At 39.2% G+C, this 144179-nt stretch overlaps 3 protein-coding genes and 2 pseudogenes across 3 annotated transcripts; 2 read left to right on the top strand and 3 right to left on the bottom strand.

The window, feature by feature from the left end:
- The first annotated feature begins 9756 nt into the window (after nucleotides 1-9756).
- LOC136122825 (protein FAM114A2 pseudogene) lies at nucleotides 9757-11196 on the top strand (annotated as a pseudogene).
- Nucleotides 11197-13779: 2583 nt separating this feature from the next.
- DYNLT2B (dynein light chain Tctex-type 2B) lies at nucleotides 13780-34962 on the bottom strand. Its single transcript, XM_065876756.1, has 5 exons — nucleotides 34741-34962; nucleotides 31660-31793; nucleotides 25538-25607; nucleotides 16979-17042; nucleotides 13780-13923 (listed from the first exon to the last, which is right to left on the bottom strand). The coding sequence occupies exons 1-5, from the start codon at nucleotides 34863-34865 to the stop codon at nucleotides 13876-13878; spliced, it is 441 nt and encodes a 146-aa protein (XP_065732828.1). The 5' UTR covers nucleotides 34866-34962; the 3' UTR covers nucleotides 13780-13875.
- Nucleotides 34963-40334: 5372 nt separating this feature from the next.
- Nucleotides 40335-53952, bottom strand: TM4SF19 (transmembrane 4 L six family member 19). Its single transcript, XM_065875845.1, has 7 exons — nucleotides 53843-53952; nucleotides 49784-49919; nucleotides 48169-48293; nucleotides 43354-43555; nucleotides 42870-42947; nucleotides 40766-40935; nucleotides 40335-40515 (listed from the first exon to the last, which is right to left on the bottom strand). Exons 1-7 carry the CDS (start codon nucleotides 53950-53952, stop codon nucleotides 40335-40337), a joined length of 1002 nt encoding a protein of 333 aa, XP_065731917.1.
- A 7632-nt stretch (nucleotides 53953-61584) lies between these two features.
- On the bottom strand, nucleotides 61585-123458 carry UBXN7 (UBX domain protein 7). Its single transcript, XM_065876521.1, has 11 exons — nucleotides 123361-123458; nucleotides 103048-103195; nucleotides 100298-100365; nucleotides 94327-94392; nucleotides 92980-93092; nucleotides 82337-82483; nucleotides 80901-80991; nucleotides 80118-80245; nucleotides 65443-65836; nucleotides 65234-65313; nucleotides 61585-63554 (listed from the first exon to the last, which is right to left on the bottom strand). The coding sequence occupies exons 1-11, from the start codon at nucleotides 123431-123433 to the stop codon at nucleotides 63393-63395; spliced, it is 1470 nt and encodes a 489-aa protein (XP_065732593.1). The 5' UTR covers nucleotides 123434-123458; the 3' UTR covers nucleotides 61585-63392.
- LOC136122476 (collagen alpha-1(I) chain-like) lies at nucleotides 122645-123388 on the top strand (annotated as a pseudogene).
- Nucleotides 123459-144179: the final 20721 nt, after the last annotated feature.

Here is a 144179-nt window from a genome sequence, read left to right as displayed (position 1 = left end):
TCATCCTATAACCAGGAAGAGAGTCTTTCTCAAAATAGTCACACAGAGAAAGCAATGCTGATGATGGAGAGAAGCCAGATCCTGAACTGCCTAATTGTGTCAACCAATACATTCCCCTTTTTGCTTAAGCTCAGTTAAGCTTGGTTTTTTATCACTTAGAACCACAAAATCATAATTAATGCATTCAATACTTGGCAATGAGCCCTAGCACAAAGTAGGTGCTCAATAACTATTTGAATAAATGTAATAAGTGGAAAAACTCCTTTGAAATTTTGAAAAGCACTACTTACGTTAGTATTTTGTTTTGATGGAAAGAGGTCAAGTACTTGTCAATTTATAAGTGTATCAAAGATGGCAAAACAAAGCTCTCATCCTGTCAAAAGTATTTTTTCTTATCTGTTTACAGTTCTTCTATTTTCCAAAGATAACTTTTGTGTCATATATTGTATTTTATACTATACTCTTTTCTAAATTTTATTTATTTATTTATTGGCTGTGTTGGGTCTTTGTTGCTGTGCGCGGGCTTTCTCTTTGATGTGGTGCGCAGGCTTCTCTTTGCGGTGGCTTCTCTTTGTTGCGGAGCACAGGCTCTAGGCGTGTGGGCTTCAGTTGCTGTGGCATGCAGGCTCAGTAGTTGTGGTGCTCGGGCTTAGCTGCTCCGTGACATGTTGGGTCTTCCCGGACCAGGGCTCGAACCCGTATCCCCTGCATTGGCAGGTGGATTCTTAACCACTGTGCCACCAGGGAAGCCCCTTATACTATACTTTAAACTGAACATTACACATCAGACTTAAACTGAAGTTTTAAGATCCTCTGGATTTAGAACAAACACATCTAATATTTTTTGTTTTATAATGCAAAACACTTCTATATCTTCTCCACTTTCTTAGGAGATGGAAAATACCAAGATCACAGTCATTCCATAATAGTGACCCTAAAAGAATTCAGAAATTATAAAGAGATTAACCCTCACACCTTTCCTCTAGAACTATTACTAATTTTTAAACTTTGACTTTATAGGTCTCTCAAGTTTTTCATTTTTCACTGGCTCTCTTAGACCACCCCCATGTTCCTCACATCTACTACCTTATACACTATGAAAGTATATATAAAAATTTAATAATTAGTGCCTAAACTGATGAAAAAAATTACCCCCAGCTTCCCTAAAGTTCCAATAGATGTCTGCTAGGACACATCAAATTTGCTACTGAGAAAAGGTATGTGGGAGGATGAGGGCATACTGAGGGTTGCAAATATATGTTGGCTTTTTAGTTCATTATACTGAGACTTAGCTTGATCTAAAATCACACCACCTTTACAATACTCGCAATTGCCTAGTAACCACTGAATACCTCCAACAATGAGGAACAATACTTCCCAACTCTCCATTTATGATAACTGCCCATTTGCAACCAACCAATACTAGTCAAGTAAAAGTGAGTGATGACGCTGGAAAAGGAGACTTTAAATATCTACATTCCAGAGGGAACACATACACATACACACCAACACAGGCTGCCTTAATATCTGTTTGTCCAGTGGGTAATAGGGTTGGGAAAAGATGATACCTCCTCAGAGCCAATACAGTACAAGATCAAAATGGGGCTGGGGAGCAGGAGATTGCCCAATGATTTGCAGGTGGAGCCGGGCTTCCAGCCACAGCACCCACATTAATTAAGCTGGGATGAGTCAAAATGAAAGCAGTTGGAGATAGAATACACAGCCTCACTTATGAGCCCATTAGGGTGGGCCAAAACTTCCTATTTCCTTAGCAGTTTATCCTCCCCGAAAGTTTCTGTCAAAAGAAGCTATAACAAAAGAGAAAAAGGGAGCGGCCAGCCAGAATGCAGCATTTATAAGGCCTGATCTTTCCAACACTGCTACATATTCAGTCCCGAGATAAGTCACCTTATCTTAGTCAAATTCTCCATTCAAGCACAGATTCTAAATATGGACATAAATACCCACACCACCACCATCACTACCATAACCCTGCCTGTTAAGTGCCTTAGTGTCTCCAAATTGCTTTCAAGATACAGAATGTGGTATCTGTTCCTGTGATTTTTACCCAGATTCACAAAATCTGGCACCATTTCTGCTAACCTCCCAGCATACACTGCTTGCCTTGTTCTTTAATGTTCCAATAGATGCCTGCTTGGATGGATTAACTTTGCTATTAAGGAAGTACACAGAAGTAGAAATGTGTGTCAGCAGGGAGGGGTAGCAGGGAGGAGATACTGAGGATAAATCTAATCAAGTGTCTTTCCAACGTGAATATCTTGAAGGAGACAAAATCTGGACGCTGGTATGCATATGCTTCTGTTTTAAAGATGAAGGTCTCCAACAAGTGCAGTTTTAGAAACTCCCACCCAATCCTCTCTATTCTACTTCCTTATTGTCGGTAGATTTAGTAAGCACCCCAGGGTGAAAGAGGAGGTGGACTCTGCTTCCCAAGCTATGCAACAACCTAAATAGTAGAAGTTGCAATAATGTATACTCTTAAAACTAATTCAAATTTGACTGATTACTACAGGGAACTATCTGTAAAAAGAGGAAACATGAATTTTTCCTCTGCATTCTATTCCTGCTTCCCCTGTCTCTGGGCCTACAATTATCTTCCTCAGTAAAACCCTATGCTCAGTAATTTTCTACTGGCATACCAATGTCCAGTTCCAAAGCTGAGTGAGCAAGCATACTTTGTACTTGGGATCTTTATCGGCTTCTACCTTTGTGGAGCTTAATAAAGTAGTGCTCTAAGAGGCAAGCTCTGTGAACTCCTAGGTTAAAGTGAATCAAATACTGTTGGCATTAATCATGTCATCTGCTGTACAATCAGGCCTTCCCACAGATAACAGTGCAGTCACATCACCCCTTGTGTAAAGACCTTTGAAGCTTGAGGGAGGATATGTCTAACCCATAGTGGGGAGGAGGGACTGGATTCAAGAACCAGCAGAACTCCTAGAGCAGCTCACAAGCCAAAAATGGCCCACTGCCTGTTTTTGTAATTAAGGTTTTACTGTAACACAGCCACGCTCGTTCACTGATGAATGAATGAAAAGTGGTCTATGGACACTTTTGTGCTACAACTGCAGAGTTGAGTAGTTGCAACAGAGACTGTATGACCTTCAAAGCTGAATATTTACTATCTGGCCCTTTACCTAAAAAGTTTGCCAACTGTATTCTAGATGAAGACAGGATCAGTTTTATCAATAATTTGGTAGTGAATTCTGCCTAGATTATGCAAACAGTTCTAAAGTGGAGGACAGTGCTAGGAATAGAATTATTTCAAGAAACTGTACCATAACTTTCTGATACAGGATTTCTACAGTTTATGTCACTAACCTGTATATATCACCACACTGTATAGAATAAGTCAAAAGAATGCCTGATTTGGGAAGTTCTAATTTCACAACATGATCTGCACAGATGATTAGTTTTAAATCAGAGCTCAATGTTATTCCTCAATATTTGGGACCTGTAAATTGCCACATCTAAGATCTGAGCTCTGAACTTGATCTCTTCCCTCTAATTTCTCCAGAGAAACCCTTATTCAACAAACACTGAGTGGGCACTTACTCTGTGCCAGACCCTGGGTTAGTCCTGGACCAAAATAAAGTTTCTTCTTGGGCCTGACCACACAGTAGGATATTTCAGGAAAGAGATTATCCTAAAAACCACAAGGGACACTTGTAATATCTCTTACAGTTGAATGATTTTGCTCTGCCACTATTCTACTAGAAGAATCAGTGAGTAAACCCTGTGTTTAGATTTTGCTCTTCCTAGAGTGGGTTATGGAACTTATATCTCTAAGGCAGGGTCTACGACAGATTCAGGGAGTCTTGGATTTGGACCAAAAAAATTATATCTTTATTTTCACTAGCCTCTGGCAAATTCACCATTCCTTCAATTATGAACGTAAGCCACAATAGTAATAGTACACTTAGTAGAACAGACTTTGTCACCAATAGAAATCATAGATATTTTCATATAATATCACACTCATTACAAATATCTTGAAATACTGTTTAAACACACGATCATTTAAAAATTATCATAGCTATAAGACCCACTGATAGACAGTAAACTTTATTTACTATGTTAATAAAAACTACATGTGCTATATCACACATTTAAAAAATATTTTTATAACTATAGTTCAACATAATTTGTTTCCTTTATAATTCTATGTATTTTTTTGCAATAAAAACATTATCCCAAAAAAGGAGTCAACAAGGTTTCACCATACTGACAAAGAGGTCCACGGCACAAAAAAGATTAAGACCTAGGGGCCAAAAAATAAACAAATAAATGTAATCACATCTGAGGCAATTCTACGTAGATTAAAAAACTACCGTTTTCTGTTAAGTGCCATACACTCATTTTGTTCTCTAATATAAAGCAAAGACTATAAGTTTTTTTTTTTTTTTTTTTTTGCGGTACGCAGGCCTCTCACTGTTGTGGCCTCTCCTGCTGCGGAGCACAGGCTCCGGATGCGCAGGCTCATGGGCCCAGCTGCTCTGCGGCATGTGGGATCTTCCCGGACCGGGGCACAAACCCGTGTCCCCTGCATCGGCAGGCGGACTCCCAACCACTGCGCCACCAAGGAAGCCCTATAAGTCATTATTTTTAGCAGCCCTCACTTCAAAGTGGTTTGCAAATAGTTGTGAATGTGATATGTAACAGCCTAGCAGATCCATGGGTTCCACTGCCAATCATTCTAGTCCAAACATAGAAAACTTCAAACTAATATAACTTTCAACAAGAGAGTTACCAAAACAAAGGGAGAAAAAAGACAACAAACAAACAAAAAACCAAAACACAACCCTGCTATATATCTATCTACTAATCTGGTTTGCAGACAGGAAAATACAGTCAATACAATTATTTATATTAATGAGATAATGTATGTAAACGAACCAAACACAGTGCCAAATATATACTAGAGACTCACTCTTTTTTTTTTCTTCTGGAATGGTGCCCTGGCATATACTGCAAAATAACGTATGTAAAAATGTATATTCCCTAAATTTACTGACTGAATTATAGAGGAAGGGAGTTAGAATTTAAATTTTGCCACAAATCATTCATAAACAATTGACAAATCATACTTCATACACGTGTCCAGGTACCCATTTAACAGGAATATTGTGAAAAGGGAACTTTAGGACTAGAAACAGAAAGGTTTAAGCTTAGGAAAGAGAAAGTGCTAGAAGTTACCCTCTGGGTATATAAGCAGGAGGGCTGAGCCCTGCTCTTACACTCTCCTTCCTATTGTTTTCTTTTTTCTTTCTTTTTTTGTCTTTTAATTGGGGTATAGCTGTTTTACAGTGCTGTGTTAGTTTCTACTGTACAGAGAAGTGAAGTAGAGCTCCCTGTGCTATACAGCAGGTTCTCATTAGTTATCTATTTTATACATATTAGTGTATATATATGTCAATCCCAATCTCCCAATTCATCCCAGCCCCCCCTTTTCCCCCCTTGGTGGAAGTCCATACGTTTGTTCTCTACATCTGTGTCTCTATTTCTGCCTATTGTTTTCTAATGTGACTTATGTACTGATAACATAGGTAAAAGATGTAGAAGCAGCCACAATGTTGAGTAAAAAGGAACTCTCACAGTTCAGTGATGATTGGGAAGTACTCTGATTTCAGGGTTTCTCTAACAGAAAAAATTCCCCCCAAATCATGACTTTTAGAAAAATTTGTTCTTTCCAATCTATTTTAGGGTAACACAAACGTTAGTGTAAGACAGACCTATTTCTGTTTGATTCAGTAGGAGGAATTACCTCTATTAGTAGAAAAGCCAGAAGATCTGGTTTCAGATGAGAGTTACACAAATACTTGGAAAGAAAAGCATAAGAAAATTACAATTATAACTAGATATTCTGTCCTTATCCATCATTAAAAATAATAGCAAATTATTATGCTTGCTTTTTCTATGACTATTTCATAAATTAATCCTCATGAGAGTTTATAACATGAAGAGGTTATTCAGCTCCCACAGGAAAATCATGAATGAGGTCAGGTGGTTTACAAACTCCACGAGATTGTACACTAAATTTGGTGAGTATGCATATATTTCAGATTCTTAAAGGGCCATTTAACCAGAAGAACAGTTATCTCTGCCATAGAAAATCTAAAGCAAGAGAAAGCAATAATTCTTCCCAGAGACACAGAGTAAGTCAGTGTTAACATCAGATAAAGTAACCAGGGACTTCTGAATCCAAGGCTCTATCTGACTAGATCATTCTCCTTAAGGGATCACATATCCAAAGAGGAGATTCCCCAAGAAAAATAAAACCTCACCTGTTTATGGGAGAAGAAATCATAGGCTGAGGAAGGAATAAAAGTTCATTCTTTATCAATCAGGCCATTATACTGGTTTTCAAAGGGAGTTTGCAAAGCAGGGTAAGTCAGAAAGAATCATCTCATTCAGCAGACACAAATGACCCCAGAGGCAGTGCTGCAGTCCCCAAGTCTAAATGTCTTCCCTTCTGTGGTGAGTTACCTTTAAGCATTATATTCTGTTCTAGGAACAAATTCTTGAGTAGTTCCTTTTAGTTATGTTGAATGTAAGCCAAGTAAACATCTAATGTTCTAGAAAAAGCCATTTTTTAGCTAAACAAAGGCTATCCCTCACTATTCCCAACTCATTCCCATTCAAGGATCTTTCTGAACTCTCTTCCCCTATCACAAAATGTATGTGTGTGTAGAGGGCGGGGTGACTATTAGGTTATCAGATAAATACAGTGTCTGGTAAGTTGAAATTGCCTCAAGCTTCTTCTATTAGATATATTTTTTAAAACACTGGGTGACACAGTAAGTAGCACCTTCTACAAAGGGCTGTAAAAGAGGAGGAAGTCGTGAAACTCACTTTAGTTCATTTCATCTGCATCACTAACAGCCCTCATGAAAGGGAATTGGTAGGAAATAAAACCAGAGCTAAAACATCATTTGAATTATCCACAGCATGGTATCATTCCCAGTATGCCAACCTTGGCCTCCAGTGCACAAATCATTGAACTGGATAGCTAAAAACAGTAAAGCTTCTCCGCTGTGGCATTCTAGTCACCACTGTTGACCTTCCCAGATCATCCTGTCTTCTCCAAGATAATCATCTGTTCACCACTGTTTCCTGCACCAAATTCCATTCTCAACTAGTTTCTTTTTACTAGCAATTCTCTGTACTTGCAGAATCACTAAATATCAAGATTGAAAGGGACCGTGAAGGTTGTATCTCCCTACTCCCACTTTATTTCTTGGCAGAATCTTTTCTGTCTCTATCTTCGGTTCCCTTTCTAAGCTTTGTTCCTACCCTCCTCAAAGCTTCCACGCTTCCTCAATGTCTATTCCTAGCAGTTTTTCCTATCACAAACCCCTATATCCTCACTGCCTTTATAAATACCACTGTCCCTATTTCAATATATACCTGTTGGTTCTCCCAGCTGAGAACCTGAGTTTCAGTCCCCAGTCACAACTGGTCACTTCTAATCTATTTGGGAAGCCTTCTCCAGTTAAGTCAATCTGATAGAGCTTGTGCCCCAGCCCCGGATTCAGTCTCCCTAATTGCATCTTTGTACTTCCAAACAGTCCCCTAATCGTAGAATCGTTGCATTTTAGACCAGAAAGAAAACTCAGAAATAATCTGGTCCAATGTTTTTCCAACTTTTTTTTTTACTACATTTTAAGACACATGAAATCCATTTTACATCATAATCTCACACACACATAGCTGAAACACGTTTCATGAAATAATACTCTGCGAATACACTGAAAATTTCTATTCTTTTTTTTTTTTAATTTCAGGTTCCATCCACTAAATAGACTTCACAACCCAGTCATAGGATGGAAGCCACAGTTTAGGAAACATTAATCTAGCCCAAACTTCCCATTCACGGAGGAAGAAACTGTAGCTCAGTGGTGAGGTGAGCCTCCTAGCCACAAGAAGGTTGTCCATAAAATTAAACTCGGGTCTGTCTGATAAGTCCCAAACCAGTGTTTCCCACTAAGACCTTCTCCACCCAGTCACCACACCCCGTACCCAAACACCATGCTACAGTACCCTGTCCAGTCACTGATCCCACACTCTTCTCCAACTCAGCCCCTCAAAGTTACTGCTCGTTGGTAGGAATCCTCCTGCAGCCGCCGCTTCATGTTCCCTTAGGTCAGAGTCCCCTCACAGTTACTATCCATCGATCGGTCTCCTCCGATTCGTTGGTCCTTGGTCACAGTTCCCTGCTGTCACTGCTTCATACTTCCTCGGTCATAGTCCCCTCGCAGCCTCTGCCTCGTGTTCTCCGAGGTCAGAGTCCCTCAGCATTCACTGCTGCGGGTCGCAGAACCCTCCCGAGCAGCTGCGTCTCAGTCACAGTCCCCTCGTTGTCAGTGCCCCTGGGTCACAGGCTGCCCCTTGCAGCCCCAGCCTCACACTCCCTTCGCTGTCACTGACCCACTCTTCTTTCAGTCAGTCTCCCCGCGGTCCCAGCGCCATAGTTTCTCCTCTCAAATAGAGCCGCAAGGATAGGCACACATCGAGTCCTCACCTGCAGCTCACGCTCCCCCGGTCCCCGTCCCGTCGAATTTCTCCTGGGCGCCGCGTCACGGACAAGGGAAGTTGAGAGGGTTGCGGGGAGACGCCCGGGAAAGGCAGCTGACGGAACCGTGGGCCGGAAGTCCCGCCTACTGCCCGCCCTCTTGTCACTCCGACCACGACTTCTCCCTGAAAACCACGACCCCTGACACAGTAGTTCCGCCTCCATAGAGGCCCCGGGGACGGAGTGACTGAACCGAAATCCCCAGAGACAGAAGACAACATGGCAAAGGGTCAGTCTCCATGGGGAACTAGAGTATGCGGTGAAGATACGGATGTATCTTGTAATGAGACACGCTGTGACTTGTCACTCGTGCTCACTGTTAGTCCTTCAAGAAGCGTTAACGCGATGGCTCCCCTTTTGCCCAGCTCCGGGCTCGGTCCCTTCCAGGAGGACCTGTCAGTCTTGGTCCTTCCTACTCTACCCCAGCGCCTGGCGTGGTGCCAGGCACTCGTAGCAGCACATTCACAATGCAGATGGCCGCGACGCCTTCCACCCTTGACATCCCCTACCTCCACCCCATGGTCTGCGGCTGCTTCACACAGAGCCACCTTTTCCCTACTTGGTGATGTAAAGAGAATTCCAACCAAGTCCTGTGAAAAGCCCTCTTCCTGTTATTTCTAACCCAGGTTGGCTCAACAAAAGGTGATCCCTAGGCATAAACTGGGGGCTAGCTGAACAGGAACGGATTCAAGGGAGGCCCCTGGTAGGAAATCACATGGCAGGGTGTCTGGTGAAGAGAAACTTTTTCCTTTGCTAGAATGAAACTTTGGAGGGGTCCCTTTTGATTCTATAGATGTAAGGCAAGTAAATACCCAATGTTATGGAAGAAGTATGTAAAAGAACTTTTTAATGTATTTACTTCTTATTTTTGTCTACATGCTTGACTTGAAAGTGGCTGAGAAGAAATAGGGTGGGTAAAGTTAAGCATCTGCTAAGGAGCCTCCAGGCGGAAAAAAAGGATTGTAACCATTCCCTTTCTGGTTTCAAACAGTTATTTGAATAGGGCAGATAGATTAAGGTGCTGCAGATAAGGACAGCTAGCTGGAGAAGACACCAGGGACTCTAAGGGGAACATTACTACAAAGATAGTGGGGAGTAGGGAGTGGCTTCTCTGCGGCTGTGGTGGCGGTGCGGATGGCGGCGGGCTGGGCAATGATCTAATCATGTCGGATAAAGGTGATATTGAGACTGAAGTGATAACTGAAGCAACTTCCATCCTTGAAGATGAGAACTGTGAACCAACCACGAATTTTGAGTCAGTTGACCAAAGTGCCAAGTCAGAGAGTGAATCAGAACCTGTAGCTTCTACTCGGAAAAGACCAGAGTCCAAACCTTCCAGTGACCTTGAGACTTCAGACGTTCTCCCTGTTCAGACATCACAGGCTGCAGGCAAAGACAAGGTATTTCAAATGTCATTGAGAAGGCAGAGACTTCCCTTGGAATCCCTAGCCCCAGTGAAATTTCATCTGAAGTCCAGTATGCAACAGGAGAGACAAGTGCCAAAGAGAATGAAAACTCCTCTCCAATGAGTGGGCCATTTGGGGTATTCTCTACCATCTCTACTGCTGTTCAGAGCACAGGAAAGAGCGTTGTCAGTGGGGGTTTGGATGCCTTAGAATTCATTGGGAAAAAGACAATGGATGTAATAGCAGAAGGGGATCCTGGATTTAAAAGAACCAAGGGTCTGATGAACCGGACTTCCACACTGTCTCAGGTTTTAAGAGAGGCGAAGGAGAAAGAAGAGCTATGGACCACCAATGAGGTTACCATGGAAACGGACAAGAAAACTCATTATGGGCTACTCTTTGATGAATTTCAAGGCCTTTCACATCTAGAAGCTCTGGAGATGCTCTCCCGAGAAAGTGAAATAAAGGTGAAATCTATTCTTAATTCTCTAAGTGGAGAAGAACTGGAGACTCTAAAATGTGAATTGGAGCAACTCAAAGAAGCATTTTCCCTAGCAGAGTTCTGTGAGGAAGAGGAGGAAGAGAAGAAAGGGGATGAAGACTTTACCAGAGAGATAACAGAGGTATTTTCCCAGCTGCATGTCTCCTCCAAACCAGAGAAACTTACTAGGGCAAGAAATACAGCCTGTGAATGGATCAGGACATCTCTGGCCAAACCATTAGAAGAGAAGGAAGAAGGAAAAAAACAGTTGGAAGCAGAAAAAATTGAGCAAATCAATAACAATTCAATAGAGGATATCCATGCATTTGCAATCAGGAGCCTAGCAGAACTGACTGCCTGCTCAATTGAACTGTTTCACAAAACAGCGGCTCTGGTTCTGCACGGCAGGAAGCAGGAAGTAACAGCCATAGAAAGGAGCAGAGCCCTTTCCCAGATGACAGTTGTGTTGTGTAAAGAGTTGTCCTCTCTGTCTAAAGAGTTCACCACCTGCCTAACAACTGCTGGGGTCAAGGAAAAGGCAGACGTCCTTAATCCGTTAATCACTGCAGTATTTCTAGAGGCATCAAACAGTGCTTCCTACATTCAGGATGCCTTTCAGCTACTTTTACCTGTGCTGGAGATCTCTCTTATTGAGAACAAGACTGAATTACCAGAGGCATGAGCTACAGGTCCAGAGGCCTTTGTCAGGACACTGAAGAACAGAGAAGATTCTACATGAGACTTGTGATGGCCAAGAAATGCCACTCTTTTCTGGGTACCCCTGGAGAAGTGAGGGAGAAAGGTTATTTTAATATATAAAAATCCAGGCAGGAGAGCATGTTTAAGGAAGTTTGTTGCCTTCAGTGCTTGGTTGAAGTATTCAGGTCCTCACACTGCTCTTCCCAGTTGTTATAATTAATAAATTATTTGAAAAGAAGTTTTATAGACAGTTAAAAAATAATAGCTCATAAGGTTAAGGAGACACTCAGGCAAAAATATTGGACTTTCTTGGACAAGATGCAAAACACTAAAAATTTTGCAGTGGCTGTAATTTTGCAGTCCATGGATGTAATTGGTTGTTAAGCAAGAGGAAAAGGAATTCAGTATTCTGGAATTCATGTGCTTGAGCTATTAATGCCATTTTCTTTCTCCTCTCTATACTAAAATCTATGGCTTTAAGAAAACCGAGTATATATAAACTCTGTAATGATTACCCTTTATTACATGAATTCTTGGAATTAGTTAGAAAGTTTCATCTCCTCTTTAATTCTCAGTAGATATTTGGCATTGAAGAGAAGCTTATAGAATATACTTAGAGCCACATGAATGAACTATATAGCAAGGTGCCCTTTGGCTTCAAATTGCTTTCCCACCGCAAGATGACAAGCTTCAAGTTGTAGTTGACCCCCCTTTACGGGATTCATGACCAATAAATGCAATTTAGAGAAACAGTTTCATGTTTGCAGATATTCTGAGTCTCCAGGATGTTTTTCATGCATACCCGATATGCAGGATAAATTCTGTAATAGCCAACTCCAAAGGAGTGTTGAAGCTCTTTCAATGATGGGGATTTTGTTGTTTGAATATTGTTGAAGTGGACTGTAGAGTCCCATAGAAACGATCTTTATGTATAACAGGATTAAGACAGTTTATTTTTCCTCATTCTTTTTTGTTTCTTTTAATGTATTCTTTAGCATGTTTATAAATATAACTTTTATCTTTCATAAAAAAAAAACAAAGATAGTGGGAATTGGGATAGTAACCAACATAATCTCCGAGAGTCTTAAGGGAGAGCTAATTTCATATACAGGCTGGAAACTCTGACCCTGACACTGGGCAAACCCTGGAGAAAACAAATACATGTTTAAACTAACAAGCTGTGGAAAGTGTAGAGTGGCAAGAGCTGAGCAAAAACACTGGGTGAAAGATAAAAGCAGTAATTCAAAAATGTAGGAAAAGCAGTGGGGCTAATGGCAGACTCTGGGAGGGTTCACGCCAACGAGTACTTCCCAGAACTTCTGCTGCCAGTGTCCTCGTCCCCACGGTGAGCCACAGCCACCTCCTGCCTCTGCAGGAGACCCTCCAGCACTAGCAGTTTTCCAAAACTTGACTCCGTGGCTTAGAAAGATCAGTTCCTCTGCGTGGTCAGTGAACGGATGCCAGTTTGCATTTCCAGGAATGATATTCACGTTCAGAGCAAAAAAAAGGAGACTGTTTGGAACTTTGCATGTAAGCACTATATAGAGTGTAAGTGGTGAGAGAGGACATCCTTCCCTTTTTCTTGATCTTAAAGGAAATGCTTCCAATAATTCACCATGAAAAATGATATACAGAGTTATTCAGATCTGCTTCTTGAAACAAGTTTGATCCTAAACATGGGCTAAGTGCTTGACCCAGACATCCAGGGCTCAGCAGGATCAACGTAGTCTCTGAGCCTCTTGCTCTGATTCCAACAGTATGATCACATCGCCCTCCATACAGGGTCTTTCACGTTGTAGTTGATGGAGCAGTTGGTGTCCTACCTGAACTCCATGTGTATGTGTATGCACTGTACCTGCAAGAGCCTGTCCTACCCAGAACCTGGTAACCCTCACCAGCTTGATGGCCTACAGACAACTCTGTCCATGATGGTGTCTTGGCAATGATTAGGTTGAAACCATCTGAGAGGATCTTAGGACACTGCAGATTGACCTAAGGAGCATCTTGACATGTGGAGAGTAAACTCCAACCTTTTTTGACAAAACTGTCTTTAAGAAACTGGAGTTTTCCAATTTCCTTAAGCTCTTTTCCTATAATTGCTATAAGGTGATATTAATATTTCCTATATGGGATTCACTGTAGTTATGTTTGATTAATAATATATTATTTGATATTCCTCATTTCCAAAAAAATGTAGGATAAAAAACTTTATGCACAAATAAACTGATCTCAGTGTTATTTATAATAGTGAAAAATTAGAAATAATCAGTCCCTCAATAAGGACATGGCAAAAATAACCAATGGTGTATAACCTAATGGAATAAGTACAACTATTAAAGTATGCTAGTGAAAATTGCGATCAAATAAAATGGCAAAAAAATTGCACATGACATTATGAGAAGTGAAAAATCGGGTTACAAAATTATATACATGATTTTTTTAACCCTGCAAAAAAAAAAAAAACAACAAAACACCACTGGTTATGTTTGAACAATTGAATTATGAATTTTCCCTACTTTTTTCTCTACCTTCCAAATGTAATAACATGTTATAAAGAAATCAAAACATTAAACTATAAGGCCTAAAACTCAACAAACTCCGTTGTCAAACTGCCAACTTTATTTTGTCAAGATATTTAACAATATAAAAAACTTCATATTTCTTCATGGTCATATCTTTTTCCAGCTTTCAAAGGTTCAATAGTAGAAACAGCCAAATGCCGCTACAACACAGAATAAACTGTCCTAAAAAAACAAACAAAACAGAAAGAAAACAAACACACAAATCCAGAATGTTAGTACTAATGAAGGAGGAAAGGCAGCACGGACGTGAAATTAACATCTCAGATCTTTGCCAATTTTCAATCATGAAGACTCTTTCCCTTCTTTAAGAAACAGGTTTTCCAGAGTATAATTATAAATTTGCTTGCCTCGGGGTAGCTACAAAATTGCTTGCTAAAAGGGTAGGATGAGTAAAGAATTATATTTTTTGAATGAGGAAATAAAATGCAAACTAATGTTCTTTATGTAACGTTTATTCATAAAACAAGTATACCTGTTTTTCCTGATTTATCAAAGAGATAATATAATTAAAATGCTTTGAGTTTCTTGGAGTAAATGCATTACCCAACCCAAGGATATTATAGTTTCACAAATAACGAAAATACAGCACCTTGTCATAAATTCTGGATAAGGACAAATGATATCTGGTTGTTTGTTCTTAATTGATAAAATTCATTTGTCCATCTTTTTTTTTTTTTTTTTTCGGTACGTGGGCCTCTCACTGTTGTGGCCTCTCCCATTGCGGAGCACAGGCTCTGGACGCGCAGGCTCAGCAGCCATGGCTCATGGGCCCAGCCGCTCTGTGGCATGTGTGATCTTCCCAGACCAGGGCATGAACCTGTGTCCCCTGCATCGGCAGGCGGACTCTCAACCACTGCACCACCAGGGAAGCCCCCATTTGTCCATCTTTTAACTCAGAATCTCAAAATGTGTTCCAGATCCTAGTTAAATTTGTTAAAACACTTTTTAGGTACTTATTACAGGAGTTCCACCTGCCTCAGCAACTCCTAACTCACCAACCTCACCTCCAGCCTGGCAATGATGGGAGAAAACATGAGTTCCACTACCCGATTATTAACCAAAAGCAAATTCCGTGGTTAGCCCAGTTCCCTGGCTTCTTGGAAGGAATTACTGTGAGCTGTGTTCTCAAACAGTGCTATCTGTGGTGAGGGACCTATTTTTTTGTTTGTTTTAATTGTCAATCCCTTATGAACTGATACTTTCATAAAATACAATAGAAATTAATAACTAAGAAAATGAAATGAAAAAAGAAACATACAAATATAACCAAAACTTATTAGATTCAATGAACATAAAATTACTTTGTCAAATTCCATGAGTGTTTCTAAACCCTTACACTTAATTTATGTACTTATCTTATTGAAGACCTATAACAAACAGTTCATAGACTGGCACTGGTCTGTGGACCCCACTTTGACTGGCACTGTTCTTACAATGCCACCCAGAGTTCTCCATCAGGACTGAGCCCTGGTTATCCACAGCAATTATCAGCTCAATAGTATATGCTTTTCTCTCCCTTCTCTCATTTCCTCATATTCTATTGGTCCTTCCTGGGATCTTCTCCCAAATAAAGTACTTTAAGTCCTAAAAAATTAAGCCTAAATAAACACTCAACAAACTGAACTAAAGATACAGTAGACTAAGTCAGCAACCTAGATCAGGCTTTCAAATATTATTTTTAGACAGCGCCCCAACTAATCCTGTATTCTAAAACCTGATCCTGATAATCTTTAAAGCAGCCACAACTACTGAAGCCTGCACGCCTAGAGCCCGTGCTCCGCAACAAGAGAAGCCACCGCAATGAGAGGCCCACGCACTGCAACGAAGAGTAGCCCCCTCTCACCGCAACTAGAGAAAGCCCGCGCACAGCAACGAAGACCCAATGCAGCCAAAAATACAATAAATAAATAAAAATATAAATAAATCTATTTTTTAAAATATATATATATAGGCCACTACAGAAGCTGGCACATAATAGGAGCTCAGAATTATTTGTTGAATGAATGAACTGTATTATATAAGGACTCAGAGAAATATGCAGTTTTAACTCCAAAAAGCAGGAAAAACCACCACCTGAGCTTTATTTACCCTTCCCCTAGAAAGCTGATAAATGAAGATTTACATAGTACTTCCCACTGTTCAGCCTTCCATCCCTAGGGCAGTTGGGCATAAAATAAAACTTTGGTAGGACCATAGAATTTTAGAGCCAAAAGGTACCTTAAGATCATCTACACAAGCAGCTTCCATACCTGGCAGTGAGTATAATCATGTGGAGAACTTTTTAAAAATTCAGAGTCACTGATCCAACCCCTGGCTTGTTTGATCAGAATCTATTGAGCAGAGCCTTGGCATCCGTATTTTTAAAAAGTTCCTCAAATTATTCTTAGGCAGCCACAGCCAGTCTTTAGGAAAATCTAGTACAGCTTCCTAGTGTTACTGATACAACCACAGAAAAGTTCAATGACTTACCTGAAGTCATTTAATTAGAAAGTTACAGAGCTAGAAATGGAACCTCTCTCCTGATTCACCCAATCTAGTTCTTTTCTACTCTACTGTACTTTAATTCTGACTCTACTAATTCACAACCTGGGAGCATTTGGATAGAAGGTGGGAATATTTCTGGAAGCAAGTATAAAATAACAACATATGATTAAAATACGTGACACTCATGTCAATAACATACCAATGTTTAAATGAAACCTATTTTTAAAAATTCCTCTTTTGTTTAGTTTTGAGAAATAGCTTTAAGATAAAGTAATTAATTTTATTACTGAAAGAAGAATCACCTTTGCTCATGGAATCCCTGCCACCCAAATTTCTTTGCAGCTTAGCAAACTGCTATATGTCTATTAGCACCAAATAAATAATATGCGATTTCCACATTCAAACTTGTGAAGAGTTACATCATAAAGTATCCTTGCCTATAAGCAGCAGTCTATGTTTCTGCTTTAATAACACAAACGAACAGTAAAATCATCTTATCCAGAAGTCTCAGACAAATGTCTAAAACTAAAGTGTCCTCAGGGACTTCCCTGGCGGTCCACTGCAGGAGGCACGGGTTCAATCCCTGGTTGAGGAACTAAGATCCCACATGCGGTGTAGCACGGCCAAAAGAAATAAATAAAGTGTCTTCACATCTTAACAAATAGTAAGTGATTTGATTTGGAATGCCCACGTGACCCTGAGAAAGGAAAAAAAGGGTTCCAAATAGGCTTACATTCATGAAAACATCATGAGTACAGTTGTCAGCGTCAGCATCCCAGAAACAGCGAGTAGCCATGCTAAAACGTCAAAGAAGAGAGTATTATCAACAATATAACAAGGATCTGAACTATATATATCTGCCACGAGCAAAAGTTTTCCTTGATACATTCTTATACATCAGTGCTTCCAAACCTTTTCACAGAATGAGATGACATACAGAAAATCATATTTGTACAGCAGAGTATACTGGGTAAACTAGAAGGGACTGGAGTCATAGATAAGGCTGCTTGCAGCTGGAGGTGACCAGCCCAGGGGTCTAGCAGCCTCAGACTCTGATAGCTGCCCGATGGCCTAAGTCACTGGTAGTCTGGGTGGGAAGCTCTGTTATAGATTATTTCAGGTAAGATATCTATGTATGACTTTTAGAGGAAATAATACCTAAGACTTATGGCTAAAATGGGCTCAATTCCTGCACAATAATATGAGAAGGTAGGTCTAGAAAGGACCCAACAAATTATTTAGTCCAACCTGATCATTTTATAGAGTCACAGAAAAGAAAGGGGCAAACTCTGAACTAGAATTCAATCTTCTAACTAATTCTAAATACAGTATTATCTCTAGAGGATGCTATACTAAGTTCTAAAATTAGCCATTCTCCTCTCCCCAGTTCTTGGATAAGAAAAAATGTCAGTAAAAATAAAAGCCTATTTAAAAGTGGAAACAACTTAAATACCCAGAAGTATTGGATTGGTAAACAAAATTAAGGTATTTCTTAGCAATGAAATTCTATGCAGCCATTAAAGGTATTTTTTACAAAAAAAAAAACTTTAAGAACATGAAAAGATGTTCACAATGTAATGTTAAGTTTAAAAAGTAATTTTAAATTTTTTTAATTAAATGTATGTATATGATTCATCATTAACATTTATTGAGCACTTTGTGCCCCACTGGTCTAAGAGCTTTACATGTATTAACTCAATCCTATGAGAAAGGCATTATTATTACATCCATTTAATAAACATGGAAACTGAGAGTCGGAGAAACTAAGTAAACTTGTCCAAAGTCATTTATATAGTAAGTGACAAAGCTTGGCTTTGAATCTAGGTGGTTCAGCCTCAAGTCTGTAGAGAAAGTTATATATACACCATGCTATATTGGTTTAATTTTAAAAGACTTTTTTTTTCAGTTTTACATAGAAGAGCTCCCCCCAGCCTAATATTTCACACATTCTTAAATCAAAAAAGTTCCACCTATTTCCAAACTGTAACAGTATGAAATAAAATTAATCTACTTAACTGATCAATCAACAAGTATTTATTTAGCAAGTACCATTTGTCCAGAAAGAATAAAATCCGGTTTGTCCTCAAACAATTCTCAGCTTAAATAGGTGAAAAAAAATTAATACACACCAAAAGAATAAGATAATGTATTGTTGGTGCTGATTTATAGGTTATTAGGATTAAAACGGATTATAATGTCTATCTAGATCAAGCCTTCAAGTCCAAGATGCACAATCGTTGAATTAAATCTGTAGAAGTGCTAAAGAATTTTAGAGAATTTAGAGAGGAGTAAAAGCCAAAGAAGTAGTGCTTAAGCTGAGCAGAACCAAGTGAAAGCATGAATATAAAAATGTGTTTAATAAGTATTTGTTGAGTATTATATACGAGCAAAGTGCTAGGTGCAAATGATACAAAGATGCATAAAACAAAGTCTTTGCTTTCAAATTGTGGTCTCTTTACACAATTTCCCAATAAAAGGAACCAGAGCTCCTCGGAGGAATGGCCAATTCTAGGGCCACGGCTGTAAACGTACAAGATTAAACCTGGGACACTTGGGTCATATCAAAACCCTGCGCTATATCAAAAAGAATTTTATAGGGACTTCCCTCGTGGTGCAGTGGTTAAGACTCTGCACTCCCAATGCAGGGGGCCTGGGTTCGCTCCCTGGTCAGGGAACTAGATCCCACATGCATGCTGCAACTAAGAGTTCGCACGCCACAACTAAGGAGGCCACCTGCCACGAATGAGACCCAGTGAACCAAATAAATAAATAAATTTTTTAAAAGAATGTTATATTTAAAAATATACATACACACATTTATGTATATATATATATTTTTACACATATGTGTATATATATTTATATTGATAAAGTTATGTCAAAAGACTTAGAAGAAATATGATGGAACACTTTGTAGCAGGCCAATGCTCCCACCAAGTCAATTAGAAAAACCGAATAAAATGAATCAGAGAGCTGCTGAAGCAAATTGGACTAGGGGAGCCAAAATTCCAGAGAAAGGTGAACCACATGAGGTAAGTTGATATTCTGCAGCAAAGTTCTCCCTGGGGCATTTGCCAGCTCTGGGCACAGAGCTAGAGGCTGAGAGCCTGGGCTTTGCCCAGGTACAGGACCAATTACTAAGGGAAAAAGAAACCAGCAGGACTGCTGGCAGTCTTGCAGGGCCGGGGGGGATAAAATTGGAGGCTTGAGGGACCAAGATCTGTGTGAAAAAGGAGAGAGTAGAACTGAGCCGGTCACATAGTAGGTTTCCTCTCAAGACATGTGCTGAATTCTGAAACTGCATAAGCAGGAACCTAAAAAGCTATATGTGGTAGGCAAAATAATGGCCCCCCACCAAATATGTCTATGTCCTAAATCCCAGAACCTGTGAATATGTTATATTACATGGCAAAAATGGTTTTACAGATGTGTAACTAAGGATCTTCAGATGGGGAGGTTATCCAGGTGGGCTCAATGTAATCACAAGGGTCCTTATAAAAGAAAGAGGGAGGCAGGAAGGTCAGAATCAAGAGATACCTGAAGATGCAATGCTGTTGGCTTTGAAGATGGAGGAAGGGTTTATGAGCTGAGGAATGCAGGTAGCCTCTAGAAGATGGAACAGGCAAGGGAATGGACTCTCCCCCAGAGCCTCCAGAAGGAATACAGTCCTGCCAACACCTTGATTTTAGCTCCACAAAACCCATTCTGAATTTATGATCTCCAGAACTGTAAAATAATATATTTTTGCTTTTTAAGGAAACTAATTCATTAAAAAAGAAGCCTCTGAAATGAAGGATAGTTTAATCCTGAGGAAAGGACTAAAAGTCAGTACCTGCTGAGGCTGGGGTTCCAATGAACACTCCAGGTTCTTCATTGAAAGATCTGAAGGGCTATGTTCAAGACAGAAGGGTGAGCTAAAGATAGAGAGAGACTTATCAAATCAGCAACCCAACCTCAACTCAGCTCAGTATCTGATTGGATTACGGTAAGTAGCCCATATTCTACCTGAATTACAAAGGAAAGGGTTAAACTTCTCTGGAGGAAAATAATATTATCTGGAAGTTTTACAGTTTTTTTTTTAACACAATGTCCAGGACTCAAACTAGGCATGCCAAGAGACAGAGCCATATGAAAGATTAACAAGACAAAAAAATAATCAAAGGAAACAGACTCACATGTGATCCAGATACTAGCGTAAGCACTGTTATGACCAAAATGCAAAAAAGGAGGAGAGAGGGAGGATGGAGAACATAGATAAAAAATAAAGAATTTCACTATACAATTAGAATATACAAAAAACAATTTTTATGAAAAAAGAATTAAATGGGAATTCTAGACCTGAAAAATATAATAACAAATTAGGAATTCAGTTGGTGGGTTTAATAGCAGATTAGACACAATGAAAAGAGGATTAGTGAACTGAAGGACAGGTCAATAAAAAAATATCCAAACTGAAGCACAGAGAGAAAAAACAAAAATTCAGAAAAGAGCATCATAAATTACAGTAAAGAGATCTAAATACTTGTTATTGGAGTCCATAAAGGATAGCAGAGAGCAAATGAAGCACAGGTAATATTTTAAAAGATAATAGCCATATATATAGCACCCAGATCTTAGTTTCTAATGCATTCTGCCATACAATGAATCAAGGTTCCTTAGAGAAATGGCTGATTCTAGGGCTGGGGCAGGGAATGGATAAGGTGGGGCATCTTATAGTGCCAGTAAATGAGGTTGTGCTCAAAAAACCCACAATAGTAGGGTATGTGAAAGGAACCCAGGAGTCAGCTGAAAGAGCTCTCAATGGCCAAAGCTGGAACAATCTGAGCAACAAAATAAATAAAGTAGTACTGGATTATAATCCAAATTATAAAAATCCATAGTCCATACTGAAATAAATAAATGACTGAATAAATAAATAAATGAGAGAGAACAGACAAATCTCTTATGCTGAAAAATTCCAAGTAATTTATGTAGACACTCTGCCCTCAAGGAGGTGGAGCATAACTCCTTGCTCCTTAAGTGTGGGCTGCACACAGTGACTTCTTTGTAAAAAGTACAGAATGGAAAGGGGAAGAAAGAGTAACTTCATAGTGAAAAACCTGACAAACACTACTCAGGCAGGGATCAAGGTTAACATCAACAGTAATATGTAATGTTGACAGTATGTACCCTGAAATGAATGATATAATGAGAACAGCACTTTACCTCTGTGATCTTCCTCCCGAAAACCTATAATCCCAAACTAATCATGAGCAGACAAATCCCATTTGAGGCATATTCTACAAAATACCTAACCAGTACTTCTCAAAACTGTCAAGGTCATCAAAACCAAGGAATGTCTGAGAAACTGTCAGAGCCAAGAGAAGACTAAAGAGACATGACATGTGGTATCCTAGATAGGATCCTAGAACAGAAAAGGGACATTAGGCGAAAACTAAAGAAATCCAAATAAAGTATGAACTTTAGTTAATAATAATGCATCAATATTGGTTCATTAATTGTGACAAATGTACCATACTAATAGAAGATGTTAATAATAGAAGAAAATGGATGTGAAGTAGTTAAGAACTCTCTGTCCTATCTCTGCAACTTTTCTGTAAATCTAAACTATTCTAAAAGATTTATTTAAAAAAAAGAAACAAAGATAATGGTTAAGACTTTTCCCAATCTGATACAAAACAGATTCAAGAGCCCACAAATTCAAAATGCCCTGAGAACCCCAAGTAGAATAAGTACAAAGAAAACCATATATCTTCATAGTCAAAAGGCAATGAGAAAAACATGTTAAAGTGGCTAGGAAAAAAGACACATCACCTCCAAAGGAACAATAATAAGACTTAGAGCTGATTTCTCAACAGAACCAACTGAAATCAGAAGACAATGTAATCACATCTTTAAAGTACTGAAAATGGAAAGGCATATATGCTTTCCTTCTATCTCTTTCCCTTAAGGAATGTAAATAAATGTAGTATTGAGCCATCTTCAACCATGCAGATGAGGACACAGCAGAGCAAAACAGGAGGGCCTATATCCTTGACAGCAGGGAAGCACCTCACCAGGCTGGGATTCCTATCTGGTGTGTTTTGAGAAGAGAAATAAAGCGTCTGTGTTTTTTCAAAAACAAAACAAAACAAGGAATGAAGGAAGGGAAGGAAGGAAAGGGAAGGGAGGGGAGGGGAGGGGAAGAAGAAGCTACCAATGGCCAAAGATGGGACAATTTGAGCTTCAGTGAAGATACTAACTGCAATTGATTTAAACACATCACATATATTTAAAACCATGGGTTCATGGATAGAAAAAAAACTCATTGGTAACCTTGGGAGGATGCTAGGGAACCAATTCATTACTCTGAAAATAGGTAAATTTATCCCTCCTTTCCTATACAAACTGTATCTCATTGTAATGAAACAAATGAAAAAAAATAAGTCATTCTTTTTTTTTTTTTTTTTTTTTTTTGCGGTATGCGGGCCTCTCACTGCTGTGGCCTCTCCCGTTGCGGAGCACAGGCTCCGGACGCGCAGGCTCAGCGGCCATGGCTCACGGGCCCAGCCGCTCCACGGCATGTGGGATCTTCCTGGACCGGGGCACAAACCCGCGTCCCCTGCATCGTCAAGCGGACTCTCAACCACTGTGCCACCAGGAAAGCCCAAAAAAGTCATTCTTAATAGAAGAATTCCAGCTTATAAATAAAGAACAATGATAGAAGATCACTATCTTGTAACCTGTGATGAATAATGGATCTAGGACAGATGCTAAAATCATTAATGGTAAAGCTGATAGGGAACTTTATAATAGATGGATCTATCCAACAACATCTAAACTCCATGATCAATCTTAACAATAAATATAGGAAGAGCCAGACATTTTTGTGCCTCCTGATAAGATGGAATAGAATGTATACTAAACACCTATGTACTATTCTTGCCCAAAACTCGAACCTATCACTGATTAAGACTAGATCTGGGCTTCCCTGGTGGCACAGTAGTTGAGAGTCTGCCTGCCAATGCAGGGAACACGGGTTCGTGCCCCGGTCCCGGAAGATCCCACATGCCATGGAGCGGCTAGGCCCGTGAGCCATGGCTGCTGAGCCTGCGCGTCTGGAGCCTGTGCTCCACAACAGGAGAGGCCACAACAGTGAGAGGCCCGCGTATCACAAAAAAAAAAAAAAAAAGACTAGATCTAACTACTTATTTACAAGAAATACAGGAGCTAGAAGACGTACTAAACAATACCATGGGGATACAATCCTCAAATACCAGAATGTAGGAAACTCTACAAGACAAACAACCCAATTTCCTCAACAAATAAATGGCAAGGTTAAAAAAAAGGGGGGTGAGGGAGAAGAAGCAAAATGACAGACTAAAAGAAATTTAGGAGACGTATCAACCAAATGCAATGCATGGACTTTGTCTGTATCCTGACCTGAACAAACTAAAAAAAATACACATACACACGCACAAAAACACACATATACATACATGCACATGTATATATGAGACAACTGGGAATAATTAAAAGCTAACTGAATGTTTTATAATATTAAGGATTTTCAATATTTACATGCGATATTTTATTATGTTGAAAAGGGCCCTTATATTTTAGAGATATATACTGTTGTACTTACAGATTAAATGATATGATGACTAGAACTTGCTTCAAGATAATCTGGTGGGGTCAGGGAGAGTAGATGGAGGTATAAATGAAACAACATGGGTGTGTGTTAATAACCTTAAAGATAAGTAATAGACATATGGGAGTTCCTTAGTCCATGTACTTTTTCATATGCCTAAAATTTTAGATGATAAAAGTTTTAAAAGGAAGTGGGGAAGGCCTTATATGCCATGCTTTAGAGTTTAACCTGATCACATTGAACAAAGTCAGTCAGGACAAGTCTGAGGAGTTTATACTATACAGGATTTGAAATAAACTCTATAGAGTTTATGAAAAGGAGGTGAGGGTGTACTTCTGGGAGACTGGTCTGCTGTGTGAATTGCAGAGGAGAGAGATCAGAGTCTGGAAGTGCTGATAAGGGGCTGCTAAGCAACCCTGGCATCCAGGTTACAGTGCGTGCAATGAGAGAGAGTAATGGCTACATAAGATAAAAGAGAGTTCCACACTTTTAAGCCTGAGTCAATGGAATCTTGGTCATAAGGCAGGAGGCAGAGAAATGAAAATGAGAGGCTTATTTGAGGAGAGGAAGGGGAAAGAAATATGCAACTCTATTTGAACACGTTGACTCTGAGATGACAGAATAGTAAGGTATTTCTTAGTTTCTCTGTGGTGAAGAACTCTACTGAAGCCTTTTGATCGAATGGTAGAGGGCACCACGGTGAAGAGTACTGTGCGAGGAGTCAGAAGCCTGGGCTCTATTAGTGAGCCTGACGCCAGCCAGATCTAGAATTTTGGGCAAATCATGCTGAACCTCATAAGCGTCATCATAAAATAAGGGGACTGGACACCAGAAAGAATCTGCATTCTCCTCCCAAGCTAACATTCTATAGTGAAAATTCTCAGTGATAGTATCTACAAGGTATTTTTTTAATTCATCCAGCAAATATTTTCATACTTTCTTATAAAATACTGGACTAGGCACTGTTTACAAAGGGAAACAGGAGATTAACACTTGGGCACAGGAAAAGACAGGAAATACAGATTTCGAACTTGCCAATACAGGAATGATGGTTTGAGGTAATGAGAATGAATGAGCTCATTGAAAAAGCACACAGAAGAGCAGAAGAATAAGAACTGAGTCTTGAGGAAAGCTCACAGCTGGGGATGTAGGGGAAAAAGAGGAACCAGTTTAGGAGAGAATAATCAGTTAGAAAAACAGAAGAGAAACAAGTTACACGAGTGACATCAGGGCCAAAAAAACCAGAGTGAATTTTAAAAAACAGAAGCCCAGGCCAATAACAATAGCTATGAAAATTGTCACTCAGACAACTTTAAAGATATTAATTTAGGAGAATGGTAGGACCAAAAACCAGGCAACAAGGAATATGGGAGGAAACATATATACATAATCCTACACTCTCTTTGGGAGCATATATACATAAGCCCTGAAAGACGTACTAGCCTACAGATACTATGAGAAGTGAGTTACCCCATGGAGTTCACCCAGATTGTCAACCTCGCTGCTCAGTACCAGGATCTCTTCAGTTCACAGCTGCATTTTATTATACCGTCCATTCCTCTCACTCTTGCAAAGACACTATCTTACTGGATTGTCGAGAAGATGAACACCCAATAAGAAATATATAAAAATAAAAACAAGAAGGAAAAGCCAACTACTCACAATACACCTTCCCCTCTTTGTTCTCCAATCACTACTTGCACCACCATTTTATATCGGTCAAATCCCATTTCTGGAAAGAAAAAATAAGAAAGTTATCTATAAGCAAATATATGGTAAAATTACTTAACGAAGGCAAATTTGCCTAGAAATGAACATAAGCATTCAGTCTACAAGCCCTTACTGAGTATGATTATAAGCTTAGGAGTCAGACTTAAGGACAAATTCTAACCATAAGCTTAGTAAGTGTGTAACTTTAGACGGGTTATTTAACGTTTTGGTTTAAATCTCCCTCAACTGTTAAATGGGAATATCACTACCTTCCTCCTGGCCGTGTTGTGAGGAAGTGGGTAGAGACAAGCTCCCTCCTGTCTCTACCCATTTCTCTTCCATAGTAGACTCTCAGTAGGTCTTAGCTTCCTTCCTTTCTCCCCTACTCTAAGTCAGGAAATGAGCTAGGCCCTCAAGATACAGAGATAAATAAGATGCTCTTCTTGCCTTAAAGAACTCATAGTAGTTGGGAAGGCAAACATGGAAAATAAAATGAAAAGGCAATGTAGTAATAATTCAAAGAGAGGCATGTATAAGGTACATTAGGAGCACAGAACTGGATGGCTCCTCCCTTTGACTGGGCAACAGGGAAAGGATGACCAGAAAAGACTTCTTGGAGGATGGGATAAGTGAGCTGAGTCCTGAAAGATGAGTGAGAATTTACCAGATGGACAATGTTTCTCCATTCTATGGAGGGGGACAGCATATGCAAAGACAAAGAGCATGGGATCTTTAGAAAACTGCAAGCTGTTCAGTAAGATAGAAAATAAACCATAAGATTCTGGAGAATACTGGTATGGCCTAGGACAACTCAGCTGCTTCCCCCAAAACTATACTGCTGAAACAGCAAAATCCTGAAAATTCTCCCCAACAACAAACCTGGGGGACAGAAAACTGAATAGGCATCTTTATCTTCCCTCCTTTCTGACCAAGGAATAGGGGAAACAGTGAAGAAGAAAAAAGTGAAACAGGCAAAGTTGAGACAGAGCCAACCCCTTTTTAAAAAAAAATAATCTTTCTCTTAATTTAGCTTAATTTATTTATATATAAATATATTTATTTTATTTATCTATTTTTGGCTGTGTTGGGTCTTCGTTGCTGTGCACGGCATTTCTCTAGTTGTGGTGAGTGGGGGCTACTCTTTGTTGTGGTGTGCGGGTTTCTCATTGCGGTGGCTTCTCTTGTTGCAGAGCACGGGCTCTACGCGCGTGGGCTTCAGTAGTTGTGGCTCGCGGGCTCTAGAGCGCAGGATCAGTAGTTGTGGTGCACAGGCTTAGTTGCTCTGTGGCATGTGGGAACTTCCCAGACCAGGGCTCGAACCTGTGTCCCCTGCATTGGCAGGCAGATTCCTAACCACTGTACCACCAGGGAAGTCCCAGAGCCAACTCTTTTTGATGAAAGTAAAAGCTCCAGGATTATACAGTAAATTAGGCAAACAATCTGAACACTTATAGGAACCCTTCCATTGTGGGACATGAACCCTAATGCAGTATACTTAATAAAATCTCAGAAGGAGACAGAGCCCAAGTTATTTTTAAAAAACAGTGCGCACAGCTCAGCTGAGCTTCCTCCTTTCTCTACCCATTCCTCTTCCTCCTTTTCTCATACCCATGCTTTAGAAATGCGGCTAGAATATTAAATGCCCATCACTTAAAACACAGTTCTGAGGGAAAAATAAAATAGTCTTAGACACCATAAAACTCCTAGAAGACAGCATAGGCAAAACATTCTCTGACAAAAATCATACCAATGCTTTCTTAGGTCAGTCTCCCAAGGCAATAGAAATAAAAACAAAAATAAACAAATGGGAGCTAATCAAACTTACATGCTTTTGCATAGCAAAGGAAACCATAAAAAAAACAAAAAGAAACATACGGAATGGGAGAAAATATTTGCAAATGATGTGACAGACTAGGGCTTAATCTCCAAAATATACAAACAGCTCAGACAGCTCAACAACAAAAAAACAAACAACCCAATTGAAAAATGGGCAGAACACCTTAATACAGACAGACATACAGATGGCCAGTAGGCACATGAAAAGATGTTCAACGTCACTAATTATTAGAGAAATGCAAGTCAAAGCTACAATGGGGTACCACCTCACACCCATCAGAATGGCCATCATTAAAAAGTCTACAAATAACAAATGTTGGAGAGGGTGTGGAGAAAGGAGAACCCTCCTGCACTATTGGTGGGAATGTAAGTTGGTGCAGCCACTATGGAAAACAGTACGGAGGTTCCTCAGAAAACTAAAAATAGAATTACCATATGATCCAGCAACCCCACCCCTGGGAATATATCTGGACAAAACTATAATTCAAAAAGATACATGCACCCCATGTTCATAGCAGCACTGTTCACAATAGCCAAAACAGGGAAACAACCTAAACGTCCATCAACAGATGAATGTATAAAGAAGATGTGGTACATATATACAATGGAATACTACTCAGCCATAAAAAAGAATGAAATAATGCCATTTACAGCAACATGGATGCAACTAGAATTTATCATACTAAGTGAAGTAAGTCAGAAAGAGAAAGGGAAATACCATATAATATCACTTATACGTGGAATCTAAAATATGGCACAAATGAACCTATCTACAAAACAGAAAGAGACTCATAGACATAGAGGACAGACTTGTGGTTGCCAAGGGGGAGGGAGGGAGGGAGAGGGATGGACTGGGAATCTGGGGCTGGTAGATGCAAACTATTATATATAGAATGGGTAAACAACAAGGTCCTACTGTATAGCACAGGGAACTATATTCAATATCCTGTGATAAACCATAATGGAAAATAATATTAAAAAAAGTATGTCTCTATGTGTATAACTGAGTCACTTTGCTGTACTGCAGAGATTGCCACAACATTGCAAATCAATTACACTTCAATAAAAAATTAATAAAATAAAATAGTCTTAGATACAGTGGGAGGAGAGTAAAAAAAAAAAAAATTCACCCACACCACATCAGAACAAAATTAAAAGAAGCTGAATGGCAATATGCAAAGGTACAACAGCAAAAACAAACCAAAGAATAACAAGAAAAGAAACGTACTGCTTAAAAGACCAAAAAACTCAACCTAGGAGATAATATAAGTCAAGGAACAAAGAGAAATTCCTCACAACTGATTCATAATATAGAAAAACATAAGCCCGGGCTTCCCTGGTGGCGCAGTGGTTGAGAATCTGCCTGCCAATGCAGGGCACGCGGGTTCGAGCCCTGGTCTGGGAAGATCCCACATGCCGCAGAGCAACTAGGCCCGTGAGCCACAAGTACTGAGCCTGCGCGTCTGGAGCCTGTGCTCCGCAACAAGAGAGGCCACGATAGTGAGAGGCCCGCGCACCGCGATGAAGAGTGGCCCCCGCTCGCCGCAACTGGAGAAAGCCCTCGCACAGAAACAAAGACCCAATGCAGCCAAAAATAAAATATAAATAAATAAATAAATTAAAAAAAAAAAAAAAGAGTAGCTCCTGCTCGCCACAACTAGAGGAAGCCTGCACGCAGCAGCAAAGACCCAACACAGCCAAAAATAAAATATAAATAAATTAATTTATTAAAAAAAAAACATAAGCCCACAAATTCAGTAAAATAAGAACTCAATCAGATTACAAAACAACAGAAAGGTGAAAGGGGAGATTATAGGCCTAGGAAACAAACTGAATACTCACATGATATTAGTGCAGAGCTAATCAATTAAAAATGGCAAGAGAGGGGCTTCCCTGGTGGCGCAGTGGTTAAGAATCTGCCTGCCAAAGCAGGGGACATGGGTTCGAGACCTAGTCCTGAAAGTTCCCACATGCCACGGAGCAACTAAGCCCGTGCGCCACAATTACTGAGCCTGTGCTCTAGACCTCGCGAGCCACAACTACTGAAGCCCGCACGCCTAGAGCCCGTGCTCCGCAACAAGAGAAGCCACCACAATGAGAGGCCCATGCACCACAACGAAGAGTAGCCCCCTCTCACTGCAACTAGAGAAAAACCCACGCACAGCAACGAAGACCCAATGCAGCCAAAAAATAAATAAATAATTTTTTTTTTAAATGGCAAGAGACAAGACAGACACAAATGAAAACAAATACTGACAAGGTGATCACAAGTATATGTCAAAGAAAAAGGAAGAGATTACAGCAAAGATAATAGATGTGGAAGACAGAGATGATTCAACGCATCAATATTTGGTGTCCTAAGGTAGATAATCTAACAAATGGAACCGGAAATGTACTCAGAGATACAAGAAAATTTCCTTGATATGGAAAAAATAAAATCTGCAGATTAACAGACATAAAATGCTCAATACCAAGCCATACCCTAGAAAAACTACTGAGCATCAAGGTTAGGGACAGGATTCTTTCTGCAGAGAACGTCAGACTGGCCTCAGATTTCTCCACAGTAACATTCAATGCAAGAAGACAGTGAAGCAACATCCATAAAATTCTCAAAAAATAATTAACTCAAAATATTATATTCATCCAAAATATATTCTCGTTTAAAGGCATTCTCAAACAGGAAAGAATCCAGGGAATACAGCATTTCTGAGCCCTTCCTGAAAAAACTTACAATAAAATCTCATTAGGTAAGAATTGAACCAGAAAAAAGAACTCAGCAATGGAAATACCATGGTGAAAGGACTAAATAGTGGGCAATCATTCCATTTAAATATAGAACGAATGCTGTAACACTATGGGAAACAGTCTATAGTATACCATTGTTTTTAAAGTATTTATCTGCATATATATTAGAAAAGAGGACTGGTATGATGGTCACGTAATATTAATGATTCTTCTTGGGTGGGGGCATTAGGAGTGATTTTTCTAATTTTAATTATTTTTCTACACTTTATTTTTTTATAACAAGCATGTATTTTTTTTACAATAATTTAATAGTGAATTTCACTAAAAATCTGAAAACAAAAATGTTAATATACTAACAGTTAATTTGGATGATGGAAAGAGAATTGCTATTTTATTCTTAGTATTTTTCTATATTTTTTATTTCTAAAAATTAAAACATATTAATAAAAATACATCAAAGTGTTAAATAGTAACTACCATGGACAACAGACTTTTATATCATTAAAAAAACACTTTATGGGCTTCCCTGGTGGCGCAGTGGTTGAGAGTCTGCCTGCCGATGCAGGGGACACAGGGACACGGGTTTGTGCCCAGGTCCAGGAAGATCCCACATGCCCCGGAGCAGCTAGGCCCGTGAGCCACGGCCACTAAGCCTGTGCATCCGGAGCCTGTGCTCCGCAACGGGAGAAGCCACAACAGGGAGAGGCCCGCGTACCGCAAAAAAACAAACAAACAGAAAAACACTTTATGTGTATTGTCCAGGTTTATTACAATGAAAATGTATTATGATTACAAAGACATTTCTTCCCTCCAAAAAAAATCTTTAAAAAAGAGTAAATAGGGAGTTCCCTGGTGGCCTGGGCTTTCACTGACGTGGCCCAGGTTCAATCCCTGGTTGGGGAACTGAGATCCCGCAAGCCACGTGGTGCAGTCAAAAAAATTAAATTAAATTAAAAATTTAAAGGGTAGATAGAAAGGACTTTTCAGATTGTATAACACTATTAACAAAAGAGACTGAGAGAGGTAGAGAGACAAAGAACAGGGAGGAAAAGCACAAGATCTGCTCTGCAGATGTAGAGTGAAGCAGAAGTGGAGTGCTGAGTAGGGCAAGTAGTTAAGGATTTGGCAGGAGAGATGCACTGAGGTCAGACTGTGAGGGTACTGATGGGAGGCTGAGGACTTGATATCTTGGTAGAAAAAACAACCAAAAATTATGGGGGAAAGAAGCCCCTGTATTTTCTGGTCTTTCTGCATACTGGGAATTCTTGGATAGTAGTTCGGTACAACTAGGTATTTCACACCTTTGCCCTTTCCCACCATCTACAAAAACCTACATGAGTAAAAGTTACCAAATACTTGAGATGACTAGACAGTGAAGAAAAATGTGTGTTTAATAGAATCCACAGTTATGTCACTTATTTAAAAATAAAGGAGGCAAATGAGTAAAATTGGATGTTTGAAGGGAACAAGTCATTTCCAATTACCACCATTACCTTTTAATTTATCTTTAATATTTTCTGATAAACGTTTTGTGAGCTGAGGCATTTCTTCTGGAGAGTATTCAGCATTTGCCAGTTCCTCCTTGAGCACAGCATGGATACAGTCTCTAACCACAGAGGGTCTGAACCTAAATGAAACAGTTTGAAACATCCAGTTGGTAATTCCAAAACCCTAATTTACCTTCGCAGCTTAACTTCTCCCAGTTTTTTGTCATGACAACCATTTATTCCATCTTTTTCATATTTTTATCATAAAAGTAATAAAAACAAATTAAGAAAACAAGTCATAGTGCAAACCTGTATCTCCAGCCTCTCCCTTGAACTTCAGACCACATATTCCCACCCATATTCCATCCAGATGTCTAGTAGGCAACTTAAATTTAATACATCCAACACTGAGCTTCTGATCATCTCCTCTCCCCAAAACAAGGTCCTCACCTCAGTCAATGGTAACTCCATTCTTCCAACTGCTCAAGCCAAAAACCCTGGTGTCAGTTTGGTTGTCTTTCTCTCTCACAGCCCTCATCCCATTCATGAGCAAATCTTATCAGTTCTACCTTCAAAATAATCTAAAATTCAATCACACTCACCACCCACCACCACCTTGCTCCAAGCTACCACTACTTCTTTCCTGGATTACAATGGCCTCCTAACAAGTCTCTCTGTCTCTGCCTTTGTCCCTAAATCCTGTTCTCAACATAGCAACTAGACTGGTGCTATTAAATACGTGTCAGATCATGACACTCCTCCGTTCAAAATACCCCAAATATTTCCCACCTCACTCAGAGTAAAAGCAACATTCTGTTACTTGCAAGGTCCCATATGATCTACCCTACCAAACTCGTTGACTTTGTTTTCTACTACTTTGCCCCTAGTTCTCTCCACTCAGGCCACACTGGCCTTCCCTATGTTCTTTGACCACACCAGGCATGGAAACCTCAGTGCTTCTGCAGTTGCTGTTAACCTCTGCCTGAAATTCAATTCCTCTCCTTATATGCATAGCTCCTTCCTTTCTTTCAAGTCTTTATTTAAAAGTCACTTTCCCTAGCCACCCTCTCTAAAACTTCAAACCACCCTCCTACCACTTTATATCTCCCTTCCCGGTACTTATTACTATCTGATACACTATATGGTTCACTTAGGCATTTATCTTGTTTGTTGTCCTTCTACCCAGCTAGAACACAAGATCCAAAGAGCAGAGATTTTTATCTGTTTTGTTCACTGTTATATCCCCATTGCTAGAACACTATCCAGCACATAGTAGACAATATTTTTTGAAGAAATTAATTACTGAATAAATGAAGACAGAGAAAAAATTCTCCCCTCATTTCACCACCCTAACAATACTATTAGCATTTTAGTTGTATTTATTACATATTACAACACTAGGTTCCTTTATCTGGGCTATATATATTTAATATTTATTTATTTAATTTGGCTGTGCGGGGTCTTAGTTGTGGCACATGGGATCTTTGTTGCTGCATACGGGATCTTTAGTTGTGGCATGCGGGATCTAGTTCCCTGACCAGGGATGGAACCCAGGCACCCTGAATTTGGAGCACAGAGTCTTAACCGCTGGATCACCAGGGAAGCCCCTGGGCTGTATATTCTATCAGTTGATTTGTCTATCATGTGCCAAGTTACCAGAATGTTTTAAGTTTTGTGTTTATAATGTGGTTTGGTAGTACTAGCGGCCCCTTATTTCTTTTTTTTTTTTTTCGGTACGCGGGCCTCTCACTGTTGTGGCCTCTCCCGTTGTGGAGCACAGGCTCCGGACGCGCAGGCTCAGCGGCCATGGCTCATGGGCCCAGCCGCTCCACGGCATGTGGGATCTTCCTGGACCGGGGCACGAACCCGTGTCCCCTGCATCGGCAGGCGGACTCTCAACCACTGCGCCACCAGGGAAGGCCCCTTATTTCTTTTTAACAGTATTCTCTTTAGTCTCTTGCTTGCTTATTCTCACAGGCGAACTTTAGAATCATGGACAAATTTCTAGGATTTGATCTGTTCAAAATGTGGTCTTCCTATTAACAAACATACTATATCTGGCTCTTCCCTTAAGCCTTTTCCACTCTCAGTAAAATGCTAAAAGTTTTCTTCAAACGAGTCACAAATAATCTCATAGAGCTATTCCTACATAACATATATTTGTTGTTAATCTTGTTCTGTTTTACAACAGAAATACAGGTGAATGGCATTCTATGTATTTAGAATCTTTTACCAAGATAACTGAACATATTTTTTTAATGTCCCTTCCACCCACCATAAAACTGCTACATGAATTTTTTTATCACATTATAACTAAAGTTCCTGGGTTCTAGTATTTGCCAAGCATTTGATTCAGGAATCTAGTTTCAAAAAACAGTAAAAGGGCTTAGGAAAGTCATTTTTTAAATTATTTTTTTTAATCTTGTGAAAATGAAGTTAGTGATGGATCCTACAGCCCTAACTGACTGTCCTCTGCAGGAGACGTTGTGCCTTAATTCTGGGAAGGTATTAGGGTGGCAGGCCAAAAGCCTCCAGATATTACTTAGGTAAGACTGTACACATACAGGTCTCGCGCCCTGAAGAAGAGTAAGCGCTTTCCGGCACACGTATGCACACAGTAACCCTCGAAACAGGGCTGAATGGCATTCGATGCAAGCCGCTTGTTTTCTGCCATGCAACTATCTCAATTCCTCTGTGCCCACAGTCTGGATCTCCTAGAGTCAACCATCCATACTGTGCTTGTCTAAGGGACTACCTCCCGGCGCGTTAACCCTGCAACCACAGGTCTGGTCCTCTGCTGCCCCCTGCAGCTGGGAGCCCAAGGAGAACAGCGCCCCACCCTCTCCCGCCCAGCCCCTCCTTCCCCGGTCCTGTCCCTTCCTCCATCGCCTGTTCCCCCGCAAAACCCGGCCTCCTCTCCGGCCCGCCCCTCTGTCCCTAGCCCCGCCCCTCTCTCCCGCCCCGCCCCGCCCCACCCCGCCCGTCACCCGCGGGTTCCTTTGGGACGCCCCGGCTATCAGGCAAGCTCTGCCTGCAGGAAGCATTAGTCACGCAGGTCGGCCACGCCACAACGCGTCTGCTACCCGCCTTTGCTGGAAAATGGGCCGCAGGATATAGGTATTCTCGGACTCCCCAGCGTTCTTCTCAGTCTCAGGCAACCCTTCGACCGCAGAGAAGGACGTGGGCATTGAGAAGGATGCGGCGACCGACATGGCCTAAGCTTCTTGGCCCCGTATTTCTCCCGAAGGCGGCTTAGCTCGCGGCGCCACGGAGCTGGGAAATGGTCGCCAGGGCGACAGCGCCGCCTTTGACCCTATGTGCGGCGGCTGCGCGCTCTGCGCTGTGCGACCCGCCCTTCTTGTCGTGCTCGCACTGCCCTACCCACGCCTGCGCGCCGGATGCTGGACCAGAACCGGCGGAGCTGCAGTGACCATAACTTCGGCAAAGACTGGTTTGTTTCTGTTCCGTTTACAAAGCACTTAAACACGCATCAGCTCTTATTAACCGCTCTGCAATCTTAGAAAGTGACACAGAACCTGAGGCCCATAGAGGCCCAAGGATACACAGCTAGTAAGCAGCCGGTGAAACTGAACTGGACCCTGGGGTGAGGGGTGGGGGGCGGTCCAGTGACAGATCCTGTGAACTTGGCTTCTTGCTTGTGAAAAAAGCTTTAGTCTCCTAGGTCTTTCCGAGTTCTAAAGAAAAGACTCTAGCAGTTAATGTTTCGAAAAATGGAAAATCAGTCAAGCAAGAAAAGTAATAATAATAGGTCAGCCATAAAAAGAGTTACAGGATTCCTATCTTCTGCTTGAGGGATATAGGTAACCTTCTGATGCACATTCTTTTTTTTTGATGGTTGTACAACATTATGATTGTATTTATACCCTTGAACTGTACACTTAAAAGTGGTTAACATGAAAAATTTTGTTACGTGTATTTTACCACAAATAAAATTGGGGGGAAAAGTACCTAAGGTGATTGATAACCTTTGACTCCAGCTAAGAAAACATTGCCCTCATCCACTGCTGATGCACATTCTTAAATTGTTTTCACAGAAACCAGGACCCCCACCAGATGGAAACTGCTGACTGCAAATGCTAGACCATAGACTGGCTGGAGCCAGAGATTCGATGATTGAGATTCCTGAAACTTCACCCATACCTCACCACTAACCAATCAGAAGAATGTCCAGGAGCTGATCCCACACCCTGGGACCCTCACCCCTAATATTGCACTGAAAGCCATTGGGGAATATGAGTCTTTTGAACACTAGCTCCCCATCCTCCTTGTTTGTCACCCTGCAATAAACGCTGTACTTTCCTTCACCACAACCCAGCATCAGTAGATTAGCATTCTGCAATATTGGCAGAATCGAGCAGTTGCAAAAAGAGACCATATGGCTCTCAAAGTCTGAAATATTATTTGGCCAGGCAAAACTATAAAAAAAAAAAAAAGATAACTAAGTGAAAAAATATATAATCTGGGCCTTTACAGAAAAAGTTTGTAGTGTACTGATTTAATCCATAACTGCCAACCTGCAGTTCCCCCAGCCTCACCACACTCCTGCTCCAGGGCAAAAGTCAGGAAGGAGCAAACTTAGGATGCATTTCCTGCTTATGAGCACCAGTCCTGGTCCTATTTTAGAAAGCTGTATTATCCTGCCAGCTTCAAAAACGAAGAAGAAATTCCCCCAATATGCATCCTGAACAAAGATCCCAGAACAGGAGAGAGGGAGGTGCTCTGCTTTCCACATTCCACAATGAAGGAGCTGTGGCATCACAGTTCTCCACCCACAGCATCCTGTATCTCCCCTTTTGAGCTTCTATTTCCTCTGCTGGAAAAACGCTCCCTTCCCTCTTTACTGGGCTAACCATTTCAAGAATCAGTTCAGACATGACTGATGCCTTCCTTCATCTCTCACAGATCCTCTCCTTAGAGGTTCCTGGTTCCTTCAAGCTCTCATTACATCCTGGCTTGACCTCTAACATGGTCCCTACCATATGACATTCAAATTATTAGTAGATGAGTTTCCCTAACATGACCATGAGCTCTTCAAGGACAGAGCAGGGCCCAAGGGCAAGGACCATGTCTCAGTCATTTTTGAATTCACAGCATGCATGGCAGTGCTGAGCACACAGTGGGCACTCAGTATATACCACTTATTGAACGGCACTGAACACTGGTGGATTAGTCAGCTCAGGCTGCCGTAACAAAATACCACAAACTGGCTGCTGGCTGCTGTGTGGCTTAAACAATGGAAATTTATTTTCTGGAGGCTAGAAATCCAAGATCGAGGTGCCAACAAGGTTGGTTTCTACTGAGGCCTCTCTCCTTGGCTTGCAGATGGCTACCTTCTGGCTGTGTCTTCACATGGCCTTTTCCTCTGGGCTCTCATGGAGAGACAGATCTGGTATATCATCCACTTTCTTTTTCCCCACATCTCTTTAGCATATACTAAATTCTCACAAATATTTATTTCTATCTCTGAGCTCCCTAGTCTGATGCATAAATTTGTCCATTTAATGTACTGCACTGTTTGAATTATTGTAGTTTTATATTAGGTTTTAATATCTAGTAGAGTTAGTCCCACCTCACTGCCTTCTTCAGAAGTTTCCTGGCTGTCCAAGCTTGTTCATTTTTCATGTGAACTTTAAAACCAGCTTATTCCATATCCTCTTCCACCAAATCTTGGTGATTTTATTCATCATGTTAAATTTGTAGATTAGTTTAAGGGCATTTATATCTTATGATCCAAGTTCATGGCATGCCTTTATATTTGTTCAAGTTTATTTTTTATCCTTTAGTAATATTTTAGTTTTCTTCAATAAGTATTTCACATTCTTGTTTTGTTGGTAACTAGGTTTTTTCTTTTTTTCCTTTTTTGTTTCTAATATAAATGGGAGTTCCCCATCTGCATACCTGTTAACTGCTTGTTGTTTGTATACATGAAGATTTTTGATTCTGTATATTTATTTTGTACCCAGACATTGTATGAAATTCTCTTATTGTTTGTAATATAATTTATTTGGGTACTCTAGATGTGTAATCATATTGTCTGAATATAATGGTAACTTTACCTTCTTTCCTATTTTATATCTGTTAATTTCCTTTTGAATACTTACTTGGGCTAATACCTCAAGAATAATATTAAATGATAGTGACAATAGTGAGTGTCATCATCTTATTTGCAACCTTAATGAGATTGTTTCTAGTATTCCTTCATTAAGCATGATGCTGACTTTTGAGTTGAGATAGATATGTTGTATTATGATAAGGAAGGACCTGTCTTTTCTCATTTTCTTAAAGAGTTTTATTAAGAATATATGTTGAATTTTATCAAATGCCTTTTCAGCATTTATGAAGAAAATCATTAGGATTTTTTCCTCCTTAAATCTATTAATATAGGTGAATAAACTTTCTGAAACTTAATCATGCTTTTATGCTGGAAATACACTCTACAATGTCATTTTTTTAGGTATAATTGACATATAACATTAGATTTGTTTCAGGTGTACAATATAATGATTTGATTTTTGTATATATTGCAAAATGATCACCACAGTAAGTCTCATTAACATCTGGCACCATACATTAGTTACAAAAAAATTTTTTTTCTTGTAGTAAGGACTTTTAAGATTTATTCTCTTAGCAACTTTTAAATATGCAATGCAGTACTATTAACTATAGTCACCTTGTTGTACATTATATCCCCATGACTTAACTATTTTATAAGTAGAAGTTTGTACCTTTGACTCTCTTCACCCGTTTCCCTCACTCCCCAGCCCCAGCTCTGGCAACCACTAGTCTGTCACTGTATCTGTGAACTTGGTTTTGTTGCTATTGTTGTTGCTTTAAATTCCATATGTAAGTGATATCATATGGTATTTGGCTTTCTCTGACTTATTTCACTTAGCATAATACCCTCTAGGTCCATCCATGTTGTCACAAATGGCAAGATTTCATTTTTCCTATGGCTGAAGAGTATTCCATTGTGTGTGTGAGTGTGTGTGTGTGTGTGTGTGTGTACCATATCTTCTTTATCCATTAATCCATTGGTGGACACTTGGGTTGTTTCCATGTCTTGGTTATTGAAAATAATGCTACAGTGAACATGAGGGTGCAGATATCTTTTTGAACTAGTGTTTTTGTTTGCGTCAAATAAATACCCAGAAGTAGAATTGCTGGATCATATGGTAGTTCTTTTTTAATTTTTAGAGGAACCTCCATACTGCTTGACATGCTGGTTGCACCAGTTTACCAGAACCCACCAACAGTGCACAAGGGTTCCTTTTTCTCCATATCCTCATCAACATTTGTTATTTCTTTCCTTTTTGATAATAGCCATTCTAACAAGTATAAGGTGATATCTCATTATGGTTTGGAGTTGCATTTCCCTGATGATTAGTGATATTAAGCATCTTTTCATGTACTTGTTGTCTCATCCTCTTCTCATAAGGATGCCAGTCTTATTCGATTAGTGTCCCACTCTTATGACCCCATCTAACCTAAATTAGCTACTTAAAGGTCCTATCTCCAAAGTCACGTTGAGGGCTAGAGCTTCAAACTATGAATTTGGGGAGCACATAATTCAGTCCATTAAGCTAGTGAACTTAAATTTAGAAAGTAGGGGGTCAGGTATTGACTTTACCTGAACCTAACTGACTGCTTTTGGGCAGCAAGTCCATTATCCTCTAGGAGCCTCAACTTCATCTGTAACATGCGGCCAATTTTATGGGGCTTTTGAGAGGCTGAAATGAGATCATGGCTGGAGGACATTTTATGGACTATAAGTTCCTACACAATAATAATGATAATTATTTCTTCTACTAATATATCATCTTGCAATTTACAATGTGATTTTTAAAAAAATTAATTAATTTATTTGGCTGCATCAGGTCTTGTTGCGGCACGCGGGATCTTTTTGTTGCAGTGCACCGGCTCTTTGTTGCAGCGCGCGGGCTTCTCTAGTTGTGGTGCGTGGGCTCCAGAGTGCGAGGGGTCAGTAGTTGCAGTACGCAGGCTCTCTAGTTGTGGTGCACAGGTTCTAGAGAGAGCGGGCTTAGTTGCTCCACGGTGTGTAGGATCTTAGTTCCCTGACCAGGGATCAAACCCTTGTCCCCTGCATTAGAAGGCAGATTCTTAACCACTGGAAGTCCCTACAATGTGATTTAAAATGCATTGTATCATTCAACATACATGCAAGGAATTATTATTGTTATTATTACTACATGACTACCTAAAAGGGAAATTTGTTTATAATTCATACCCACTCTTGCAGAAAAGATTCAAGGCAGCTCATGATGAAAACATTCATGTTTAAGAGGGAATTACCGGGACTTCCTTGGTGGCGCATTGGTTAAGAAACTGCCTGCCAATGCAGGGGACACGGGTTCGAGCCCTGGTCCAGGAAGATCCCACATGCCTCGCGACAGCTAAGCCCATGTGCCACAACTACTGAGCCTGCGCTCTAGAGCCCGCGAGCCACAACTACTGAAAGCCCGTGCGCCTAGAGCCCATGCTCCACACCAAGAGAAGCCACCGCAGTGAGAAGCCCGCGCACCACAATGAAGAGTAGCCCCCACTCGCCACAACTAGTGAAAGCCCGCGCAGCAATGAAGACCCAACTCAGCCAAAAACAAATTAATTAATTAATTAATTTTTTAAAAAGAGGGCATTACCTGTTACTTCTCACAGAGGCTGCAGAAAAGGCCCAGGAAGCTGTTGATGAAATGAATGACCACCAGGAGAATCTGGAGGAGGCTGATGCACAGAAGGGCAGAGAAGAAGCACACGTGCCAAATGACAGCTTTAGAAGGCTCCAGGCAGACAGAATTCCAGAGTGAATGGTCATACAAATAATTCCTATCCCCAAAAATAAGGAGATCAGGGGTTGGAATAAGTAAGAAAATCCCAGCAACCTTGATAGAAACCTGGGTTCTCCCTCAGCTCAGGTTGTAGGATTAGATTTTTGAGGGTGACTATTGTTGCATTTGCAATTTTCTGAGCATCAGAGAAGCAAGATGCTAGAATGCAGACTAAAAGGAGTTTGTAGTCCCTTTCTGTGTCTTTCTTTCTCTGAAGAGACTGCAAATCCAAGTTTCCATCCATTTACCTGTTTTGCAGGTCTTTGAATGGGTAACCATGTTTCCAAGCCTGTGTCTGATTGAAGGACGAAACATCGAACATGCAAAAAGGACCATCTTTCAGGCCTACTCCAGAAGTGATAAAGCAAATCAAGGCTCCAAGAAAAGCCAGGCCACTTGACAACAGAGCAGTAAGCATCTGCAGAAGGAGAGAAGAAACAGTGAGCCTGAGAGGGGGTCGTGACTTGTGGGCTGATCTGGACAAATCTAACTTCTCTGGTGCTCAGGCCTTCCCCAGTCATGGGGAGGATCCTACCCACAGCACCTCCTTTAAAACATAGCCAAGGTAGGGCTGGCTGATGAGGGGTCACTGGGTAGAGCCGGGAGGGGGTGGGAAAGAAGGAATGGAGAAGGAGGAAACACTGGCACCCGGTCCCAGCAGCAGGTTCAGCCTGATTCAGCAGGCTCTTCAGAGCTTCTCAGCAGAGTGGCATCAAAAACTTTGTCACTCAGACTGCAGTCATTCAGTCTCTGGCTTAAAGGGTCAGATTGGTTATCGCAAGCCCCCCTCTGACCCTTTTAAAAGAAAGCTGTATTTTTTCAAAAGTCCCAAGCTGCCATCCCTGATTCCTCTCTTTCTCAGATCAAGCATGAAAGGAAGGAAGGGAGGAAGAGGGGAAAGAAGGAAGAAAAGGAGGGAGGGAGGGAGGCAGAGACAGAGAGAAATTACAGTCAACTCTGAAATAACTCGAGTTCTGTCATTGTACTTTTCTGGTCTGTGCACCACTCATTTCCTTCCCAAAAGATAGCAATGTGTTTATTTCCTTGGCAGGATTCTAACTTCCAGATTGGTTTCTTTCTCAGGATACCAGATTTTCTTTTTCTCCTTCTCAAAAAACACATATTTTAAAATTTTAAATAAAACATATATATATATATACGTGTGTGTGTGTGTGTGTGTGTGTGTGTGTGCGCGTATATATATATATAGTTTTTATACAGAATCAGAGTCGTTTTCCCACTGATGTCAAACTGGTTTAGAACTCGAGAGGGGCCGCAGAAAGCTGTGTAGTAAGTTTTGACTCTAAGTTAAAAGATCAAGATGAATTAGTCTGACATAAGCCTAGGACAGAGGTTCTAAAAATGTGGTCCCTGTCCCAGCAACAGCACATCACCTGGAAACTTGTTAGAAATGCAAATTTCCCCCCCTCCTCATCTTGCTCCACCCCAGACCTACAGAGTCAGAAACTCTGGGCGTGGGGCCCAGCGATCTGTGTTTTAACAAACGCTGCAGGGACTCTGATGCACACATTCAAGTCGAGAACCACTTGCCTAGGGGAAAACCAGACATGACTGAGAACAGATAGTAAGTGAACTGTGTGGGTGTTTATACTTAATTCTTTAACATATAATTCTGAATCAGCAGGGTTCCCAACATGTGGGCTGTAGATATCAAAGCAGTATGCAGAGTTACTGTAAAAAGGCCACAAATTCATGTGTCTGAGACTGAATGAGCAATATATCTTATACATTTATGTACTGAGATTTTTCAAATATATATAGATGTTGCTGTAATTAATAAAGTGCAAATTTATTCTGGGCCTCAGCTTCATTATCTGTAAAATGGAGAGGTTAGACTAGAATCTAGTCATCAGATGATCTCTGGAGAATCTTTCAGCTCCAAGAAAAATTAAGAAAAATAGCCAGGAAATTTTCTATCAATGACACATGACTACAATGTACATAACTCGTGTCCATATTGTTCAATAGGGTAAAACTAATAAGAACAGTTCATGTATAGCTGAATCGCTTTGCTATGTAGCAGAAATTAACAGGACATTGTAAACTATACATCAATAAAATAAAAAAGAACAGTTCCTCACATGTGTGTAGACATTTATGGTTCATTAAGCACTTCCTCCCTGGACTTGATCCTGTTAACTTTCATTTTACAGAAGGATCCGAGATTCAGAAAACTTGCCCAAAAGCTTAGGGTTTTTAGACCCTTAGAGAGGTACGGTCAGGACCTGACTTCAAACCCCAAGACTGAAATTGTCTCTTTATCACTCTGCCTCTAAAGTAATAGAATGTGGGGACATTCTAGGTATTAGAAGAGTGGAATCGGGTGCTTACACTTTGGCAGGGCCCACTCTTACTGAAGCAGCCATATCTCCAGCCTGTCAAGGAGATGAGGGTAGCTGCAGTGAGAACCTGGGGGAAGAGGGAAGAGTGTTAAAAAGAGATTGGGTAATTTACATCTCTAGCTGCCACCTGTGGCTGCTGAAATAGAGTGGTTAGACATCTCACATGGACTTAATTACCCTACCTTTCCCAGAGGGCTTGGCTTTGACTGTCAGGACCCAGTTTTGGATGGCTAGCCTAATGTGACTCTATGAATGGCAGCGTTCACACCAAGCCTGCCTAGTCCAAAATTCAGCAACATTTGACCAGTCTTCCTAGAGTCTTCTATCCCTTGCAGCTGCTATAGACCCCACAGCCAGCTTGTTAGTTCAAGCTTTTTTTCAAGGAATCTAAACACTACCCCCACCCCCACCTCGCTGCTCCACCTCTAAGGGGCACTTTGGGAGTTCACACCCAGGGAACCCCAGACACTCACCATGAGGCCTCCTCCCCAGAGCCCAGAGCCCAGCATGGCATGCCTGCCAATGAGGCCCCTCAACAGGTAGGTCACATCCCAGTTAGGAAAGAGGAGCACTGTGTTGGCTGCAGCAGCAAACAGGGCTGTAGTCCCGAGGCTCAGCCCCAGTATTTGGGAGCAGGTCCGTGAGCATGCCATCACACAGAGAGAGGACACTGTCCTGGAACCAATGGAAAGAGGGTCATGGTAGCTCTGTTACTGGGAGCTGGTGGGTAGGGGAAACCCCAGGAGCATAGGGTGGGGAGGGGGAAATAGACCAGAGGCACTGTCACCCCCTAGGGTCAGATCAAGAAGAGCCAAGGAACTTGCTTAAAAACTCTGCGTCTTATAAATATTTCCCAATGGATAGAATTTAATTGCTCCATTTTCTGCCAGCTCCCACTCACACACACACACACACACACACAAGCACACACACACACACACACACACACTCCTCATCCCATCATAATTTGCTTGTACCTCTATTAAAGCCAGTGATTATTTCTATTTGATACAGAAAAACAACAAAAAAAAATTTTTTTGAAGATGTTGGGGGTAGGAGTTCATTAATTAATTAATTTATTTTTGCTGTGTTGGGTCTTCGTTTCTGTGCGAGGGCTTTCTCTAGTTGTGGCAAGCGGGGGCCACTCTTCATCGCGGTGCACGGGCCTCTCACTATCACGGCCTCTCTTGTTGCGGAGCACAGGTTCCAGACGTGCAGGCTCAGTAGCTGTGGCTCACAGGCCTAGTTGCTCCGTGGCATGTGGGATCCTCCCAGACCAGGGCTCGAACCCGTGTCCCCTGCATTAGCAGGCAGATTCTCAACCACTGCGCCACCAGGGAAGGCCGAAAAACAAAATTTTAAAGGTGTCATCCTCTTGCTTTAAAAGACGTCATTTTAAAGATGTCCGCTGTTACCACTTCCATTCAACATTGTACAGGAGGTCCTTTCCAGTGCAATAAGAAAATAAAAAGTGGCAAAAGCCACAGGTATGAAAGAAAGAAGTAAGAGTATCATTATTCACAGTAACATGATTATCTGTGTAGAAAATTGTAAGGAATCTATCAAAAAGTTAATAGGTGAGTTTAGCAAGGTTACCAAATAAAAACTTAAATATACAAAAATTCTATTGTATTCTATATACAAGCAATGATAAATTATAAAAGTTAAAAAACAACATCATTTACAATAACATACAAATAGAAAATACTTATGGATAAATTTTACAAAATCTGTGTAAGACCTGTACACTAAAAATTATAAAACATTACTGAGAAAAATTAAAGAAGACCCAAACAAATGGAGAGATATACCATGTTCATGAATCAAAAGGCTTAGTATCAGTGCAATCTCAGTCAAAATCCTAGCAGTGTTCTGTCGTAGAAACTGACAAGCTGAATCTAAATTTACATGGAAATGCAAAAGACCTAGATTTTTCAAAACAATGTGGAAAAGAAGACCAAAGTTGGAGGGCTTACATCATGTGATGTTAAGACATTATAAAGCTACAGTAATCAAGACAGCAAAGTAATGGTGTATACAGACATGCAGACCACTGGAACAGACTAGAGAATTCAGAAATAGAGCTATACAAATATGATCCAATGATTTTTGAAAAGGATGGTATTTTAGTAGGAAAAGGAGAGTCTCTTCAACAAGTGATGCTGGAACAATCCATATGCAAAACAAAAATATATACTTTTCCTATTACTGCAAACCCTATTCAATAATTAACTCAAAATGGACCATGGATCTAAACCTAATAAAAATTTTACAAGAAAACAACAGAGAAAATCATTGGGATTTTCGGTTAGATAAAGATTTATTATATAGAGCACAAAAAGTACAACCTATAAAAAGTGATAAAGTAAACTACTTCAAAATTAAAATTTTGCTCTTCAAAAGACACCATTAAGGAAATGAAGAGACAAAACACAGGCTAGGAGTAAATATTCACAATACATATTTTGTAAATATGTATGTGAATGTGACCTCATATACATCTGACAAAGGATTTGTATCTAGAATACATAAAGAATTCTTAAGACTCTACCATAAGTAGACAAACAACTGAGGGACTTCACTGGTGGTGCAGTGGTTAAGACTCCACGCTCTCAGTGCAGGGGGCCCAGGTTCAATCCCTGGTCAGGGAACTAGATCTCACATGCATGCTGCAACTAAGGAGCCCGCAAGCTGTGACTAAGGAGCACGCCTGCCGCAACTAAGACCCAGTGCAACCAAATAAATAAAATAATGTAAACAAAAAAAGAAGGCAAACAATGGTTTTTAAAAATGGGAAAACTTTGTGAACAGACACTTCATTTCATCTCACAAAAGAAAAGCTATATGGATGACAACTAAGAACATGAAAAGACACTCAACATCATTAACATAGGGGAGTGAAAATTAAAACCAAAATAAGATCCTACTACGTACCCACTGGAATTGTTACAGTTAAAAAGTTGGACTAGGGGCTTCCCTGGTGGCGCAGTGGTTGAGTCCGCCTGCTGATGCAGGGGACACGGGTTCGTGCCCCGGTCTGGGAAGATCCCACATGCCGCGGAGCGGATGGGCCTGTGAGCCATGGCCACTGGGCCTGCACATCCGGAGTCTGTGCTCCGCAACAGGAGAGGCCACAACAGTGAGACGCCCGTGTACCGCAAAAAAAAGGAAAAAAAGTTGGACTATACCAAGTGTTGGTGAGGATGTGGAACAACTAGAACTCTCACAGATATGTGGTGAGAATGCAAATGGTACAGCCACTTTGGAAATAAGCTTGGCAGTTTCCTAAACCGTCACTTATCAAATGATCAAGTAATTCCACTTCTATATATTTATCCAAGAGACATGAAAACACATGCCCACACAAAGACTGGTACTTGAATGTCCATAGGAGCTTTATTCATAATAACTAAAAATTAGAAACATGGAAACAACCTAAGTGTCCACCAACAGATGAATGAAAAAATATATATATATATGTGCAATGGAATATTATTCAGCCATTAAAAAAATTAAGTTCTGTTACATGCGGCAACATGAATGAAGCACGAAAACATTATGCTAAATGAAATAAGCCAGACACTAAAGGACAAGTATGTATGATTCTACTTATATGAAATATCCAGAATAGGCCAATTCATAGAGACGGAAAGTAGATTAGAGGCTACTAGGGACTGAGGGGAAGGGGGAATGGGGAGTTATTGTTTAATGTTTACAGAGTTTCTGTTTGGGGGTAATGAAAAAGTTTTGGAAACAGGTAATGGTAATATATAGTTACACAACATTGAGAATGTAATTAATGCCACTGAGTTGTACACTTTAATATGGTTAAAATAACAAGCTTTAAGTTATATATATTTTACCACAATAAAAAATCAATTAAAAATGAGAAATACAAAAAAGTGAGAAATAACTCAAATGTTCATCAATAGATGAATAGATAAACTGTGGTATATCCATACAATTAGTACTACTACTAGGCAATAAAAAACAATAAACTACTGATACATGAAACAACATGGATGAATCTCAAAATCATGCTAAATGAAAGAAGCCAGAAACAAAAGACTATTCACTGTATGATTCTGTTTATATGAAATTATAAACACTAGAAAAGGCAGAACTAGTGACAGGAAGCAGATCAGTGGTTGCCAGGGGCTGAGAATATAAGAGGGGATTAATATACGTACATAAGGAAACTTTTTGAGGTGATAAAAATGTTCTATATCTAGATTCTTATGAATATACAACTATATATATATTGACAAAACTCATCAAACTACTCTTAAAATTGGTGAATTTTATTATATTTTAATTATATATCAATAAAATTGATTACAAATTAAAATGTCATGTCTAGATAGGTTGTAAAATGCCTCCTCCACACCTTTACTTATAGCCGTTTCTCCCTTTTAAATTTTCACTGATCTGTGAACTTTTTATTTTTTTTAATATGAATTAGAATAGGACTAGTAATATTTGGGTACACTCACGTCAATGTGGATCTGAAAAAAGTCAGTACCATGACATCCCCAAGAAGTGGTTTGTTGCCACTTTGCAATTCAGTTACATGTCTGGCTCAGCTTAAGGCTCTTGACGCTCCCCTCCTAACACACAGCTTTGCCCATAACCAGAAAATATGTATAGATCAAAGCCTCCACCCCAATCTCTCTTTTACCTATATACATACACCTAAGTATATAATGAAATATTTCAGAGTTAAAGAATTAAGCATAATGTATATGAGATATTTGCTCTTGCTAGTAGTGTGGAATAATTGAACAACACCTATGTAAACACAACTGGTTTACAAAATAGATTCTTACCACTAATACTATTGAAGCCCCAGGTGTGCCCTCTCTATCATCTGCCTGTACCCCTTCCTGGGAACGACTACCCTAAATTTCGATTTTATCATACATTTTTAAAAACGGTTTTACAATTTATGAACTTAATTTAAAAAAACACAAACTTGATTAGCCTAGGTTTTTTTTGTTCGTCCAGACTTCAGCTTATATAGAGACTCGTGTTAGACACAGCACTGAGCAGGCCATTTGGTTGGGGCAGGAAAGGGGGTGCTCTTGTCCTGCCCGCCCATACCCCCATTCCCCAGCCTCCTCAGCCCTTGGTGACATTTGCTTCCCTAATCTCAGAGCCCAAACTCATCTCAGCTGCTCCTCCCAGCAGGAAACTTTCTGATGCAATCGCTAATATTTTAGTGGGATGAGTTGCCTTCACCGTGTGCCCTCTCCACAGGGTATTTGCTCTCTAAGCCATGTCTCTCAAACGGTGAATAAAATAACTCATCCCTGATGAAAGGAAGTTCGGGTCTCTGTGGAGGGGGGCACATGCTGGAGGAGTTGGGGGTAAGATACAGAGGAAGAGTGGCCCTTACTCCAAGGATACGAGGGGCCTGGAGGGAAGAGGGGGCACCAGGAATCAGGAGGAATGGTCTGTCCCTTCCCCTGCCCCCTCCCCCAGGGGCCCACCACAGAGACCTCTCTTCCTGAAGTGTCCTCCAAGCCGGTATGGTACTGGCTGCTTCCTCCACAGGTCCTCAGGGTGAGGAGCCTGCTCTGCTGTCAGCGGGCAGGGCATATGTATGGTAACAACCCACCCAAACAGTTTGTGATGCAGCCTCCCTCCCCAGACCTTCCTGCCATTGAGAGCCGCACTCTCAGTGTGTGTCCAGGGTGTTAGCAAGTAACGACTTTAACCCACATGCCTCTCAGATGACTGACATTTTGTCAGGGGCCCAAGAAAGGACTGGTGTGTGGTTGGACATTGAGGCACACTCTAGACCACCGGCTGGAAGAACCTTTTGTTCAGGAATGCCTTCAGCCTCCTTTGAATCATTCCACCTATGAGTAAGGCCTGTCTAGACAATAGATCACCGACATGAACCTCCCCACCCCAAAAATCTCTTCTTTGGAAATTTTTCTTATCAGGAAAGTTTTAGAAGGGAAGCTAAAAGATATGAACGTGCAGAGGGAAAACTAAGTTGAGCCCGGCCTTTGGGATGAGTGGGATCCAGAGAATCCTGGCTGTCCTACTAATCTGCTAAAGCACTTGCTGTGCTGCTGCATCTAGGAGGGCTGTGGCTCAGTTGGAGTTTCACTTCCTCCTCTTGATTTGTTCCCCTAGAAATCACAACATTCTGAGAAATGCTTCCACAAATGTGAGCCAGTAGATTAGCAAAGAGTTTGGCTAATTTGATATCTGAAGAGACAAGCAGGATCATAAGGTAAAACCTCACAACCAGGCTTTAGGGGCACCCTGTTCTAACCTGAGATCCTGGCTGGGTGAACAAATCATTACCTAGATGTCTGGGCAACAGTTTAAGTGATCAGCTGAGTGATATAGAGGAAGAGACTTGAAATTCTGTGTGTCTCTCAACCTAAATCATCACCTAGCCAGACTTTTATCATTCTTTCGCCAGTCAAATATTTATTGTGACCACTATCTGCCAGGCGCTATTCACTCTGGTGAACCAGAGACAGACTCTTCTCTTGAGGAACTTGAAGTCTGGTGGGGACACCAACCAGGCAATGAGAAAGTGTGGAGCAGAACAGTCCAGCTGAAGGTGTGATGGAAGCACTAGAGGATTGCCTAATCCTATCTGCAGAAGCAAGGCAGAGCCTCCTGGAAGGAGCGTTGTACGAGCTAAAACTTGACAACGAGGCATTAGACGGGCAAAGATGGGAAGGGAAAAGTATTCTAAGCATGTGTAAAGGCCTGAAGTTGATAGACTGAGGCAAAGAGATGTTAAACAAATTGCCTGAAGTCACACAGCTGCTCAGTGGTTGAGCCAGATCTCCTTTGAGTTGGAAGTTTGTGCTCTTAGCTGCTAGACCAAACTATTCCCTGGCCATCCCCTCACTGGGCCCTTCCATTTCTGCTTACCTGCATCCGGTGGCAAGAATCAGGATGGGAGAGAAAGAACCTGGTGAAGGGCTCCGTGTTCAGAGTGGGTCTGAACTCCTGTGGCCTCAGCTGGAACTCCTGCAGGTTTGGACTGGAGGCTCCTCTTTCAGGACTCCTACAGAGGGTCAGAGAGGCGCTATTTATATGTGGAAGTCACTCAGGCGTGTGTGTGTGTGTGTGTGTGTGTGTGTGTGTGTGTGGGCATGCATGCCCGCACACCACTGCCCACAGGCCTGCAACAAAGGAGCTTTCCTCTTCCTGAAGAGCCCTCTCCTGATGACCCACCCTCTACTCATTTTCATGTGACCCTAAGAAAGGAACCAGGAGGCATGGCCTCGTGAGCTAAAATGCCTTAATGAGTCAGAGGATGCACCCATGAGAAATACCTTATCCTCCTTTCTTTCCCAAGCAGCAACACTTTTTCACACACTACCAGCTCGTATCTGTTTCACTCACTGCAGTGTCTGGGCTCCTTGGAAAAACAGCACCAAGCAGGGCGGCCATCATTTTTTCCTTATCACCTTCCTTATTTTGCTCTTAGCTGTGGCTCCTCTAATAGCTTTCTAACTTTTTTTTTCAAGCTCTAGGCCACCATCATCTGTACCACCATTTTAATCATACTGATATGAGAGTGTCTGCTGTTAGATAAGCCATTGAGTTGGGAACAGAAATACCTTCTAAAATCTGAGTGATATCTGGCATTCTGTCATCAAACCATTCTAATTGCCTAATTAAGAAATGTTCTAACAGACACTGCAAATAAAATCCTTTTTGCTAAGCTGAGAAGAAAAAAAAGAGAGGACTAACCCAGGAGAGGCATCTAGCATCTTATTTAATTCTCAAAATAAACTTGTGAGGTAGGCATTATTTTACAAATGAGCAGATTATTATTACTGAGGCTCAGTGAACTACCCAAGTTCACACAGCTAATAGGTATTTGTAGCAGAAATTGAGACCCAGGTCTCTTAGGTGCCAAAGCACCATAGTACTGCCTCCAAACAGATAGTTGGAATCTGGGCTGGGAAAAAAAATATCTCAAGCATCAATATGTGGGGCTGTAGAGAGTGTAGTTAGATGACACAGGATCATTTTCCTCCAACCTCACTCACTGTTACTCTGAGCAAGTCAAATTTCTCTGGGCTATAATCTCTTTATCTGCATGATGAAGCTAACCTAGTATTTATTTTACTTGCTTTAGGTCTGTTGTAAGGATCTAATGAGGTAGTTTGTAAATGTGTTTTATAAGGTGAATAAGCGTTTCTTCTTAATATAAAGCTTGTGAGCCCTCGCCTAGTATCCTCTATCAAAATTCAATTCTCTGGGGAGATACAAGAATTCAATTGGGCTCTAAATGATTCCCTTTTACGATGAAAATGGAAACTGGATCCTATTTTTTTTTTTAATTTCATTTTATTTATTTTTTATATGGCAGGTTCTTATTAGTCACCCATTTTATACACATCAGTGTATACATGTCAATCCCAATCTCCCAATTCATCACACCACCACCACCCCTCCTGCCACTTTCCCCCCTTGGTGTCCATACGTTTGTTCTCTACATCTGTGTCTCTATTTCTGCCCTGAAAACCAGTTCATCTGTACCATTTTTCTAGGTTCCACATATATGCGTTAATATACAGTATTTGTTTTTTCTCTTTCTTACTTCACACTGTATGGCAGTCTCTAGATCCATCCACGTCTCTACAAATGACCCAATTTCATTCCTTTTTATGACTGAGTAATATTCCATTGTATATACGTACCACATCTTCTTTATCCATTCGTCTGTCGATGGCCATTTAGGTTGCTTCCATAACCTGGCTATTGTAAATAGTGCTGCAATGAACATTGGGGTGCGTGTGTCTTTTTGAATTATGGTTTTCTCTGGGTATATGCCCAGTAGTGGGTCATATGGTAATTCTATTTTTAGTCTTTTAAGGAACCTCCATACTGTGCTCCATAGTGGCTGTATCAATTTACATTCCCACCCACAGTGCAAGAGGGCTCCATTTTCTCCACACTCTCTCCAGCATCTATTGTCTGTAGATTTTCTGATGATGCCCATTCTAACTGGTGTGAGGTAATACCTCATTGTACTGGATCCTATTTAATGAACTTTTCAATAGTGGTTTACCAGCTTTTGTGTCAGGCACATATACATCTGCATACATAGAAATTTCACACATAGAAAGCAGCTCACATACAGTTTAAAAGAATATTAATAACATAATTATTCCTCATATATATGCATCAAGGGTTTTCTCAGTATTGTTTGCATCATTAGTAAAATCTCTGTGCACAGAGATGATGTGTGCTACTCCATCCAGTGCATGAATTAATTCATTAATCAAGTGATTCCTGAATTCCTACCATGTTCTAAGCTCTATGCTAGATTCTGAGTCCACAGAGCAGAATAAGATACAGCAGGCTCTATCCTCAAGGATCTCACAGTTGTGGGGAAGAGGCATATAAATAGCACAGGTAAATAAAAATGCAGTGGGAAGTGGGCAAAGATGTTTTCAAACAGGACACAAAAAGCAGGGACCATAAAGAAAAAGATTGATAAATGGAACTTAAAATCAAGAACCACTCTTCATCAAAAGACATTAAGAGAGTGAAAAAGCAAACTATAGACAGGAGAAAACATTTATAATACATATATCTGACAAGCGTCTCATGCCTGGAATTAAGAATGTCTACAAACCAGTGAAGAAGACAAAGAACCAGTAAAAACTGGGCAAAACAACTTGAGCAGGCACTTCTCAAATGGCCAATAAGTATATGAAAAGCTCTAACTCATCATGAAAATGCAAATTAAAACCACAGTGAGGTACTACCAAACACATAACCGAACGGCTTAAATTAAAAATGTTGACGAGAATGTAAAGCAACTGGAACATTGCTGGTGGGAGTGTAAGTTAGTAGGACCCCTTTGGTTAAATGTTTGGCAATATCATTTACCAAAATTAAATATTCACCTACCCTATGACCCAGCAATTCCAATCTGAGGTATAACCCAGCAAAGGAAAATGATGGAATTTGGCTTTAACACCTTAAAGTGCCAAACTTAGTTGGGGCTGGTGAGGGCAGCTTTAAGTCCTTTTTCCTTAGGGTAAATTTGTGACAATTAATTCAATGATTAATCTGATGAACAAGAGCCTTCTTTTAGAAACTATATGCTTGCACTAAAGTTTTACCAAGTAAGGCCAGCTTAGGTCAAATTCTTCATTCCCCTGTGGTAAGCCCTCTATGGCCACAGAGGCCTGGTCACTGCCATGAAAGAACTAGACATTACCTTCTTACAGGTATGTTAATAATATCAGAATTTGGCTCTATTGGAGACACAGCTACTAGTTATCACTTGGTTGGTGATATTTCTAGGGGAAAGTAAATGGGAGTCTAGGGTGGGCACAAACTTAGAATGGGGCCTGGGTGGGAAAACAATTTGCCTAATGCCATAAAAGGCTTCCCATGGCCGAAAGGCTTGTGAAAACAGGATAGACAGATGTCTCATTCTGGGGGATATTGAGAGGTTTGGAGGTGGGATTTGAGCAAGGAATAGAGGAAGTTGAGAAAATGGAATTCACTGGTAGAGGGAAAGGGAAAAGATAAGGACAATCAGGCCAGTGTTTCCCAAATAAGAGTGACAGACTAATCAGCTTCCTCGTGGGTGGGCTTCAACTTTGACAGCTGACTAAACAAGAGTGCACATTTTCCTCAATTGGAGAGAGAAAAAAAGGAAGGTAAGTGATGTTGAAAGAGTTGCCATTTACACCAGTCCACTGAAGAGGAAGTTTGGGATTTTTTCCTTTTTTCTTCATTAGTATAAAAATATTACGAACTTCAACCCACTCAAGTTAGGCTTCCATCTCCAACATCACATTGAAACTGTTCTTGGTCTCCAATGATTTCTTGTGTCTAATGAACACTTGGCCCCTAGGAAGAATTAGAGTTGGCCACTAGATGGTTTTTGAACATTCTCACTCTTGGCTCCCTTGACAACCCACTCTGGTGTTTCTTCTCCCTCACTGGCCTCACCTCTTAGACGGGGCCTCTTCCTGTTGGTGATCTCCAGGCCTGGGTTCTGGGCCCTCTTCTTTAACTTTCTCCTGAGTGACCTCATTCTTTCTCATGGCACTGAACTCCATCTACAGCGCTTATGACTTCTCAAATCTCTTAAGTCCAGTTCACCTCTCTTCCTAGCTTCAGAATCACGTGTCCAACTTGCTATACTACACCTGCACTTGGAAGTGCTGCAATTAACACATCCAAAATGATTTCTATCCCACCAAATCTGCTCGATCCCCCATTCTTGCCTCAGGAATGACACTACTACCTATCCATTGCATGAAACTTGAGTCATTCTTGATTTCTCCTTCCCTCATTGCCCCACATCTAATCCAACAGTTAAGTCTTTAAATTTCTACCTTAAAATGCATCTCTAATCTGTATACTACTTCCCAGTTCCATTGCCATGACGCTGGTCCAGGCAATTTCCGTTTTGTACCCTGATCATTGCAATAGTCTCTACTCTTGCTCTTTTGCAATCCACCCTCCAGACAATAATGGCTTCTTGTTATACTCTATATGAACACTATATGAACTCCTTACTGGGCCTAATAAGGTGTTGTATGATCTGGCTTTTACACATTTTATGCCATTCCCTTTGCTCACTACATGCAAGACACATTGGCCTTCTCTCAATACCTCGGATACATCAAAAACTTTCCTGCTCCACAGCCTTTGCATTTGTTGTTCTCCTTGGAAGTTTTCCTCCTACTCTTAGTATGGGCCACCTTCTTTTCATCCTTCAGGTGTCAGTCTAAATGTTAACTCCCCAACATCCTATTTAAAGCAGAATTCTCTACTGGCTCCTTTTCCAGTTTTGTTCATAGTGTTTGAATCAAATCTATACGTTTTTTATTTGTTTACTATCTGTATTCCTAACTAAAAAGAAAGTTCTTTGAGGGCAGGGGCTGTGTCTATTTTGCTCATCATGGTCTCTCTAACTCCTGGTTTTTCTCCCATTAATTTAGTAATTACTTTTTTTCCTTCACTTGTTTAAGCTGAGTCCTTAGTCATTAGTCACTGCTGATCTGAAAGACTAGACACTGCTTGAACGGCCAATATGTCAAATACAGAATCTTACTTTCCTTACAAGGCTAGCTAACCCAGTGATTTCATGAATAGTTCAACCAACATTTATAGAGCATTTATCATGAATGTTCAGCATGTTAACTAAGAGCAGAGAAGAAGCTAACAAACATTTACCCTTGACAACCTGACTATGAACTAACCTTTTTCAATAAATACTACAGTGTGCTAAACATGAGAATATGAAAGCAAGCAAACCTGAATTGTATTAACAAAAGTAGTATCCAGAGTCTTACCTCACAAAAACAATAATGCAAGAAAACTAATACTGAAAAGTTTTTGATTTTATTTCCAAGATCAAATATTACAACAGGACATTTACATGTATTTATAAAAAAATGCAGCAGTTGAATTTATAGATCAGAGGTTTCCTTGAGTTTGGTCCCTCTCTCAGCACAGTGAGCTGATGTCTTCAAAAGACTTCCCTCCCTCCCCAACCCCAAATGTCCCACCGCCCCCCTCCCCAATTCAAGTTGCAATATCAATATAAAGCAACTGGGTACAACACAGCAAGAATATTCACAATTTGGTACAGCCAAAACCAGAGGATCACCAACTGAGAGAAAGATCCTCATTTTAGAAATTATTTACCTATAGACTATGTGTATCTATAGATATATCACACCCAGTTATCTAAGATTTCCCTGGTTTTAGAGCAAGTGGAAGTTCCATTGAGTCTTAGCCAGCAGTTACAGCTCTGCTTTATCTAACGGCTTGTTTTTCTCCTCCTACAAGTTTAGATTTTCTACGGCCTCCATATGTCTTCAGATTTAAGGCTTTCCCTAGCACCTTTATTATCACTTACTAGAAATACAGGAGGGTCTCTAGTGTGTCTTGAACAAAAAAATTTAGTGGATGATCCAGTTGCCCCTTTCTCACATGTCCCAAAGCCTTCTTCCCACTCTTGAGAAGAACTGCAGAAATAAATGATATCTCCTAGCACCACGGGATTAAAGCCCAGAAAACTGAGAACTATACATATGTGCATTTTAGGGAACACTTGCCAGAAACATTACAATAGAAGCACTGTCTCTGTCCATTATCTTCTTGGATTCAATAACAAAGTTACACTACAGATTAAATTTAGAGCCTGTCCTGCATTAAGAATGCAAATCTCACTAAGACCACCACTTTATCCAGAATAAGGTGAGTACACAAACATCCCAGGGAATTTCTAAACACTGTGAGAAACTGCTTGAGAACACTAAAGCAAATACCCTAAGTTGACTTCACTCAAGCCCCCAACCCACCCCCATCCCTAGCCCCAAATTTCATTCCTTGGTTAAACTTCTCTGAATAAGATGGGAAGTGAGGTTTGGAAAATGACATGGAAAATGTTTAAAAAACACAGTTAGTGAAGACATGCCAGAATTGGACATCCCAGATGATTCAGAACGCATTGTTCAAACTAAATTCATACAAAGCATGCACAGAAGCCTACAAACACTCCTGAGTGTTTCCATGGAACAATCAATACCTACTTTGTTTCTTAAAGGGTTAAAAAAAAAAAAGACACCAGATGCTTAGAAGTTGTTAACAATCAAAGGGAAAACCATTCTAGAAAGAAAGATTCTTAAGAGTGAATAAAATTGTGTCTAAAATTCATGCCAAAGCTTGGCTGGAAGCCCCTCAAAGTCCAAGTATTGTGTTAGCATCAACTGGTACTCATTTCTCTACATTTAAGACTAGAGGATTATCTCATAGCTTTACTGTCTGTTTCCCAGCAAGTTTTAAATACCCTTTCCAAACCGAAGTGACAAACCTAGGAAAGTAACAAGGCCCAAGTCCCCCAACAGGTAAGATAAACAGCCCCTACAAACTTCCTACTCATTAACTGAAAAGTGGAGGTCACATATTCCTTTCATTCTAATTAGCATGTAAGAGGGGATTTTCTGGTGGCAATGGTCACTCCACATGAGGTTTAACTTACAGGGCAATGAATTATCAAAAAGCTACTGTTAAGAGCATCTGATTATCAGTGTCAAAAACCTATTTATATTTTGAATCACACCATTTATTGATATTTTCCATTATTAAGAACACAGAAGCTTTGAGAAAAGCATACTATAAAGCCATTTTGTTGAAAACAGAAAGATATCCAACTGAGCATCAACATTCCAATGCCATTAACTTGAAATATATCCTGGTGACATGTACTTAAAGTCAGTGACCTTGACAGAGGGGAAAAAAAGCACAATGGCAGGGAATGGCTCCCTATCAAGAATTTCTCCCTTATCAGATAAGATGCCCATATTGAGTCTATGAAAAAAGCAAATAGAAAAGATTTTAAGGAAGGGAGAATTCAATTCCAGGTCAGAATTTATCTAATTACTTGAAATGTTTCCCATTTTATTTACCATGTCTAATAAATGAGTGATTCATGGTGGCCCAGTTAGATTAACAACTTCTTTTAATGGAGGTAAAATTTTTCTTATGTTAAGTCCAGCTTATTCTTCCAATTTGTAAACCCAAGTGACCTTATAAGGGATATAAAATCTTAGGGCATTTTGATCTCTGTAGAGGAAATACTATTAGGCAAACAACAAAAATTTGCTGTTTGTTGCAAGAGAATTAAGCACAACAAGGCAGCTTTCCATATTTATAGATTAATATTTGATTGTTCTTAGGCAAAATACTACCATCGGTATTTGTATCTCTAATCCTACACATAAATCTGGTTATCTTCTGAAAATACAGAAATGCTAAATTATGTTTTATTAAAGTAGTTCATATTAGATTGCTCAACTCTACTTTGAGATCATATGTCAAAGCAAGGCCTGTACCAAACACTATCATGTTTATGAGAATGACTGAGATTCTAAGCAATACAACTGCATTCCATAGGCCAAAAAAGGGCAGAGGGGTATCATGGAGCTAGCTATTCTATATTTGGAATAAGGATTCTTAGGTAGAGAGAAAATGATGTTTGCCTCAAATTCTTTCCTTGTATATTAATTTATGAAAAATGAAAAATGTTACATATTAAAATTTAGAAATGGAATTTCTTAAACACAGCCAATTTTCATTAAAAATCAAGACATTTTCTGAGAACAGATGTCAAAAATCAAGAAGAGAATGGAAAAATAAAATAGAAAATTATATTAAAAGATTTTCTAATTTAAGGGTCTCATTACATCCAATAATTTAACCACGAGATCACTTCATGGGAAAACTACCAAGGTCAACATAATCTCTACTGAAAAAAGCTAGATTCTAAGCTGTCTCTCTAGCAGGATTGATACATAGGTGAGTCAAAGACCAAAATAGCCATCACTGAAATACCAAATTTCTACATGTCAGGAGGAAGCAGTGTCAGGCTTGGTGTTCTCTGTCGGTTATTTTCAGCGCTAAAGAACACTCTTACCACCATTCTAAGATGTGTACAGTGCAATACTAAACTGCATGGTGAGGCAGTAACTAAAATGTTAAGCAAGGCAAATCAATGAATTCAACATTCATAGTACACAGCTGTCTTTAAGTGGTCCTATTGGAAAACTGCCATGTTCACCAGAAGGGTGGGTTCTTCTTACTCTCATTTAGTTTTACACAAGACATTACTTATTCATCAACCCCCATCCCATGATTTACTATTGAGTAGTACTACTGAATACTACTTACTCTCTCTCTCTGGCTCCAAATGAAAGAGGGCCAGAGAGAGAATGACACCATGGAGATACACTCTATGGGATAAGAAATATTTTAAAAAGTCGGCCTAATTGGATCTTGAAACACTTGTTTCTGTCAAAACCAAGTGTGACTTCTACAGCTTACACAAATCAATTTCCTAACAATTGCTCAGCCAGTAAAGTGCTTTGTTTAAGCACACATACAAAATAAAATTTAACTCTGGTGTCAGTGAAATATTTGGTTCTCATTACATTTTAGTCATACTCAACACTGATTAGGAACACAGCATTAAGTTTTAAAAGTAATGAATTGTGTTTAAGAGATCATTACTAGATCTGTAACTATTATATTCTCCTTTCTGGAGATTACAGTCATCACAGTAGGGTAGATCAAGTTACTGGGCAAATGAAACCTGGACACAGGAAAAAAAAAGCAAGAACTGATTAACAAGTATACTTTTAATTACTCTAGGGATAATATATAAAATAAAGGTAAGAGACTAAAAGCATTAAATTTTGGAGTGGAAAAGATTCAGAGATAATCTAATTCAGTGGTCTACAATCTGTAGGTTCCAAGAGTTTCTGCAAAAGGTCTGCAATTCCATATGCACATTTACATTTTCTCCACTTATGGAATTAATGATATTTATACTTAACCCCACAACTCCCCACCACTGCTGAATTTTAAAATTACAAGCCCTTTTACTTGAACAGACTAAGAACTATTGATCTAGTCCAATTCTGTTAATTAGAAGCAGAGCTGTTACCCAAGTACACTTATTGCCTACATATAGTGCCCTTTCTGCATATCATATATAATATGTTGTACTATACATTTAATTTGTACCTGGGTATAGAAATTAAATCTTTCCTTCACTTTTCAGTAGCAAGTGGCTCCCTCTGGTATTTTCCTAAGTATCCAAGTGAGATCCCTGCTAGCTAAAATCTTTAATCCTGGAATCAATAATTCTTTCCTACTTGGGTACTAGTTATGCCTTACTGTTAAAACATCATGTCCTAAATCTAGTAGTTACAAAAGGTGGAACTAAAGAATACAGGTAAGTCAAAAGAAAATCTGAGCCACAGTGTTTGCCACTTTCCAGTTTTATTTTCCTAACTAAAGCCTACACTATCCTTTACCCTTTCTAAACTTCTATTGTAATTATGGTTCAGTCTCAGAAAGGTAAGCATTTACATATTCTCCTTTTATCTCAAGTGTAGTGTGTCTCTCCAACTGGATAAAACAGGCAGGAACCAGATCTTGGATTTCAAGATTTTTCCAACTTTGATTAAGGACTCAAATAATTGTTAACTTATAGAATCAAGGAAGTAGAATTTTATAGGAGATTTTAAAATATACACATAGAAGTTTCAATAATCTAATACAGATGGGATATAGAAAAGATAATTGTATCTTTTCTGAGAAATGGTTAAAAATTTGATAAAATTCTTTTTTATCCTTTCCATTTTTTCTTGGCAAATAATGCCATAGTTATTTTCCTCTTACATTTTCATCACTGCATCATTTTTAAAAAGCAATCAGTAATCTGCCCCTCAAAATAACAGTGTAAATAAGAATTTATAGGCATAGCACAAATCTCACAAGCTTTAAGGAAAAAAATCAAATGATAACTTACAGAGCCAAACAATGCGAAGATAACCTTTTGAGCAAATTGATTCCTATTGCAGGAGACTACAGCATGGGAGTGAAAAAAGCATGAATGCCAATTTTGATTTTGCCACTTACTTACTAGCTGTGACATCCTGAACAAGTTCTCTGCACTTCAATTTTCTTCCTTATCTATAAAATGGGGGAAATATCCATTTGGTAGACTTCTTAGGGAGATTAAAGGAGAAAATGCACATAAAGTACTTCGCACGTTAGTTACTCAAAATTAGTTCCCTGTTCTTCCCTCATTTGGCTGTTCTCTTCTCTGGTTCCTTCCTAAATCAAATTCAAAAGACTTCCTGTTACTTTTCCCCTGCTAGTTTTCATTTCATCTCTTTATATTTGTCTCCTGTCATTTACTCTCAAAGTCTATCTTGCTCTTTTTCTCCTTACCTTTTAAGATCTCTCTCAAGCTGTTTCCAATACCTACAAGGAATGACTATTTTTACCTATCTTACTAACTTCATTTTATCTATTCAATAAAACCTCTCCTCCAAAGAGCTAAGGAATTTGCAGAAGAAATAAGACATACTACCTAAGTGGATTAAGTTCTTGAACAAAGCACAATCCATACTCTTCTTGTGTACAATCCATAATGCCTCCCCCATGGGCCTCTATATCGAGGCCAGGATAATTACACTCCTGCCTCAAAATAAAATAAAATCCTCTAATCTTGTACTCTAAACACTCCAGTTTTATCTAAGTTGGATCAGTATCTCATGCCCTATCTCTTTGATATGCTTCCTTATATCACTTTGATGTGGTCATCTCACAGTAATCGAAGTTGAAAAAGTCACTTTGGTTTCTCATAAATGGATATGCCAGGGCTGAGCTTATCAGAAAGAACTATATCTTATCATTAACGAACATGTTGTCTCAAGTTCTCTAGATATGTTTTATAAAAAGAAACTAGTAGGTAAAAGAATGAAACAGAATCCTATGGGGAAAATTCTTGACTTCATATTTTTGACAGATTTGGACTTTAGCTGTGACTTTGCCGAGTGGAGATAGGTGCCATGACAGCACCAACACTGAGCATAACCTCATTTCTTACCCTGTGCCTCCCTGAATTTCTAGATTTCTGACCTTGTCTACAACCAACAATTTTTTTACCCTCTAATGCACCTTTGTATATAGCTCTTTTCTTCAGATAGCAAGTATATTATCCAATTTCAGATATACAACTGAGGAATTAACATGAAAACCATGCCTCCTCACTAAATCAGAAGCTGCTAGTTAGCCTCGAGAGCCTATGAAAAAAACACCAAAGTGGTATTACTCAGTCACCAATCTAAAGAGAGAACTTTGACTCAAGGTATAAATGAAATTGTAATTATATAAATATATTTATAAATATTTATACAATTATATACTTATACATAAGCACTTACACAGACTTAGAAAAAAATGTAAGAACATTAATTCAATAGGACTCACTGAAGAATAAACAGAATTTTCCATGATTTCCTTGAGGAGATACATAACTCATTCTTTAGAGAGGGTCCCTCAAAGTCCAACCATTAGAAACTGTATTCTCTAATTGTGTACTAGCAAAATCAAGCATGTTTTTTTTTTTAATCCCCTAGTTGCCAAGAGAGTGATCTTAAAGTAGATGGGAACCTAAAGGTCTCTGAGCAATAGCAATTTATGTTCCTCAAGCAGAAGAATCAGTCAATCTAAACCTCAATTGACAAAATACGTTCATTCTGTATTATGGTTTTATAACAAGTTAAAGTTCTGATTTTTGCCACCAGAGTTACTACTACCCCTTCAGAGGACTCTAAAGCTCAAAATAAGAATCGAGCAAAATGTGAAGCTGATAAGTCAAATCATATTATATAGATTCAAGATGGTCTCTTCTAAATAATACTGAAAAAAGCATTCATCAACTACAATTTGAATGTGGCTTTTGTTGGCAGAAAAAACCCACATCTGAAGATTACTGGTAATCTTCCCCACCTCCCTTACTAAATGTTGTCTTATGAATTTGATTTTAAAGGTCTTCTACTTAGAGAGGTTTTCAGTTTTGATACCTTTTGCAAGAAACAGCATGAGGAATTAGGCTCATTCAGTCACCAGAGCCTTTTAGAGACTGTTCCAACCAAGGGTAAAAAATGAATCATTATTTCTAACCAAAGGAACATGGTTAGCAACTCTCAGCTGCATCTTTTCTTTTTCCCCTGGGGCATACATTAAGTATGCCTTAAAGTACATAGGACAATCAATAACCATAGTGGTTACGACTACAAGCCACTGCACTCATGATTATTGAACATCTGCCTTCCTACAGATCACTTGTGGACCCAAACAATGGAAGGGCCAAAGGAACTATTATGCTGTACTGGCAAGAACAGCAAGCACCTTCCTATCCCAGTCACCACAATATGCTCACGAAATGTCCATTCCAGGACTAGCAGGATCAAGATAGTTCATAGAGTAATAACGAAAGCTGTCTCAGGCTAGGATACTGAAAGCCACCCCATGCTACTCACCCTAGTTTAACATTCTTTCTGTCAATAACACATATCATGGAAACAATTCTAGCTGGGAAGATGGGAATCCTTTGAAAAAAATTTTAAATATGATGAGCAATAATTATAAAGGACGCTTTTTCCATGTAAACAAAACCCTGGACACTGTTACACGATATTTTCTACATGAATAATAAAACAAAACATGTGTTAGAGAATTTCTTCTCCCTACTAAACATGGGGCTTACAAAAAAAGGAGGCTGCTCTTATTCTGAATCTAGCCATTCCTTTACCAAAGGAATCTGAGGAGTAACATTATCATTTGATCCCAAAAAAGTGCTGTGTAAGAGATCACCTATTGGAACATACATTTCCTGCTGCCAGTACTAGGAGGTCTTATCCTAACACTTCCATTTGGTCACCAGATTAGGTAAGAAAGAGAGAAAAGTAGGAAAAAGAAGAAAATGGGAGAAGAGAGAAAAAGAGGGGTGGGGTGGGGTATGTGAGACTGATTATAGGAGAGAACAAGAAATAAAAGAGAAGGCAGGTGACTTGCTTGCCCAACTTTGGCTCTATGGTCCTATGAGCCAAAATACATACTCAGTGACATGGTATCTCACAGAAAAAGGGAAAAAAAGGGGTAAGCTGAGAGAGGTCAGGCCATGATGTTAATTTCTTTCCTGTACAAAGACAGTCTCTTGAGGACAAAGGCCTGCCTCCTGTAATGTAATATCATAGTCCAGATGAGAGAGTTTCCTTCGAGGGAAGTTGGTGAGAAGTTCAAAACGTTCATTTGGATATCCTTTAGATTGGACATGCTTCACCAAAGCCTATGAAAAATAACAAAAAGACAAAGCTGTTAGATGGAAACAAAAAGAAAGAGCATATTGAAGAATTAAAAATATAACATTCATTTTAAAATCAGATAAAAGTTTAAGTTATTCTTTCAGATAATTGAAGCTTACTCTTATGGAAGGGCCAATATAACCCTCTGGATGGGGAGATACTAAACCTGCACCCAATAATTTAGAGCCATTAAGTGATACCGAAATATACAGGGTTATTACTGTCTCTCCAATAAACAAACCCAATTTCTTCCCTGGTGGTGCAGTGGTTAAGAAGCTGCCTGCCAATGCAGGGGACACAGGTTCGAGCCCTGGTCCAGGAAGATCCCACATGCCGCGGAGCAACTAAACCTGTGCGCCACAACTACTGAGCCTGTACTCTAGAGCCTGCAAGCCACAACTACTGAGCCCTCATGCCACAACAACTGAAGCGATGTGCCTAGAGCCCGTGCTCCGCAACAAGAGAATCCACCACAATGAGAAGCCCACGCACCACAATGAAGAGTAGCCCCCGCTCACCACAACTAGAGAAAGCCTGTGCAGCAATGAAGACCCAAAGCAGCCATAAATAAACAGATAAATAAAAATAAAGTTCCCTTAAAAAAAAAAAAAAAACTATTGTCCTAATTTTTAAACATTTTATCAGTTTTCCTTCTTTCTATTTATCAGGGAAGATATGTCGTTCATCCTATCTTGTCACCTGTGCATTGAATCCCTTCTTGCCATCTCAGAAACTGTGCCACCACGGAATACCACTCTTTTACGGGTATCTTCAACATCTTCTCTGCAGATACCTCCAATAAAACTTAAACATGCTCAGTCTCTCCTTCGATCATCTTTTCCCCTCTGATTACTGCCCACTCCCCACTCTAGCTTCACAACCAACCTTCTCAAAAAAGTGGTCTATACTTGTTCTATTCATTGTCTCATCTCCCATTCCTTTCCAATTACTAGACTAAGGAGACAGTCTGGGTATTAGCACCAGAGGCCAGAGCCTACTTGCATTCAAGTCACAGTCTTCAAGATTCTAATTATTTTTAGCCACAGCAAATGGCCAGGTATGAACACCTGACTCAAGGAGGATCCATTCATAGGCTAATCTAAGCAAGTCAGACTCATTCTCTTTTCTAGAAGTTGAAAAATACGGAGGGAGGGCCCATCAGCTGCGGACTCTGGAGGAAAAGGCCCTCAAAGCACCGGTATGATGGACTATGTACAAGCTGTTTTGCAAACAAAAGCCACCAGAATACAGAGAGAAGAATGGTATGAAGCAGAGAATCACAAGGGGAAAACCCAACAGGCCCCACAAGAGAAACACACAGGAAAATAGTCTTGGTTCTTAACTACTTTGCAGTTCCAGCTACTAGGAAACCCAGGAGGCCCCTCTACAGTCTTCAAATAACCCCACTCCCCTTTTCCAGGTAATAATTTCAGTTGGGTTTCTATTACATGCAGCCATGGAACAGAAATGCCTTGGCTACAACGGACTATGTGAGTTGCCCAAGATAATTTGGGAAGGAAATAAAGCAGTTAGAATTAAGATTCACCACAGTGAAGTTTCCAGTTAGAGGTCAGACCTAACACCTATTTCAAAGAATCATCAAGCTAATTACGCCAATTAGTTTTTCTGCTTCGCGTAAATGCTTCCAATTAGATATACTTACTAGTAGTTTAGCTTGCTCTGGAAGAGTGATTTGTTCCCTTTTTCCATCTGGATACCGCAACATCAGCTGTGCTTTTGGTCCTAAAGGAAGGGTTAAAAAATATATAGAGAGATATAGCTACTTAAGACAGAAGACTAATTTAAACAAATAAACAAATCCCTACAGTAATATTCAAGTATTAAGTAAAGGAAATCTAAAATGTAACCCACCATTTACATCAATGCCCTCCACTATTCCATCTGATTTTTCAGGTGACATCTCCAATATTTCTGAATCCATCACTGGCAATCCTTGGTGGTTTGTGGCTGTTCCAGGCTCAGTTCTGGCAGGGGGCTCAGTCAGTGACCTTCTGTTCTCCTCTTTTCTATGCCCCAAATCTTTGTGGGGAGACTTTCTAGACTTGGCAAGATTCTCTATCTCCTCCTCCTCATCAGAGCCACAAACGGATATGAACTCCTCACTGCCAGAAAAAAGTTCAGATTCAGATTCTTCATCTGAGCGGCTATCCTGTTTTGTCTGTGTGGAATCAAAATGTGTCTCTTGCAAGGAGGCTCTGATGGCAGCTTCTAGCTGGCTGTCTTCACTTGCATCTATAAGACTCTCCTGCAAGATGCAGTCATAAAACATGGGTAGAAAGAAAAAGAAAACAGTTAAACCAAAAAATAATCAAGTCAAATAGGGCACAGAAAATGTAACAGCCTGCCATTATTATTTTCTGCTGGATGTATCTCTTCTATTAAATTTTAAGCTATTTGAGGGGAACAACTTTGTCTTACACAGCGGAGTTGGAATGGAATTTTAAAAACAAAAATAAAAACTGTCATACCATCTGGCACAATGATTGCAAGCACAAGATTTGGTGGGAGGGGAGAGGAATCAAGAAAACAATTTATTCCTTGCCCAGAACAAGACATGAATTAAGATTTCAAATATAAAACCAAAACATCAGTATTTTAAATGACTAAACACAGAGAAAGATGTCTATCTTGCTTACCATTGTATACTTCAACTAGCACTGCTTTGGCGCACAGAAGGGTATCAATCAATCAGTAACTCAGTAATGATCATTTTTCAAAAAATCTAACAGTCAGATCTTTAACATTCAAAACAAAACACCGCAAAAAAAAATATGAAAAAACAACTATATTTTCCCAAGCTTAATTTCAATGAAGGTTTTCACTGTGATCATGAAAAGCAATTATCAATAGCTTTTGCCTTGGAAAAGTTCTAATGTCACAGGTTTCACTAAACATACTGAGTCACAAAATATGAATTGCTTGAATGGAACTTATTTAGATCCTAACTCAAAACAAATTATACAAAAAAAATTTTTTATGATAGCCAAAAATTGAACGCTGGATACCTTATAATATAAAGGAACTACTGTTAATTTTTAGAGGTTATGTTAATGGTACTGTGACTGTTTTTTAAAAATAAAAAGAACCATTATCTTTTAAAGATACATGCCAAAGTATTTAATGAATGAAACAATGAATTCTGAGATTTGCTTCAAAATAATGCACAAAGGATGGGGTATAACTGAAATAAGACTGGCCACATGTTGTTAATTATTTAAATCAGTTAATGGATACACAGAAGCTCAATAAATTCCTTGTACTTAAAAATTTTCCACCATAAAAAGTTTAGGCTGTTAACAAAAAACTAAAGGACCCTCAATTTGGCTTTCCCTATCTGCCAGTCATATAGCAAAAAAACTTTTTTAAATTTTAAAGAAACTAAAGGCTAATTTACCACCAAAAAAAAAAAAAAAAAAAAAAGCAAGTAGATGTGCCCATGTGACCTGCAATGGCTTAGGTGAACTGCAGGTTTATAATAATGATATTGCATAACGTGTAGCTTGATTTTTAAAGATTGCTGCCATGGTAGACACTGCTGGCTTCCTACCCAACATTCTTTCTCCTCTGAATCCTTACTTACAGAATCCTAATTATGTCTATAAATGAAATATGTCCCACTAAAAAATTCTATTTACCAGTTCCCCTTGCAGCTAAAAAAAATTGTGGAATGGAACTAAAGCAGCACTTACAGAGAAAGTATAGAACTAAATGCCTACATTAGAAAAGAAAGTCTCAAATTAGTAACTAAATTTCCATCTTAAATTAAAAAGTACCCCATACAAAAAAAATTAAATTAAACTCAAACTATGCAGAAGGAAAAAGGACAGAAATCAACCAATAACTTAGGAAACAAAAGAAAAATCAATGAAACCCAAAGCTGGGTTTTTAAAAAGTCAATAAACTTGATAAGCCTCTAGTCAGACTGTCAGGGGAAGAAAAGCCACAAATTACCAGTTACAGGACTGGAAAAAGGGCCACCCCTACAGATACCACAGTCATTGAAGGAATAATAAATACAATGAACAACTTTACATCTTTGACACTTTAGGTAAAAATGGACAAATCCCTGGAAAGACACACCTACTAAAGTTCATTAAAGAAGAAACAGATACCCAAATAGTCCTATATCTATCAATGAAATTGAATTTGTAGTTTAAAACTTCCTACAAAGAAAACTCTATGCCCAGGTGGCTTCGCTTGTAAATGTCATCAATTATTAAGGAAGAAATAATACCAATTCTGCACAAACTCTTCCAGAAAACCAAAGAGGAAGAAATACTTCCTAGTTCATTGCGAGGCCAGCATTAACCTGATACCAAAGCCAGACAAGATCAAGCTCTTACACGGAAAACAAAAGACAAAAAAAAAAAAAAACAAACTATAAACCAATAACCCTCATAAACAGAGATATAAAAATTCTTGACAAAATTTTAGTATATCAAACTTAACAATATATAAAAAAGCAATGCATCATAACCAAGTGGGTTTTAGCCCAGGAATGTAAGGTTGGTTTAACATTAGAAAACCAACCAATGGAATTCACTAAAAAAGAAAACCATATTATCATTTCAATAGATACAAAAAATCACATGACAAAAACCTCTCATAAAACCTCAGCAAATCAGGAATAAAAGGAAACTTCCTCAATCTGATAAAGTATATATATATAAGAAACATATAGCTAACATCAAACTTATTGGTCAAATACTGAATAATTTCACCCCAACACCAGAAACAAGTTAAGGATGTCTAATCTCACTACTTCTATTTAACTTTGTACTGGAAAGAAAAAGAAAAAGAAATAAAAGGAATAGAGATTGTAAAGGAAGAAGTACATCAGTCTTTATTTGCTGATAACATGACCATGTATATAGAAAATTCTAAGAAATCTACAAAAAAGTTACTAGACCTAATAAGTGAGTGTAGCAAGGCTGCAGGCTACAAGGTCGATACACAAAAGCTACAAAACATTGCTGAGAGAAATTCAAGGCTTAAATAAACAGAGTGATATATGCCATGTCCATAGATATGAAGACTCAATGCTGCTAAGATGTCAATTCTCTCCAAAATGATCCATAGAGCTAATGTAATTCCAATCAAAGTCCCAGCAGCTTTCCTCGAAGAAAGCGACAAGCTGATTCTAAAACTTATACTGAAATGTAAAGGACCTGAAATAGCCAAAACAACTATAAAGAACAAAGTTGAAGGGCTTACACCATGCAATTTCAAGACTTATTACAAAGCTATAGTAATCATTAAGACAGTAAAATAATAACATAAAGGTAGACAAATCAATCACTGGAAAGAATAGATGCCATAAACCCACACACCCATGATCAATTTCTGACAAAGGTACAAAGGCAATTCAATGGGAAAAGGATAATCTTTTCAACAAATAGTGCTGGGACAAGCATACAGGCATAGGCAAACAAACAAAAAACCCCAACTCAACCCCACCCTAATACCATATACAAAAATTAATTCAAAGTGGATCACTGACTGAAGAGCTAAAACTATAAAAAATATGAGATAAAATCTTGGGTTAGGCTAAGATTTCTCAAATAAGACACAAAAAGCATGAAGTATAAAAGAAAGCTGAGAGAGGCTTCAAAAAGGCAGAAGAGTAAGACATGGAGATCACCTTCCACTCCACAAATACATCAGAAATACATCTACATGTGGAACAACTCCTACAAAACACCTACTGAACACTGGTAGAAGACCTCAGACCTCCCAAAAGGCAAGAAACTCCCCAAGTACCTGGGTAGGGCAAAAGAAAAAAGAAAAAACACAGACAAAAGAATAGGGACACGACCTGCACCTCTGGGAGGGAGCTGTGAAGGAGGAAAGGTTTCCACACACTAGGCTTACAAGCCCCTTCATGGGCGAAGACTGAGGGTGGCGGAGGGGGGAAGCTTCGGAGCCAAGGAGGAGAGCGCAGCAACAGGGGTGCAGAAGGCAAAGCGGATAGATTCCTGCACAGAGGATCGGTGCCGGTCAGCACTCACCAGCCCGAGAGGCTTGGCTGCTCACCCACCGGGGTGGGCGGGGGCTGGGAGCTGAGGCTCCGGCTTCGGTTGGATCCCAGGGAGAGTACTGGGGTTCGCCATGTGAACACAGCCCAAAGGGGGCTAGTGTGCCACGGCTAGCCAGGAGGGAGTGTGGGAAAAGGTCTGGAACTGCAGAAGAGGCAAGAGATTTTTTCTTGCGTCTGTTTCCTGGTGCGTGAGGAGTGGGGATTAAAAGCGCTGCTTAAAGGAACTCCAGAGATGGGTGCGAGCCGTGGCTATCAGCGCGGACCCCAGAGACGGGCATGAGATACTAAGGCTGCTGCTGTAGCCACCAAGAAGCCTGTGTGCAGGCACAGGTCACTATCCACACCTCCCCTCCTGGGAGGCTGTGCAGCCCACCACTGCCAGGGTCCCGGGATCCAGGGACAACTCTCCCGGAAGAACGCACAGCGCGCCTCAGGCTGCTGCAACGTCATGCTGGCCTCTGCCGCCACAGGCTCGCCCCGCACTCCGTACTCCTCCCCCAGGCCTGAGTGAGCCAGAGGCCCCGAAACAGCTGCTCCTTTAACCCCGTCCTGTCTGAGTGAAGAACAGACGTCCTCAGGCGACCTACACGCAGAGGCGGGGCCAAATCTAAAGCTGAACCCCGGGAGCTGTGAGAACAAAGAAGAGAAAAGGAAATCTCTCCCAGCAGCCTCAGGAGCAGCGGATTAAATCTCCACAGTCAACTTAATGTACCCTGCATCTATGGAATATCTGAATAGACAACAAATCATTCCAAATTGAGGAGGTGGACTTTGGGGGCAATGATATATACTATTTTTCCCCTTTTTCTCTTTCTGTATGTAGGTGTATGCTTCTGTGTGTGGTTTTGTCTGTACAGCTTTGCTTTTAGCACTTGTCCAAGGGTTCTGTCTGTTTTTTTAGTATGGTTTTCAGTGCTTGTTATCGTTAGGGGATTTGTTTTTTGGTTTGGTTGTTCTCTTCATTCTTTCTTTTTTTAATTACTTAAAAAAATTTTAATAATAATTTTATTTTAATAACTTTTTAATTCTTTTTCTTTCTTTTGTTTCTTCCTTCCTCCCTCCCTCCTTTCCTTCTCTTTTCTTTCTTTCTTTCCTTCCTTCCTTCCTCCCTCCCTCTCTCTCTCTCTCTTTCTTTCTTTCTTTCTCCCTTTTATTCTGAGCCATGGGGATGACAGGCTCTTGGTGCTCCAGCCAGGCATCAGGGCTGTGCCTCTGAGGTGGGAGAGCCAAATTCAGGACACTGGTCCACGAGAGACCTCCCAGCCCCACGTAATACCAAATGGCGAAAATCTCCCAGAGATCTCCATCTCAATGCCAAGACCCAGCTCCACTCAACGACCAGCAAGCTACAGTTATGGACACCCTATGCAAAACAACTAGCAAGACAGGAACACAACCCCACCCATTAGCAGAGAGGCTGCCTAAAATCATAACAAGGTTACAGACACCCCAAAACACACCAGCAGACGTGGACCTGCCCACAAGAAAGATAAGATCCAGCCTCATCCACCAGAACACAGGCACTAGTCGCCTCCACCAGGAAGGCTACACAACCCACTGAACCAACCTTAGCCACTGGGGACAGACACCAAAAACAATAGGAACTAAGAACCTGCAGCCTGAAAAAAGGAGACCCCAAACACAGTATGATAAGCAAAATGAGAAGACAGAAAAACACACAGCAGATGAAGGAGCAAGGTAAAAACCCACCAGACCTAACAAATGAAGAGAAAATAGGCAGTCTGCCTGAAAAAGAATTCAGAATAATGATAGTAAAGATGATCCAAACTCTTGGAAATAGAATGGAGAAAATACAAGAAACATTTAACAAGGACCTAGAAGAGCTAAACAGCAAACAAACAATCATAAACAACACAATAAATGAAATTAAAAATTCTCTAGAAGGGAACAATAACAGAATAACTGAGGCAGAAGAACGGATAAGTGACCTGGAAGATAAAATAGTGGAAATAACTACTTCAGACCAGAATAAAGAAAAAAGAATGAAAAGAACTGAGGACAGTCTCAGAGGCCTCTGGGACAACATTAAATGCACCAGCATTCGAATTATAGGGGTCCCAGAAGAAGAAGAGAAAACGAAAGGGACTGAGAAAATATTTGAATAGATTATAGTTGAAAACTTCCCTAATATGGGTAAGGAAATAGTTAATCAAGTCCAAAAGCACAGAGAGTCCCATACAGGATAAATCCAAGGAGAAACACGCCAAGGCACATATTAACCAAACTATCAAAAATTAAATACAAAGAAAAAATATTAAAAGCAGCAAGGGACAAACAACAAATAACATACAAGGGAATCCCCATAAGGTTAACAGCTGATCTTTCAGGAGAACCTCTGCAAGCCAGAAGGGAGTGGCAGGACATATTTAAAGTGATGAAAGGGAAAAACCTACAACCAAGATTACTCTATCCAGCAAGGATCTCAATCAGATTTGAAGGAGAAATTAAAACCTTTACAGACAAGCAAAACCTAAGACAATTCAGCGCTACAACAAATGCTAAAGGAACTTCTCTAGGCAGGAAACACAAGAGAAGGAAAAGACCTACAATAACAAACACAAACAAATAGAAAAATGGTAATAGGAATATACATATCGATAATTACCTTAAATGTAATGGATTAAATGCTCCAACCAAAAGACACAGACTGGCTGAATGGATACAAAAACAAGACCCGTATATATGCTGTCTACAAAAGACCCACTTCAGACCTAGGGACACATACAGACTGAAAGTGAGGGGATGGAAAAAGATATTCCATGCAAATGGAAATCAAAAGGAAGTTGGGAAAAAAAAAAAAAAAAAAAAAGGAAGTTGGAGTAGTAATTCTCATATCAGACAAAATAGACTTTAAATCAAAGACTATTCCAAGAGACAAAGAAGGATACTACACAATGATCAAGGGATCAATCCAAGAAGAAGATATAACAATTGTAAACATTTATGCACCCAACATAGGAGCACCTCAATACATAAGGCAAATACTAACAGCCATAAAAGGGGAAATCGACAGTAACACAATCACAGCAGGGTACCTCAAAACCCCACTTTCACCAGTGGACAGATCATCCCAAATGAAAATAAATAAGGAAACACAAGCTTTAAATGATACATTAAACAAGATGGACTTAATTGATATTTATAGGACATTCCATCCAAAACCAGCAGATTATACTTTCTTCTCAAGTGCGCACGGAACATTCTCCAGGATAGATCACATCTTGGGTCACAAACCAAGCCACAGTAAATTTAAGATAATTGAAATCATATCAAGCATCTTTTGTGACCACGATGCTATGAGATTAGAAATCAATTACAGGGAAAAAAACGTAAAAAACAGAAACACATGGAGGCTAAACAATACGGTACTAAATAACAAAGAGATCACTGAAGAAATCAAAGAGGAAATCAAAAAATACCTAGAGACAACTGACAATGAAAACACGACAATCCAAAACCTATGGGATGCAGCAAAAGCAGTTCTAAGAGGGAAGTTTATAGCTATATAAGCCTACTTCAAGAAACAAGAAAAATCTCAAATAAAAAATCTAACCTTACACCTAAAAGAACTAGAGAAAGAAGAACAAACAAAACCCACGTTAGTGGAAGGAAAGAAATCATGAAGATCACAGCAGAAATAAATGAAATAGAAAACAATAGCAAACATCAATAAAACTAAAAGCTGGTTCTTTGAGAAGATAAACAAAATTGATAAACCATTACCCAGACTCATCAAGAGAAAGCAAGAGAAGACTCAAATCAATAAAATTAGAAATTAAAAACGAGAAGTTACAACAGACACTGCAGAAATACACAGCACCCTAAGAGACTACTACAAGCAACTCTATGCCAATAAAATGGGCAACCTGGAAGAAATGGACAAATTGTTAGAAAGGTATAACCTTCCAAGACTGAACCAGGAAGAAACAGAAAATATGAACAGACCAATCACAAGTAATGAAATTGAAACTGTGATTAAAAATCTTCCAACAAACAAAAGTCCAGGACCAGATGGCTTCACAGGTGAATTCTATCAAACATTTAGAGAAGAGCTAACACCCATCCTCCTCAAACTCTTACAAAAAACTGTGGAGGCAGGAACACTCCCAAACTCATTCTACGAGGTGACCATCACCCTGATATCAAAACCAGACAAACATACTACAAAAAAAGAAAATTACAGACCAATATCACTCATGAATATAGATGCAAAAATCCTCAACAAAATACTAGCAAACAGAATCCAACAACACATTACAAGGATCATACACCATGATCAAGTGGGATTTATCCCAGGGATGCAAGGTTTCTTCAATATACGTAAATCAATCAATGTGATACACCCTATTAACAAACTGAAGAATAAAAACCATATGATCATCTCAATAGATGCAGAAAAAGCTTTTGACACAATTCAACACCCATTTATGATAAAAACTCTCAAGAAAGTGGGCATAGAGGGAACCTACCTCAACATAATAAAGGCAATATATGACAAACCCAGGCAAACATCATTCTCAATGGTGAAAAACTGAAAGCATTTCCTCTAAGATCAGGAACAAGACAAGGATGTCCACTCTCACCACTGTTATTCAACATAGTTTTGGAAGTTCTAGCCACGGCAATCAGAGAAGAAAAAGAAATAAAAGGAATCCAAATCAGAAAAGAAGAAGTAAAGCTGTCACTGTTTGCAGATGACATGATACTATACTTATAGAATCTTAAAGATGCCACCAGAAAACTACTACAGCTAAACAATGAATTTGGTAAAGCTGCAGGATACAAAATTAATGTACAGAACTCTCTTGCATTCCTATATACTAATGATGAAATATCTGAAAGAGAAAATAAGGAAACACTCCCATTTACCATTGCAACAAAAACAATCAAAGACCTAGGAATAAACCTACCTAAGGAGACAAAAGACCTGTAGGCAGAAAACTATAAGACACTGATGAAAGAAATTAAACATGATACCAACAGATGGAGAGATATAACATGTTCTTGGATTGGAAGAATCAATCATGTGAAAATGACTATACTACCCAAAGCAATCTACAGATTCAATGCAATCCCTATCAAATTACCAATGGCATTTTTTACGGAACTGGAACAAAAACTCTTAAAATGTGTATGAAGACACAAAAGACCCTGAGGAGCCAAAGCAGTCTTGAGGGAAAAAAACGGAGCTGGAGGAATCAGACTTCCTGACTTCAGACTATACTACAAAGCTACAGTAATCAAGACACTGGCACTGGCACAAAAACAGAAACATAGATCAATGAAACAAAATAGAAAGCCCAGAGATAAACCCAAGCACCTATGGTCAACTAATCTATGACAAAGGAGGCAAGGATATACAATGGAGAAAAGACAGTCTCTTCAATAAGTGGTGCTAGGAGAACTGGACAGCTACATGTAAAAGAATGAAATTAGAACACTCCCTAACACCATACACAAAAATAAACTCAAAATGGATTAGAGACATAAATGTAAGACCGGACACTATAAAACTCTTAGAGGAAAACATAGGAAGAACACTCTTTGACATTAATCACAGCAAGATCTTTTTTCATCCACCTCCTAGAATAATGGAAATAAAAGCAAAAATAAACAAATGGGACCTAATGAAACGTGAAAGCTTTTGCACAGCAAAGGAAACTGTAAGCAAGCCGAAAAGACAACCCTCAGAATGGGAGAAAATATTTGCAAACAAATCAACGGACAAAGGATTAATCTCCAACATATATAAACAGCTCATGCAGCTCAATATTAAAAAAACAAACAAGCCAATCCAAAAATGGGCAGAAGACCTAAATACACATTTCTCCAAAGAAGACATACAGATGGCCAAGAAGCAAACGAAAAGCTGCTCAACATCACTAATTATTACAGAAATGCAAATCAAAACTACAATGAGGTATCATCTCATACCAGTTAGAACGGGCATCATGGGAAAATCTACAAACAACAAATGCTGGAGAGGGTGTGGAGAAAAGGGAACCCTCTTGCACTGTTGGTGGGAATGTAAATTGATACAGCCACTATGGAGAACAGTATGGAGGCTCCTTAAACTAAAAATAGAACTACCATATGATCCAGCAATCCCACTACTGGACATATACCCAGAGAAAACCGTAATTCAAAAAGACACATGCATCTCAATGTTCATTGCAGCACCATTTACAATAGGCAGGTAATGGAAGCAACCTAAATGCCCACTGACAGACGAATGGATAAAGAAAATGTGGTACACATATACAACATAACATTACTCAGCCATAAAAAGGAACGAAATTGAGTCACCTGTAGAGACGTGGATGGATCTAGAGACTGTCATACAGAGTGAAGTAAGTCAGAAAGAGAAAAACAAATATCGTATATTAACACATATATGTGGAACCTAGAAAAATGGTACAGATGAACCTGTTTGCAGGGCATAAATTGAGACACAGATGTAGAGAACAAACGTATGGACACCAAGGGTGGAAAGCGGCGGGGGTGGTCGTGTGATGGATTTGGCGATTGGGATTGACATGTATACACTGATGTGTATAAAACTGATGACTAATAAGGACCTGCCGTATAAAAAAATAACTTAAATTAAAAAAAACGTTTGTACCACGTTAAAAAAAAGAAAATGACTATACTACCCAAAGCAATCTACAGATTCAATGCAATCCCTATCACACTACCACTGGCATTGTTCACAGAACTAGTACAAAATATTTCACAATTTGTATGGAAACACAAATGACCCGGAATAGCCAAAGCAATCTTGAGAAAGAAAAACGGAGCTGGAGGAATCAGGCTCCCTGACTTCAGACTATACTACAAAGCTACAGTAATCAAGACAGTATGGTAGTGGGACAAAAACAGAAATACAGATCAATGGAACAGGGTAGAAAGCCCAGAGATAAACCCATGCATATATGTTCACCCTATCTTTGATAAAGGAGGCAAGAATATACAATGGAGAAAAGACAGCCTCTTCAATAAGTGGTGCTGGGAAAACTGGACAGCTACATGCAAAAGAATGAAATTAGAACGCTTCCTAACACCATACACAAAAATAAACTCAAAATGGATTAAAGACTTAAATGTAAGGCCAGACACTATCAAACTCTTAGAGGAAAACACAGGCAGAACACTCTATGACATAAATCACAGCAAGATCCTTTTTGACCCACATCCTAGAGAAATGGAAATAAAAACAAAAACAAACAAATGGGACCTAATGAAACTTGAAAGCTTTTGCACAGCAAAGGAAACCATAAACAAGATGAAATGACAACCCTCAGAATGGGAGAAAATATTTGCAAATGAAGCAACTGACAAAGGATTAAATTCCAAACTTTACAAGCAGCTCAATATCAAAAAAACAACCAACCCAATCCAAAAATGGGCAGAAGACCTAAACAGACATTTCTCCAAAGAAGATACACAGATTGCCAACAAACACATGAAAGAATGCTCAACATCATTAATCATTAGAGAAATGCAAATCAAAACTACAATGCAATATCATCTCACACCAGTCAGAATGGCCATCATCAAAAAATCTACAAACAATAAATGCTGGAGAGGGTGTGGAGAAAAGGGGACTCTCATACACTGTTGGTGGGAATGTAAACTGATACAGCCACTATGGAGAACAGTATGGAGGTTCCTTAAAAAACTAAAAATAGAACTACCACATGACCCAGCAATTGCACTACTGCGCATTTACCCTGAGAAAACCATAATTCAAAAAGAGTCATGTTCCACAATGTTCACTGCAGCTCTATTTACAATAGCCAGGACATTGAAGCAACCTAAGTGTCCACTGACAGATGAATGGATAAAGAAGATGTGGCACATATATAAAATGGAATATTACTCAGCCATAAAAAGAAACAAAATTATTTGTAGTGAGGTGGATGGACCTAGAGTCTGTCATACAGAGTGAAGTAATTCAGAAAGAGAAAAACAAATACCGTATGCTAACACGTATATATGGAATCTAAAAAAAAAAAAAAAAAAAACTGGTCATGAAGAACCCAGGGAAAGATGGGAATAAAGACGCAGACCTACTAGAGAATGGACTTGAGGACACAGGGTAGGGGAAGGGTAAGCTGGGACAAAGTGAGAGAGTGGTAGGTTATATATGGACATATAAACACTACCAAATGTAAAACAGATAGCTAATGGGAAGCAGTCGCATAGCACAGGGAGATCAGCTCGTTGCTTTGTGACCAGATAGAAGGGTGGGATAAGGAGGGTGGGAGGGAGACGCAAGAGGGAAGAGATATGGGGATATATGTATAACTGATTCAGTTTGTTATAAAGCAGAAACTAACACACCATTGTAAAGCAATTATACTCCAATAAAAACGTTAAAATAAAAAAGAAAGTTGATAAATTGGATTTAATCAACATTTTAAAATTTGCTCTTCAAAAACACCATCGTGAAATGAATAAGCAAGCAACAAACTGAAAAAAAAATATCTGCAAACCATATATCCAACAAAGGACTTATATCTTAAGTCCTTACAACTCAGTTAAAAGATATACAACCCAGGGGCCTTCCCTGGCGGTCCAGTGGTTAAGACTCCACACTTCCACTGCAAAGGTCACGGGTTTCATTCCTGGTCAGGGAACTAAGATTCCACATGCTGCACAGCACGGGCCCCACCCCCCCACAAAGAGATATACAACCCAGTAAGAGAAAAATGAGCCTGAGATCTGAATAGGCTCTTTACCAAAAGAGACAGAAGGTAAAAAAGCACATGAAAAGATGCTCATATCTAAACTTGTCAAACTGCAAATTTTAAATATACTCAGTTACTAGACATTAATTATACTTCAACAAAGCTATGAAATTTTTCAAAATAAACTTAAATAGCACTCACAAGAAAGCAAACAGATGTGCTCACGTGACATACAATGGCTTGGACTGACTACAGATAATAACACTGTGTATCATGAAGGCTGATTTTAAAGAATGACATTATGATGGACTCTGTTAGTTTCCTATTTTACACCCAGTCTTCTTTGCTTCCTTATTAAAAGAACCTCAACTGTGTACAAGAAAATGTGTCCAGCTAAAACAAGCAGAACTCTTTATCTGTGGCTGTTTTACCTTTGTAATAGAGACGCCACCCCCTTCCCTCCTTGTCCATGCTGGAATACGGGAGCGCAGCATCTGTACTGTGACCACGAGGACACAAGCCAATACTAAGGATGGAGGGGGACAAAAACGGGGAGGAACCTGGTTCCTTGATGACATCCACATGAGTCAAGTCTTAGACTGCTTGCCTCTGAACTTCTTGTTGAGAAAAGATGTCTTCCTTGTTTAAGCCATTATTTGTTGCTGTGCCTCTTGCACATAGTTGATCAAAATTTGTAACAGTGAGAGAATTTAGTTCAGAAGTGGGGTCTGAGGTACTAGTCACCCAAATCAGCCCTATGTCACTATTCAATTTTATGGTCCTACTCTTTTCCCTACTAAGTCCCTTAACTTTTATAAGAGATCTAGTGAGATTTTAAACTCAATTTATATTGTAATTCATCAACTCACAAGCTCAGGCTCTGTGTTTTGACAGTATCAGCCTATGACTGTAAAAGATGAGAAAACTCTCTTAGGGAAATCACAGAAACTTCCTGGGTTTTTTAATACCTTAAGAAAGAATTCTACTTAAGTAAAATTTCTGAGTAATGGAGGGGAGAAAAAAGAATTCTATACAAATCCTTGGCAAGCACCCATAGCCTCTCCTTAAGTGGGCACTTTATTCTAGGTAATAACTTAAGGAACTGTTTCATTACTGCATGATATTGGACTGCTAAAGTCATATCCTCTGTAACTAATTTTAATCTCACAGCCATCAAACCCAAACAGTTGCTACAACCAGTGTGAGATTCCCACATCTTTGAAGGTCTCCTACTTGCAACTAATCTTACTATCAATTATCAAATAGGTCTGCCTAGTAATAGCATATTATAGAAATCAAATATAGAAATCATCTTTGGGTGGGCCTGAGACCCAGGTCCTAAAGGTATGTAACCAGCAATAATGCCCAATTACACCATGAGAGTTGTTCTAGCAAAAATACCATTTCCGCTGCTGCTCAGACCTGGATTCCAAAAGTCCAAGCAGTGCTGCCCCTGAAGAAGTGGGTTTTTCTGTTACCAGGCTTGCTGGTCAGTCTTCCTGCTCACTGCTACATATTCATATTGTTTACTTCTAAATCCAGGTCTTAGGTCACATGCCTGATCCTAGGAGATGGGAAGTATGAATCCTGTAATTTCATTGAGAAGAGAGAACCCTTACGTAGGAAACTATCAAAATGTAAGATGTTGTGCAGCCACAAATTGTAACTGTCCACCACTTACATTATTATCTTTACCATCTTTACCTGAAACATTTCACACAAGACACTTCTACACAGTGACAGTTAACTGCCCATCACCACTTTTTAGTCATACTTACTGAACGGGCACATTTTTTGGGGGGACTGCTAGAAAGTCCATCCAGTTGCCCGTGTTCACCCAGAAATCCTGTTACTTGATCCAAGAAAGAAGATACGTCTAACTGGTGCCACTCTACTAGCTTCTGACCTAAAGATTAAAAACCAGGATATAGAAATAAAATCAACACTCTTTCTGAATTCTCACTAAGTATTTCTTTCAGCATATACATAATTAAAATTTACTGGGAACATATCCCCACCCAACACCAGCTTAAGTTACATAGTGTCTTCATAACCTAGGGGATACATTAATTATAACCAACCTAAGAGATTCCCAGCCATCATGATGGAGGAACTACTTTATCTACTGATATCATTTATTGCCATTTAGGAAGAAGAGATTCAGAGAAAGCAATACTTATATAAAACTCAATCAATTAATAATAAACCCAGCTCTACCCTCTGCTTCTTTGGTGGGATTACAACCAGTACCTGAACAATCTTAACATTTTAGTGACCTAAGGGGATTCCTTACAAATCATAAGGAAGATAAACAGTTATTCTTTGAAAGAAGAGAACTGCACAAATATAAAATACTACCATCTCCCAAAGTTGTTGGAAACATATTCCCTAAATACACACATCAATAGGTGTTTAAATAATTCTAAAGGGCATGAACAAGAACCCTTCAACTAAATTACTACAAACAATTTTGAAACTGGGCCCAGTCAAATACTAAAGATTATTTAGGTAACTGAAAGTTAAATAATAGGTTAAAGACCATAAGCTGAAATAACCCTTACCTGTCCGTGGATCCAAGATGGAAACATAGGGGAAATCCCCTAGCTTATAAAACTGTATGTATCTCTGACCTTCCTCACTGTCATGATAAACCTGTTAAATCATTGATATTAAAAAAAAAAAATCAGCCTCTTAGAAAAGTACTAGCTATATCCTTGTTATATACCAACAGCAATTAAAGAGAAAATGAAGGTCACCAAGTGTGAACTCCCTCCACTTCCTGCCCTCAGTCACTTGTGAAACTTACATAAATACAGCAATCCATTCTTCCTCATTTCCCAGTTCAAAGAGGTATTGCTCTTCCTTTTCAAGTTATCTGTCTACCTATTTCATTCCTGACTCTCAACCACATATATCCTAATAAATCACAATATATTAAGATTATAAGTTCAAGTGCATAGCATACTGCTAGGCAAAGAGACGCTCAATCAACAGTCGCTGAATAAAAGGTTACCATTCAGAAAAGAATTTACTGAATTTAGGGGCCTATAAAACATGAACAGGCAAATTACTAACATTAATAGCATGTCTTACAGTGGGGAAAAGATTAAGTTCATTCAGAAGTATTGATTTTATAAAAAAAATGTTTTTGGCTGTGTCACACAGCATACAGAATCTTAGTTCCCTGACCAGGGATCAAACCCATGCCCCCTGTGGAAGCAGAGTCCTAACCACTGGACCGCCAGGGAATTCCCTATAATTTTTCATAATATAAACAATTGGAGCACAATCATCTACCCTTAGCTTGGTAATTTATATAAAAAGAAACCAGAGCCAGTAAGACTAAGTGACAAGTTTAAGGACAAACAATTAAAGACTATCAAACTCAAGCTAAAATCCACGTCTTAGTCAAATGTTTTTTGATTACTTCAAGATCTTCTACAGTTCCCACTATCAATTATAGTAGCCATTAGAACATGTGCTACTAAAGCATTTGAAATGTGACTAGTCCTAACAGCTGTACTGTAAGTGTAAAATACATACCAGATCCTGAAGGCTTAACACCAAAAAAAAAAAAATCAAAACACCTCATCAATATTTTAATATTAGTTTTATATTAGAGATACTGATTTTTAAAATATATTAAAATCAATTGCCTGTTTCTTTTGACCCTTTTAAATGTGGCTACTAGAAAATTTTGAATCACATTACATTTCTATTGAACAGTACAGCTGCACACTCTATCAAGACGTTCAAACTCTTCTGAGATATGAATACTATACGGTTTACACGGCTTGGTTCCTTTTTTCCTCCTTCCCTTCATTGCTGCCCTTTCACTTATCCTTACTATTTCAGCCATTATGGGTGGTTTTACTTCTTCATATGTCAAAATTTAACTCAGTTATGAATTTTTTCCAGTTTATAACCCAATTCCTCTTCCCCGACATCCCACATACCAAAGTAAAACACTACAAAATTTTTAATGAACTCTCCCCACCTGCCAGAAAATGAAATGTTCTCGGATAATATTCTTCACAGCTTCATTGCTCCATACGTCACGGTTGAGGCACTGGCATGCAAAGTCTTGTACATTCTGAATGTTTATCATCAGCCACTTATTCTGCATCTGGCCACACTCTTTGGCCTGTAAGAGTAAAGTTACATAACAATTGTTAGAAAGATTTTCTACTTGGTAACTGGTATGTTTCAGAATTCAAAAGCTGTCCTTTTTCCATATAAATACTAAGTTTTTTCCCCCAAGTATGGCATCTATAGCTTTCAGTGTGTAAACATTAATTACAGGCTTCCCTGGTGGTTCAGTGGTTAAGAATCCACCTGCCAACACAGGGGACACGGATTCATGCCCTGGTCCGGGAAGATCCCATGTGCCGCGAAGCAACTAAGCCCGCGAGCCATAACTACTGAGCCCATGTGCCAAAACTACTGAAGCCTGCACACCTAGAGCCCGTGCTCCACAGCAAGAGAAGCCACTGCAATGAGAAGCCCACACACTGCACCAACGAGTAGCCCCCGCTCGCTGCAACTAGAGAAAGCCCGCGCGCAGCAACGAAGACCCAAAGCGGCCAAAAATAAAATAAATAAAATTTAAAATTAAAAAAAAAATAATTACATTATTTTGCTTATATGTATATAGTTATACTGTCCATTTGCAAGCATTTCTCAAATTTAAATGAACTGTTTTCCTTTTATTCACTGTTATTTGTTATAGTAGCTGGATTTTTATTGTACATGTAAACATCTTTACCTGAAAAAGATTCCACAAACAAGGGCAACAAGTCACATAATTCTATTGTGCTGTCAACCCCTATCCACAAATATATCTCTCCTTTTTAATAGTTGTAACTAGTATGTGCATATTAGTTTATGTTGTTTTATTTTCTTCAACATCATTTTCTATAAACATTTCCAAATATATTCATCTCGATTATTAGGCATGTGGTATTTCATAGAATCACTCTAAATCTTTCAGTAAAAGCTGCTGAGGATTTTTTCTCTCAGGGTTGTTTTCTTAGGAGTGTATTTCAAAATTGAGATTACAGATCAAAGAATGTTTCAGAATAATCTCCAAAAGACTCCCCAATTTATAGCACAATTATCAATCACGAGTGCGTGAGTGTGCACTTTCTTTTTTGCCTCACATTTCCTCATCACCATAATGACCTAAGAAATATTGCTGAACTGGAAAAGAATGGCAGAAAAGCAAATGAACAAATGCTACCTCAAACCTTTGCACAGAAACAATGAAATGAAAGCTATAGTTTTGAATAATTTTTTCCTGGAACAATATTTTTTTCCAAATCAGTTTGACATGGGAAAATCTTAAGAATCAATTAACTCAGGTTAACAACAATTGAAGAACATACATCATTTTCGAGGTACTGGAGAATATAAGACTAAGAATATCTTTTGTTTTATAACAAAGTTTACACAGTCTTACAAAAATTGTTATCCTATTTTTCTGTACAAATCCGCCAGAGAAAATAATTTTATAATATTCATTACTGATTCCACAGGTGAAAACCCAAGTTCTAAAAGGAAATAGTCCTATATTGAGCCAGAAAGCTACAATTAACTGGTCAAAAGCTTATTTTTAAGTATACAAATTTAATAAAATAACTCTCTGCTTCTAGAAAGTAATAGTATTCCAGTTAATTCCTTGCCTATAGTAAGCACATAGATTCGATAAATGGGAGATAAATGAGTAATTATATTGCTTTAACTGAAGAAAAAGTATTTGAGAATGAAGAAAAAAACACACTCTAGAGAGACAGATTGAAGAGTACATAATCCCTATAATAAAGTAAATTTATTAAGTCTGCCTCAACTACAACACTGACCAAAAAAAAGTATAACGAACTTCCCTGGTGGTCCCATGGCTAAGACTCCACACTCTCAATGCAGGGGGCCCAGGTTCGATCCCTGGTCAGGGAACTAGATCCCACATGTCGCAACTAAAGATGCTGCAAGCCGCAACTAAAGATCCCGCATGCCGCCACAATGATCCCACATGCCGCAACTAAGACCCGGTGCAGCCAAATAAATAATTTTTTTTTTTTAAAGTATAACACTGAAAAATAATAAAAGTCCAGAATTCAAAAACAATGGAGAGTCATTTGCTATTGTTTTTAAAAATTCATTTATTCACATTCACACTTTCATTCATTCAGATTCATTCATTTGACAAATATTTGAGGATCTATCATGTTTCAGGTACAGTTATAGATGCTGGATTTATAGCAGTTACCAAAACAAAAAACCCCTGACTTCATGAAGTTTACATTGGGAGAAAACTTATACAAGCAAAAGAAACTGGAAGATGTTGTTAAGAAAGTACTTCTAATATAAATCAAAACTACAATGAGGTACCACCTCACACCAGTCAAAATGGCCACATTAAAAAATCTACAAATCTGGAGAGGGTGTGGAGAAAAGGGAACCCTCCTACACTGTTGGTAGGAAGGTAAACTGGTGCAGCCACTATGGAAGACAGTATGTAGGTTCCTTAAAACACTAAAAATAGGGCTTCCCTGGTGGCGCAGTGGTTGAGAGTCCACCTGCTGATGCAGGGGACGTGGGTTCGTGCCCCGGTCCGGAGCCTGTGCTCCACAACGGAAGAGGCCACAATGGTGAGAGGCCCAAGTACCGCAAAAAAAAAAAAAAAACTAAAAATAGAGCTACTATATGATCCAGCAATCCCACTCCTGGGCATATATCCCAATAAAACTATAATTCGAAAAGATATATGAACTCGTATGTTCATAGCAGCACTATTCACAATAGCCAAGACATGGAAACAAGCTAAATGTCCATCAACAGGTGAATGGATAAAGAAGATGTGGTACATATATACAATGGAATACTACTCAGCCATAAAAAAGAACAAAATAATGCCATTTACAGCAACATGGATGCAACTAGAGATTATCATACTAAGTGAAGTAAGTCCAATAGAGAAAGACAAATACCGTATGATACTACTGATATGTGGAATCTAAAATATGACACAAATAACCTAATTTAGGAAACAGGAACAGGCTCACAGACATAGAGAACAGACTTGTGGTTGCCAAGGGGGAGAGCGGGTGAGGGAGGGATGGACTGGGAGTTTGGGATTAACAGATGCAAACTATTATATATAGAATGGATAAACAATAAGGTCCTACTGTATAGCACAGGGAACTATATTTAATATCCTGTGATAAACCATAATAGAAAAGAATATGAAAAAGAATGTATAAATATGTGTAACTGAATCACTTTGCTGTGCAGCAGAAATTAACACATTATAAATCAACTATTCTTCAATTAAATTAAAAAAAAAAAGAAATTACTTCTAGAAAGAAGGGCCCCAAAAAAACACAAATTTCATGTAAAGCAGCAATGTCTGGAGGGAACATAAGAGAATCTTATATAATCTCACTAAGTATACTAGTTATATGAGTCAAGGACGAAGAGGTGAGAGTGGGCCATGGGACAAATGATGAACCTTTCCTCTTGGAATTCATTAGGTTGTTCTGAATCAATATTCAAAAGCCATTATAGAGAAACCCAAGAGCAAGTGTGGCTATACCAAATAGAGAGGTATGTGACAGGGTCTATCTGTGATAATGGGAGAACAGTGAGAGAGTAACATCTCTCCCAGTCCCAAACAGATCAGAAAAGTATGAAAAGAGGATACAGAGGAAAAGATAATTTGCTTGAATAAATATATATGCATAAAGTCAAAAAGGAAATATATTAAAATACGCACAATACTTTCTTATGTAAATGGAAACTACTATTATTTTTCCTTGCTGTTTTTTCTATAATTTTTGCCTAATTTGAATAAAAATATAAGCTATGTATAAAGTTTATTTAGAAAAACTTAATCTTATGTATTTTGTTTCTGAATCAGTTCTTTATATTTTAACTAAAATGTTTTTACTTGCATTTATAGCAAGTACTTTTGAAGTTAACAAAGTACTCTTAGTAGGACTAAGTGCATGTGCAATTGAATGGCAATTTTTATATTTTTTTTATATTTTATAAACTTATTTTATTTTTGGCTGCATTTCCTCTTTGTTGCTGCATGCGGGCTTTCTCTAGTTGCGGCAAGTGGGGGCTACTCTTCGTTGTGGTGCGCAGTCTTCTCATTAAGGTGACTTCTCTTGTTGCGGAGCACAAGCTCTAGGCACACAGGCTTCAGTAGTTGTGGCTTGCAGGCTCTAGAGTGCCGGCTCAGTAGTTGTGGAGCATGGGCTTAGCTGTACCGCAGCATGTGGGATCTTCCTGGACCAGGGCTTGAACCTGCATCCCCTGCACTGGCAGGCGGATTCTTAACCACTGCACCACCAGGGAAGCCCTGAATGGCAATTTTAACAAATAAACATGTATTTCTTATGAAAATAAGGAATATTATGGAAATTGTTCTGATTCTTTCTGTACAATATACTCTAGATTATACCACTCAATCATTTAACAAAGATTTTGGGCAACTGTGTGCCAGACACCCCTCTATGCACTGTGAATATACAATAAATAAAACAAAATTCCTGTGTTCATGGAACTTACATGCTAATGGGAAAGAAGAAAACCTAAGAAATGTTCCCTTGCCCGGATCAGATTATTCATCCTAAGTCTCATGCTCACTCAGCTCCAGCTACACTGGTTTCTTTGGCTGTACCAGAAATTTGCCCACGCTCTTTCCAACACCAGTGCCTATACACTTAACTGTTTTTCTGCTCTTCCCTGATACGCTTCTATGATTTACATTCCCTCACTTCTTTCAGGTTTCTACTCAAATCTCATTCTTTCAGAAATATATCCTCATCTTCCTATCTGAATCAGTCCTCTCTCATCACAATTATAAAAGTGTGTGAAACCTATGAAATCAACCTTGCTTTTCATTTGCCTATAAGAGCACATGCACCTTAATGTCCCCAAACAGAATAGTCCTCTCTTTGTCCTTCCCTTATTCTATTTTATTCTTTCTCCCAGCAACTACTGTAACCTGAAATTTCTCTGTGTCAAACACATACATACAAAAATATATACATATATATACACTAAATATGTTATATAGGTATTGTTTTTTATTTGCTGGTAGTCTGTTTCTCCCTCTAGATTATAAATTTTTTGATGGCAAAGGACTTTGTATAATTTGTTTACCACAACCTCCCTGTGGCAGAAACTGCTTATAGGTAACAAATATCTATTTTTCCCTACTCCTTAATAGAATCTCCAAAGAAAAAGAAATAAAAGGAATACAAATTGGAAAAGAAGAAGTAAAACTGTCACTGTTTGCAGATGACATGATACTATACGTAGAGAATCCTAAAGATGCCACCAGAAAAGTACTAGAGCTAATCAATGAATTTGGTAAAATTGCAGGATACAAAATTAATGCACAAAAATCTCTTGCATTCCTACACAGTAACGATGAAAAATCTGAAAGAGAAATTAAGGAAACACTCCCATTTACCATTGCAACAAAAAGAATACCTAGGAATAAATCTACCTAGGGAGACAAAAGAACTGTATGCAGAAAACTATCAGACACTGATGAAAGAAATTAAACATGATACCAACAGATGGAGAGATATACCATGTTCTTGGATTGAAAGAATCAATATTGTGAAAATGACTATACTACCCAAAGCAATCTACAGATTCAATGCAATCCCTATCAAATTACCAATGGCATTTTTTACAGAACTAGAACAAAAACTCTTAAAATTTGTATGGAGACAGAAAAGAACCCAAATAACCAAAGCAGTCTTGAGGGAAAAAAACGGAGCTGGAGGAATCAGACTCTGTGACTTCAGACTATACTATAAAGCTACAGTAATCAAGACAATATGGTACGGCACAAAAACAGAAACACAGATCAATGGAACAAAATGAAAGCCCAGAGATAAACCCACGCACCTATGGTCAGCTAATCTATGACAAAGGAGGCAAGGATATACAATGGAGAAAAGAGTCTCTTCAATAAGCGGTGCCAGGAGAACTGGACAGCTACATGTAAAAGAATGAAATTAGAACACTCCCTAACACCATACACAAAAATAAACTCAAAATGGATTAGAGACATAAATGTAAGACTGGACACTATAAAACTCTTAGAGGAAAACATAGGAAGAACACTCTTTGACATAAATCACAGCAAGATCTTTTTTCATCCACCTCCTAGAGTAATGGAAATAAAAGCAAAAATAAACAAATGGGACCTAATGAAACGTGAAAGCTTTTGCACAGCAAAGGAAACTGTAAGCAAGCCGAAAAGACAACCCTCAGAATGGGAGAAAATATTTGCAAACAAATCAACGGACAAAGGATTAATCTCCAAAATATATAAACAGCTCATGCAGCTCAATATTAAAAAAACAAGCCAATCCAAAAATGGGCAGAAGATCTAAATACACATTTCTCCAAAGAAGACAGACAGACGGCCAAGAAGCACATGAAAAGCTGCTCAACATCACTAATTGTTGAGAAATGCAAATTCAGAGAAATGCAAATCAAAATTACAATGAGGTATCACCTCACACCAGTTAGAATGGGCATCATTGGAAAATCTTCAAAAAACAAATGCTGGAGAAGGTGTGGAGAAAAGGGAACCCCTCTTGCACTGTTGGTGGGAATGTAAAGTGATACAGCCACTATAGAGAACAGTATGGAGGTTCCTTAAAAAACTAAAAACAGAATTACCATATGATCCAGCAATCCCACTACTGGGCATATACCCACAGAAAACCACAATTCAAAAAGACACATGCACCCCAATGTTCATTGCAGCACTATTTACAATAGCCAGGTCATGGAAGCAACCTAAATGCCCATTGACAGACGAATGGATAAAGAAGATGTGGTACATATATACAATGTAATACTACTCAGCCATAAAAAGGAACAAAACTGGGTCATCTGTTGAGACGTGGATGGATCTAGAGACTGTCATACAGAGTGAAGTAAGTCAGAAAGAGAAAAACAAATATCGTATATTAACGCATATATGTGGAACCTAGAAAAATGGTACAGATGAACCAGTTTTCAGGGCAGAAAATGAGACACAGATGTAGAGAACAAACGTATGGACACAAAGCAGGGAAAGCGGTGTGGGGGTGTTGGTGGTTGTGTGATGAATTGGGTGATTGGGATTGACATGTATACACTGATGTGTATAAAACTGATGAGTAGTAAGAACCTGCTGTATAAAAAAATAAATAAAATTTTAAAATTAAAAAAAAAATAGAGGGATTTCCTGGTGGTGCAGTGGCTGAGAGTCCGCCTGCCGATGCAAGGGACACGGGTTCATGCCCCGGTCCAGGAGGATCCCACATGCCGCGGAGTGGCTGGGCCTGTGAGCCATGGCTGCTGAGCCTGCGGGTCCAGAGCCTCTGCTCCGCAACGGGAGAGGCCACAGCAGTGAGAGGCCCGTGTACCGCAAAAAAATATATACATATAATCTCCAATTTTCAGCTAAGCATCTTGATTTCCTAGTGTCCTTTGCAAGTAGGTGTGGCCACACTGCTAAGTTCTGTTACCAAGTCCAAGCTCGCTCTGCTCGCCGCACGACAGGCCAATAAACCCAGAGATGAGGTGTTGAGGCAAGGGACTTTATTCAGAAAGCCGGTGGACCATGAGGATGGCAGACTAGTGTCTCAAAAGAACCACCTTATCGTGGTTTGGATGCCAGTTTCTTTTATAGAACAGAAAGGGGGAGGAGATGAGGAAGTAAAGTAAAAAGGCCGTTAATGTTTGCAAATATCCCCTGGAATGGCCAGCCTTGGGGAGGGGATGTGTTAATTTCTTCTTTCTTGCAGCCATCCACAGGTGGACAGGGTTAGGATGCTTCCCTGAACAAAGGCACTTTGGTTTAGCTTTCAGACAGAGGGGCAGGGTTCCCTGAGGCAGGCCATTATATATAGACAGTATCCTTTTAGTGAGCAAAAGCAGCAGAAAGCAACGGTTAAAGTAAAAGCAACAGATTCAATATGTAGTCAGATTTGGCTCTTCCCTGTTACAATTCTGGTCAATGGAATGTGAGAAGTGATGTGTATTACCTCTAGGTTGTGCCTTTAAAGGGAAAAGGTGTACCCTTCTCAGTCACTCCCTTCCTTCATGCTAACTGAAAAGCAAACACGGTAGTAAGCCACCTTGAATCATGTAGACAAGGGCAAGCAAGACCTTGCAGAATAGGACAGAAAAAACTGCATTCCTAATAACTTCATAGAGCAGAACCATCCTAACAGCATGGACTTCTATCTTGTTTAAGTTAATGTTTGTTTTATTCCTGGTCTCTCTCACACATAGTTAAATCTTTATCCCAATACACATAATCCCCATCCCCTAGAACAAGGCCTTGCAACAGGAGGCCTCACTAAATATTTACTGAATGAACAAGTGAACTAATCAATCTCTCATCTGGTTAGCATGAGCCAGAACCCTTGAACATGGTCTACCTCTAGTTACATTAAGAAATAATAAAGTCTATGAGCTTCCCTGGTGGCACAGTGGTTAAGAATCCACCTGCCAATGCAGGGGACATGGGTTTGAGCCCTGTTCTGGGAAGATCCCACATGCCGTGGAGCAACTAAGCCCATGCGCCACAACTATTGAGCCTGCGCTCTACAGCCTGTGAGCCACAACTACTGAGCCCGTGTGCCACAACTACTGAAGCCCATGCACCTAGAGCAGTGCTCCACAAGAGAAGCCACTGCACCGCAACAAAGATTAGCCCCTGCGTGCAGCAAGGAAGACCCAACGCAGCCAAAAATAAAATAAATTAAATTAAAAAAAAAAAAGAAAGAAAGAAGGAAGTCTATTTTCTACACCTATAAAACTGTGGCTCAGATCTATATCTAATTCAAACCTGTGGGTCCTGGCTGAGCAGCCAGACTATTCCTTTAATTTTTAATATTCACCTCTCTAAATTTCAGTGAACTTAATTTTGTATATTACTTCCCTAATTTCTATAAAACTAATGGATATATCATTAGTCATAATGAAATGCCTACTTTTTCTGGGAATGTTTATATCATTTAAAGGCTTGTAAATGATAAAGCTGAGTATTATCAGTGAAAAAAATGAAGATTGTTGAAAACAACATAGGTCACAAAATTCAAAGAAAAAAGGTGACACAACTTAACAAAATGAATCAAACTTCAGATGACAGTATCAAAAAAGATTCACGGGTTTCCCTGGTGGCACAGTGGTTGAGAGTCCACCTGCCGATGCAGGGGACATGGGTTCGTGCCCCGGTGCAGGAAGATCCCACATGCCGCGGAGCGGCTGGGCCCATAAGCTATGGCCGTGGAGCCTGTGCTCCGCAAAGGGAGAGGCCACAGGAGTGAGAGGCCCGCGTACCACAAAAAAAAAAAAAAAAAAAAAAAGATTCACATTTTCCCTTAATAACAAGCAGCAGAGTAACTGCTTTTTATGAGCCCAAAGTGACAAAATTAAATCAAGCTCAGAGTCATTTAGTTAAGCCCCAGAGCAACACAGAAGCTAATGAAAATAGAAAGCACATCAAAACAAACTCAGTTCCTTTTTGTCTTACATATTGTGCTATTCTGTCAATGGTTATATTATCACCAGAACAGTAGAAAGGATAGGCAGTTACCATGTTAAAGATCATGAACGAAAGATGAAGAAAACTGAGGAGACATCTAACCTGACGTCTTTGAGCTGATAAATGAACACCAGACTCCCTGAACTTTATTTACACAACAAAAAGAAACACATTTAATCAAATCTCCATCATCTGGATTTTGTTACACGTGGCCAAACACTTTCAGGTTTTACAATTCAGAAAATTAAAGAATTCAGAAGGAAAAAGCTTACAGTTAAATTTCTTAACCTAAATATTTCATTTAGGCTAGTTTAAGAATATGTCTAAGGACAAAATTTTTTTTAAAAAACAATCAAAATTCACTTCTAAATATGTAGCTACTAACGTCATTTTTACAGTTATTGTTTGGCCTACTTTATCCTAACAGAAAAGACTTACCTGAAATTTCAGTGATTTACATCTACAGAAATGCTCTTCTGATTCAAAAGAGAGTTAACACGATAGTCAACACACAAAAGCAAGTTGTTTGAACACTTCAACAGAAGAATATTTAAAATCCTAACTAAACGCATTCATTTACCAAATACCGTGTTCCTATTAAATGCTAGAGACTGGGTCCCACGGATCACCAAAATAAAAAGAAACATGGTTCCCCTGCCCTCAGTAAGCTTATAATTTAGCAGACAATCATATAAACCTGCTCCAGAAAGTTTTCCTTTGGCTTCAGCTAAATTAAAACAAGAACTAAGGGAGAACATACTCCGCAACCATAGGGATATTCTTTTAAAACACACTAGGATCCTCATAAAAATATGGGTAAAAGATACCTACAAACAACTCACAAATGGCCAAAACACACACACACACAATATTCTCAGCAGTAAGTAGTAATTAAAAATATATAAACTTTTAAGAAATATAAATCAATGTAACCTTCTAGGTATTTCATACTTACTAAGACGCCAATTCTCTATATGCTGAAAACTTTTTTTTGCTCTTAGAAGGAAAAACACCACTAAAAATGCAAGAAGATTCATAGCTCAGGCTTAGAATCTCCAACAACTTACTGTTTCAAAGCTGCCTTTATGCATCAAATCAATGGGTGGCCGGAAGAGATCTGCAAGGGTAGTTAGTTTCTTATCTATTGCGCCTCCATTTCTTAATTCCTGTTCTTGCCGAACTGCAACAAAGGAGGATGAGAAAGTTTCAATTAGCCATAAAATAAGTCATGAATCTTGCATTTAAAAAAAAATGTATCAGTGGCAAGAACTAACGAACAATGTGCTTGACCTCAAATGCAAATGCAAACATCTAAGGCTGACTCTGAAAAAAAATACAAAGCCAGGTGGGGCGGGAGTCTTAAGACTTGGGGCTGTCTATCCAAAGGTAAGGATAAAAATGGAAATTATGTAAGAGTCACTTATTCAAAATATTTCCTTCACATACTCAAAACTAACTTTAGCACAGGAGAAAACTTTCATCTTCATTTATCTATTTCTGAAACTCATCCTAATTTATCTAGCTACATTCTAGTTGTTTCTAGCTACATTCCCAATCTTGAAAGATTATGGCAGTGAGAGAGAATGACTACTGCTGTCATCTTCTCCTGGAAGGGCACAGGATTCCCTGGATGACCTGAGTCAGTCTGGATTCCACATCAACTCTCAAGTTACAAGACCTATCTGTGCTTCAATGAGCTCATTATAAATTATTACAAAATCAAATATGGTTCAAGAGTTTCTCATATATTCTCTAAACATAACTGTCTTTTCTCTAGGATTCCATTGCTAAATCAGTATTAAGTCCACTAAAAGGAGAAGGCCAAGACTCTCATTCTTATTCAACAGGAAGATATAAACCTATTCCAAACAACTGTTGCCACAATGTTAATAGTGGCTGCTTTGGGTAGTATGGCCTTTTCTTCTTCTATTTTCCAATCCCTATAATAACCATTTTCATTGTGGTCATTCCTTTAACTGACATATATCAGGATCCTGAGGAAAATCGGTTTTTTATTTTATTATAGTCAGCATTTAAGTGCTCATTCAGAAACAGATTAAGTTTGTAAATTACCATATTTCTCACATTATATCCATCTGCCTTATTCTTCTATAACCAAGTAGGTTAGAATCTGGAACAATTCAGCTCAAGGGGGAGTTAATAACAATCACAGACTGAATTCATAATTTAGTTTTTAAATAAGATGAATCCTCAAAGTTACTAGGCCTAATATTAATCATCTTCTTAAGAAAAAAAATTATATAAAACAAACTAGGATCTTGACCTGAAGGGGAGTGTGTGGGTGCTTTTCCACCTTGTGGTTTTAATCTGTGGGAGAGGAGACAGGGGAGAAAGACAATGAGAGAGGGAGAGGGAGGGAAAAAGAGATGATAAACTGGTTCACAGATACTTACTAGTTTCAGTTTGGAAATCCCGGAAACCATCAAATATTGAACGTGCAGGCCGTCGTCTTTTAGGAGCTATAGGAGGAAAAAATAGAATTGATACAAAAAGTTAAACATTAATTTTGTAACAATTCTAAAAATGTCCTTATCTATAGCAATTTCTTATTTTAAGACACTCAGATTCATAATAGTGCCCTCCTTCAAAATATAAAATACTTTAAAAACCTTCAAGGCATTCATACATAATTAACCATCTTGAGCCCAATCATATTTTACAAAAAAGAAAATTAAGGCCCAGTTGAAAAACTTGGCCAAACTTGTGTAAAAAGATAGGAAGAAAGATTTTGAGGATGACTTCCCATGGCGATGAAGCTACATACATGCTGCAAATACATAATTCAGGTTAGCCTAAATGATCTGCCTACCCTTTAGTATAATACTTGAGTAAGTTCTAAACCATAATATTTAAGAACTACCTCTTAGTAAGTGGATACACATGCAGAATTATAAACACCAAAAAACTGTAATTTCGGAAGAAAATTTTTTCCTACAGTTAACAGAAAAATGAACAGAACCAACGTCCTTTGATACCCTTGTATAGCGTCTATTACCCAGTCCTTAAGTATTGTACAGATAAAGCTGAAAAAGCAATCATCAACACGTTATCTTCCTGTATGTTCTTAAACATAAAGATTTTACCAGGTCTTAAATGGGAAAAGAATCTGAAAAAGAATAGATATATGTATATGTATAGCTGAATTACTTTGCTGTACACCTGAAACTAACACAACATTGTAAACCAACTATACTCCAATTAAAAAAAAGTTATTAGGTCATTTATACACATTACAGTAAATAAGGATATTTAATGATTCTTTCAATATGGGTAACAGTTATTCAGTTGGTTTATGGCAAGCCCCACGAGCACTGCCAGCATGTAACCAGAACAGTGCTACACATTAACAGATGATGATTACATAGTAAGATTAGACAGAAACTATAAAAGTCTCCCATCCCATGTCAAAGCATCTTCCCAACAGCCTGTGTTTGCCATTATATAGGGTAATTCTTTTAATCTAAGAACTACTGAGTAAAAAACAAAACAAAAAAATAACAAAAGAATGCAGAACCACATGTTAAAAAAATCCCACATTTGCTTAAAGCATTATCAAGTCAGTATATCATTTATGCACATATGTGTATCAGTATTTATATTAAAGAATCACAATATTATCTCTAGGAAAAGGAAATTTGGTAAAAATCAGAGACTTCCATATTTTAGCTTTGTACTGAATTTCAAAATTTAAACTGAATTTTACATATAAATTGTTTTATTTAAATAAATTATTAATTTTAAATTTTATTAAACTTATAAAATTTAAATACTGCATTATTTTTCCTCCCTCCCTTTATAAACACGAAGCAAGAAATGTTATTCTTTTCAATCTTGGAACTATTTTTAATCAAGAGTTCCTATCTTAAATGTACATGTTTCTAGCAGCAATAATATTAACTGCTCAAATAATGCTTTCTTAAAACTCATTACCAGATATTACTTAACCATAACAATTAAGAAAGTAAGGTTATCTTAGGATAAGACATAAAACAGCTGCCTAAGAAAGCATATTATTATTGGGGAGGTAGTACATAGTAGATAAAAGGTACTTTTCTCCTACTTTTAAACTGCCAAAGGCAGGCCAGTCAATATTCTACATTCCTCTCTCTCTCTCTCTCTCTCTCTCTCTCTCTCTCTCTCTCTCTCTCTCTCTCTCTCTCTCTCTCTCTCTCACTCCCCGCCCCCACCCCACCCCCCAATTTAGCCTTTCTCTATTATACACTTGATCTCCTGGAGATTCATACGAGCTCCTCTTATTGCTAGCTTTCCAACCACTCTCTTTTATTTCTTGGGCTCATCACCTGCTCCCATTTGTTTCCCCCTTATATATCCTAAGTCTAACCAAGAATCTCTCCTCAAGCCACAACACCTCTAGCTCTAGGATCATTATTACTCCTGCCTGCCTCTTCAATATGTGGTTTCCTCACTCTTCCAAACCATATGCTATAAGTAAACATCAGTCCTCTGTACTCTCACTCCACTGTCCACATAATAGGAGTGCTGCTCACTGAGGTCAAAGAGACTAAGCTACAAAGAGCTAAAAGAGATTCAAAAAGGAGCTGGGCAGACCCGGCCCCAGGCCCCGCCCAGAGGCTCTGCCTGGACAGCACAGCTGGACTCGGGGCCTGCCGAGTCACGCCCGCCCCGTGGCCAGTCTGAGCCCCAGCCCTTAACACCTGCACCCTCATAACCAAGCCGGCACCTTGAATAATTAATAGTGGGAGGAACAGAGAACAAAATGTAATGAGCAGAGCGGCACTGTTTCACATTTTCACAAATCTCTGTTAATAACTGGTATAAGAGAAGACACCTGAATTTTTAGATCTGCTTCTGCATTCAATCTGCTGCTATTCCTTTAGTTCATGTATATGAAGAAAATTAAAATTCAATTTCACACAGACATGTAGTTGTAAAAGGGAAGAGTATTTTAATAGTGTTTTAAGATAATTGTGAACATTCTCCCCTGCTACTACACCAAAGCTCAACCAGTGGTAATTTCTTAAAGGTTGGCTGCAACATGGAATCTGAAATCTTAACAATGAACTTTTCATATTCTGCTCCATTAAAATCCATTAGTCTTATGTGCTAGGCAGGCTCTGTGATGGCCCCTGATCATCCCTATCTCCCGGGATTCATAACCTGTGTGTGAACATCTTGAGTATGGGCAGGATCAAATAGAATGTGGCAGAGGTGATGGGAGGTCACTTCCAACAGTTAGGTTACAAAAAGATAGTGGATGGAGCTCTAGTGGTGCAATCTGTTAGCGCACGGTACTTATACAAAAAGATGGTGGCTTCCATCCATCTTGGGCTGCCCTCTCTGGCTCTCTCATTTGCTCTGCAGTAAGGAACTGATGTCTCCAGCCAACCAGCAGCCACGTGAGTAAACTTAGATCTTCCTCTAGTCACGCTCTGAGATGATCGTAGCCCTGGCTGACACCTTGATTATACCCTGTGAGAGACCCTAAACAGAGGCACCCAACTAAGCCACACCTGGATTCCTGACGCACAGAAATGGTGATATAACAAATGTTTGTTTCAGGAAGCTAAATTTTGAAGCGATTTGTTAAACAGCAATAGATATCTAACCTATATTGCATATATAGATACTTACATATAGATCCGAATAGATCTTTCACCCATGCACAATTTTGTAATATTCTGCTTTGGTCATTTGAAAATACCTGTTCACTGAGTTATGCAAATATTCCAAATACTGACCATTTCATCATATGATATTAAAAAAAAAATCACCATCTGTTAATGTCATTGCTAACCTCATCAGAAAGCCTTTAAGTACTGGGAAGCTATCAAGCTCACAATCATGCACATAAACTTTCTAAAATTCTAAGTTCTGCCTGAAAGCCTTTTTTTCTTTTCTTAAATCACTGGCAACAAATAATGTCAGTTGTTTGCCTTGAAGCAGTTAACAGGCTTCGTTCACATTCAAGAAAATGTCTGCCAAATGTTTAAGTCTAAATAACTATAGTTTGTCAGTAATCTTTCAAGGAAAATAATGTTCCATAAAAAAAATCAGCTAGTTTTGCTTTCAACTCAAACAACTGTACAAGTGTTTCACCTTAAAGTAACCAGAGTACTTCAGTATGCAGAAGTGCTTTATGCACACATCCTATGTCATCAAACAGAATAGTTTAAAAATGTGGATCAAAATCAAATGAAATTAATTTTTATTGCTTTGGCTTTTTTTTTTTTAAACTGCAAGTGTGTGTCAGTGAAGAATTCAACAAATAGTAGCAGTTTGGTGCCACTGTCCTGATTCAATTAAGATGCAGCAGTATGACCCATCACTGCTTCTGAATTATCAGCCCAAATGTCAACACAGTGAAAAAGGCAAATAACTTGTTAGTATTATTATGAAAACAGTTTTGATCTTACAGACCCACTGAAAGGGCATCAGGGACTCCCTGACCACACTTTGAGAATCACTCTTTAAATCAATACTATCCCTGGGACTTCCCTGGTGGTCCAGTGGTTAAGACTCCGCTCTCCCAATGCAGGGGACCTGGGTTCGATCCCTGGTCAGGGAACTAAGATCCCACATACCACTACTAGAGAGCCCGCATGCCACAACTACTAAGCCCGCATGCTCTAGAGCCTGCACGCCACATGAAGACCCAGTGCAGCCAAAATTAATTAATTAATTAATTTTTAAAAAATTGATACTATCCCAAAGAAGAAAATAGTTCTCCAAAAACCTTTTCAAAGTTATAATAAGGTCTAATAATGAAAGTTAGGAATGACTTCCTAACTGTATAAAGTCATTCTCACCCCCCTCACCAAACCAGATGTAGAAGGAAGAAAGTGGAGTTTCAAATGGGAACTCTTTTGCCTCTGTTAAACAGTAAAATAGCACAGAATCCATTTGCTGTAGTCTTCCCCACTCAAAGATCTTGCCTTTATTCCTTGCAATAAAGGAAAGATAAAGCTTCCAAGGGCATTCCTCAGCTCCAAAATCTATAACATTTATATGAAAAAAAAAAAACATGAACAATGCTTTATTACCTCTGGTATATTAAAGGCACAATGACTAGCTAAACTGAACAGTTCAGAAAGCACACATCATATTTCAATATTCAGACCTTATTGTTTTCTTCCTCCCATCTTTATTTCTGAATCTGGAAAGGATATTCTTTATTCCTTTCTACAGTAAACTCCAAAGCTCCCAAGTTAAAAATCAATCTTATAACTCTCAATTGAGTTGCTTTTTCAAATCAAAAGATATGGTTTATGTAATTTTCTTCATCCTTTTCTTACAATTTATTTCTTCTTTATTTTAGTTTACCTACGAAACTTTTTATAGGCCTATTTCTCTGCACTGCTGTTCTCAATATATACAATATACATTTTTATGTCTCTGTCTACCCAACCAAATCATAACTTCATCTGCTGGGGGTTTTTTTTGTTTTTTAAATTTTTTTTTGGCCCATGCCGCATGACATGCGGGATCTTAGTTCCCCAGCCAGGGACTGAACCCGTGCCCATTGCACTGGAAATGCAGAGTCTTAACCACTGGACCGCCAGGGAAGTCCCCTATCTTCTGTTTTTGTTTGGTTTTTTTTTTGCGGTACGTGGGCCTCTCACTGTGGTGGCCTCTCCCGTTGCGGAGCACAGGCTCCAGACGTGCAGGCTCAGCGGCCATGGCTCACGGGCCCAGCCGCTCCGTGGCATGTGGGATTTTCCCGGACTAGGGCAGGAACCCATGTCCCCTGCATCGGCAGGCGGACTCTCAACCACTGCACCACCAGGGAAGCCCTCTTCTGTTTTTTAATATACCTATTAATGCCTAAAATATCTGGCTCACAAAAGGTAAATAAGTGCTTATTAAAATAAAACTATAAATTTTCTTTAAATTTGATTAAATGTTCCATTTTCTACTATCTTCTCTATGCACCCCAGATTGATATCACAATTTTTTGCATGGATTAGGGATTACTTCCTCCTTTTTTCAATATAAGAACAGCACTTCTAGAAATTAAAAAAGAGTGAAGGTACAGCATATCAAGACAGTAAGGATATGGCAGTCAAGTGGGTACCCAAAAAACAAAATATAATCATAGTCTTTTATCTAATGATAGATTTGTTTCCATTTTAAGGCAGCTGTTCTTTTTGCTTATTTTCCTCCTTTTGGCATTCTGCAACAACTATCAACTTTTTCATCTGGCTCACTCCTCGGAAAGAGCCAACTGTGCAACTTTCCTGAGGGGAGTACAGAATTACAAGATAAGAATCAACTCTACTTGAAGTAACAATCTCTGAGCAAGCCTTCATATCTTTTGATAGCGTCATTAAAATCCCGAAGACAACAATAAAGTCAAATAAAGCTAAGGAAAAAAGGTAAACTTACCACCAAACAAAGGTTCTGGTTCCACCAATATTTCCTGCTTTTGAGGAATTGGGGCACGGACTTCCTCTCTATTAAAAAAAAAAGGGGGGGGGAATATCCAAATGAAAACTGTTTTCTGCTACCTATTCTTACTGTAACTATTGTGAACACATTCAAATTAACAAATAAAATGAACAACTGATTTAGTGACTTTTAGGAACCATATTGAATTATGATAAATGACTGTCAGGTGATTTCCATATAGAGATGAACTGGAATAAAGTACCTGGCATAGATAGTGCAAATGGGTTTATAAAGAAAGAGAACAAACAGAAAAATAAAAAATGTTTCTCCTCTCCTCTAAGTTCCCTGCCCTAAATTCTTTAGAAAAGAAAGAAGATAGGAAATTTACAAACACACACACACAAACACATACACACACAATTCAAAAAATTAATGGAAAATATGAGCTTAATAAAAGCAATATTACATCAATACTATATCAAATAATAGATAATTAAATCACAGATATATTAAAATAAGCTTAAACAGGCAATTAATTTTATGCTAGTTATGAAGTTGGCTAACAAAGGTAGTACCCTTGAATTATTTATTAAATAGACACTAACATATATAAAACAGAAAAAATACTCTTTTAAAAGCCTAAAAACTCTTCAAAGTTTACCTCCAGAGGGTTTACTAATAATCCATCTCTTCCAGTGAACAATTCTCATTTAAAATATGCTGTAAAAATGGTGTATATCTCTTTATAAATCAGTTTAATTATTTTAGTTTTAACTCAAATACGAAATTCTGCTGATTAATGCTCATAGCAAGTAAGAGTAAGTTTCAAATTTAATATGCTCCCCTTATAATAAATATTAATTTATGTTAGGCCTAATGTTTTTCATTCAGGTGTTTCTAATAGTAATAACTGAGCTTAAGGCCCTGTTTTTGACACCTGAAAGTTGAAACTTCAAAACATACTTTATTTAATACAGTATCAATACTAATTTGTCAACAAAAACTAACATCCTGTAATCAAAGAACAACTAGTTAAAGAAATCTACAATAAGCCAAATGAGTGAAGGATAAAGGATAATTCAAAATTATGTTAAGCACTCTTTCCTATTGGATTTCAGTCACTGCTCACACACAGAACTGCAATACTCTAAAGAAACAGACAATGTGTCTCTAAGAGGAAGCTCTATTAAATCTCTTTCACCAAAGAGAAACAGGCCATTATCTTAGCAAAACTAAAAACTTCAAACACATCTTTTACCTGAATAGATCTTTCCATTATTGGTATAATTCACCTTACTGTGTGTGTGTGTGTGTGTGTGTGTGTGTGTGTGTGTATACAAAGTTATCTCAATCTAAGGCAATTTAATTACTCAAAAAACAAGGCTTAATCTGATGAAATACATCAATTAGGGTGATGGCTTAATTAGTAGTCCCTATACAGAAAGACTTGATTACTACATATTTGAGGTCATCTATTCCAAGACTGTTAGCTACCCAGCAAAATGGAAGAATGGAACAGAAGGTGAACTGTAAAGAAAGAAAATTTTAGTTTAGGAAGTAGGTGCCACTATCAAATGTTAATCAATTAGTAATACAAATAATCTAAGTAAAATTATAATGTAATTCAGCAGGAAAAGACATTCATTAATCAAAACTATTTTCAAGTACAATTAAGAAAACATGTTTTAAACAGTGAGGACTGATATGTCCCCAGAAATCAGCTATGAATACCTGTTATTCAAGTGAATGTAAACTAAATCATGTTTTCATATTAATTTCCATTAAAGATTTGAGTTATGTTGGTGGAGAATGGGCTATCAAACTTGAAATACACAGCCAACATCGATAGGAGAAAACTTATATAAAATATAAACAATAACCTCTAGAGTTCACACTTTGTGGGGAAACAATATTACTCTAGAATCTGGAACTAGATAAAAAAAAAAGAGGCAATCATGTCCTGAATGTTTATTTAGCTTTTTAAATCTAATTTAGTCAAAATAAAATCCATGTTTTTGCCTATTCCTATTTAAGGGGATTCTTCTTTTTTAGTATCTCATGTTGTAAACACTGAAGAGTTATAAATGGCTATGAGTATTAAAATCTTATTTAAGGATCTTTGAAATTTTGACTCAAAAATCAATGTTTTTCATTTGACTAAAATTCATCTCCAATATTTTCCAAAGACTACTGGACTTTTGCTTAACAGATATTCATTTCAAACTCTCATTGGTATCAAATGTAAAGGGCAGTAAACACCAAATGTATTTATCATCTGTTACTATGCTCTATATATTACAGTTCTATATGCTGAAGGTGCCTCTAAAGATCAGCAACATGTAGCTATTTAAGGCATAAATTTTCTTCAAAAATTTTTTCATGACAACTCAAAACTTTCCTGGGACAATGTAGGAAAATCCAGAATTGCGAAATCTGAGCTTTATTGGGCTTTCCTTCCATATCTGCTACTTAATTGCTGTATAGTGTGGGGAAATGGCTATCCTTCTGCTTCCTCTGTAAAATGTGGATAATAATGCCACCCTATAGGGTTCTTCTGAGGATTAAATAATGGACTTGACAGTGCTGTAGAGAACTTAAAGCATATAAGTATAAAAAATTTCACCTGACACTTTCAGATACTTTCAACTTTTAATTTGTTCAAAACAGAGAATTAACCTAACATGTAAAAATGTAACTGCTCAATTTTGGCAGGGGGTAGCTCCCAATAATAAATAATAAATTCATACTCTGTGTGTGGTCTGACAGTGGAGACACTTGCTGAACTGGTACTTGGCTCTTCAGCGATTCCTCCACCATCCAAAAACATAGTGACTGCCATCTCCAGATTATTGTTGCAGGCTTCAAGCATATGTTTCCCTACACTTTCACTTGCACCTGAAATAGTATAAAAACAAGAAAAAAGTTTAAAAAGAGACACCTTCTTACATTCAGTTCACATCAGAATACAGAATTCCAAGCAAATAGTACTTTTCCCTCTCTAGAACGAATGATTTTTAAAACAAAAACTGTTTACTTCTATGCTTGTTGGCTGACTACTGTGAAATATACAGAGCTAGAAAAGAAAGCAGCAGCATTAAAAATAGTAGTCTTCCTTCATAATAAAACAAAAACTAAATAAAGCATTTATTTGCCATTTCTTTATATGGGCCGACTATATATTTGTTAATAAACTAAAAAAGAAAATGAAAAACTATGCTCTAGAAAGTTAGAAATATTTTGTTAGAAAGAATACATTCAGTTACCAATTTCTACTTCTATAAGAAAAGAAACACTTTAATAACAACGGGAGAGAAGGAAGATGGGATTTTTTGTCAAAGATATAACTAAGTCAAAATTTGGTAAGAAATGTCAATCTTCATCATTTAAAACTGGTCCTATCACACACTCACTTGTACAGTAAAGCAAGCATAATCTGTTTGATGCAATGTAAACTGGTAAAGCCCTTTAACAAATCAATTTTATAACATATCAAGAAACATAATGCCTGTTACTTTTTTGACCCAGTAATTTGGGCGTGTGGTCTAAATAAAATCTATATGAATCTATATAAAGTCTAAATAAATCTAAATAAATCTAGTCTAAATAAACCTATATAAAACACATGCATAAACATATCTATACACATGTCCAGTATAGCTTCAGTTAAAATTGAAAAATTATAGATAACATAAATGTCTAATAGTAGTAGAGTCTAAATTGTAAATCTATTTGGTGGGACATTTTGTGGGCATTAAAAAGCATCTCAGGGGCTTCCCTGGTGGCACTGTGGTTGAGAGTCCGCCTGCCAATGCAGGGGACACGGGTTCGTGCCCTGGTCTGGGAAGATCCCACATGCTGCGGAGCGCCTGGGCCCATGAGCCATGGCCGCTGAGCCTGCGCGTCCAGAGCCTGTGCTCTGCAACGGGAGAGGCCACAACATGAGAGGCCCGCGTACCACCAAAAAAAAAAAAAAACAAAAAACCATCTCAGGTCACAAGAAACTATATTCAATATCCTGTAATAAACCACAATGAAAAAGAAAAAAAAATAAAAAGGGAAAAAAAAAAAACATCTTGGGCTTTCCACTTGGGATGACCTTCCTTCTGCCTCAACTGTGTCCCTTAAGAGTCTCCTGCAGTGAAGGCTGTGGGTGTGGGTGTGGTTTTTTGTTTGTTTTTTTGGTCTGACAACGCCTTTGTTTTGCTATTGTTCCTGAAAGACAGTTTCACCACTGGATATTCGTTTCTAAGGCTGACAGCTATTTTCTCTCAGTACATTGAAGATAGCATTCCAGTGTCTTCTGTTGTTGCTTCTGAGAAGTAAGTTGCCAGACTAAAGAAAAACATTTTTATACCAATCTGTGGTTTCTCTCTAGTTGCTTTTAAGATCTTCTCTGTCTTTGGTCTTCTGCAGTTTCACTCTATTTCCTGGGGCTGATTTTATTTATCCTCCTTGGGATTCACTGGACTTCCACCATAAGGACTGTTTTCATTTATCAGTTCTGAAAAATTCTCAGACATTTCTATTTAAAAATTACCACACAAGCTTTAAATGATACATTAAACAAGATGGACTTAATTGATATTTATAGGACATTCCATCCAAAAACAACAGCATACACTGTCTTCTCAAGTGCTCATGGAACATTCTCCAGGATAGATCTTATCCTGGGTCACAATTCAAGCCTTGGTAAATTTAAGAAAATTGAAATCGTATCAAGTATCTTTTCCAACCACAATGCTATGAGACTAGATATCAATTACAGGAAAAAAATCTGTGAAAATTACAAACACATGGAGGCTAAACAGTACACTACTAAATAACCAAGAGATAAATGAGGAAATCAAAAAATACCTAGAAACAAATGACAATGAAAACACAATGACCCAAAACCTATGGGATGCAGCAAAAGCAGTTCTAAGAGGAAGTTTATAGCAATACAATCTTACCTCAAGACACAAGAAACATCTTAGATAAACAACCTAACCTTACACCTAAAGCAATTAGAGAAAAGAAGAACAAAAAACGCCCAGAGTTAACAGAAGAAAAGAAATCATAAAGATCAGATCAGAAATAAAAGAAAAAGAAATGAAGGAAACAACAGCTAAGATTAATAAAACTAAAAGCTGGTTCTTTGAGAAGATAAACAAAATTGATAAACCACTAGCCAGACTCATCAAGAAAAAAAGGGAGAAGACTCAAATCACTAGAATTAGAAATGAAAAAGGAGAAGTAACAACTGACATGGCAGAAATACAAAGGACCATGAGAGATTACTATAAGCAACTATATGCCAATAAAATGGCCAACCTGGAAGAAATGGACAAATTCTTAGAAAAGCACAACCTTCCGAGACTGGACCAGGAAGAAATAGAAAATATAAACAGACCAATCACAAGCACTGAAATTGAAACTGTGATTACAAATCTTCCAACAAACAAAAGTCCAGGACCAGATGGATTCACAGGCAAATTCTATCAAACATTTAGAGCTAACACCTGTCCTTCTCAAACTCTTCCAAAATATAGCACAGGGAGGAACACTCCCAAACTCATTCTATGAGGCCACCATCACCCTGATACCAAAACCAGATGAAGAGGTCACAGAAAAGAAAACTACAGACCAATATCACTGATGAACACACATGCAAAAATCCTCAACAGAATACTAGCAAACAGAATCTAACAGCACATTAAAAGGATCATACACCATGATTAAATGGGGTTTATCCCAGGAACGCAAGGATTCTTCAATATATGCAAATCAATCAATGTGATAAACCATATTAACAAATTGAAGGAGAAAAACCATATAATCATCTCAATAGATACAGAAAAAGCTTTCAACAAAATTCAACACCCATTTATGATAAAAACCCTCCAGAAAGTAGGCATAGAGGGAACTTACCTCAACATAATAAAGGCCATATATGACAAACCCACAGCCAACATTGTTCTCAATAGTGAAAAACTGAAACCATTTCCACTAAGATCAGGAACAAGACAAGGCTGCCTACTCTCACCACTATTATTCAATATAGTTTTGGAAGTTTTAGCCATAGCAATCAGAGAAGAAAAAGAAATAAAAGGAATCCAAATCAGAAAGGAAGAAGTAAAACTGTCACTGTTTGCAGATGACATGATACTATACAGAGAATCCCAAAGATGCTACCAGAAAACTACTAGAGCCAACCAGTGAATTTGGTAAAGTAGCAGGATATAAAATTAATGCACAGAAATCTCTAGCATTCCTATACACTAATGATGAAAAATCTGAAAGAGAAATTAAGGAAACACTCCCATTTACCACTGGAACAAGAAGAATAAAATACCTAAGAATAAACCTAACTAAGGAGACAAAAGACCTGCATGCAGAAAACTATAAGACACTGAGAAAAGAAATTAAAGATGATACAAACAGATGGAGAGATATACCATGTTCTTAGATTGGAAGAATCAACACTGTGAAAATGACTATACTACCCAAAGCAATCTACAGATTCAATGCAATCCCTATCAAACTACCAATGGCATTTTTCAAAGAACTAGAACAAAAAAATTTCACAGTTTGTATGGAAACACAAAAGACTCCAAATAGCCAAAGCAATCTTGAGAAAGAAAAACGGAGCTAGAGGAATCAGGCTCCCTGCCTTCAAACTATACTACAAAGCTACCGTAATCAAGATAGTATGGTACTGGCACAGAAACAGAAATATAGATCAATGGAACAGGACAGAAAGCCCAGAGATAAACCCACATGCCTATGGTCACCTTATCTTTGATAAAGGAGGCAAGAATATACAATGGAGAAAAGACAACCTCTTCAGTAAGTGGTGCTGGGAAAATTGGACACCTACATGTAAAAGAATGAAATTAGAACACTCCCTAAAACCATACACAAAAATAAACTCGGGCTTCCCTGGTGGCACAGTGGTTGAGAGTCTGCCTGCCAATGCAGGGGACACGGGTTCGTGTCCCGGTCCGGGAAGATTCCACATGCCGCGGAGCAGCTGGGCCTGTAAGCCATGGCCGCTGGGCCTGCACGTCCGGATCCTGTGCTCCGCAACAGGAGAGGCCACAACAGTGAGAGGCCCGCATACCGCAAAAATAAATAAATAAATAAACAAACTCAAAATGGATTAAAGACCTAATGTAAGGCCAGACACTATAAACCTCTTAGAGGAAAACATAGGCAGAACACTCTACGATATACATCACATCAAGATCCTTTTTGACCCACCTCCTAGAAAAATGGAAATAAAAACAAAAATAAACAAATGGAACCTAATGAAACTTAAAAACTTTTCCACATGAAAGGAAACCATAAACAAGACGAAAAGCCAACTCTCAGAATGGGAGAAAATATTTCCAAACGAAGCAACTGACAAAGGATTAATCTCCAAAATATACAGGCAGCTCATGCAGCTCAGTATCAAAAAAATGCAAACAACCCAATCCAAAACTTGGCAGAAGACCTAAAGAGGCATTTCTCCAAAGAAGATATACAGATTGCCAACAAACACATGAAAGGATGCTCAACATCACTAATCATCAGAGAGATGCAAATCAAAACTACAATAAGGTATCACCTCACACGGGTCAGAATGGCCATCATCAAAAAATCTACAAACAATAAATGTTGGAGAGGGTGCGGAGAAAAGGGAATCCTCTTGCACTGCTTGTGGGAATGTAAACTGACACAATCACTATGGAGAACAGTATGGAGGTTCCTTAAAAAACTAAAAATAGAACTATCATATGACCCAGCAATCCCACTCCTGGGCATATACCCTGAGAAAACCATAATTCAAAAAGAGTCATGTACCACAATGTTCATTGCAGCTCTATTTACAATAGGCAGGACACGGAACCAACCTAAGTGTCCATCTACAGATGAATGGATAAAGAAGATGTGGCACATATATACAATGGAATATTACTGAGCCATAAAAAGAAACGAAATTGAGTTATATGTAGTGAGGTGGATGCACCTAGAGTCTGTCATACAGAGTGAAGTAAGTCAGAAAGAGAAAAACAAATACCGTATGCTGACACATATACATGGAATCTAAAAAAAAACAACTGTTCTGAAGAACCTAGGGGCAGGACAGGAATAAAGATGCAGATGTAGAGAATGGACTTGAGGACACGGGGAAGGGGAAGGTTAAGATGGACACGGGGAAGGGGAAGGTTAAGCTGCGACGAAGTGAGAGAGTGGCATGGACATATATACACTACCAAATGTAAAACAGATAGCTGGTGGGAAGCAGCCGCATAGCACAGGGAAATCAGCTCAGTGCTTTGTGACCACCTGGAGGGGTGGGATAGGGAGGGTGGGAGGGAGACCCAAGAGGGAGGAGATATGTGGATATATGTATACGTATAGCTGATTCACTTTGTTATACTGCAAAAGTAACACACCACTGTAAAGCAGTTATACTCCAATGAAGATGTCAAAAATAAATAAATAAATAAAAATTGCCTTACTCCTTCATTCACACTTATGTCCTTCTGGAACTCCAATTAGATGTATGTTAGAACTCTTCATTCTATGCTGTGCCAATTTGTATTTTACCTGTTCATGAGCTTTTAATTTTAGTTAATTTTTTATAACTAGAAGTTCTGGGGTTTTTGTTTCCTAATCTGCCTGGTCAGAGACCCTTACTTCATACTCACATTTCTTTTCATTTCTTCTAATATATTAATCAAACTTACTGGAATTACTAAGACAAAATATAAACTTTCTGCAGTCTCTAGAGGTCACTGTCTCATTTCTGCTGGCTCTTGCTCACTATGCAATGTTTTTTTGTGCACTTTGTGATTTTTTTTTGACTATGATCTCAAGTGGCTTGGAATTTTAATCTGTAGATTTTTGAAGGCTGGGTTGAAGGTACATCTCTCCTAAGAGAAGGTAACTTGAGAGATTTTGTAAGGTACCTGAAGGCACCACCAAACAGAGACTATTTAAAATACATTCTTGGGGCTTCCCTGGTGGTGCAGTGGTTAAGAATCTGCCTACCAATGCAGGGGACATGGGTTCGAGCCCTGGATGCGGGAAGATCCCACATGCCACGGAGCAACTAAGCCCGTGAGCCACAACTACTGAGCCTGCACTCTAGAACCTGCTCGCCACAACTACTGAGCCTATGTGCCACAACTACTGAAGCCCTCGCGCCAAGGGCCCATGCTCCACAAGAGAAGCCACCGCAACGAGAAGCCTGTGCACCACAACGAAGAGTAGCCCTCGCTCGCCGCACTAGAGAAAGCCTGTGAGCAGCAACGAAGACCCAATGCAGCCAAAAATAATAAATGTTAGTTCTTAAAAAATTTCTTTAAATAAAATACATTCTTGACTTGAAGTTTTATGAAACCTCATGGGAAATGTGACCCTGTAAGGACCCTTGTTATAAATTCTCAGTGAAGATTTCTCCTGCCACACCCCAAATGCCAAGGTCCCCGCTTCATGTATGGGAAGGTTCTCCTTTCAGATTCCTCTCCTTAGGAAGGCTGCAAGCTTGTTTCTTGTGCCCTCTGATGCCATCAAAAGAGAAGTTCAAAGCCATCCAGTTCGGGCAGATTCAACCAGGGTGAAAGCTTACTTTAAACCTTGCTAACATCTCATTTCCAATTTCATTTCATTTTTAGCTTCTGAATATTCTTTACTTTCTTGCCAGCCCAATGATGCATTTTGAAAGATTTTAAAAAATATTTTATTCAGGATTTTCCTCACTTGGGAGGGTTATTCATGGTATCTCTCTAGTTTAGTCCTACTGCCAGAAATGAACTGCTGACTCTACTCTTAATATCTTTCATTTGTTTTCTCTTCTCTATTATTATCTCTAAGACTTTAAAATCAAGTCCTTAATTCTTCTTACCTGGATTACTACAATAGGTTCCTAACTGATCATCATTCTATCTTCCACTTTGCTGCTGAAGTTATGTTCCAAAATACAAGTGTGCTTATAACACACAAACACACACACACAGTTTAAGTTAATAGCTCTCTGACACCCACAGTATAAATTCCAAAGTTCTTATGATCTGGCGAGTCCTCTGTGATCAGACGTCAGCTTATCTCTCTGGCTTTTCCTCTCCATCCTATGCAATTCAGTACAGTCACACCAAATTACACGCTTGGAAAGTCTTTATTCCCCTTATCTCTCCCTTCGTCTAGATCATGCATGCTCAAGAATCACCATAAGTGTTACTTTTTTCAATTCCTGTGCTAAGCATTCTCTACACTACCTCCTCCCCACTCACACCACTGTGATACTCTTCTATTACATACATGGACATACTACTAAGCAGTAAATACTTGTTTACTTTCTAGCTCCCCCAAAAGAGCAGGAGCTTCTTGAACACAGGGGTTGATTTTTTTCTTGGTACCCCAGCATCTAATGTCATGTTCGCTTGCATGTGATCAATATCTAATAAACTGACCTAAAACTATCTCATAGTACTTCAGCTAACCAGTTAGTACACTGGGGAAAGAAAGGCCAGACTTCAGCCAAAACAACCCTTCTATATCCTTTGAATTTTTTTCCTCTTGGCTGCGCCACACGTTTGTGGGATCTTAGTTCCCCGACCAGGGATTGAATCCGGGCCCTGGCAGTGAAAGCGCCGAGTCCTAACCACTGGACCACCAGGGAATTCCCCTATCCTTTGAATTTTAAACCGCATATATTTTATGTTTTAAATTTCATTTACAAAGCAATATGGTTATGCTGTGGAAATCACAAACAGCAAATGGGTATTTAGGATAAATGAACATAAGATAAAATGTCCAGTGAAAGCATCATATACAAATTTTAAATATGCTATATTTCAAACAACATAAAGTGAAAATCACATGCTCCAAAAAACTCTCAGATGATATTGAGCAGCTACAGCTTTGTCAGAAAGCTGACAAAGACATATCTAAATGCTAGTAAAAAACAAAAAAAGAACAAAATTATTTCATGGAACATGACAGGAAAAAAGCATTAATATATAATGTTGTGATTTAATGTTAACTCAATAAGTAACATTATAAAAAAAATCAATCATTTCACTTAAATCTCCAGAAATTTACATATTTATGTGACTGAAAAATCTTTTTTGGGAACTGGACAAATACAGAATTGCCTTCTATTTGGGGTGTGCCTTATGTCTGGGTATATATGGTAATTTAAGTTACATAGGGCCAGGGATGTTTTTTCTTTAAAAGGGCTTCATATGGGCTTCCCTGGTGGCGCAGTGGTTGAGAGTCAGCCTGCCAATGCAGGGGACATGGGTTCGTGCCCCGGTCCGGGAAGATCCCACATGCCGCGGAGCGGCTGGGCCCGTGAGCCATGGCCACTGAGCCTGCGCGTCTGGAGCCTGTGCTCCGCAGCGGGAGAGGCCACAACAGTGAGGCCTGCATACCGCAAAAAAAAAAAAGGGCTTCATATATTACTCAAAATTGAGAAACTTTCCTCCACTATTCTCTCTTCAACTGCAAACAGCCCATCAGTCAACCAACAAATCCTACAGCTTCCATCTAATTAACAACACCCCTATCCATACTGTTCTATGCCCACTGCTATACTCTTTGTTCATGCCTTCAACATCTCTTACATGAACTATCACATTTCTTTGCTCTTGGTCATGCTCCTTTTGATATACCTTCTATATCGCAAAAGAATGTAAATTTGATTATCTCCCCTGTTTCAACAGTTCTGCACTGCTGACTGGAAAACTTTTCATCTCTCTTGAGCTGCACACAAGATTTGGCCCTTATAAACTGCTCCTATTTTATACCCTTCTGCTTTCATCTCACCTCTGTACCATTCCCTCCAGGTGAAGATGCTTTTGTAACCTAGGCAGATCACTTGGTGGTACTTTACAATGCCATGCCTCTGTATGATATGGAGAGTGACAGCAGGAAAATCAGTCCCATCATTCTTCTTCTTTTTTTTTTTTGAATTTTATTTATTTATTTATTTTTGGCTGCGTTGGGGTTGGGTCCTCGTTGCTGCATGCAGGCTTTCTCTGGTTGCGGTGCGTGGGCTTCTCACTGCGGTGGCTTCTCTTTCCAGAGCACGGGCTCCGGGGGGGTGTGGGCTTCAGCAGTTGTGGTGCATGGGCTCAGCTGCTCCGCGGCATGTGGAATCTTCCTGGACCAGGGCTTGAACCCGTGTCCCCTGCACTGGCAGGCGGATTCTTAACCACTGCACCACCAGGGAAGTCCCAGTCCCCTCATTTTTCTTGACAACACACCAAATACCCACCTGTTAAGTTGTGGAACTTCCCCCTCCCTCCTCGCCCTAAAGTATATACAATAACAGATACTACTTTTCCACAGGGCCTTATCTCTATCCTTGTCTCTGCTAGCTCTTCTATCTTACAGACTTTAAAAACTCACTGAACTGGCCAGTTCTCACTTTTCTCAAACCAGTTCTCTCTCCATAAGTCCTCAGTCAAGCTGAACCAAAAGTTCTCAAATTCTATACTATATATAAAATAAGCAATAAGGTCCTACTATATAGCATAAGGAACTATATTCAATATCTTATAATAAACTATCATGGAAAAGAATAAGAAAAAATATATATATATACACGTATGTATAACTGAATCACTTTGCTGTACACCAGAAACTAACACAACATTGTAAAAACTATACTTCAATAAAAATAAAATAATTAAAAAAATAAAAAGTTCTCAAGTTCTAGTACATACAGACTTATATTCTCACCATTAGGAAACACTTTAAAAAAGTGAAATCTCAGACTTCCTTGTGGTGCAGTGGTTAAGGATCCGCCTGCCAATGCAGAGAACACGGGTCCGAGCTCTGGTCTGGGAAGATCCCACATGCCACAGAGCAACTAAGCCCAGGCGCCACAATCACTGAGCCTGCGCTCTAGAGCCCATGAGCCACAACTACTGAGCCCGTGTGCCACAACTACTGAAGCCCATGCGCCTAGAGCCTGTGCTCTGCAACAAGAGAAGCCACCACAATGAGAAGCCTGTGCACAGCAACGAAGAGTAGCCCCTGCTTGCCGCAACTAAAGGAGACCCGCACACAGCAACAAAGACCCAACACACAAAAATAAAAACAAATTCAACTTTTTGAGGGAAAGGAGGAGTTCAAATATCCCAGTAGCCAACTGTATGTTAGGTAATTAAATACAGACTCTTGGGGCAAAACCAGCACAAATTTGATGAAAATTTTCCATATCATTACTCATAAAACCTGAAGCTTTCAGCGCTTCTCTAATATTTTTACATTGTGTCCAGTTATACTGGTTACATTACTATATTTCTTAAATGCTAGTCTAAAAGTTCAGTGTCTATTGTACTCCACCATTTTAATTTATCTACCCAGCAGCTTCTGAAAATTAAAAGGTTCCTGTATGTAAACTACTCTGGCTACTTATTCCAGCAAGAGATGCATGAACTATTATCTTTGCCCCATAATAAACCCTAAAACTAGCTTCTGAATGACACCTACTTATCTTTTTCTTTTCAGAGAATTAAATGGCTGAGTTTATACCATTTTGGCTCTTGTCTCTCTAGGTGCTCACCACACTGCACTAAAGCACCACAAAAGGGACAGACAACATGCTGGGACTTCCCTGGTGGCGTAGTGGTTAAGACTCTGCGCGCTCCCAATGCAGGGGGCCCACGTTCGATCCCTGGCCGGGGAACTAGATCCCATATGCATGCCACAACTAAGAATTCACATGCCACAACTAAGGAGCCCGTGTGCTGCAACAAAGGAGCCAGCAAGCTGCAACTAAGGAGCCCACGTGCTGCAACTAAGGAGCTCGACTGCTGCAACTAAGACTTAGTACAACCAAATAAATAAATAAATATTTTAAAAAAAAAGAACATGCTGATGCAGGATCAAAACTCCCTTCTGCTATAATAGCAACCAATCCCAGCTGCTTCACTCCTTTTGAAATTTGTTCATAAGGAAATTCAACTTAAAAATGACCACTGCTGGGAATTCCCTGACAGTCCAGTGGTTAGGACTTGGCCCTTTCACTGCAAGTCCCGGGTTCAATCCCTGGTGGGGGAACTAAGATCCTGCAAGTGGCCCCCCCAAAAAAGAGCTGATGTAGAAACACAGGAAAATGTAAAAAAAGTATAGGTGAGTATTCCAGAGATCTACTGAACTATAGATTAAAATAGAATTTATTAAAAGGGATTATACCGAGAATGACTTTAAGACAAAAATAAAGCTATAATAAAGGAAATAATAACTGTGATATTTTGGGGGGCAGAAGGTGTCAACACTCGAGGCTCAGAATTGCTCTTTTTAACATCTTTATTGGAGTATAATTGCTTTATAATGGTGTGTTAGTTTCTGCTGTATAACAAAGTGAGAACTGCCATTCTTATCTATAATCCTCACTTAACCATTTAGTGCTAGAATCTAAACTATAGGCAGCGTATCATATATTTGTTGACAATCTGACAGGATAACTTCCATCATTGGAGCTTGTCAGTATAGTGACCTAAGAGCTTTCCATAAAAGGGGTCTCTACTCATGAGATTTTTTAAAAAAGAAGCACATGCTAAATCCTGGCAAGACTGAAGAAGACAGTATTAGAGAGGGGCCCAAGAAGCAAAATACACCATAAATTAAATAAAGCCAAATTATCTGAGCTATCTGTGCTTGTATAATCAGGCATTCTTAGTTTATCACTTGTTTTAGCACTTAGTGTATCTTTTTTTTCTTTTAAAACGTAGATCCTGCCCCCACTCCAATTGGAAGGGTCTGGGTAGGGCCCAGGAATATGCCATTTTTTAAAACATTTATTTATTTATTTGGATGTGCTGGGTCTTAGTTGCAGCAGGAGCGCTCCTTAGTTGTGGTTCGCGGGCTCCTTTGTTATGGCTCACCAGCTCCTTAGTTGCGGCACATGGGCTCCTTAGTTGTGGCATGCGAACTCTCAGTTGCAGCATGCATGTGGGATCTAGTTCCCTGACCAGGGATCGAACCCAGAGCCCTTGCATTGGGAGCACAGTCTTAACCACTGCACCACCAGGGAGGTCCCAAGTGTATCATTTTAGAAACAGAAGATAACTGAAGGATAATGAAAGGTTCCAGTGGTTCTTAATGTCAGGAAGTAGTAGAGGCATCTAGAAATGTGAGACACCATTTTTGGTGTTTCATGATTAGGGTATGGGAGCACTACTGGCATTTAGTGGAGAGAAGCCAGGGGTGCCTTAGTAGCTTGGAAAACGTCTCCCCTCCCCTAAAGATTTCTCACACCTTCATTTCAGACTTCTGGCCTCCAGAACTGAGAGAATAACTGTGTTAAGCAATGCAGTTTGTGGTAATTTGTTACAGCAGCCACAGGAAACTCATACAAGTGCTAAATCTTCTGCAATGAACAGAACAGTCCTACAGAACAAGAAACTGTCCTAGCCAAAATGCCAACAACACTTCCACTTAGCTAAACAGGAACAGAAGGTTAACTGAGAGGGCAAAGGAAAAGTAAGGAGGGCTAAATGATATAGAGGACAGGAACAGTGATAAACAAATTTAAACAAGTTACAAGTTTTACCTATATACTTAGAGGTAATAACAATTTTTGATGAGTCAGCCGTAAAAAATTTGAACTTCTCTCTTATTATATTCAGAATGAAGAACAAATCTTTTTTAAAAGGGGGAGGGGGGCCTTTAAAAGAAACTTGTAGGTTTAAACTACCTGTAAACCTGTTCATGGGCTTATTTTGAGGTCTCAATATTATAGGTAGCAGCAGGATAGCTTAATCTAACCCAGGGTCTTAGTTTGTTCAGGCTGCTGTAACAAAAATACAATAGACTGGGTGGCTTAAACAATGAACATAATATCTCTCACAGTTCTGCAGGTTGGGAAATCAAAGATCAGGCTCCAGTAGATTTGGTGTGTGATGCAGGCCCACTTCCTGGTTGATAAGACAGTTGTCTTCTGTGTGTGTACTCACATGGTAGAAGGGCCCAGATAGCTCTCTGGGGTCTCCTTTTTAAGTACACTAATCCCATTCATAAGGACTCCACCCTCATGACCTAACCACCTCCCAAAGGCCCCACCTCCTAATAACATCACACTGGGGGCTCAGGATTTCAAAATATCAAATTTTGGGAAGGACACAAAAATTCAGTCCATAACACCCCATAATCCATATCTATGGCCAAAGTCCCACTGTACTGTTTCTCACCACATGCACTTTTTATTTAACCACTACCTTTTCTTCCATCTGCTTTAGCTTGCGAATGGCACCAAAGGCATTAAGCCAGCTTGTGGCACCCAATTTATCAGTGGCCATCTCCTTGCTGCTGCCTCTTAGTTCACACTCTTTCTCCTTTAATGACTTCATATAGAAAATAGCCCCAAACCTGTAATGCAGTCTATGTTTCCACCACAGCTGGAAAGAAGAATCAAGAGACATTTCAAACTTTAGTAGTCCTTTATACCTATTCTCTACACTATTTTCAATGCCGAAAGAACAGTCTCTTCACTATTATCAAGGAACCGAAGTATGGTAGTCACAGAGATTTTTTTTAAAAAGAAAAAAAATCCCTCTACAGACCCTTCCTTGCCCCACAGGGATAGAGCACAGAAATGACAGGGACACAAAGTGGTTACTTTTTGGTTCTACACTTCCCCTAGAAATGGTAATAAAGCCAGCCAGACTATCCACCAAGGAAATGAGAGTCGGTGACAGTTGCAAGAAGTAAGATGAAAGTTCAACCTCCTCACTGGTCTCCCATCCTGGAGTTTTTAAGTATTGAGGAATAGAAAATATTTTTTTAAAAATTTATATACAAGCACTATGGAGAACACTATGGAAGTTCCTTAAAAAACTAAAAATAGAACTACCATATGATCCAGCAATCCCACTCCTGGGCATATATCCGGATAAAACCATAATTTGAAAGGATACATGCACCCCACTGTTCACTGCAGCACTACTGACAGTAGCCAAGACAGGGAAGCAATGTCCATCGACAGAGGAACAGATAAAGGAGATGTGGTATATACACACAATGGAATATTACTCAGCCATAAAAAAGGATGAAATAATGCCATTTGCAGCAACATGGATGAACCTAGAGATTATCACACCAAGTGAGATAAGTTAGTCAGAGAAAGACAAAATGCAAAATGGTGTATGTATCAATAGTAACTTAGGAAAATAGTATGACTTTCTTAAAGTCACACACCTATCATATGATCCCACTCCTAACTATTTATCCAAAGGAAATGAAAACGTATATTCACACACTTGTACATTAATGTTTTGGGCAGCTTTATTTATAATCTCCCAAACAAGAAACAACACAATTATCCATTCATTTAATGGATAAACAAATTGTAGTATATCCATACAATGGTATATTATTCACCAATAAAAAGGAACTACTCATACCACAACATCATGAATGAATCTCAAATGCAGTATGCTAAGTAAAAGAAGCCAGACTCAAAAGAAGCCCGACTACATACTGTGATTCCATTTATATGACATTCTGGAAAAGAATAGACAAAAAGATTAGGCTACAGGTGAGAGGAGGGATTGACTACAAAGGGGCGGGGGGAAATTTTTGAGGATAGAACTGTTCTGCATCTTGGGGACTTCCCTGGTGGTGCAGTGGTTAAGAATCTGCCTGCCAATACAGGGGATATGTGTTCCAACCCTGGTCCAGGAAGATCCCACATGCTGCAGAGCAACTAAGCACATGTGCCCTAACTACTGAGCCTGAGCTCTAGAGCCGGCGAGCCACAACTGCTGAGCCCATGTGCCGCAACTACTGAAGCCTGCATGCCTAAAGCCCGAGCTCCGCAACAAGAGAAGCCACCGCAATGAGAAGCCCACACACCGGAACGAAGAGTAGCCACCGCTCGCCACAACTAAAGAAAGCCTGCATACAGCAAGACCCAATGCAGCCAAAAATAAATAAATAAATTTATTTTTTAAAAAAAAGAACTGTTCTGCATCTTTATTGTGGTTTTACGACTGTATGCACTTATGAAAACTTTAACTCTACACTAAAAAGGTTAAATTTTACTGTATGCAAATTATACCCTTTATTTTAACAGAATTTGGGTTTACATTTTGTATGTGTTCTTTTTATTTCATTTTTTAAAACAATTAATTTTTATTGCATTTTTACTAAAGCATTAGTTTCTGGGGAATTCCCTCCTTTCACTGCTGAGGACCCGGGTTCGATCCCTAGTTGGGGAACTAAGATCCCCCAAGCCACGTGTGGCGTAGCAACCCCCAAAAAAAAGAAAAATTAAAAGTATTGGTCTATGAAGATTTTTTTTTAAGGGGGGGGCGGTCCTTTCCTACAAATAAATTTGAGAAGCACTGACCTATACATATAACCCTAACTCACTTTACTTCTCTGGGCCTTCAATTTCTCATTTTAACTCAGAAATGGGTCAATATGGTTTCTAAGATGTCTTCCAACCCTAACCAAGAAAAATCTGTGAATATTCAATGATTTCTGGTTTCCTAAAGTGCCTACATAATATCTGACATATTACCCTACTCCTAATGTTTGAAGTACCATCACATTCTCCTGGTTTTCCTCCTACATCTTTGGTTTCTTCCGATCCTTCTCTGTACTTTCTTCTTTACCGTCTGTTAGATGTTAGTGTTCCTTCAGCTTTGTGTCCTGGAACAAAGGACACATCCACTTTTATAGCTTCAACTGCCATCAATATGACTCATCAGATGTCACTCTTCTTTCTAGACCCAAATATTCATTTCCCTACTGAACAGCTCCATTTGGAAGTCCCACAGGCAGCAACTTACCTAAGCTGAACTAATCATCTCCCCAAACCTCTGCTACTATTCCATACCTTCACAAATTGTATTATTATACACTTAGACATCCAAAACAGAATCCTAAGCTTCATTCTGACTCCTCTGAATTCTTCCCTTACCTTTCAGAGTCTACTTCTCTGCCACTAACTTATTTCAGGACACCAGCATCTTCAATTATTGCAACAGTCTTCTATTGATGTCTATGCCTACCTCTTCTCACCTATGGCCAAGTAGCTCTTTCTGAAAAAACCAAATATGATTGTGTCACTCCCCTAATTAAAACTTTTCACTGACTCCCCACTACATTCAGAATAAAGCCAAGATTTCTTAACATGAGTTACAAGGCCCTTCCTAATCTGGTACCCTCTTATCTCTTCAGCCCCATTTATTGCATCTCACACAAGCTATGCTCTCTTCATTTGGAATTATCATCAATTCCCTCAACCTACTGTCTCTCCTTTCTTGTCTCCATATGTATGCCTGTCCCTCTTTCCTCCAGGTCTCTGCACATGTTTCTCCTGCCAGAAACAGCTCCCCTCCAGGTTTTAGCTAAGAAATTATTTCTTCTGGAAAGCTTTTCTTGACCTCCCTCATTTGTGCTACCGTAACAGTTCCTTACCATTATCCCAATGTATTACAATACCCATTTATGTGTCTGTATTCCCATTAACCTTTAAGCTTTTTGAGGACAGACACCATGTCTTGCTCATGGCAGTATCCCCAAGATCTGAACCATGCCTGGCACATAGTAGTCTATTAATAAATACTGAGTTTACTAGTAAGAGTCTACTCGCAACTCAAAAAAATTTATTCCCTCCCTAATTTCTGCTCAAACTTCATTAACACCTTTTGAAATAGTTCTTAAAATTCCAGAAGAGTTTTAATAACTAGATCACTTGCAACTACCTTTCTTGACACAGAGAACTTAAATACACTTTAATACTAACCCAAGAAAAATGTATTGTAGAAAGAATATGAATGGAAGTTGACTACAAATCCAAATACTACAAACACCAAGAGTTTCTAATTTAAGAGTTTCTAATCTAACAAATATGCATTCATTCAACAATTTTAAAAAAGATTAAACTAAAGGGGTTCTATAATTTCATTAAGTCCGTGAATGCCTACTATACACAAAGCTTTATGGAATGCTACACTAGCAACCACTTGTACTCTTCTCAGCCTCACTTTCTATTCCCTTGCTTTTTGGCCTTACCTTCTGATTGTGTATTTACTTCTACCTATTCTATAGCATCTATATATCCCTCATCTCATGAATTATTCTGATTACATCTATGCATTTTGTATACGTGTGGCTGGATGTCAGTCCAAGTTGGTGTTAATGGGATACTGCCGTGGTTCAAAACATTTTAAAAAACTGCTCGTCTGGAATTACCTTCAGATCCAGTGGCACATTCTTTCCTCAGGTTTTGAGAACTGATTTAACTTCTGAAAGCAGTCAGCAGTCTAAGCCATGTATGAGAGCATCAACGGAGATCAAACTGAGTAATACTGTAAAATGTGGTAGACTATAAAATAACAGGACTGGATTTCTATGTAGCTTGAAATAATGCTAATGGCATCAATGGTAAAGGTACATAGCTTCTCAGTGTGACCACTTCAAAGACCATCACTTCCCTTGGCTATCTGCTTATCAAAGGGTTTAATCATAGGAAAAATGTTCACGATGTAACGTTAATTGAAAATTTCAGAATTCTAAATTATGTACATTATGATCCACAATGTAAAAATAATTTTAAAGTAATTTAAAAAATAAAAATATGTAAACAAGAACTGGAAGATAATATGTGAAATAAATAATATTGCTATTATGAGAATGAATTAGTGTTTCTTTTTTCAAAATTATTTCATGTGATATCTTTTTAATGTTTTTTAAAAGTCAGAGTCATCACTTCATACTCACATATCATAGAAAGAGAGTGTGAGAGAGATCTGTTCTATTTAGTGAGAAATAAAAGTTAAAATTCTTTCAATTTTCTCTTCTACTTCTAAATGCCACAGAAAAGGTAAGACTCACATTTTTGAAAATGCATTGCTTTTACCACAATGTTGGGCTTCCAAGTAAGTAAAATCTTTTTGAAATGAGAGCATAAACTCTTAAGGTCAGTTTCATTCATCTAGCAATAAATAAATTTCAAATACCTTTTTGTCATAAATACTACAATTTAAAATATTAGTTAAAATATTTTAACTATATAACTATAAAATATACGTATATATATATATACATATATATATATATATATATATATACACACACACAAATTTTTTTAGGATATATGAAAGGGAATAAAGGGGTCAATCATGTGTTTCTAATATTTAATTACTATCTTGTAAAAAAATCATTATTATAAATCCATAATACATTAAGAAGAATCTATGGTATTTTTGCTTTTACAGACCTCCAGATACCACTGTCTACTGAGGGTCTCCAACTTGATTCAGGAATAGAAGGGCCTGTGACCAGGAAACAAGCCATGAAGACTAGCACACAGAAACAGAATTAAAGCAACTAAGTGAGTCACTTCATCTCACCACATTTTGGGTTTTGTCTACACCTACCAAAAATGTTGCATTAGAAGGAATAATGTGAGACTAAAACAATCCGAGTTCCTAAAGTGGTAGTTAGCATAAAAAACTGGAAAGAAATAGGTGGCATCTTAAACCACCTCTAGAAAATCTAAAGAAAAGATAATGATAATCACTTCTATATGTAATTCACTACAAAGATTTTTCTATATAAACATAATACAGCAGTATTAACTTATATACACAATAATTTTCTGATTTTCCCAATAATGATCTGCTTAGACACTGGGAAATGCATTACATCTCTAATATAATAGTCCAATCACAATTTTTAAATATTAAGAAAAGTTATTCCAATTCTCATCCCAATTTTGTTACAAGTTTTACTTTATCAACTGTGACTCGATGTTTCATGCCCACAAGCTAGACAATGCATCAAACATATAGTTATCGCTGCAAAGTAAAAAATAAAAATACCTTTAACTATAAAACGACAACTCGCAAACAACCGGCAGTGGTTAAAATATAAAATTTCACTTAACCAGATCTTGCACGTTAAACTCTTGATACATTGAAAATGGAAATGTTCTCTGCACCTAACAAACTACCAAATAATGTATAGATCTGCTAACATTCTGACCTCCTTACAAAATGACAAACTAGAACGGCAAAATTACACTCAGGCACATGTAGTACTCTTCTCTCAAATCACTCCACAGAGAACTTCATCATTTGCTCCGCCCTCTAATAACTCATGCAAAAAAAGTTCAGCACCATCACAGAGAACAAGACAGAGAGAATTCATAGAACGGCTTAGGGCCTTTCCTCCAGGCAGTAAGAGGATCTGCGTGTGCCCTTCGCAGGGGTCCAAAAGAAAAGAAAAACCGTGGGTTTGGGGTATACTGACATCCAGAAACTGATTTTGTCTCAAAGAAGTTTCTGCCGTCATTCCTATTTTATCAGCAGGAGGCCCTGGCGCCATCGTCTCAGTCTTTATTATTTTTTAATGGGGAGGTGGGAAACGCCACCGAAGATTCCTCCAGGCCTTTCCTATTAAGGTCTGGGGGGGTTCCCCCTCATTCTTTTCTTAAAACCTCAGTCTGGAGGGTACTCCTCAGCACCCCCCCCTTTCTGGCGGCCTATCCCCCGAGATCGGTAAAGGCGCTGCCGAACCCCCCAGCCTCGCCGTTAAGGCGGGAGGGCCCGAACACGCCAGGGCCACAGCGATGGCTCCGAGGGGCCCAGAAAGGGGAAGGGCAGGCCAGGGACGGGGGGGAGAATGACCTGGCCAAGGAAAAACGGAATAAGGAGGTGAGGGGATGCGCTGCACCCCAAGGCTGCACAGAGAAGAGGCGATGATGATGAAGGAGGAGGGCGGTGGCCCGGGTGCGGCCCCCCACCTCTCCCGCCCCCAGGTTCCCGGGCCGGCGGGGGAGGATGAGCTCGGCCCATTCCCCGGGTCTGGGCTGAAAGGGGGTGGGGAGGTTTCCCTCCACACTGCGAGAAGACCAAGAACGAGGGTATGGGGTGCGCGGGGGTAAGGGGGTGTCTCCCGCCTGAACCCGGGGACCCGACGCCGTCGTCGCCTCTTCCTCAGGAGGGAGGACGAGAGCTGTGGGTAAAGCCCGAGGGAGGAATGCATGAAGGTAAAGGGAAGCCCAGGGCAGACCGGCCGCCCGCTCCAGACCCCACTCTCCACCTTCCGGTAACCGCGTCTCTTACCGGTGATGGCGGTGAACTGCTGAATTAACCCCTTCAGCGCCGAGGACGCCGCGGAGCCCCCGTGGGCAGCCATCTTACCGCCGCCGCCGCTGCCGCCGAACAACAACACAGACACACACGGAACGCCCTCCCCCACCTCGCCGCCCGGTTTGCGCAGGCTCATTGACCGCCCCCAAGCTCCGCCCCGCCCACCCCGGCCCCCCGTGGCGGCCTGCGCAGGCGCACTTCCAGATCGGTCAGGCAGAGCTTTCTGCTCTCTGGGTTGGCTGCTCGGTTGCTGTCCGCCACCGCATCCTTCATTGCAACCTCTGGTGCCTTCCTCTCCAAGCTCTAAGGCCAGTCTCAGAGACGCGAAATTGCTTCCTAAGTTTCCGAAGGGCTTGGTAGGTTGTAGGCTATTCGGCTTCACAAGCTTTATTAACAGACCCAACTGCCGATGACAGTGTATTTTTTGTTTTTGCAACTCCAGAGCCCTCTGCTAGGTTTCCTGCAACTCCTATCAAAGTACAAATCTTACATCGTTGCACTAAAGCGACTTTCGCACCTGCTCCCCAGCCTCTAAACTAATTGATTAGTGCGGCAGCCCATGCATCAGAAGTAAAATACCAGAACCCGTGGTCCAGTCCACTTTCCTTCAATAAATTTGCAACACATCTTCCCTCAAGGTCTCAGTTTCCTCACCTATAAAATGAGAAGGTGTCATTTATGTAAGGAAAAAAATGTGTATATGTATATACAGTATAGGAAAGAAATGTATAGAAAGGTCACTGGAAAGGTGTCCTCAAAACAATAATGGTTACCTCTAAGAGAGGGAAGCAATGGAGGGCATGGTGAAAGCGGACCTTGAGGGGTCTTTTATCCTTTATTTTTAAACAGAGGTAATATTAGTATGTTAACTATATGATTTAAAGTACTTTAAAAAACAATTACAGGAGTACACTCAAATCTGGTGATCCACCCACCTTGAACATAAAGAGACTCAGTTTAGGTTCTAGCCTCCCACCTCCCACCCACATATTTTGCATCTACACAGAAAAATGGCCCAATAAAAGATGAGATGAGTCATCTGGAGAATTGACCCATCCTAAGAGTCTGTAAATGCGCTATTGGGATGAATTAAAAAATAACCAAGTTAAATCAAAGTAACCATAGGGTTATATGATTGGTGTATAAGAAAGCAGACTCCTAACCAAGAGTATTGTCAGTTAAATGACAACCTCCTAGGTTGCTGCAGTTTTCTAGGTGGGTTGAGGAAGCCCAGGAACCAGTTGTAGATTTGGGAAGCTGTTTGGTTCACATTAACACAAAGGTGCAAAAATGGAGGTGAAAACCAAAGCAAGAAACAGTGTGACCTCTTCCTTCCTAAAGGCCTTAATCCTAAAGTCTGTGTCACTATAGCCAACCATGAAAAATGGGGTTCCAAATAAAATAGTCTCTCTACAAAAACTAGATGCAGTTATTTCTGTACCTCCATTAAATGGAGAGACTAACAATGAGATCTGTAGGTTTATTTCCAAGGTCTTAGGGTTCAGATATAGTGATGTCATTTTTAGATTAATCTTTTGAAAAACTGGTAAAGATCGTGGTATCCACAACTCTAGAAAAGATTTTGTAGAAATTAAAATGTAGGCTAAAAGAAAAGGAGGCAGGAAACTAATAACAAAACCTTGAAAATCAGTTTTGGATTGTTAAAGAATATGAAAGAGGGACTTCCCTGGTGGTACAGTGGTTAAGAATACACCTGCCGGTGCAGGGAACATGGGTTCCAGCCCCGGTCCAAGAGGATCCCACGTGCTGCAGAGCACCTGGGCCCGTGAGCCACAAGTACTGAGCCTGTGCTCTAGAGCCCCCGAGCCACAACTATTGAGCCTGCATGCCACAGCTACTGAAGCCTGTGCACCTAGAGCCTGTGCTCTGCAACAAAAGAAGCCACCGCAATGAGAAGCCCGTGCACCACAACGAAGAGTAGCCCCTGCTCTCCACAACTAAAGAAAGCCCATGGGCAGCAACGAAGACCCAACACAGCCAAAAATAAATAAATTTATAAAAAAAGAAAAGAATATGAAAGACCTTTAGAATCACAAGAAAAAATATATATCCCCCAAATCATGGAAAATATGTTCTTTAAAAAACATGGATTGTCCTCAGAAAATTGAACTGCAAAAGTATTATACATTGAATGACGGAAAATTAAAGTTTTAGATGACAAAGAGCAAATACCCAAAGCTAAACATCAGTTACTATTTGAATTCTTTCACCAAATTACACTAGGATTTTGTTTTTATTTTTAGGTCTGGTTTTAAGAGTCCCTGTCACAAATCTATTTGTAACATGTTACTGTAATTGAAGGGAATGACAGTAAATGAGCTAGAGGGGATATTCAAGATAATCTGATTCAACACTTCTATTTTATCACTACTCTCCTGAGAGAGAGTTTGAAAGAGTTGCTCAAGGTCACACAACGGTGGGGTAGAGACTGGAATCCAAATCCCTTGAATCCTAAATGTACTATACTTTGATTGTAAGCTAAAATGACAATATTTCTTTTATTTAAAAACCAGATAATTAGATTATGTAGCTTAAAAAAATCCAACTATATGCTGTTGATACAAGATATACCTAAAACATAAGGATAAAGAAAAATTAAGGGAAAAGTAAAAAAGACATGCAGAAGTACTATTAAGGAAATGAAAGGTGGAGTAACTATATTCATTTCAGACAAAATAGGCTTTAAAGCAAAATGTATCATTAGAGATAAGGGGGGGGCGGTCAATGACAAAAAGAACAAATCACCAGGAAAATAAAATAATTCTAAATCTGTATGCATCTAGTAACATGATCTCAAGTGTGTATAAAGAAAAATTAATTTTTAAAGAAGAAATGACAAACATACAATTATACAACCCCCATCTATCAGGCAAAACTAGTAAAGGTACAGAAAATACTTATTCTATTCAAGCACCTGTGGAACAAAATAAAAATTGACCACAAAGCAATTCTCAACAAATGCCAAAGAATCATGATGATATAGAACATGTTCTCTAAATATTGATCAGTTAAAAATTAGAAGTTAGTTTTAAAAGAATAACTTTTAAAAAACTCACATACTTGGAAATTAAAAACAAACTTCTAAATAAGTCATGGACCAAAGACAAAATAAAAGTGGTATATCATTCAGGGTTCCAACAGATAACAGATGGTCACTCAATTTTTAAAAAACAAATTTTAAAGATGTGGGCAGGATATATGGGAATCAAGGGACAATGGAGGATCTGGGACTAGAAACAGTGGAACAGTCACAACCTCTAGGTCCAAAGGGACAGGAGATGGAGGAGTTACTGGAATACCAAAAGAGAATCTTATTTGCAGAACAGGCCATCTTTTAAGAAGCAGTGACCTTCTGTCAAGGAATGTAACCAGCAATCTCACAGAGAAGAGACCAGGAAAATAAATACCCTCGTTTTCCTTCTCCTCTACCATCTCTTGCCAGGAACTCCCACTAGCAGAACCCAGCTGGAAGACAGAGGACACAACAGCCTGTGGGGCAGAGAGCAGGGTGGAGAGGGAAGGAAGTGAGTGGGTCTGGAGGGGCAAAGGGAAGTTGATAGAAACAAATGGAAAGTGAGAAATATTTAAAACTGAATTGTCATGGAAATACATATCAGAATTTGTGGAATGCAGTTTTAACAGTGCCTAAAGTAAAAGTTTATAACCTTAACTGGTTATATTAGAGAAGGCTAGAAAATGAACAGCTCAATAACTAATCAAGAAGTTAATAAAGAAACAGCAGAGTTAATCTAGGGAAATTTGAAGGGGAAAATGCAGAAATAAATAAAATAGAAAACAAAATACAAAAGCTGGTTCTCTGAAATAACAAGTAAAATTTAAATCCTTTTACAAATTAAGAAAAAAAGGAAAATAGCAGATACAGCAGTGATTTTTAAACTAAGAGAATATTATGAACATTATGCCAATAAATTAGGAAACAGATAAATGGCAGTTTCCTGGAAAAATAAAATTTACCAAAGTTGACTCAACTATGAGTAGACTTACGACAATTAACAAAACTGACTTCACCACACAAATAAACAACGAGGCCCAGATGACTTTACAGGTGACTTCTACCAAGAAAAAAGAAGAAGAAGAAAAGAAACAGATGATCCCAAACTTATGCAAATTATTCCAGAAAAAGAAACAAAAGGGACAAATAGCTCTTTCTGAAAACAAAGCAGTAAATGAAAGCTCAGCCTCACTTATGGTTAACTGAGATAAAAATGTTATACTGAACCAAAATTTAGAAATCCAATAACACAGACACATATGTACATACATGTACACATTTATTTTTTAATCAGATTTATTCAGGAATGAAGGTATAATTTTACAGTAAAAAGATCTTTCAATGCAATCACGATAGTAGAATAAATTAAATATGAGAAACCATTTGATCCATGTGATCAGATACAGAAAAACATTGGTATAAATCAATATCCTTTCACAAAACAAAACTAAAAAAAAAAATCCTTAATGCTCTAGGTAGAGAAAAAAACTTGCTTAACCTAATAAGGTATATTTACTAAAAACACAGAGTAAACAGCTTTATAGTTAATAATAAAACATTTAAAGTCAAAAACAAGATAAGTGGGCTTCCCTGGTGGCGCAGTGGTTGAGAGTCCGTCTGCCGATGCAGGGGACACGGGTTCATGCCCCGGTCCGGGAAGATCCCACATGCCGCGGAGCGGCTGGGCCCGTGAGCCATGGCCGCTGAGCCTGCGCGTCCGGAGTCTGTGCTCCACAACGGGAGAGGCCGCAACAGTGAGAGGCCCGCGTACCACAAAAAGAAAAAAAAAAAAAACAAGATAAGTATGCACTCTATCACTATTTCTATTCAGTGATATACTAGAAGTCCTAGCCTTAGCAGTAAGACAAGAAAGAATACATTAAAAATTTTTAAAGAAGAAAAAAATTGTTATTATATACTCTATGACTATTTACATAGAAAAATCTAAGCAAACTGACAGACAAATTTTTGAACCAATAAAAGAGTTCAGGGACATTTCTGGATATAAAACTAAAATGCATATTTTAAAACTGTATTCCTAAAGATGAGCAGCAAATAGTTTGGAACTGTAATTTTTAAAATATCCCATTCACGGGACTTCCCTGGTGGTGCAGTGGTTAAGAATCCACCTGCCAATGCAAGGGACACGGCTTAGAACCCTGGTCCAGGAAGATCCCACATGCCACAGAGCAACTAAACCCATGCGCCACAACTACTGAGCCTGCTCTCTAGAGCCCGCATGCCACAACTACTGAGGCTGCGTGCCACAACTACTGAAGCCCGCAAGCCTAGCACCCGTGCTCCCCAATGAGAGAAGCCACCGCAATGAGAAGCATGTGCACCACAACGAAGAGTAGCCCCTGCTCACCGCAACTAGAGAAAGCCCGCACGCAGCAACAAAGACCCAACGCAGTCAAAAACAAATTAAAAAAAAAAATCCCATTCACAATAGCAACTAAAAATATAAAATACGTTAAGTATAGATCAAGAAAAATTCACAAGGTCTTATAAAGAAAATAATAAACTATATTGATAGGCATTAAATGCCTATATAATTAAATAATTAAATTATATTCATGTATAGGAAGACCCAATGTTATAAAGATACCAATTTTCTATACATTAATCAATAAATTCAATGTAATTCCAATCAAAAATCCCACAGGATTTCTCCAGTATTTTAATAAGGTGATTTTAAAATTCAAAAACAAAGGATCAACAATAGTCAAGACACTTTTAAAGTAGAAGAACAAGGTGGAAGTTTTGCCTACGAGATATCAAGAATTATTATAAAGGTACAGTAACTAAGACTGTGTGGTATTGGTGGGGAATAGACAAATAGAGTATAGAGATTCCAGACACAGACACAAACATATATGGACACTGTGACAGAAGCAACATTACAGATCAGTGAGGGAAAGATGGACTAAACAATCAATGACCCTGGGACCAAATAAAATTAGATCCTAACCTTATATCAGATACAAAAATAAATTACAGATTTATTCAAGATCAAGTAAGAAGAGCAAAACTTTGCAATTTTCATAATAGCATATGTATAGTGGCTTCTCTTAATGACTTTAAGTCAAACTGCTTTGCACAACTCAAGGAGGGGATGCCATGCACTTAGTACTCCAGGGGGTGCCATTCACATAGGCCAGAAGGTGATTGGAAAGCCCTGAAGTTGTGAATCAGGAGGTTCTGATCAAGGAAGGGAAAAATTTTCTTAAAGAAAACATAAAATCACAAACCATAAAGGCAAAAAAGTGATGAATTTGACTACATTAAAACTAGAACTGTCTGTAATGTAAGGGATGAGATTTGAACCTAAACAAAAGGAGCTGACAAGAAGGTTGAGGAGTGGTGTATACTGCAAATATAAAAAGAAAATCCAAAGAATAAAAATATCTAGTTATTTTTTTCATCTTTCAGGTGGGCTGAGTGTTACTGTCACCAAAAAAGGTATATTACGTTGTGGGACAGGCATTAAGTATTATGTATTCTATCAGGAAATTCCTACTCAGCTGGCTTAAATAATAAAAGTTAGGGCAGTGTCTATGCCCAGTACCACAGGGCTCCAGGTCTGCTTCTCTCTTGACTTGCCCTCATCTGTCTGAGCTTTGTCTTAAGCTGTTAGCAGGAAAGCTGCAGCAGTTCCAAGCATCACATCCAGATACAATAACATCCAGAGGAAAAAGAGCCAACTTATCTCTTCTGCCTTTTTTTTCTTTTTTTTAATTGAGAAAGAAAACATTTCCTAGAAGTCCCTTGAGAGACTTTCCTTCAAAATGCATCGGTCTGAATTGAGTCACAATTCTGTTCCTGAAGCTGTCCCTGCCAAGGGATATGAGATAAACATAACTGGTTTAGTAAAACATATGGCTTTGTGGAGGAAGGTGGACACCTCCCTAAAGTCTGGTGCTTTTAGGAAGAAGGAGGGGAACGGGTGTTAATTAGGAAATTGTCAGAATCTGCTCCATTCATAAAGCTTCACTCTGAGCATGATGAAATATTCTTCTGCTTCCTTTGTTCTGATTTTACCTTTACCTAGAATCCTTCTGAGTGATACTTAAACTTTCCAGGTTCCTTCATACCAGGAGAGTGGTGTAGGAATATGTTGGTCATTGGAAACTTCTGTCTCTCAATATGAGATTTAAAAACTGATATTTTGGGGCTTCCCTGGTGGCGCAGTGGTTGAGAGTCCGCCTGCTGATGCAGGGGACACGGGTTCGTGCCCCGGTCCGGGAAGATCTCACATGCCTCGGAGCGGCTGGGCCCGTGAGCCATGGCCGCTGAGCCTGCGCGTCCGGAGCCTGTGCTCTGCAGCGGGAGAGGCCACAGCAGTGAGAGGCCCGTGTACCGCAAAAAAAAAAAAACAAAAAAACTGGTATTTTGGTTTAGGGTTAGAGTTTTCTGTTCCTATGTTTTTTGCTATTTCCAGAATGTTATGTAAATAGAATATACAGGGTAGAGCCTTTTGAATCTGGCTTCTTGCACTTAGCATAATGCATTTAAAATTCATCCACGTTGTTGCCTATATCAGTATTTCATTCCTTTTTATTGCTGAATATAATTCAGTTGTAAGCATGTACCACAATCATTTTTGCACTCATCAGTTGAAGGGCATTTGGGTTGTTTCCAGCTAGGGGCCATTATGAATAAAACTACTATCAACTCATGTACAAGTTTTTGTGTGAACGTAAGTTTTCACTTCTCTTGGGAAAATACCTGGGTGTAGAATTGCTGGATTGTATAGTGCATGTTTGACTTTATAAGAAGCCGATAAACAGTCCAGGGATTTTTAAATTTCATTTTGGGGAAGATGTCTGGCAATCATCACCTCAACCGAGAGATCAAAGTTAATTAATATTACTAAGAATGGGGCAGCCTGATATTTCATATTCCTAATGTGATATGTTAGGAAATACACAGCATCACCTATGACACATTCTTGGCAAAATTGTTAAGCAAACTTCTAGGCCTAATTTCCAGACTACAAGAAAGATCAAGAAATAAGTTAAAGGACTCTATAAGGAAGCACTTAGGCAAATCCGGAATATGGGCATTCACAAGACAACCATACTGGTCTCTTCAAAATGTTATGTCATGGGCGGGGGCAGGCAGGTAGTGGAAGAGGGAGAAGGCAAGGGGATTGTTCTAGATGAAAAGGGAGTGAAAAGGAAAACACCAAAATCAATGCCTTCATTGGATCCTAGTTATAAAAAAACAAAAAACCAAAAGAAAACAGCTATAAAAACCTTTTTTTTGGACTTCCCTGGTGGTCCAATGGTTAAAACTCTGCACTTCCACTGCAGGGGGGCTCGGGTTCCATCCCTGGTCAGGGAAGATCCCGCATACCACGCAGCTCAGCCAAAAAGTAAAATAAAATAAAATAAGTTTAAGGCATCTTTGGGAAATAAAGGTAGAGATTTTTTTTAAAAAGAAAACTTTTTTTCTGCAAACTGAAAATTTTAATACAGACTCAATATGAGATGACATTAGGCAATTATTAATTTTCTTAGATGAGATAACATTGTAGTTATGAAAAAGTGGTTTTTATTTCTCAGAGATGCGTTCTAACATATTTAGGGGTAAAATATTATGATGTCTGCAATTTACTTTTAGATGGTTCAGCAAATTTAAAAACTATAACAGAGCTATGATAAAATGTTAACAATTGTTGAATCTAGGTAGTAGTATACAGGTGTTCTTTCAAATTTTCTGTATGTTTAAAACATATGAAATACCTTAAAAAATCTAATTATTGTATTTTTTATTTCTATAAATTCTATTTATATTTCAAATCTGGTTAGGTTTTTTTTCCTTGGCCACGCCGTGCAGCTTGTGGGATTCCCAGCTCCCCGACCAGGGATGGAACTCAGGGCCCTGGTAATGAAAGCGCTGAGTTCCAACCAGTGGACTGCCAGGGAATTCCCAGTTAGGTATTTTTTTTAAAAAGCATTTCTTGTTCCTTGCAGGTGCTTTCAAGCTAGTATTTTATTTCTCTAAACATGATAATCATAGTTACTTTTTAATCCTTGTCTGGTAATTCCAGTATCTGAAGACTTTGCATGTTTGTTCATTCTGTCTGTTATTTATCCTGTTTCTCATCCACTGTGACTGGATTTCTCTGTGTATGCTTAGATTTTTTTTTTTTTTTAATGTGAGGTGCTTATTTTTTGCAACATGACTTATGGGAATTCTTTGCAGTTTAAGATGAAATCACATTTCTCTAAAGAAGATTTACCTTTGTTCCTGCCAACCATTTAGAGGCACTACTGTAAAAAATTAATAAATAGAAACCTCAATTAAATAAGAATCTTGAGACCAGAAGGGGGAGCTCTCATTCACTGTGTCCATAGCAGAGCCCAACAGGAAGAGGAAAGATTTCTTTCCTAGCTGTGACTCAGCCAATGAAAAGCCATGGACTCCTTGTTTACTCTAGCCCTCCCAACTTCCTTTTCCTCTCTATAAAAGCTTTTCCTTCCCTTGCTGTGTGGGAACTTACACATGGCTCACCATATTCATAGGCCCCCAGTTGCAGTTCTCTGGTGATCCTGAATAAACCCATCTTTGTTGGAGAAATATCTGGCAGTCTATTTGCTTAACGTCAACACTACCATGCCAGGAACAATTTATAACTCTTTTTTTTTAATTAATTAATTAATTATATTTATTTATTTTTGGCTGTGTTGGGTCTTCATTGCTGTGTGTGGGCTTTCTCTAGTTGCGGTGAACGGGGGCTACTCTTCGTTGCAGTGCGCAGGCTTCTCACTGCAGTGGCTTCTCTTGTTGCGGAGCATGGGCTCTAGGCACATGGGCTTCAGTAGTTGTGGCACATGGGCTCAATAGTTGTGGCTCGCAGGCTCTAGAGCACAGGCTCAGTAGTTGTGGAGCATGGGCTTAGTTGCTCCATGGCATGTGGGATCTTCCTGGACCAGGGCTCGAACCCATGTCCCCTGCATTGGCAGGCGGATTCTCAACCACTGCACCACCAAGGAAGCCCCAGGAACAATTTAAACTAAGCTCATGAGGCTTTCTGAACCATGCAGATGATATGAACTGGGGCTGCTAATCAACATGTGAGAGCAGGCCTGGGGCTATGGCTTCTCAGAGACAGTTCCTACACCCCATTACCCATCACTCAGGCAAACTTCCACGCAGGCAGCCCACTGTGACATGGGGTGGAAGGTTTATTTACTTCTGGTTCTCCCTCATCAGAGAAGTCCTAGTGTTATGGGAGTGCTTTATACTGTACTCCTGGGCTAAATTGAGTCACCTTCAGATTTGCGTGTTGGAAGTCTAACACCAAGCACCTTAGAATGTGACTGCATTTGGAGATAGGGACTTTAAAGAGATGTTTAGTTAAAACTAAGTCCTTAGGGTGGCTGTAATACAATCTGCCTGGTGTCTTTATTAAGAGGAAATGTGGACACAAAAGAAGACACCAGGGATGCACGTGCACAGAGGAAAGACCGTGTGAAGACACAGAGAAAAGGTGGCCAACTATAAGCCAAGGAGAGAGGCCTCAGAATTAAACCAAACCTATGGGCACCTTGATCTTAGACTTCTAGCCTCCAGAACTGCAGGGAAAATAAATTTCTGTTGTTTAAGCCACCCAGTCTGTGGCATTTTGTTATGGAAGGCCGAGCAAACTAATACCACTTCCCACGTTGCATGACCCTGAACTTTGACTTCTTTACTCTAGACCCCAAGCGGCTGTGAAATTGCAGCTCATGTTTGCCACATCTGGCATATGCCCTCGAAAAGAGGAGACTTTAGAACTCCCTCTTCCTTTCTGAGATTCCACATTCTCTTTGGCTTTGGCCCAGTAATTCCTTACTATCTTGTCATCTCTTTGATGGTTTTAAGAAGTTTTGTTTGTTTTAAAATAGTATCCAGCATTTTTAGTCGTTTTCTCTGGGACAGTCTGTCCAAACACCTCCCTCCACAGATCAGGTTTGATGGAGCTGCAGCTCCATTGTGGGGAGGAGTTAATGTACTAAAAATGTCAACAGTCCCAATAATGGAAGGCTTCAAGAAGGAAAGGGGGAAAGACAGGGAGGCAAGTGGACAAAGAGGGTGGGGAGAGAGTGGGAGAGGAGAGAGAGATGAAAGAAAAGCAAGAAATAATAGATCAGATGTCAAAAGAGGGAAGGAGATGAAAAAGAGGGAAAAGTGAAGGACAACCTCAAGCCTTCAAGTTTGGGAGGAGAAAGAATGGTGATTTCTATCAAGAAATGTAGAATAGAAGTGAATTTTCCGAGAATGACCATGAGTACTGTTTAGAGTGGTAGTAAGACTTCAAAGGGTAAGACAGGAATAACATTTTCAGTCAGATGACAGTTACCACATGGTAAGTATAAATCTTTTTTTTTTTTGGCTGCGTTGGGTCTTCACTGCTGCGCGCGGGCTTTCTCTAGTTGCAGTGAGCCGGGGCTACGCTTTGTTGCGGTGCGCGGGCTTCTCATTGTGGTGGCTTCTCTTGTTGCGAAGCACAGGCTCTAGGCGTGCAGGCTTCAGTAGTTGTGGCACACGGGCTCAGTAGTTGTGGCTCACAGGCTCAGTAGCTGTGGCTCACGGGCTTAGTTGCTCTGCGGCACGTGGGATCTTCCTGGACCAGGGCTCGAACCCATGTCCCCTGAATTGGCAGGCGGATTCTTAACCACTGCACCAGCAGGGAATTCCCTACCATTTGGTAAGTATAAATCTTAGTGTACAAACTCATGTAACGAAAAATGCAATTTTATTTTTTCCATAACTCAGTTTAACTTTTATTATTTCCAGACCAGGGAATATTTATGTGGTCTAGGGGTTGGATAGCTATCATTTAATCTCCCAAACATATTGCCCATACCCTGAGGTTGTTTGTGGTTTTGTTTATCCTGTTTCCTACTTTGTCATTGGCATTAGTTAGGAAAAGTTATGAATAAAAAAGCTTGATTACAAGTGGCTTAAGTAATAGCAAGTTGTTTCTCTTACATAACAAGATGTCCAGGGGTAAGCAGGCTGGTACTGGTTCAGTGAAGTCAGGCCTGATAACTCTTAGCTTCTGCATTAATAGCTGTAGGTTCTCTTTGTGAATTTAGGAATTGTCCATTTTTACCACAAAGTAATAGTGGTGGGGGCCAGGGAGAGAAATGTTTGCACTTCCCTAAACTCTTAGCAGCAATCTCAAGGTCCTAAATAATTCCTCCCCTGGGTGCCAGGGGCTAGACAGTACTGTAGAGACTAGCTTCATCCTCCAAAACTCAGTTTCTCACCACCTAACCAGGCCACCAATTTTACAGCAGATTAAGAGGTACACCAGTTCTGGAAGGGTTTTGAGTGCCTCTCTACTTTGGCAACTGGGGTTAGTGCCATTGAAATTACTATTCCTTTCCTAAAAAGAGGCTCAGTCTTTTAGAAATTCCCCCTGGGACAAGGGCATTATAATAACTGTAATAGTTTCCTAGGGCTGCAGCAAATTACCACAAAGTGGGAGGCTTAAAACAACAGAAATGTATTCTCTCACAGTTTTGGAGGCTAGGAGTCTAAGATGTCAGCAGGTTCATGCTCTCTTGAAGACTCTAAGGCAGAATTTATTCCTTGCTTATCTCTTAGCTTCTGGTTTCACCATCAATCCTTGGCACTTGGTTTAGAGCTGTATAACTCCAATGTCTGCCTCTCCCATCACACAGCGTTCTTCTGTGTGTCTCTGCATTTTCAAATGGCCGTTTTCTTGTAAAGAAACCAGTGATATTGGATTAGGGGCTTGAAATAATCCAGTATGACCTCATCTTAACTAATTATATCTGCAATGACCCTATTTCCAAATAAGGTCACATTCTGAGGTACTGGGGGTTAGGACTTCCAACATATATGTATTTTTTAGGGGCATGTAATTCAATCCGGAACAATGACCTCACTCCTCTCTGATTTAGGAAATTTAATCATAAATGCAAACTCTAACAAGGAGCCTTCTTTTATCAATCACCCTGTGTCTGTCAAGGAATTTAATCATTCTGTAGGCCTCTTTCATACTTGGTCTCATCACTGTCCACTCGTATTTCTGAAATCAGCAGAGACTTCTGAGGGGTCACATCAGTTCTACACACCAAGTTTCCAACCAGATCATGGTCTTTGTCTCAGGATGGCTCAGCTCTAATCCTAGTCTAGGGTTAGTACTCAGTCTTTAAGCAGATACGGGTTACCCCAGAATTCTAAGACATCCTAGATGAGCCCCACAAATGGCTGATACTTTTTTTTTAAGCTGATACTTTTTTTTTTTTTTTTTTCTTTGCAGTACGCGGGCCTCTCACTGTTGTGACCTCTCCCATTGCGGAGCACAGGCTCCGGACGCGCAGGTTCAGCGGCCATGGCTCACGTGCCCAGCCGCTCTGCGGCATGTGGGATCTTCCCGGACCGGGGCACGAACCCGCGTCCCCTGCATCGGCAGGCGGACTCGCAACCACTGTGCCACCAGGGAAGCCCTGATACTAATCTTGAATGAGAAGTAGTTGTACAATATCTTTACTCTTCTATAGTTTAATTTCTACTGAGCCCTTGTCATCTGGGATGGCAAGTTTCAGTTAAGTTGGTTTCCTCATGTTTTACCCAAGTTGTGCCTAAGTTCTAGAGTGTCTTGATTAGTTCCCCTAGGGGATATATGTGGTCCTTGGTTGTCATCTATTCATACCACCATCTTTGAGATATTGGCACAGCCTGTCTGGTGCTTAGTGGCCCCCAGGCATTGTAGGGTTCTCCCTTGCTCCCATCTGCAGGATTCCTTCGGGTCCAGAGGCCCTCAGGGCTACATGTCTGTGTCACTCTTGAGCATACAGGAAATGCCTTACTGCTCCTATTCCACAATGGGGCAAAGCAAGCTCTAAGGTTGTCTGCTCTATTTCCATGTTGTTTTGGATATGTTTCTGAGACATGCATAGATCTGAGCAAAGGGTCTCCTTCTCTAGGGACACATACTGCACCTGAACTTGTGATGCTTCTCCTTCTTCTCCCCTCTACCAGCCCAGAGAGTCTTTATTTGGGCTGAGGTCAGGAAATCCTGTCTTATTCATGTAGGGGAGGAAAAAACTTTTTCCTCTACTCTTAAGTTTAGTTATTGGGGTCATGAGAATTAAACTGACAAAAGACAGTTCAACAGAAGAAAAAAAGTTTATTTTCACATGCAATGCACATAAATGCAGGAAAACTCAGTGATGAGTAACTCAGAGGGGTACTTAGAATTTGGGGCTTATATACCATCTTAGTAGGTAAAAGAGAGGGAGAAAGGCACTTACAGGAAGAGAAATGACTTTTTGGAAAGTTTTTTTTAAATTGGGGGTTTTAGGAGAATAAACAGGATATAAAAAAGTCATAATAATCTTTGTCTATATAGGTATGAGTGGTCTTCGTGTCTACTTCAGGGCCATAAAATTTCCCTGGAGAAGGAATTTGGGGTAGGTTTTACTCGTATTCTCCCTTCTGGGAGTAGGTCTGCCCTGAAGAGTAATTTATGGCAGCCTTATTTCCAAGACATTGTTGCTTTGAGTCACATAAAGAGGCTTTGAGAAGACTATTTTTCTGTGCCTGTTGAATCTCAAATGTCTTCAGCTTAAAATAATCTTTATACCAAGTAGCATATTTTGTTTTTGTTTTTGTTTCTTGTGGTACGCGGGCCTCTCACTGTTGTGGCCTCTCCCGTTGCAGAGCACAGGCTCCAGACGCACAGGCTCAGCGGCCATGGCTCACGGGCCCAGCCGCTCTGCGGCATGTGGGATCTTCCCGGACCTGGGCACGAACCCGTGTCCCCTGCATCGGCAGGCGGACTCTCAACCACTGCGCCACCAGCGAAGCCCCCAAGTAGTATATTTTGGGTTGGCAAATTCTGATTCCCTTCACTCAGCATCAGGTATTCTTACAAATATATACTTCTTGTGTTGAGTTCTCTCTGGGGAGTAGATTTTGAGACTGAAAAGCATAGAACTTCTTTTTCCTCTGCTTCTTCCTGGGTGAATCTTTCCTGAAGGAATAAACGTCCAACAGGCCAGCTGACTAAATGTGGGAAGGACCAAATAATGCAAAGACAAGGTAAAACATTGGTTACTATTCCAAAAACCTATCCTGACACACACTTGCCATATCATTTCATATCCTCAACAACTCTGTGAGGAAGATCTTTTTGTTTCTGTTTTACAGTTGAGGAAACAGAGAGGTTAAGAAGACTGCCCAACCAGAAGCAAAATTTGAATCCACATCTATCTGATCTTAGAAAATTCTCCATTTTCTCCCCTCACCTCAGAACCCGCTCCAATATGATTTCTGCTCACGGTGCACCCAATCCACTTTTACTGGGGTCACCTAAGACCTCAAAGCTAATTCCTATAGACATTTATCAGTCTTTATCTCAACTGACTTTTCAATAGAATTTGACGTTTCCTTACTCCCCATTCTTACAACAGTCTCACTCTTGGCTTCCTGGGACCACACCTGCTGATTTTCGACCTATCTCTCTGGTCCTTCCCTCGTCTTCTGCAGTTTATTCTTCTCTACCAGCCATTCACTGTGTCCTGAGACTTGCCCAGGCCCACCGCTCTTCCCCTCTGTAGGAAAAGGGAAATCTTACCATACTCTCAGCTCTAATCACCAGAAATAAGTACGATTTATAAATTTCAGGTGTTATATAATCCTTATATTTATTTTATATAATTTATATTTAACAAGGCAGCACATTTTGCTTGAAAGAACATGGGCCTTAGACTCCAATCTGGATACAAATCCTGGCCTTTTCCACTTACTATCAGAATGCCCCTGGGAAGTGACACCTGCCCCGATCTCACGTTCTTCCTCTGTAAAATGGGGCATGCCATCCCTTTACTGGATGCCTAAAACTGCACACAATCCCTTCCTTTTTTATTATAAATTAGATCCTAGCTTATTTCCTTTTTGAACAGAAGAGTGAGTCTGAGTTCAGTATCTAGAGTCAAATAGTCCTGTATTCAAATCCTGACTTGGCCTCATTCTTGCCATCTGACCTTGGGCAAATAATCTCTTTGAGGTTCCGTTTGCTTCATCTGTAAAATAGGCACAGTAATAGTGTCTACCTCATAGAATTGTTGAAAGGATTAAATGAGATATCAAGCACACAGTGCAGTGCCTAGCCCGTAGTTAGTTTTCAGTAAATGTTAGCTCTTGAGAATGTGATCATGTCTTACCTTTATGCAGTCATATTTCAATTTTGATTAGTTGGGACTCTATACTTGTCCCCAAACAAGACTTAATTTAGAGGTGATGAATGAAATTGAATAGGTTGAGGCTCTTGGCACACATTGTAGCAAGGCTAATATCAGAATAAATTATAATCCTGAGTGTGACTCATAAGACTACCTTAATCTCAAACCCTGACATTTATGCCTGCAATTAGGACTTTAAAAATATGTAATGATAAGTTGATTTCTTTTGTTCAGAGTGAGGGTGGAGAAATTTAATTGTTTCTGAATTTAATTAACATACTTATATTTATACCAAAAAGCATGTGATATTAATAGTGCAGTCCTTGACTGATGTCCAAGTTATAAAAGGATACACACAAAAGACCACACAGTCTCTTTCTTCCATTACCACAATAAGCCCTGCTAGACATTTACAAGAACCTGGAGATGCACAAACCTGAAAGGTGTTTTGAAAAGCAGAAATTCTGGAGAAAGTAACTTGAGAGGGAGAGCAGATACTGGTAGCATCACAGGCAAGGTCATTTTTCAACAGCATTTCCAGGAATGTTCTGAATTTTAACTTTTCTTCAAAGAAAACGCCTGGAAATGCCTGGAAACCTGTCATTGAATTTAATAAATAATATTTTGAATACAATAGGTAGTTATATAATAGTACATGGGAATAGGTGTCTTTTCCTCCTAACTACTGGTTGAAAATAACTAAAATGAGGGATGGCAGGGAGAGAGTAGAGGAAATAGATGACAGTCTCCAAACTTAGAGTAAGGCTGTTGGGACTTCCCTGGTGGTGCACTGGTTAAGAATCTGCCTGCCAGTGCAAGGGACATGGGTTCGAGCCCTGGTCCGGGAAGATCCCACATGCTGCGGAACAACTAAGCCTGTGCACTACAACTACTGAGCCTGTGCTTTAGAGCCCGCAAGCCACAACTACTGAGCCCGTGTGCCACAACTACTGAGCCTGTGCTCTAGAGCCTGTGCTCTGCAACAAGAGAAGCCACTGCAATGAGAAGCCCGCCAAAATAAATAAATAAATAAGTAAATAAATTTATTTAAAAAAAAAAGTAAGGCTGTCATTTCCTAAAATCTGCAGACAGGAAGAAGAAATAGAGATGCACACATGCAGCTGAGGTTCAGTTCTCTCAGTACCTTAAGATTACAAACTTTAAAATATATATCTTTTACACACTACTATATGTAAGATAGTTAACTAATAAGGACCTACTGTATAGCACTGGGAACTCTACTCAATACTCTGTAGTGGCCTATATGGGAAAAGAATCTAAAAAAGAGTGGATATATGTATATGTATAACTGATTCACGTTGCTGTACACCTGAAACTAACACAACGTTGTAAATCAACTATATTCGGATAAAAATTAAAAAAAAAAACTTTACCTAAGGTATATTTAAATCTAAAAATCTAAATCTAAAAAAGAATATATATGCATATATATGTATAAATAAATCACTTTGCTATACACCTGAAACACAACATTGTAAATCAACTATACTTCAATTAAACAAATATATATATTTTTGTATTACATCTTTATTCAGAACAAATATATAGAACTAGCATAGCAACTTGAGCAAGCCATGAAGGTTTTTTTTTTTTTTCCTCTGTTAACTATTTTTCTCTGTGGTTCAGGGATCTCTTGAGTCACAGGGGAGCATGTATGCAGGGGTCTCTTGTGTCATGGGAAATATGCAAAGGATCATCAAGTGGGCCATGGGAGCCAATGGGCATGGGTCCATTTCATGGGCTAATTTTTTAAAAATCAACTTTATCGAGGTATAATTTACATGTAATAAAAGTGCATCCATTTTAATAGTACTGTTTAATGAGTTTTCAAGATATTTGAACATTTCCATGACTTTTAATATCTGGTATGCTTCTTAGTGTAGCTAACAGTACCAGTCAGGGGCCTGGCGAGAAATAGATGGCCCAGTTAAACTGGATAATTTGAGAAGAGGGATTACTTACAAAGGCGTGGGCGTGGTGTAGGGAAAGCACAAGATGGTTCTTTGTAGCAATGCCAGAGAGCTGCTCCCACCGCACCAGAGGGGCAGAGAGGAGGAAGCAGCTGCCAGAACCTGGAAAGAGAGGCTGTGTGGTGAGGGAGACTGTGTGGAGGGTGCACCTTCACGGGAGCTCTGACTTCCAGTTGAGGGGCATAGCCAGCCAGACTTCGGTGATCCTGCAGAGAAGTCAGGGAGATTAATGTTCCAATCGTACTCCCCTCTCTCTCTGATTTCCTGCTAGGGTTCCTCTTGGCATAACTCAACTAGACATCAGAGGGTCAGGGAGCCCCCCGATTTAGTCCTTACAGGTTACAGTCCTCCCGGGGCATTCCCAGGACAAGGGTGAAAAGGAGGGGCAATCAGAAGATACGTGTTATACTGTTTAGTGAGTTAGGGTTAGTTTAAGGACAAAGTAGCAAGACTTCTTGTGAGAAGGTGTTTTGGGGGCAGTGAATGGGGAGGAAAGGCCATTTCAAGCTGGGTGGTTTCTCAGTCCATGCCATAGGACCTGTATTAGTTAAGTTGATGCACGACAATATAACCCTAATGTCTTGATATGACACACCTATATTATGTCAGCCAGGGGTCTGGGCACGGTTTAGCTATGTTTTCGGCTAGGGTCTCACCAGGCTGCAGTCAACGTGTTGGCCAGGGCTAGTTCTCATTTGGAGGCTCCACTGGGGGAAAGACCCACTCCCCTGCTTGCATGGTTGTTGGCAGAATTAAGTTCCTTGCAGCTGTAGTACAGAGAACTACAGTTTTTTGCTGGCTGTTGGGTGGAGGCCACCCTCTAGCTCCTAGAGCCCATTTACAGTTCCCTGACGCATAAGGCTCCCCAGCATGGCCTCAAACACTTTTTACCAGAATAACCAACCTGGGGAGCTAAAAAGGTGCAGTGGGGAAGAATGGGAAGTGCCAAGGGGTCCTAAAGGTAGGATCTCATAAGAACATCAGCAAGCATTCATCTGCAGAAGGTGAGGGCTCCGTTCTGAGTGGAAGTCCTATGAGCAGATCTGAGAACAGAGCCAGGCAGAGCATTTGGAGAGGGTGGCAGGGGGAGGTGGAAAGGAAAAGTCAAAAAATTACATAGGTCCAGTGGTGGCAGATTTAAGAGAGGGAATACTTTTAGAAAGCAGAGGTAGTATCCCTTGGTAGCAGCCACTGGTGATGAAGGAAAGGAAGTGGCTGGGGGTAAGAGACTGACAGCAACAGAATGAGATTCTAGAGTTGATATGCAAAAATAACAAGAATAGCTGAAATACTGTGGGAGAAAACAAAAAGCAATGAGAGGTGACTTGCTGTATCATAAAACTTCAGTAACTAAAACAATATGCTATCAATGCACGGGTGGGTAGCATGCCAATGGAACAAAGCAGGAAATCCAGAAATAGACCCTAACATACGGAAACTTAGCATATAAGTAGGCTCTCGGATTAGTGGCAATAATGGACTTTAAAAAAATGGTGTTGGGGAAATTGAATAAACAATGAAAAAAATAATAAAGTTGGACCGTACCTTACTCCCTACACCAGGTTGAACATCAAATGAGAAAAAAATATTGAAATGTAAAAAATAAAACCATATAAAATATACATGTATTGAGGGGAAAGGGTAACATCTTTATAGCTGTGAAGAAAATTCCTTCAACAAAAAAAAATCCATTTTTTCAAATGATTGAAAAATTAAACTATTTGAAGGTCAAAAACTTCAGCATGGGGGAAAAAAAAGCATCTCATAATTAAAGTCAAATGATAAATGGCAAACTGCTGTCAAAATATAAGACTAAGGAATTCCCTGGCAGTCCAGTGGTTAGCACAGGTATGCTGGTGGTCAGGTGACTGCACTGCACAAAGAAAACCTCAGATCTCACAGGGAAGTGTGACGGTGTTGGCTGTGCAGGAAGTGTGTTTACTGTCCTGAGACAACTGATGATTAGCTGGTTTTCAAAGCATGAGGCTGTCACTGATTGGTTGGTTTTCAGAGGTGTGTTCAATGAACCAAGTTGTCATTGATTGATTAGACAGGTTTATAACCTGTTCTGGTGGTTACTTGTTACCATGGCTATCAAACAATCAATCTTTTCCCAGGTGTGTGGGGACTCCTTCCCATGGGGAAAATTTTTTGTAATCATTACTTAAAAGCGTCAAGCTTCCTAATACATTAAGAGGCCCCAGAAACTGAGAAGAATGTCTGACAACCTAATAGAAAAATAAGCAAAGAATGCAAACAGAAAATAAATACAAATGGTCTTAGAACATTGAGAAAAAAAACCCAAAACAACAAAAACCCTCAACCTCATTTAAAATAAATGTTTTCTGTAGCGACTCCTCTCAAGACCCTGGAGAAAAACACAAACCACATTCCATAAAATTAAAGTGTCAAAATAAAGTTTTGACATTTAAAGATAATTTAATGTAGAAGCCACTAAATTTGTTTAGATTTTTAAAAAATATATTTTAAAACATTTTATTAAGTATAGTTGATTCATAATGTGGTGTTAGTTTCAGGTGTACAGCATAGTAATTC

This window comes from Phocoena phocoena, chromosome 4 (genome assembly GCF_963924675.1).
Source record: "Phocoena phocoena chromosome 4, mPhoPho1.1, whole genome shotgun sequence".
Taxonomy (NCBI): Eukaryota; Metazoa; Chordata; class Mammalia; order Artiodactyla; family Phocoenidae; genus Phocoena; species Phocoena phocoena.
This window is presented reverse-complemented; position numbering and strand designations above follow the sequence as displayed.

Coding starts and splice junctions, on each gene's coding strand:
- DYNLT2B (XM_065876756.1), bottom strand. CDS start 34,865: ATGTCGGTCGCCGCATCCTTCTCAATGCCCACGTCCTTCTCTGCGGTC. Junction 31,794..34,740: donor CGGCCCATTTTCCAGCAAAG/GCGGGTAGCAGA, acceptor TGTTTCATTTAG/GTTCAGACCCTCTGTGGTTA. Junction 17,043..25,537: donor CAAAGAGGGGAAGGTGTATT/GTGAGTAGTTGG, acceptor TTGACGTTTTAG/CATGGCTACTCGCTGTTTCT.
- TM4SF19 (XM_065875845.1), bottom strand. CDS start 53,952: ATGGAGTTCAGTGCCATGAGAAAGAATGAGGTCACTCAGGAGAAAGTT. Junction 42,948..43,353: donor TCTGGGGAGGAGGCCTCATG/GTGAGTGTCTGG, acceptor CTCTTCCCCCAG/GTTCTCACTGCAGCTACCCT. Junction 40,936..42,869: donor AGAGTGGGCCCTGCCAAAGT/GTAAGCACCCGA, acceptor CTCCTTCTGCAG/ATGCTTACTGCTCTGTTGTC.
- UBXN7 (XM_065876521.1), bottom strand. CDS start 123,433: ATGGCTGCCCACGGGGGCTCCGCGGCGTCCTCGGCGCTGAAGGGGTTA. Junction 100,366..103,047: donor ACTGTCAGACCACACACAGA/GTATGAATTTAT, acceptor TTTTTTTAATAG/AGAGGAAGTCCGTGCCCCAA. Junction 94,393..100,297: donor ACCAGAACCTTTGTTTGGTG/GTAAGTTTACCT, acceptor TTCCTCCTATAG/CTCCTAAAAGACGACGGCCT.